Genomic DNA, 144,179 nt, shown 5'->3' on the forward strand with positions numbered 1-144,179 from the left:
TGACACACTGTCCAGCGAGTGCAACAAGATGGAGGTTCTCTGGTGTTTTGGGGTGGCATTATGTGGGGCCGACGTATGCCGCTGGTGGTCATGGAAGGCGCCGTAACGGCTGTGCGATAAATGAATGCCATCCTCCGACCGATAGTGCAACCATATCGGCAGCATATTGGCGAGGCATTTGTCTTCATAGACGACAAGTGCGACCCCACCGTGCACATTTTGTGAATGACTTCCTTCAGGATAACGACATCGCTCAATTAGATTGGCCAGCATGTTCTCCAGACATGAACCTTATCGAACACGCGTGGCATAAATTGGAAAGGGCCGTTTATGGACGACGTGACCCACCAACCTCTCTGAGGGATCTACACCGAATCGCCGTTGAGGAGTGGGACAATCTGGACCAACAGTGGCTTGATGGACTTGTGGACAGTAAGTCACGACGAACACAGGCATGCATCAATGCAAGAGGACGTGCTACTGGGTATTAGCAATCTGGACCACCCTCTCTGAAGGTCTCGCTGTATGGTGGTAAAACATGCAATGTGTGGATTTCATGAGCAATAAAATGGGTAGAAATGATGTTAATGTTGACCTCTATTGCAATTTTCTTATAGGTTCCGGAACTCTTGAAACGAAGGTGATGCAAAACTTTTTTTGATGTGTGTATGTTGATTACGGCTATCAATTTTTTCCTCTGCAAGACCCCAGCCCAGTTCTATAGGATTCATGGTAGATGGTAGGGCTACAGCAGAGCGGAACCGTTTGTTTGCAAAATCTTGTCAAAGCACGAAGAGGAGAAAATTAGTGCATCTTAATTAATGCAAAACTTCGGCCTTCGCTTTCTCTACGTATTTTTAATTTCTTGTGTCCATTTTTACAGGACAGTTCGAAGTTTTCATGTTGTAGTCATACCGGAAAAGTTAACAAGCTAAGTAAACTCTATATTCAAAACAATGAAACATTGCCCGACACCGTTGGTTGACAATACTCTTGGCACTTTGGCACTTTGTCTAGTGTGAATGAATGGTTCATCTAAAGAAACCACTGCCAATTTTAATCCTGTTGCCTGATTTATTTTGTAAAAAGTCTAATATACTGCGCGGTTTTGGCTAATATGTTCTCTAGCTACGAGAATGATTCGTTCGTGTTCCTACCTTGCACTCACTGATTTGCTTAACGTTTGCTTGTTAACATTTCCTTAAGCTCCATCGCCTACTCTGTTAGCACTATCTCCTCCAATCCCACCTGTCTTCACCTCCGCTCCCTCTTCCCTCTTCCTACATCCTCCTTTCCCGCGAAAGGCAAAGGTCACGAGTTCGAGTCTCGGTTCAGCACACATTTTTAATCTGCCAGGAAGTTTCATATCAGTGTACACTCCGCTGCAGAGTGAAAATCTCATTATGGAAGGTAAGAGAGATTTGTGTGCGTACAGAGGCAGCGCCATGGTCATATTTTCTCACTCAAAACCTGAATGTAACAATAAAGAAAATCGATAATATTGGTAGGATGTACCCTGCGTTGTGCACTCTACAGTGGTTTGCGGATTATGTGTGCAGATGTAGACGTAGTCTAGTACGGGGTGCTGTAAAACCAGAGGTAAAAGCGCAGTTCTCGGGCCGCTACTGGGGCTGTAATACACCGCCCAGTGTTGCCACTGCGCGGCAGGAGCATCAGCAGCTAACTGAAAGTCTCATTCCGCGGCAGGTTGTAAGCCCTCTTTTCGGTGGACGCAGTAAGTCCTCAGGAATTAGCAGCGACGGGCTCGTGGGCGTGAATCCCCTGCGGGCGCGACGTGAGCCCGCCTTCCGTCGCCACTGTGGCAAGGGGGCTCGGCCCACACGTCGTAATCAACCGAGCCGCTCGTCCGTGGCGATGGAGCGGCACCTCCAGCCGGCCGAACAGCGAGTGAATCCAGCGATTGCGCCTCACGGGGAGCCAAACCCAGGGCGAGTCTCAACTGCTACGGTCCTTTCAGAGTTAGTGCCATCCCGACTACTAATAGAGGGCAATAAATTATGTCTGTTAATTAACTCAGGTTTCCAACTGGTCACTTTTAAACGGCCTGTCAGAAATACACTGAGGTGACATAAGTCAGGACATACCTCCTAACATCTTGTCGGATCTACTTTTGCTCGGTGTAGTGCAGCAACTAGATTTGGCATGGACTCGACAAGTCGCTGGAAGTCCCCTACAGAATCACTGATCCATGTTGCCGTCCATAGCTGCGAAAGTGTTTCCGGTGCAGGATTTTTTCACGCACTGTCCTCTCGATGATGTCTCAGAAATGTTACATGGGACCAGTGCTGGACGATCTGGCTGGCCGAATCATTCGCTCGAACTGTACTGCTTGTTCCTCAAACCAATCGAAAACAGTTGTGGCCCAGTGACACGACATCGTTGTTTGGGAAAACGAACTACATGAATGGCTGAATACTATCTCCTGGTAACCGAACGTAGCTATTTCCAGTCAATAATCGGTTCATTTGGATCAGGGGATCCAGACCATTCATGCAAACACAACTCCACTTGTCGACTGTTTTCTTTTACCGTTTTCAAATGTTTGCTTATATTCTGAAACTTCCTGGCAGATTAAAACTGTGTGCCGGACCGAGACTCGAACTCGGGACCTTTGCCTTTCGCGGGCAAGTGCTCTACCAACTGAGCTATCCAAGCACGACTCACGCCCCGTCCTCACAGCTTTACTTCTGCCAGTACCTCGTCTCCCACCTTCCAAACTTTACAGAAGCTCTCCTGCGAACCTTGCAGAACTAGCACTCCTGAAAGGAAGGATATTGCGGAGACATGGCTTAGCCACAGCCTGGGGGATGTTTCTAGAATGAAATTTTCACTCTACAGCGGAGTGTGCGCTGATATGAAGCTACCTGGCACATTATATTCTAATTTTCTTGCCTCAGTGATACTTAGTCTATCATAAGTTACTATTCCTCGCTTCTAAACGTAAATTTTAATTTTTCTAAAGTAATTAGACTAATTGTTTGCGTTCTGCATTTCGTGAGACAGTATTTTGCTTGCACCCCGTGCTGGTAAGTCCCTCGACGGTTAAGTTCCTGCTGCCGGAAACCTACCTGCACAAATGTTCTGGCTTTCTGCGTGGTCATTTCCGGGACTCTGCGATGCCATTTTATGCGCAAGTGACACCGCTAGGCGGTCGCAGCCCGCGGCCTGGCCAGCACAGAAAACACAAGGCACCGAAACCAAGTGCCTGGCTTCTTCATTTTAACACCTGAACCGGGGGATAATTTAGGTACAACCTACATGACGTGTGAGCAGCTAATATGTCGGCAATCACATCACAACACTCACTCAGTAACGGCAGCTGCTCTGTTCAAAAAACTGCATTGTGGTACGAGAGGGAGGACGGTATCCATATATGTATTCAAGATTCCAGTACACCATACTATTCCCCACTGTTTTGGCTACAAAATCCTTTTCAGAGTTTTCTAAATGTTAGCGAATCGGGCAATCAAGCGGGACTTCGGTACCAGCCCGGTATTCAGCTAATGGGACGTGGGAAGCTGCCTAAAACTTCATCTACGCTATCAAACGCATCGACCCCCGTCGTTAAATTGGCGGGTGGCCGGTCTCCGTTCCGGAAGCGGTGCTTTAACAGGCACGTTTATCCGCTCGAACTTTGTTTCTTTTCCTTTTGCTGTGAAAGAGGTTTTAGTCCTCCGCAACTCTTCTCAACATCTCCACGTTCCTCACCCCCTCTTTGCCACATACTCAAATTTCCAGTGCTTCCAGGCATTTTTTTTTAATGGCCATGTCTCTGCTCCGTGTAAAGTTATGCTCCATATGCAGGGTGTTTCACAATTGCTATTACAAGCTTCTATGGGTTGCTGAGGAACTTGCTTCTGATAAGAAACCCGTCTTCGGGAATGTAACGTTTATATATCAAATAAATTTGAAGGAAGGATTGCTTTCAAATCCGCCGCTCCACGATATGTACACAGCACAGATAAAGAGCTTTGACCTGTGCTCTCTACAAGCGCTCATGGCACGGACAAAGTCTCCAGTACTGGCTGTGAGGTGGTCTTCTAAAGAAAGCCCTCTTTTAAGTTCAGAGTGCGATGCATCCGTGGAACACCACAGATGCCCCTCCTAGTTGCTAAACTACCAGTTTCTCGCAGCCGTTGTTCTAGTCGGACGGAGCGGTTCTAGGCGCTACAGTCTGGAACCGCGCGACCGCTACGGTCGCAGGTTCAAGTCCTGCCTCGGGCATGGACGTGTGTGATGTCCTTAGGTTAGTTATGTTTAAGTAGTTCTAAGTTCTAGGGGACTGATGACCTCAGAAGTTAAGTCCCATAGTGCTCAGAGCCATTTTTTCTAGTCGGACGAAAATGGTGTATGCCGAGCTCATTACAACACGGACTGACGACTGCGTCCTCTTCTCAATTTTTGTGCATGCTGTGAAACAGTAGAATTCAAAGTGATCTGACATTCAGACAAAATTTTATATCCATTTCTGGACGTGAATTCATTATCAAAACTACATCTACTAAGACACATCTGCAACCCCTAGAAGCTTGTAGCAGTTGTGGACCACGCTGTGTATTTGCCCACTCTTTTTCTCAGATTTTATTGAGTGATCCTCATTCAAATTATCCCTTGTCAAACGCTTCCTTGCCTATCACTATTCCCCTTATTATGAGAGGCGTGCAATATGTAATGCAACATTTTTTTCTGAAAATTGGTTCAAATGGTTCAAATGGGTCTAAGCACTATGGGACTTAACATCTGAGGTCATCAATCCCCTAGACTGACAACTACTTGAACCTAACTAACCTAAGGACATCAGACACATCCATGCCCGAGGCAGGATTCGAACTTGCGACCGTAGCAGCAGCGCGGTTCTGGACTGAAGCGCCTAGAACCGCTCTGCCACAGCGGCCACCGAAAATTAGTTGGTTTTATTCAAGATTCCAGTACACCTTATTATTTTCCAGTCTTTTGGCTAAAAAACTATTGTTCAACATAATCCCCGTTCAGCATGAAGGCTTTACGACATGTTACTGAGAGCGCCTATGTACTCTTATGGTACCACTGTACTGGTGGATGTCGCAGACAAGGTCTTGCTGAAGCATAATCTTCCCGTCACCCGCGTAGTATGCGGAGTGCATGCTTCACTGTGCGCAACAGATGGAAGTAGGATGGCTCAAGATGCGGGCTGCAGGATGGATCCCAGCGGACACGTACCTTTCAGTACCTTAACTGGTGGACAACTGCGTCACCACCATTAACAGAGATGTCCAGTTGTCCAACGAGGTGTTTGATTGTGATCCGTCGATCACCGCGAATGAGAGTGTGCGCAGATTCCACCACTGCAGGAGTGACAGCTGTGTAAGGCCGGCCGGCACGCTGGAGATCGGACAGGTTTGCGTAACCTTGTTGCAATCACCATAGACTCCTCGCCCAACGATTCGCCGTGCTTTTGTTAGCTGCCAGGTCTCCGTAGGCATTCAGCAAGCGAATATGAATATCTACGATGCTCTGGTTTCCAGCCAAAAGAAATTCAATGACAGCTCTCTGCTTCGAACGCACCTCCGCTACAGGCGCCATTTTGAAGGCTACTTGTAGCACCGCCACCTATCGAAACTTCATAAAACTAAAAGGCCTGAAGCAGGAATATTCCACGATGGCCGGCCGCAGTGGCCATGCGGTTCTAGGCGCTTCAGTCCGGAACCGCGCGACCGCTACGGTCGCAGGTTCGAATCCTATCTCGGGCATGGATGTGTGTGATGGCCTTAGATTAGTTAGGTTTAATTAGTTCTAAGTTCTAGGGGACTGGTGACCTCAGATGTTAAGTCCCATAGTGCTCAGAGCCACATTCCACGATGTCCCACAGCAAATTCTGCGTTGCTTTAATCGAAACTTATTTTTATCATATTTGTTATTTAGGTCTTCCAGCTTCCAGTAAGCATCGTCTTAACGTCTTAGAGTCTACACACACACACACACACACACACACACACACACACACACATACACACACACACGTCTTTTCGATTCTTTTCATGCTACGACTTTCATGAAACTGATAGTAAATTGGTAAGGCAGTGTGTGTGGAGCGGCAGGATGTAGTTTCGATATGCGAAGAACGTATTTTTTTCTATTGGAGGCGGGGCGCAATTGCCCTTCTCGCTACCTCTCACTGGGCACGCCCTTGTGGTTGGTGATGAAGATGATGCCCACTAAACAGTAAAAACATACATTGGCGCGTTTCACGGTGAGGCAGGAGGCGCAATTTTTTAAATTATTTATCCTGTACAGAAATGATTTTAGAACAGAATGTACCCCTATAATGTCTTTTATTCCGTGCCTCAGTAGGTAAAAATGGAACGTTTATAGGATCACTTTGTTGTCTGCCTGTCTGTCTCTTTGTCCGCCTGTTCAAAAACATTTTTCTTGGGAACGAGTAGACGAATCAAGTTGAAATGTATGTCACTTACTAAGGTCTGTGATCGCTGGCTGTATAATAAACGTTACCGTCCAAACCAGTGCGAGCAAAAGACGGAGCCATGTATGTTACATATTCTGATACTCGCAGACCCACTCATCAAAACCTTTAGGACACAACTTTTTGGTGCAGAGACATGAAATTTGGAAAGAAGCAACATTTTACTGTACAAGTAAAGGAAAAAAATTAGAAAATTGTTAAATTTGTAATTATATCACAAAAAAATTGTCATTCGTTATCTGACTGTCAGTCCGTCCGCAAATTAAGCCCCAATTTTTCTCAGGAACGGATAGATCTATCAAATTGAATTTTTTTTCACAGAGGTCTATAGTCACTTAACGGTGTATTACATGTAAGCACCACAGTCAATCCAGTCAGAAGATACGACTACTTACGTCACATATTTTGACACACTCACCGAAACCCGCAGGGTTCTCCCCGTTGACATATAACCATGAAATTTGCCATGAAGCAAGGTTTCACGCTACAACCAAGGAAAAAAACTCCGAAAATTGGTACTTTCTAATTATGTTACACGAAAAAATATTTCTTTTGTCATTTGTTATCCGACTTCAAACGTGAAGCTAAAAACATTCTCGAAGTTCTGGAAACTTTGGGTCCGATATTTTACCAGTATCAATGACGACAGCTAGTGAAAATTCCTGGAACTGTCTATACACACAACTAAGTTTGTACGGGACCTTCAGAGCGCCAGTCCTACTCGCACCTAGTCAGTATTTTGCCGGTAGGTGTTGTTAAAACTATCAAAACAATGGCTCTGAGCACTATGGTACTTAACTTCTGAGGTCATGGTCCCCTAGAACTTAGAACTACTTAAACTTAACTAACCTAAGGACATCACACACATCAATACCCGAGGCAGGATTCGAACCTGCGACCGTAGCAGTAGCGCGGTTCCAGACTATAGAGCAGGGCCGGCCAAACGCTGCACAGTGTGCAGACGTGCGGAAGTGCTGCACATGTGCGCACGTGTGCGGCAGCGAGCGACAGCGACATCTGTTATTAGACATGTGTCCTAAATGAACGGCGGCGGCTCCACCTCCCTGTTTATGTGGTACACGCAAGAGCTTGTTTGTGAAAGATTTTTCTCGGTGATGAAAATGAATAAATCAAGGTTTCGCTCAAGCATAAGTGATGAAAATCTTCGCAACTGCTTTCGTTTGTCAATGAGACGTGCTTTTGCGCCCGATTTTAACTATATCATTTCTCATGACGAGTGATAAACGTGTTTGGATTTATTCCTTTCATAATCAAAAATTATTGTTTACTACGTGTGCTTTATTGCCTCATTCTGCTCCATGTTACATTATTATCAGGAAAATTGGTCATTAAACCGATTGTTCCAATGTATACTTACATTTAGGGGTTTTTATTAATGTGAGAAGGGCTACGCTCAGCTGAAGTCGATAAAACATAGCATTCATCTAATTGTCGGTTATTATGGAGATTTCAGACGGAGCTGATGAAAGATATAGCAATGATGGTATTGAAATAACAGGTGATTATCGAGAGGTCTGCGGTTATCATTCTGTCCAGAGGTCAGTGAGACAGAAATTATGTGGGTGTAACTGAGGGCACCGAGAATTAGTTATAGGAAACCTTGCATTAGTTTAATGTTATTTGAAACAATGAGTAAGGTTCGTTGGAAGTCGCTAAGTGCTCTCTTTCTTAAATACTCGATCAAAAACATTACGCGTATTTACGTACCGTCAGTCAAACCCACGGTTGTTAACTGTATTGCTTGTCTTACTGGGTTGAACTGTTAACATAAAAGTAGACGTCTCAATGAGCAGACTGTGACAGTAATGTTTAATACGCGAAATACCTTCCCATGGTTGGCTTGCAAGCTGTGGAAAGAGCACTAGAATTCGCCAGTACAGAGTATCCCAGCAAGTGGATAAAGAGACATCTATGCGTAGAAACATGCACTACATGAACGCTGACGGCTGCGGCGTGCACGCTGTGACCCGGAAGTTGCACATGTGCAGGAGCACCGCACGCGTGCAGAATTTCTGGTCGGCCCTGCTGTAGAGCCTAGAACCGCTCGGCCACTCTGGCCGGCAAAGTTATCACTTCATGCCGAAAGCACAACTGTGTAACAAACAAATCCGATAACAGTGCACGCGGGACGTGTTGTCCTTTCTGAAATACTGCAGCGCTGTGGACCCAGGTAAACAGGAAACAGTCGTTCTGTTGACGCCTCACGCGGCCGGTCAGTCAGAATAAGCGGCAGAGCTACATCGTGAGCTTCATAACCGAGACTCTGAGAGAAATGGTGTCAAGCTGGCTGTTTAAGTAGTGATGCCACGCGAAAAAGCAGTAAAACAGAGCTTGAAACGGCACCACGCACTGTCAAACGATGGAAAATTGTTGGCGCAAGAGCCTGAGACTCGGCGTTGATCGGTCTGGTGCGTGAGAGTCCCGTCTAAGCTTGGGGGTCGCGGCAGCAGGGACGGCATGGCACGCAGAGTCGCGTGCAGACCTTGGCACAAATGGCTGCTCACTTAATTGTCTGTCTCCCTGCCAAAGCGCCATTTACTTAGAACGCCTTAAAAGCCTGAAATCGGAGTTCCAGGATAAGCTTTTGTCACCAGGTAAGTGATGAGAAACGTCAATGCCCAGGCTGAATTCAGTGGGAGCCACGAACAGTGCGCTTTGACACAATGGATCGATTTAACCCGCAATACAAAAAAGGCTGTTTTGCAAAAAGCACCAGAGACTTTCTTTTGGCTCTGAGACGAGAGCTCACTGTGCAGTGTTAGTCTCAAAGGTGGCAAGCAATTCAATTGTCGCTTGGCATCGTTTTGTATGCGTGTTCTGGATGTTATTCACACTCCTTAATTCAGTTTCCTTACACACAGGTGAATGATAAACATGGATGTTGGCATAAATTAGCCAGTTTTAGAGAAACATGTCACGACTGTGTACCAGTCATTCGTTGGGGCGAGGAAGACTGCTACAGAATAGTACGAACAACTTTAAGGCTACTTCGGCAGAAACGTAAGTAGAAATACACTCCTGGAAATTGAAATAAGAACACCGTGAATTCATTGTCCCAGAAAGGGGAAACTTTATTGACACATTCCTGGGGTCAGATACATCACATGATCACACTGACAGAACCACAGGCACATAGACACAGGTAACAGAGCATGCACAATGTCGGCACTAGTACAGTGTATATCCACCTTTCGCAGCATTGCAGGCTGCTATTCTCCCATGGAGACGATCGTAGAGATGCTGGATGTAGTCCTGTGGAACGGCTTGCCATGCCATTTCCACCTGGCGCCTCAGTTGGACCAGCGTTCGTGCTGGACGTGCAGACCGCGTGAGACGACGCTTCATCCAGTCCCAAACATGCTCAATGGGGGACACATCCGGAGATCTTGCTGGCCAGGGTAGTTGACTTACACCTTCTAGAGCACGTTGGGTGGCACGGGATACATGCGGACGTGCATTGTCCTGTTGGAACAGCAAGTTCCCTTGCCGGTCTAGGAATGGTAGAACGATGGGTTCGATGACGGTTTGGATGTACCGTGCACTATTCAGTGTCCCCTCGACGATCACCAGTGGTGTACGGCCAGTGTAGGAGATCGCTCCCCACACCATGATGCCGGGTGTTGGCCCTGTGTGCCTCGGTCGTATGCAGTCCTGATTGTGGCGCTCACCTGCACGGCGCCAAACACGCATACGACCATCATTGGCACCAAGGCAGAAGCGACTCTCATCGCTGAAGACGACACGTCTCCATTCGTCCCTCCATTCACGCCTGTCGCGACACCACTGGAGGCGGGCTGCACGATGTTGGGGCGTGAGCGGAAGACGGCCTAACTGTGTGCGGGACCGTAGCCCAGCTTCCTCGAGACGGTTGCGAATGGTCCTCGCCGATACCCCAGGACCAACAGTGTCCCTAATTTGCTGGGAAGTGGCGGTGCGGTCCCCTACGGCACTGCGTAGGATCCTACGGTCTTGGCGTGCATCCGTGCGTCGCTGCGGTCCGGTCCCAGGTCGACGGGCACGTGCACCTTCCGCCGACCACTGGCGACAACATCGATGTACTGTGGAGACCTCACGCCCCACGTGTTGAGCAATTCGGCGGTACGTCCACCCGGCCTCCCGCATGCCCATTATACGCCCTCGCTCAAAGTCCGTCAACTGCACATACGGTTCACGTCCACGCTGTCGCGGCATGCTACCAGTGTTAAAGACTGCGATGGAGCTCCGTATGCCACGGCAAACTGGCTGACACTGACGGCGGCGGTGCACAAATGCTGCGCCGCTAGCGCCATTCGACGGCCAACACCGCGGTTCCTGGTGTGTCCGCTGTGCCGTGCGTGTGATCATTGCTTGTACAGCCCTCTCGCAGTGTCCGGAGCAAGTATGTTGGGTCTGACACACCGGTGTCAATGTGTTCTTTTTTCCATTTCCAGGAGTGTAGAAGAGTCTTGGCGCAAGGCAGCAGTCATGGGAGGAAAAGCAGGGTGCCGAATACCAGGCCACAAGCATTGTGAAACATAGTGCTAAGCTTAGTCAGGTAACAGACAACACAGGAACTTTCTATGGAGATTTTGATGAAACAGATCAGCTGCTTGTACCAGGCAGAACAGGAAACAGTCGAGCTGGCAACTTAGATTGTGGTACTAAAGATGACCTAACAGCCTAGCTAGCACCTACACCAAGAAGAAGTGCAGATGATAAACGGGTATTCATTGGACAAATATATTATACTCGAACTGACATGTGATTACATTTTCAAGCAATTTGGGTGCATAGATCTTGAGAAATCAGTACCCAGAACAACCACCTCTGGCCGTAATAACGGCCTTGATACGCCTGGTCGTTGAGTCAAAAATAGCTTGGATAGTGTGTACAGGTACAGCTGCCCATGCAGCTTCGACACGATACCACATTTGATCAAGAGTATTGTGACGAGCCAGTTGCTCGGCCATCATTGACCAGACATTTTCAATTGGTGAGAGATCTGGAGAATGTGCTGGCCAGGGTAGCAGTCGAACATTTTCTGTATCCAGAAAGGCCCCTACAGGACGTGCAACATGCGGTCGTGCATTATCCTGCTGAAATGTAGGGTTTCGCAGGGATCGAATGAAGGCTACAGCCACGGTTCGTAACACAATGCCGTCAACGCGAACAAGAGGTGACCGAGATGTGTAACCAATGGCACCCCATACCTTCACGCCGGATGATACGCCAATATGACGACGACGAATACACGCTTCCAATGTGCATTCACCGCTATGTCGCCAAACACGGATGCGACCATCATGATGCTGTAAACAGAACCTGGATTCATCCGAAAAAATGACGTTTTGCCATTCGTGCACCCAGGTTCGATGTTGAGTACACCATCGCAAAGGCGCTCTTGTCTGTGATGCAACGTCAAGGGCAACCGCAGCCATGGTTTCCGAGCTGATAGTCCATGCTGCTGCAAACATCGTCGAACAGTTCGTGCAGAGCCGGCCGAAGTGGCCGTGCGGTTAAAGGCGCTGCAGTCTGGAACCGCAAGACCGCTACGGGCGCAGGTTCGAATCCTGCCTCGGGCATGGATGTTTGTGATGTCCTTAGGTTAGTTAGGTTTAACTAGTTCTAAGTTCTAGGGGACTAATGACCTCGGAAGTTGAGTCCCATAGTGCTCAGAGCCATTTGAACCATTTGTTCGTGCAGATGGTTCTTATCTTGCAAACAAACGTCCCCATCTGTTGACTCAGGGATCGAGACGTGGCTGCACGATCCGTTACAGCCATGCGGATAAGACGCCTGTCATCTCGACTGCTAGTGATACGAGGCCGTTGGGATCCAGCACGGCGTTCCGTGTTACCCTCCTGAAGCCACCGATTCCATATTCTGCTAACAGTCATTGCATCTCGAGCAACGCGAGCAGCAATGTCGCGATACGATAAACCGCAATCGCAATAGGCTACAATCCGACCTTTATCAAAGTCGGAAACGTGATGGTACGCATTTCTCCTCCTTACACGAGGCATCACAACAACCTTTCACCAGGCAACGCCGGTCAACTGCTGTTTGTGTATGAGAAACCGACTGGAAACTTTCCTCATGTCAGAACGTTGCAGGTGTCGCCACCGGCGCCAACCTTGTGTGAATGCTCTGAAAAGCCAATCATTTGCACATCACAGCATCTTCTTCATGTCGGTTAAATTTCGCGTCTGTAGCACGTCATCTTCATGTTGTAGCAATTTTAATGGCCAGTAGTGTAGTATTATATGTGATCCGGTTTTAATAGGAGCAGCAACAGTACACACGTGCGATTTCTGGAGTTCTAGCAATGTCATGACGATCGCTGCGTTAACAAAGTTTTTTCATCAGCACATTAGAGGACTGAAAATCACGGGACATGAACGTCTCGTATTTCTATAAGACATGGAAAATTCTGAAGTGATAGATATTCTGTGCCTTTATGGACACCATGTAACGGCAGGAATAGAGAAGTTAAATATCAGGGATTATAGACTAGTATCATTTCTACGTGGAATTAACGTGGAAAAAGGAGTCGTTGCTACATATGTAAAAGTTGGACAGAGTCAAACACATTGGAAGCAAGCAATGTTCATGTAGATCGGAACCTAGAAGCATATGCCGTTGAGCTGTTGCTTCTGAACATTTCTTTTTTAAATGTAGCAGTCTACAGGTCCTCTATATGACACATTCAGCTGCTTATAGGAAATCTAGATTCATTACTGGGCTAACTGTCACACAAGGAGAAACAACAAGTAATTGGCGGAGATTTCGGTGTGCGTTTCTTAAAAGCCTGCTGATATGAAAAATGAAGTGGAATTATTATTTGGCTGCTTCCATCTGATTTCAGCAGTGAATTTTCCGACACGTGTGGAGTAAGATACGAGGACCCCCACTGATAACATTTTTGTAGGCAGTGCTCCGAACGAAAAATTAGTGTATACCCAAATCGTAATCGATTATCTGATCATGATGCACAATTAATGGAGATGGACAATGTAGCAGCCTAAAACTCTGACGCATGTTCATCTAAAGCAGTGACATTCATGATACCAGGGTACAATATGTTAAGCATAAGTTAAAAGAGGTGATAGGGAATGAGGTATATACCGCAAGAGATGCTGATGTGAAAATCAATGTCTTCCATAGTAAATTTGTGTTAATATTCGAAAGTAGCTTTGCTGGAAACGTATCCCTGGAGTCCCTTAAAAAAACAAGCAAGACATTGGTAACTAGAATTGAAATATAAGGTTACAAAAATGGGAAATTTACATTAAGATCAGAACAAGTCAGTATCCGATGTTACTTGCATTTTGTAAAATATACTGCTATATTTTAAAGAGAATCATTAAAATGTCCAGGAATATCACATAGTAACAGAAAGTAATAATACAGATAATAAGCTTAAAACTTCATGAGGTATTGTAATATTTCAGATGAGACTGATAATCCAGATGTAGCGCATATATTTGACAATCACTTTCTAAAATAGGAATGAATGGTTCAGTTGAAAAAATATATTAAAAACTAAGAGCACATTTAAAAAATTAAGAATATGTTACATGCATCACCAGCACAGGGAATTTTTCGACACAAGTAACACTATACAAACCTCTTTATAAGAAAAATGACAAAAAAAAGCCTTAAATAACACTGTGTGACAGCAAAATGTTTTTCTTGGTGGTAAAGGGCTTTTGTGGTGTATTTTTAGGTGCTGATTTCAAGTAAAGTACTTGGAATGTCCAAAAACACGCAGTTTTAACATAAATTTAGACTTTCTATGGGTAAGCAAAAATGTAGCAATTTCATCGTTATAATAACGCCAGTAATTTTTTGTGAATGTTTGGAATGTAACCTGCTAGAGAAAAGTACATAATACAGCTACCTATAATCTCGGTGATATTGTAAAGATGAGTCCTGTATATTTGTTTTTCATGTAGTTTTTCACTCAAACTTCAGCAACAGGTTATAAATCGACTAGTGCCTACGTTTGTGAATTTGACGGCTTCACGAAGTTATATTAATTCCCTTGATGAGTTCTGGCACATTTGTGACAAACGTGCAGTAAAAAAGAAGCAGCAGACAATTTCAGAGGTGTTCAAACAAGTGTATTGTTAAAGTGGTAATGAAGGACCCCTGCTTCCTATGCAGATAGGACAGTTGTGCAAAAGACAAGCACTGGTTTAAAACCATTTGACCAGTTACAGAAAGTTGGAGGGTAAACTGTAGTAATCGCTCAAATCGGACCAAAAAATTTCCGCTGCCACTTCACACAAAAATTGGCGTTATGGAACAATTCATTAAACCCTAACGCAAGATGGTGACACTTCCACACAAGTGGCAAATACGTTACCGTAGTCAGCAGAAACAAAGCTAAACAAACGTGGTTTTCATAGTCCTGTTGGTCGTAAACTAATGAAAAACGAAACATTTGAAGACAAAATTCATGAAATTGAAAGATAATTTTGAGTATCCTTTAAATGAGTTATCAAGTGTCTCTCGATAATGCAAAGACCTTGATTACGAGAATTAGTAAGCAATGTGCTGAATAACTTCAAGGTATTGGATACCCAGTGAGCAATAAGCCGCATTTTATGGATTTCCGTATCATCGGATATATAGAAAATCTAGGGTCTGTGAGTGAGGAATGGGAAGAAAGATTGCATCAAAACATCTAAACAAGCGGAATGGAAGTATCATGACCGATGGGATGTCACTGCGGTAGCTGGCTACTGTAGATGCTGCACAGGAAGTGCCCTCAGTCAGTGAACAAGAAGAAAACAACAACAGAAATTTTAGGGAAAAAGGAGCAGACATTAAGATTTATGCTTTTGAATTAGACCTGAAGAACCGAATACTTTATTATAATATGTTGTGGCCACATGTAGTAAGCGATGTTTCACACAGTGGAGAATGGCAAAACAGAGGCACGCCAGCGACCAAGGCGTTGCAAAGGCAGGCACAGATAGCCTTGCTGACAGCAGCAGTCTACCAACAGACTGACGCAAGGACACACACAGACCGAGCGCCGACCGAAGCCTGGAGAGTGCTGAATAAGGGGACATGAGGCCAGCACGCTAAGTTACGATGCAATATACTGCGAGAGTAATAACAAGAAGCTGCCACCGAGGGTACAAAACGTCCTCCTCCCGGATGTAAATAGTGGAGCGCAGGCAGCAAGAGGCAGAAGACATTAGGAAGCAGTTCGGATCTGAGGACGGACGTGGTCCGTGTCCGAATCTTCATTCTTCGTAGGTGACGATTCCGGAAGTCTGCTCCCGCTCACAGGCGTCATCCGTTCGCCGCCAGATGTCAGCTTCAGCTCTGGAGGTCGGCCCGAGTTCGGTCGGCACCATGGCTAACTACAGCGAGAACTTTCAGCAGGACTGGCCGCAGCGCTGTCACAGCCGCCCGGACTTCACGGCAACCCGGCCCCATGGCGCGTGGTCCGCCCATAATGGGACCTTGCGGACATCGCGACTGACTGCTTCCCAGCCGCCGGTGCAGCAGGCGTCGGCAGCTGACCTCACGTCGACGCGGCTCCATGGGCTGCCCGTACTGGGGCGCCGGGCGGCGACGAGTTCATCTCAACCACAGGGCATCCTGGCTTCAGCGGAGCACTGGTGGCCTGAGGCTCCCGAGTGCGACCAGCGGCGCGCGTTGCACGCATTGTCGGAGAATCTACACAGCAGCAGCCAGGCAGAGGGATCCGCAGGGCTGGGCAGCGACGACAAGGGAGAAATTGTAAAGAAGGTTCAATAAATAATTGTAAAACTCTACGCTGTCTCAGTCTTTGGCACAGCCACTGTGTCTGCTGCTAACAAGTGGTGCAGAAGCCGTAACAAATATAAGGAGTGCCTAATTCGGTCACAGTTTTCTTAATGAAGTTTTTTTTTTTAAATTTGTGTTTTACATGTATTTTCTGGATCATTACATGGAGGAAAAACCTTATGAGGAGATGGAAACCCTTAGACTTCCTGAACTTAGTATATAGAAAAATGTTGGAATCACTTCAAATTAATAAGAAAAAAATTGCAATGTATAAATTTGTAGACATGTGTAGTCATCGTACAATATCCTTACTGCAACCTTTGCCAAAATATTCAGAAAAACAATGTACTCCAGAGTTGACTCACATTTAAAGAGAAACAATTCACTTAGCACAACACAGTTGGAATCCAGAAGGTTGGCTCGATTGGGAGTCCTATTTATACATTCCTTGTACAAATATTACAAGCCTCAAATAATAATATATCGCCAGTTGCTGTTTTTTTATCTTCCCAAGGCGTTTGGCATGTTACTTTCTTAGAAAACGCAAGGTCTGTGGAATTGATTGCTTTGCAGGCGATTGGTTTGAATCATACTGAATTTCCTGAAATTTGTTGAACAGTAATAACAATAAACTTTCATATTCAAATTTTTTGATAGTACGAGATTAAAAATACTTCACATTATCTTACCGAATAGTAAATACTATTATCAGAAATTTTACGAAGTATTTTCATTCATTGTTTTTGCATTACTTTGAATGTATGACTTCAGATAATTGTTATTAACACGCTATTCATGTGTTTATTACTTTTATTGTGATACTTTGCACTAGATCATAGCTTCCAATTACTCCTTATTCCAACGAAGTACTGCTCGACACAAGCGGAGGTACATTTTCCTTTATTATATCCTTAATTAGCTTTTCTTGCTTAATTCTTACCAAGGGTTAAGCAAAGAGGAGGTGACTGTCATGAGTGAGTGTTTCATTTCTTGATTCATTATAGGATGCCAAACGATAGCAACGGCAGCGTACATGAATGCGGAAGTTATCACGGCTCAGGAGCACATCACCAGCTCACACCACAGATCAAGTAAAACTACACCTCTTATATGTCTTGAAACTTAAATGCTTTTTACAGAAATCTGTGAGGACCCTTTTCAACAACACAAACACACAGTCCCCGGTCAGAGAAACTCTCTGATTCGGCCGGCAATCGAACCTGGCACTCTGAAATCTACAGAGACGGACACGAACCACTAGAAGAGATTAAAATTAGTGAGACAATTAAAACACGAAGTATATTAGTAAAATACAATCATCATTTGATTTATTCGCGCGCTTCTTGTAATAGTAGAAATAACAAATTCAGGTTGTTACTAACAGGCGGTAAAATTTAATGGATCAATCACTCGCTCATCCACGCTTTTTCTGTCAACACAACCGAATAAAATCAATGAACTGTTCTTTCCTCTTGTTCTCACCGTTCGCTGTCTGCCGTCTCCTGGCGTATTTTTCCCTGTGAAAATACTTAAAAAAGGACTCAATATTTTTCTGTAATATGTGAAAAACATCGACATTTCTTCACGTGAAGTACAGCGAGTAAAAAGAACACAGAGACAATAAGCAGCATTTACTATCTGTGTAGACAGTGAGTAAAGAAGACAATACATACTCTGTTAATTTTCATTTGTCTGGTAAAAGAGAAGACATTGTACCTTTTCGAGTAGTAGCGCTGACCTAGCAAGACGCACTCTCCCTACGTTCCATATGAAGAAGTCTGTAATAAGCGTAATAATTCATGAAGTTACCTTCCATTAGGAATGTGGGTGCACTCAACGACTGTGACATGATTTTCAAATGATAGAGCACAACAGTCAGTCGTCCTTTTCTCTCAGTTTTTATTAGACAAACCTAGGTTTCAGCTAGTGCCTAGTCATTATCAGTGCACTATTTCATGGTATCGCTGCGTCAGTTCCCTTTTGTTGTGACAGAGGGCTGACGTACTAGGACATGCATTGATACCATGAAATAGTTCACTGATAATGGCTAAGCGCTAGCTTAAATCTGGATTTGCCTAATAAAACCTGAAAGAAAAGGACGAATCATTGCTGTGCTCTATCATTTGAAACTGTAATAATTGTTAATTTATCTAAATCATTACCAGACTACAAGACAGTATTTGTTACTATTGAATCCATCTTTTATTTATAGAAGAAACTGTGCCCTTTCCTGCAGCTTTCAAAAGTTTTATTAGTTACGATCTTACCCTATTGTTATCCGCCATTACTGTTGGTACAACCATTTTTGGTAATTATGGCTCTTCTAGCACATATATTATTGAGATAACTAATTTAGATTGTGCATTTATGAAAATATTAAAGCGTCTCCGTCATTATTTTCATTTTCTAATGTGAATTTTGCTTACTTGGCTCAAAATATCGAATACGTTACATTTTCACGTAGGCGCCATAAGCTATAAGTAAACGTGCTTCATGCAATTAAAATTAAAAAACGCGTTTGCTATTAATAAATATAAACACGTATGAACCCTAAAGTTTCATTCTCTGAGACCAAAAGACATCATGTTCGTATGTTGTTTTTGCTTTGGTATGCAATAACGTATCTGCGCAATAACGTAACTTCATTAAAAGGAAATATAATCAAGTATTTAGCACACCGATTTCTCTTCTGTGCACCCCTCTTCATCTCGGCATAATTGCTGCAACGTACATCTCTTTGAATCTGCTTACTGCAGTGGACTCTTTATTCTCCCTCTACAGTTATCACCCCTCACAGTTCACACAGTTCTAGATGTGATGAATAATTTGTCTCAGGATGTGTCCTGTCGAACGATTCCTGCTTATGGCCAAGTTGTGCGATAAATTTCCTTTTTGTCGAATTCGATCTACCCATTTACTCGTCAGTACTCTTCTATTGCACCACGTTTCAAAATATTCTGTTCCTTTCAAGTCTGAACTGTTTATCGGACTCATTTTACATCCGTACAGGCCTACACACCTTAAGAAAAGACTTCCTAATACTTGAATTTATTTTCGATGTTAATCGGTTTATCTTTTTCAGCCGTGATTTTCATGTTACTTCCAGGCGGCATGTAATATCCACTTAACGGAGACCAGCATCAATTATTTACTGGCCAGATACGAAAACTTACCTACCAATCTAAGTGTCTTATTTCCCAAGTATTTCACCGGGTTCCCGGGTTCGATTCCCGGCGGGGTCAAGGATTTTCTCTGCCTCGTGATGGCTGGGTGTTGTGTGCTGTCCTTAGGTTAGTTAGGTTTAAGTAGTTGTAAGTTCTAGGGGACTGATGACCATAGATGTTAAGTCCCATAGTGCTCAGAGCCATTTGAACCATTTGAACCCAAGTATTTCGATCACCCTTGTTTTACCTTTCATGATCTTCTCCTTACATCCTTATTCCAAGACACTATCCACTCTATTCTACTACTCTTCCAAGTCCATTTCCGTCTATGACAGAATTGCAGAGTCATCAGATAACTTGAAAGTTTTTATTTCTTCTCACTGAACTTTAGTTCCATTTCGAGATTTCTCCTTTGTTTCCTTCATTACTTGCTCAATGTACAGATCGAATAACATCCTTCCGCCCCACGTCCTTCCGCTCTTATAATTATAGCCTCGTTTCTGCGCAAGTTCTATAGGACATTTGGCTCCCTTATTTTTCATTGCTACCTCGCGAATTTCAAGGACTTTATTTCTGACAACATTGTCATTTGCTTTCTCTAAGTCTTGAAATGCTAGAATAAGATTTTATATATATATATATATATATATATATATATATATATATATATATATATATATATAGAAGAAAGGAGGCCGGCTTGAGTGGCCGTGCGGTTCTAGGCCCTACAGTCTGGAGCCGAGCGTCCGCTACGGTCGCAGGTTCTAATCCTGCCTCGGGCATGGATGTGTGTGATGTCCTTAGGTTAGTTAGGTTTAAGTAGTTCCAAGTTCTAGGGGACTGATGACCTCAGAAGTTAAGTGCCATAGTGCTCAGAGCCATTTGAACCATTTTTTTGAAGAGAGGAGCACTTGATAATGGCACGTATGCCGATACATGCTTGTTACGAACTTAACGTAATCAACAAGATATAAATAATTCGCAGCTACAAAGCGTAAAGATGATGTCATATTACGACTTACGCAAGCTGTGAGCCCAGAAGAGAGGTGGTAATTCATAATATTCTTTTGTAAGCGTAATTTATTGAACCGATGGTCCGTGCGCATGCACAGCTAGAGGGGATATGACGTTTTATTTTGTGACAGTTGTACCGCCTGGTGCAATGAGACTGGCAGTGTGTGCTGCGTTATACATTAGTGACAACAGTGAGATTGAGAGAATAATTCGTTGGACACACAGCCAGATTATATACAACCTTGCGTAGCAGCACGACGTTACCTACGAGAACAGCGTGGGAAGAGCAGTGGGTTTACCGTATTTTCAGCAATTTCTGGTCCACCCCGTGGGACGTCTTCTCTGAAGAGCTGTAAGTGGTGGAGGAAAGACGGCCTCCGGTCCCCGGAGGCAGCGTTAGATGGCAAACAGGAGATGCGCGGCAGGGCTGGCACAGCCATGTAAATAACCTCGCAGAAGCGAACACGGCAATTTGGACGCCGCAGCGCGACACCGCCCCCAGGGGCCGAGAGAGCGGAGGCGGGCGGTGGCTGACTAGAAGTAGTGGCCCAGTCCAACCCACCGGTACAACACGGTCTCAGCTGCCTTCTGTGCCTCTCTCCTGCCGCTACTCTCGCTCTCAGATGTTTGTCCACGGCAAAAGAACTCTCGCTTTTTAAACAACAAACTCTCTGACGACAGCAGATTTGAGATAGCTGACGATAACATTATTACTTCCAAATGCTTACAGTGAAGTTCAGTGGAGGCTGTGCAACGGGTAAGACTACAACACCCACATCTCAGAATTAACAATCCAGCAATTAGCTACGCTGGTGCGCACGAAGCAGCTGTTGTGGCTAAATCTCTGCTGTCATAGTTCCGCTTCTATTAGCTCCGAGATCGCCATTCGCCGAATGCGATACATGATTAAAAGTAGATCAGATCTCTTATGAGTGGAAAAATCGTACAACAGGTGCGGCAGTGAAATGGACGATTTGAAACCCTCACCAGCGATACAAATTTATTCACAGCGATATAAAAGAAATGTAACACGAGTTTACAATGTTTGCGAATTAAAAATGGCCATCACCTGATAATAATATTACGTAAATGTCCGCTATTTTTATCCACACACGTTTAAATTGTTTTGCGAAATTTTGACACCACATCTTATAGGACTGGCACTGATCTTGGAGGCCCAGGAAATGTCCTCGTTCTTGGAGATGAGATGGCCAGGAAATATGTTTCGTAGCGCGTTAATACACTGAAGAGCCAAAGAAACAGGTACGCCGGTCTAATATCATGTAGGGCTCTCGCGAGCACTCAGAAGTGCCGCAACACGACGTGGCATGGATTCGACTATTATCCTGAAGTAGTGCCGGTGGGAACTGACACCATAAATCCTGCAAGGCTGTCCATAAATCCGTAAGCTTGCGAGGGGTTGGAGGTCTCTTCTGCACAGCACGTTGTAAGGCATCCCAGATATGCTCAATAGTATTCATGTCTGGGGATTTGGTGGCCAGCGGAAGTGTTTAAACTCAGAAGAGTGTTCCTAGACTCACTCTGTAGCAATTTTGGACGTGTGGGGTGTCGCATTGTCCTTCTGGAATCGCCCAAGTCCGTCGGAATGTACAATGTACATGAGTGGATGCAGGTGTTGAGACAGGATGCTTACGTACGTGTCACCTGTCAGAGTCATATCTAGACGGATCAAGGGTGATCACACCAACTACACACGCCCCAAGCATTACAGAGTTTCCATCGGCTGGAACAGCTACCTACTGACATGCAGGGTCCAAGGATTCATGAGGTTGTCTACGTACCCGTACACGTCCATCCGCTCGATAAAATTTGAAACGATACTCGTCCGACCAGGCAACATGTTTCCAGCCCTCAACAGTCCAGTGTCGGTGTTGACGGGCCCAGGCGAGGCGTAAAGCTTTGTGTCAAGGGTACGCGAGTGGGCCCTTGGCTCCGGAAGTTCATATCGATGATATTTCGTTGAATGGTTCGCACTGCTTGATGGCCCAGCATTGAAATCTGGAGCAATTCGCGGAAGGGTTGCACTTATGTCACGTTGAACGATTCTCTTTAGTCGTCACTGGCCCCCTTTTCGCAGGATCTTTTTCGGGCCACAGTGATGTCGGAGATTTGATGTTTTACCGGATTCCTGAAATTCATGGTACACTCGTGAAATAGTCGTACGAGAATATTCCCACTTCATCGCTATCTCGGAGATGCTGTGCCCCATCGCTCGTTCGCCGACTATAGCACCTCCTTCATACTTACTCAAATATTGATAACCTGCGATTGTAGCAGCAGTAACCGACCTGACAACTGCGCCAGACACTTCTTGTCTTATATAGGCGTTAGCGACCGCAGAGCCGTGTTATGCCTTTTTACACACCTCTGTATTTGAATACGCATGCCTATACCAGTTTCTTTGGCGCTTCAGCGTAGAAGGCCGCGATCAGGAAAATCAGCTAATTGTCGCACTGGGAAATGAATTCAACATGCGAACATAATTTTACTTATTCACAGTAACAGAACCACTGCGACCATCTTACAAAAAACATGGCCCTATGTTTCTAAACGATGATACACCGCACCACATTACCGTCTGCTGACTGTGAAGTGGGGTCTCATGGAGCATTTCATTATTTTCACGTCACCAGTATCTGTAGTTTTGCTTATTAACAAAGACTGAAACATAAATACTGACCTCATCACCCATGGAGGAGGAGGAGATTAGTGTTTAACGTCCCGTCGACAACGAGGTCATTAGAGACGGAGCGCAAGCTCGGGTGAGGAAAGGAACCATCCCGGCATTTGCCTGTAGCGATTTAGGGAAATCACGGAAAACCTAAATCAGGATGGCCGGAGACGGGATTGAACCGTCGTCCTCCCGAATGCGAGTCCAGTGTGCTAACCACTGCGCCACCTCGCTCGGTCATCACCCATGGTCAGATTGTCGCACAGACCTATGTTCTCGTTCTAATAATTTCCGGAAAAAGCGCAGTCCTATCTGAATTTTGTATGGATGGTATTGCGGATCCTTGTGGAATATTCGCCGTACACTGCGACCTGATATGTCAAGGTGCAGCTCATGCTTGCGCACAGACATGCCTGAGACTCCTTCCACTGTTGCAATATTCTCTGGTGTACACGCGCCTTTTTCAGTTCAACCCACCTTTCGCACTTTATCACCCGTTTTAGCAGCAATGTGTGAACATTGCCTAGCAGTTGGTTATATCAGTCGACTGCTGTGACACCCGATAGGTAACTGAATTCGTTACTAGCACTGGTGTGTAATACAAGTTTATAGATGAGCTAGAAATCAAAGTTACGCATCGTACCACGTTCAGGAACGGGAATCGCGTTGGTACCACGTTACAACTCATCTGCCCTACAGAATAAAAAAATGCAGTTGTGAAAACGTTCAGGAGGGCCTCCAGTCGGCTCCACGAGAAGCATTCAGTTTCTGAAGCCTCTGATTTTATTTTTCAGGAAATAGTCATACAAAAGATTCGAACATCTGACGTTTCTTAACGTAATTGAGCTGCAGCTATACACACTTCGCAGTGTCAGCGCCACGATTCTTTGACCACTGCGAACGCTACTGTGGAAGATTGTGTTGATCACTAGAAAATCGCTGATGCAATAACGGCGTGTTTAGAGAATGTACAGCTACAGAATGTATCTTACATTTAGGGGGAAGAGACATAAATGTCATAACTAATGCATAGAAACTGCTATGCCTGCCGTCGCCACGCGTCAACATTCGCTTGAGTATTTGCCACTTGCGATGCGTTGATGTTATCCGTCGGCTTTCGTGGCACCCACCTGGAGGTCATTTTCCGCATTCTCAACTACAGTGCCGGCTTGTGTTCACACGTCCGCCGAAAACAGACTCTACGACAAAAAAAAAAAAAAAAAGACGCACCACAAAGAGATTATCCGAATGGGAGGGAAATCTGTAGATGTGAGTACATGTAAAGACAAATAGATGAGTTTAATTCTAGAAACATGGGATGGTTTATTCATGAGAAAGAGATTTACAAATCGAGCAAGTCGATAACATGTTGGTCCACCTCTGGCCCTTATGCAAACAGTCATTCGGCTTAACATTGGTTGATAGAGATTTTGAATGTCCTCCTGTCCATATACCGCATTAGCTAGTCACAATTTCGGGGTGGGTTGAGTGTCTAGCCCATAATGCTCTAAACGTTCTCACCTGGAGGGAGATCCGGTGACCTTGCTGGCCGAGGAAGGTTTTGGCAAACACGAAAATTCACTGTGTGCAAGCGGGCATTATCTTGTTGAAATTTATTTATCGTATGATGATACATAGCTGGCATCAAATACGTAATTTTAAGAGTATACAGTGTAAGAAATGAAAAGCAAAATACATGTACAGAATCAAATGTTCAAAGTATTACGTTAAATTATCTACACATTACACAAGTTCTTAGGTTTCTAAGTCCAATCTGTTGATCCAGTTGAGCTCTTCAGGTGTTGCATGGTCGATGTTATTTATTGATCCCCGAGAGGCTCGTTTCGGGCATTCACCAACAATGTCATTAATTGTTTGCAGGGCAGCTCCACAGTCACAATCTGGAGATGTTGCCCAGCCCCATTTGTGCTTTAGATATCCGCAGTTCCCTTGTCCTGTTCAGATGCTGGCGTCTGCGGAGTGTGAAACCTGGAACTCGCATGGAAGGCTTTTCAACCACATGACCGTTGAACGCTGACGATTCTTCTCACTGATTTCTCCATACTTCGTTGATGTTAAAGTCGGAGGCTTCAAGATGTTGTGCAGTTCGCCAAGGTGGTTTTCTTGACTTCAAACGCCTATGTTTTGCTATGCGGTGTACGGATAGCTGGAGGTTCTTCTGAATGTTTCTCCAGATCGTCAGGAGAGCATCTGATCTTTTTTCTTCGGCATGGCAAAGGCTTTCGTAATCTCCGTTAGATACGACTTCACGCGAACAACTAGCTCGAGGCAATTTAATGTTTGAGTTACTGACACAAGTCGGTATCGTGTGCGAATGTGCAGTAACTGGCTCTATAGTCGCTGCCAACTTCTGCTGCTGGCCTGTATTCATTTGTTCTGAGCCTTGTTGTGAAACGCGTATCGACTCTTCAATCGTTTGTTTCCAATGCTCGAAATTAACACCTAACTGCTGTCGCACTTCCTCAAGTCCTTTCGCAAACAAATTCTCTTCCTGTTTGCCAAATAGACTCTGGAATGCTGCCTTAACATTTTGCTCAACGTTTTCACACATTAGCCTTTTGTTTTCTAATGTGATTTCGGATAATTTACCCGTTAATACATTAATTTGGTGGTCTATCACATCTTGACGCTCTGTCAGATGTTCAACACTTTCCTTTAGGTTCGTCTGCGTACGTGCCAATTCAGGAAGTTGCGCAATTGCACATGACATGGCATCTTGCTTTTGTACTAATTGCGGAACCATTTCCACCTGTTCCCGTACGGTATCTATCTTAATAGCCACATACTCCTTCATTTCTACACGTACGCGGTGAGTAGATTCCTCACATTGAGCTTTCACCAATTCTATTTGTGCAGTTAATTTTCGTTCCGTCTCTTCGGCCTGATCTTTAAGTTCCTTGGTCTTCGCCTCTATCCGCTGCTCTAATTCGGAAAAACTTTCTTGTAACTGCTGCTTAATCTCAGTTTTCAAATTTTCCTGCCCTTCCGTAACTGAGGCTAATTTCGCGTTCAAATCATTTTGCCCTTCAGTAACTGAGGCTCATTTCGCGTTAATGTCGGTTTTCAGATTTTCCTGCCCTTCAGTAACTGAGGCTAATTTTGTATTCATATTATTCATGCTCTCGGTTATCGTCTGCATCTGTCTCATGATAATGACCAATGGATCTAACCCATGTTGCGTACTTGCCGTTTCATCTCCAGCCGTGTCTACAGGGCGTTCTCTTGCGCTGTCTGTAGCCATCGGTTCTACAACACTTCTTACTACATCATTATTATCAGTGCTAACAGCTGAAGGCTGTTGCGTGCTGCTCTGCTCTGCTTGACTCATCTTAAACATTGCCCTAGTTAAAGCCATATAAATGTTCTACCGTCAATATATATCTCTCTCCGTTCACACAAGAGTACTTCTGTGGCTAGTTTCTTACTGTACTTATACAACTAAATGCAACTGGGGCAAGTCAATCAAACTACATCTAGCATGAACACAATTAATCAGTGTTCAAATATCCAATAATACTAAATGGAAATGCCTATACTTAAACTATACTAGCAAGCTATAATAATAATTTTAGTTTCACCACGCCCAGCGTGTTGTTTTATGTTCTTATTTGTAGATCCACTTAATGTGACTGCGAGTATTTCTTCTGTTTTCCAAGAGTCAGTTAAGTTGGCTCGTCATAGTTCACATGAAACAGAGGACAAAATTATTTTAACAACGACCAAAAACGTGTCCTGTCACGGATTGGCCATTATAATGGATTATACTGTAAATGATGAAAGTATGTGAATGCAGCTTGCCGCTAACTTGGTGTAATGTTTTGTCTGTAAAGACGTGTATTTGTTGCGTTTATGATTCCTTCACTCTCACACATAAATCTGTACCGTAAAGTAAGCGCCTCCTGTTTTATCTTTAGGCTGATCCGTGATAAGACAGGCAAACAATTATACTAATGGAGGATTCTGCGTATTTTCTCTAATTTCATTTGCTCTCTTTCTCTCTCTCTCTGTCCTTCATCTATATACAGTTTTAAATATAATATTGCATTACGTGAACTCAGCCCAATAGAATCTCTGGTGGAGCCCTTCGTCTTAATATTCAGCGGCTGGCTTGCTGTAAAAGATCTTTATATCTATTATTATTGTTAAGCGCTGCATTCAGTTGGGAAAATCGATCGTTTGAACAATTCGTTCATTTTACGACAGATTTAGAATTTCAGATGTGTCCGAAGCCTTTTTGGACGATTTTAAAAAATCTCGGTGATTGCAGGCTCTCTTCGTCACAACTGAAACTTCCCCACTAATTACAGGGCCAAGACAATCATCAGTGATTCAGACAGAGAACTCATTCGTCATTCACTCTAGAATAAAAGGGTCACAAACCTTATTTTTGAGGAAAATTGTATATTCAATCCATCTCCATTACATGTTCCGTTTTCTGTTGATTCCAAGTCTTACTTAATTTGCATTTACAGTTTTTCTCTCTCTTCAAATAACCCGCTAGTGGCACAAACGTTAATAGCTCGCTTTAGCGAGAAGAAGAGCAAATATGTCTCTTTTAGCAACCCGACAATCTTCCAACAGATACTTCCGAAGCTGTCCTTCTTATCCGTCTATAATAACCATGGAGAATACATATATGTCTCTCTGTTATTCCAAACAATAAACGTGCTAGAAAAATACCTTGGCGTCGACGAGCTGTCGGCGCATATATTACTAGAAAATCCGATCAGATACTTTTCAAAAGTGAATAAATGTGGATGATTTGATTGACCATTATTAATTATTGCGTGGTAGAGGGTAATTTTCCGTGGGGAGATTACACGAGGTCGCCCTTTTTTCTCCCCAACTGAAAGCATTTAGAGCATTATGGGCAGGGCCCTCCAATCATCTCGGGATTTTGACAATCCAACGTGCCAATCGGACATAATTTGGCTCTAAAAAATGGTTCAAATGGCTCTGAGCACTATGGGACTTAGCTTCTGAGGTCATCAGTCCCCTAGAACTTAGAACTACTCAAACCTAACTAACCTAAGGACATCACACACATCCATGCCCGAGGTAGGATTGGAACCTGCGAACGTAGCGGTCGCGCGGCCCCAGGCTGTAGCACCTAGAACCGCTCGGCCACTCCGGCCGAAAATTTGACCCTAAATCCCTCAAGAAGATATCCAACAACTCTGTCAATCAATGCCAAGCCGAGTAAGGGCTGGAGGTGGTTCAATGCCTTATTGACTTGCTCAGTTATTGTAATCATTTCGCTTCAAGGCGCTTCAGTCTGGAACCGTGCGACCCCTATGGTCGCAGGTTCGAATCCTGCCTCATTCAGGGATTTGTGTGATGTCCTTCGGTTAGTTAGGTTTAGGTAGTTCTAGGTTCTAGGGGACTGATGACCTTAGATGTTAAGTCCCACAGTGCTCAGATCCAATTGAAACAGTTTTGTAATCATTTGTTTGTCTGTGCATCTACATAATATCTACCGATTTCCGTCTCATTCGGAGAATTCTTTCATGGTCTGCCTTAAAGTGTACCAACCTCAGAGACGATAACTTTCTCATTCAATCGGCGATCCTCCAACAGCTCTCAACCGCATCCGCTCGAGCGACCATGATGTCAGACCAGCTACTGCGAGGTTGATATTGTTTTGGTTTTTTCTCAGGTGACATTTGGCCTTCTCTGATGTTTCTCACCGTCGAATTCATGTTGTTTACTTTCCGGACACCCTCTCCAAATGTCTCAATCCCCTAGGAACACGTATTACGAAACGGCTAAAATGGGCTCCAGTTGCAAGTTGTCTACGTTACAGCTTCCGGGGCCAAAAAACCTGCAGTTTCAGTATTTAGTGTAACTACTGACTAAATTTCAAAATTTAATTTTCTGTCAAAATCTACTTCTTATGTAATCATACGTTAAAAGTTTAATACAATAAGGCAAGTATTAAAGCTACAAAATGTCTAGATACATTTCGTGAGGCAGTATAACTCACGGCGCGAAATTTACCTGGACTATATTCATCCAGTATTTAAGAATGACAGAACGTAGCGACTTCTGACAAACTTTTCCAACAAACTTTATAGCCAATAACTATGAAGTGAATCCCGCAATGCTTCGCAATTACTAAATATTCGTTGGAATAGGATATACGTCCTAATCTCATCAGCCGCGAGAGTTAGACGTGCGGTCTTACGCGCATTGCCACGGTTCGCGGGGCTCCCCCCGTAGCAGGTTCGAGTCCTCCCTCGGGCATGGGTGCGTGTGTGTGTTTAACTTAGATTAAGTAGTGTGTAAGCCTAGGGACCGACGACCACATCAATTTGGTCCCATAGGAACTTACCACAAATTTCCAATTTCCTAATCTCTTCCTTCTCCCTCTCTCTATCTTCTCTTCCCTCTCTTTTTCTCCATCTCTTCCTCCTCGTCCTCCCCCGCCTCTCCTACCTCCCCCCCCCTCTCTCTCTCTCTCTGTCTGTGTGTGTGTGTGTGTGTGTGTGTGTGTGTGTGTCTCCCCCCTCCATCTCCTCCTACCCTCTGTGTCTCGGTCCATCTCCTCCTCCCCCCTCACTATGTTCATTTCCTTCCCTCCCCTCTCTGTCTATCTCCTCTTCTCACCTCCCTCCAGCCTTAAGCCTTGCTTGTTGTTATATCCAACTAAACCTTCATGGTGAATTGGAGTCGATTAAAATGTCTGGATAAATCGGCTGGGCTCATTGGTATACAGGGTATGAGAGAGACCTCTCCAACTACTAGATTTGTGAGAATAGTAGCTTCAGTCACAGTACTTTGCGTTGATTCCATCTGTAAACCAGTAGCATTAGAAAGTTTCTGACGATTCAGATTATGCAATAGTATTCTAATCATAAGTCGACAAGCTATAAATTCAGCTTTCCTGTTTTCTCTTAAAACTGACTGTGAGCAGAAAACAAAGCAGCAGGTTGTTGTGTATACAGTTTTTTGTTAAAATTATATAGAAGGAGAATGAATAGTACACAGGAGAAACAATTTGCCTAATGTTGTAAGGCCCCGCTTTCGAAGTTTCAGGTGACTGAGAGAAATAAAACAGCAAATTTTCTCAGCGCAGCACACCGATTTCTTTCTCGTACTCCTTTTTCAAAGAAAACATGCATATTGTTGTTTAAAAAATGGTATGTAGCCACTTTCTGTTTGAATGTGTATTAAAGTATCGTGTAAAAGTTTGAAGCAAAGCGGTCAAGAACTTCTCGACAGTTTCGCTAACAATGTGCAGCTTTACGAGATTTACGAGATTTCGTAACAATATTACCCCTTTATATACAATGAAGCGCCAAAGAAGCTCCTATAGGCATGTGTATTCAAATAAAGAGATACGCTAACAGGCAGAATACGGCGCAGCGGTCGGCAACGCCTATATAAAACAAAAAGTGTCTGATGCAGTTGTTAGATCGGTTACTGCTGCTATAATGACAGGTTATCAAGATTTAACTGAGTTTGAACGTGGTGTTGTCCGCAGCTCGTTGTCGTGCGGTAGCGTTCTCGCTTCCCGCGCCCGGGTTCGCGGGTTCGATTCCCGGCGGGGTCAGGGATTTTCTCTGCCTCGTGATGACTGGGTGTTTTGTGATGTCCTTAGGTTAGATAGGTTTAAGTAGTTCTAAGTTCTAGGGGACTGATGACCATAGCTGTTAAGTCCCATAGTGCTCAGAGCCATTTGAACCATTCTTGAACGTGGTGTTATAGTCGGCGCACGAGCGATGGGACACAGCATCTCCCAAATATTGATGAAGTGAAGATTTTCCCATACGACCATTTCACGAGTGTACCGTGAATATCAGGAATCTGGTGAGACATCAAAGCTCCGACATCGTTGAGACCGGAAAAACATCCTGCAAGAACGGGACCAGCGACAACTGAAGAGAGTCATTCAACGTCACAGAAGTGCAACCCTTCCGCGAATTGCTCCAGATTTCAATGCTGGGTCATCAACAAGTGTCAGCGTGGGAAACCTGTCAACGAAACCATATCGAGATTGGCTTTCGGAGCCGAGGGCCCAGTCGTGTACCCTTGATGACTGCACGGCACAAAGCTTTACGCCACGCTTGGACCCGTCAACACTGACATTGGACAGTTGATGACTGGAAACATTTTGCCTCGTCGGACGAGTCTTGTTTCAAATTTTATCCAGCGTATGGATGTGTACGAGTATAGAGACAACCTGATGCATCCATGGACCCCGCATATGAGCAGGGGACTGTTCAAGCTGGTGGAGGCTCTATAATGGCGTGGGTCGTGTGCAGTTGGAGTGATAGGGGACTCCTGATGGTCTAGATACGAATCAGACAAGTGACACGTACCTAAGCATACTGTCTGATCACCTGCACCTTTTATGTCCATTGTGCATTACGACGGACGTGGGTAGTTCCAGCAGGACAGTGCGACACTCCACACGTCCAGAACTGCTACAGAGTGGCTACAGGAACACTCTTCTGAGTTTAAACCCTTCCGCTGGCCACCAGAATGTCCAGCCATGAAAATTATTGAATATATATGGGAGGTGATGTTCAGATGACATCACCACCCCCTCGTACTCTTATAGAATTATGGACAGCCCTGCAGGATCCATGTTGTTAGTGCCCTCCAGCATACTTCAGACATTAGTCGAGTCCATGCCACGTCGTGTAGTGGCACTTTCGCGTGGTCGCAGAGGCCCTACACACAATTAGGGCGGAGCTACAGTTTCTTTGGCTCTTCAGTGTACATTGAAAATATGTACCCTATGTTTATCCGAGTGTCAATGAGAGCATCGTGTAAGCACTTGAAGTAAAGCGATCTAGCGATTTTTGCTTACAACTTTCTCCCGCTTTACATACCGAATATACAGGGTGAGTCACCTAACGTTACCGCTGGATATATTTCATAAACCAGATCAAATACTGACGAACCGATTCCACAGACCGAACGTGAGGAGAGGGGCTAGTGTAATTGTTTAATACAAACCATACAAAAATGCACGGAAGTATGTTTTTTAACACAAACCTACGTTTTTTTTAAATGGAACCCCGTTAGTTTTGTTAGCACATCTGAACATATAAACAAATACGTAATCAGTGTCGTTTGTTCCATTGTAAAATGTTACTTACATCCGGAGATATTGTAACCTAAAGTTGACGCTTGAGTACCACTCCTCCTCGTCAGTATTTGATCTGGTTTACGAAATATATCCAGCGGTAACGTTAGGTGACTCACCCTGTATATTTATATATCATATGAATTAAATATATAGCATAAGTCCATTCAGGTGTTTACTAGAGCTTCTTCTAAAACTTTGTAGGAAATTGGTCAAGAACTCTTCGATATATATATATATATATATATATATATATATATATATATATATATATATATATATAAGACCCATTGTGCTTATGGGGGGGGGGGGGCAAATAAAAGTGGCCCAGGTGAGTGGCAACTTTAACGGAGGCGGAAAGGACATGCAGTGAGTTTCAACAGGACGTAGCAATTGCCCATACAGCAAGTCGAATCCTGGAGCATATTTTCGCAGTCTTCACACCTGATTGAGTTGTTACTAGAGGTCAGTCTGGCCGCGGCCCATAGCTGTCCACCCAGGTCACCTGATCTGTCAGAGTGCGATTACTTTGCGTGTGGAGCCCTCAAGTCTAAGGTGCATCGCAACAACCCTCATAGTCTTCAAGAAATACAGCAGAACATTTCGGATCAGACTGTAGCAATTGCAGCAGTCCAGCTTCGATCCGCCCTAAGAAACATCTCGACCAGGACCCATATGTGCCAAGAGATCAGTGGTGGTCACATTCAGCATCTGCTATAGTCAGCTTAGTACTGTATTGGCTTTCCCCTCCCGTGTTTTTCTATACCCTGTAACTCCGGAACTATATACATTTGAAGCAAATCGTTCAAGAACTTTTCGGAGTTTTTCCTAAAAACGTTTCCCCTTTATACAGTATACATTAATGTATATACCATATGAATTAAAAAATATGTACCCTATGTCTGTAACGTTTATTTGAGTATCATGTGAAAAATTTTAAGCAACCGGTCAAGAACATTTCCAGATATTTGGCAACAACGTTAAACGACGTCCTGTGTTTATATCCAACTATTGATTTGAAGCCTCTTGGAAACTTTTTTTCACTGACAACCCCACAAAATAACGGAATGAAAACAGCTTGCCTCTTATTACGTTTCTGCTGTTCATCCAGCAGAACTTCAGCATCACTTATGACTTTTAATTTATTACTCCTTTACTTCTAACTGTATTCAAACACATTTTGCGGGCAGTCTCCACATATGCCACTGAAAGTCTCTCCAGAATTATATAATTATACGACACATTGTTCAGGCGTTACGACGTCATAGACATTGGGATACTTGAAAAACTAGCTTTCTTTAAAACCGAGAGCAAATCACCCAATCTATACTCATCCAGTGTTTGGCAGTGAAAGTACTTAGCAGTTTCCAATACAAACTTTAAACATAATTTAAAATCTTTTCTAAAATTTTTCATTAGTCTATGGGTGAATAGTGTGTAACTAATGAAATTAACATATTTACGATTTTGTATCTTGAACCGGAAAGTTTTGGCATGTTTTACGTCATATATTTAGCACATGAACCAAATTTTATAGTAATCGCTTGTGAGGGGAGGTTCTGGGTTTACTATTGAGTTTTGCTGTAGGAGCAGAAGACTCGCGATTATTCGCTGTATTTGCAAGATAAAAGCTGGCGCTTCTAGTATCGAAAATAGTCTTCTCCCTCGTCTGAGCCGCTTCAGTTACGTGTACGTTACAGTGCTGCCATCTATGTCGCAAATACACACGGAGCGTCGGCGTAGTTTTGTCCAAATCCCGTGTTCCACTCTATTACCAGTACGGAAAAAAGGAAAGATAGATGGCCATAGAACTTGATCGCACGTCATATACTAGCACTGCATCTTCCGAATTTTCCCTACACTCGTGTGAAGAGTTGCAAGACAGTTGGACAGTACCTGCCAGTGTCCGTATAATCCGCGATACAGCGCTAAATGAAGAGTAGCCGCTGCGAGCAGTGGAGGGAAAAGGCACTTCCGCCCGCATAGCCCGTGCTGGAAACACGCAGGCCAGTGCGCTGTGACTGCTGTGTGTTTTCGCCGCGACCAGTGGGTGTGCCGGGCAGTCAAAGCACGTACGGGCGCCAGCAGGAGCGATCTGCGCGCTAGACGGGCAAGCGGACGAGCTAGAGCAGAGGAGTGCAGTCAGCCTGTTCTCAATGGTCTAAGTGTAAATGTCGACAGACCGGCGGGCTGCAAGGGGACTCCTCAGTCGAAAGACCGACCCACTAGCTTACAGCCACCTGTGCTTGTAGTTCATACACTGAAGACTGGTATATGCATGCGTATTCAAATATAGAGATAAGTAAATAGGCAGAATACGGCGCTGCGGTCGGCAACATCTCTATAGGACAACAAGTGTCTAGCGCAGTTCTTAAATCGGTTATTCCTGCTACAATGGCAGGTTGTCAAGAATTAAGTTAGTATGAATGTGGTGTCATAGTCGGCACACGAGCATTGGTACACAGCATTTCCGAGGCAGCGATGAAGTGGGGATTTTACCGTATGACCATCTCACGAGTGTACCGTGAATGTCAGGAACCCGGTAAAACAGCAAACCTCCGGCATCGCTGTGGCCGGAAAAAAATCGTGCAAAAAAAGGACCAAGAACGATTGAAGAGAATCATTCATCGTCACAGAAGTGCAACCCTTCCGCAAATTGCTGCAGATTTCAATGCTGGGCCGCCAACGAGATTCAGCGTGCGAACCATTCAACGGAACATCTACGATGTGGGCTTTCGGAGCTGAAGGCCCACTCGTGTACCCCTAATGACTGCACGACACAAAGCTTTACCACCCACCCGGGCCTGTCAACACCGACAGTGGAAACACGTTGCCTGGTCGGACGAATCTCGTTTCAAATTGTATGGAGCGGATGGACGTGTACGAGTGTGGAGAAAACCTCATGAATCCGTGGACCCTGCATGTAAGCAGGGGACTGTTCAGGCTGGTGAAGGCTCTGTACTTGTGTGGGGCATGAACAGTTGGAGTGATATGGAATCCCTGATATGTCTAGATACGACACAGGTGACACGTACGTAGGCATCCTGTCTGATCACCTGCATCCATTCATGTCCGTTGTGCATTCCGACGGTCGAGGGCAGTTCCAGCAGGACAATGCGACTCCCCACATGTCCAGAACTGCTACAAAGTGCCTCCAGGAACACTCTTTAGAGTTTAAATAATTCTCCTATCCACCAAACTCCCCAGACATTAACATTATTGAGCATATCTGGGATGCCTTGCAACGCGCTGTTAAGGAGAGATCTCCACCTTATCATACTCTAACGGATTTATGGACAGTCCTGCAGGATTCTTGGTGTCAGTTGAATGCAGCACTACGTCAGACATTATTCGAGTCCGTGCCACATCGTGTTGCGGCACTTCTGCTTCCTGCCGGGATCCCTTCATGATATTAGGTAGGTGTATCAGTTTCTTTGGCTCTTCAGCGCCGATCGCAAAGGTACATGGCAGTCTTACTAGACCCCTAGAATGTAATGTTCAGTCCCAGCTACACACATGGTATAACTAAGTGGATTATTCGTTAGGTTTTAATTAACATATCGAAAAAAAATAAAGCTACATAATTAAAGGTACATGTCTGCAGTTCTGGTACACAATGAAATCCCCACCCCAAAGCGCTGAAGCACTCCGGCAGGGGATAAAAAAGAAAATGGTTCAGCCCACCGATATAGTATAGAACAACGACCTATACAGGGTGTTACAAAAAGGTACGGCCGAACTTTCAGGAAGCATTCCTCACACACAAATAAAGAAAAGATGTTATGTGGACATGTGTCCGGAAACGCTTAATTTCCATGTTAGAGCTCATTTTAGTTTCGTCAGTATGTACTGTACTTCCTCGATTCACCGCCAGTTGGCCCAATTGAAGGAAGGTAATGTTGACTTCGGTGCTTGTGTTGACATGCGACTCATTGCTCTACAGCACTAGCATCAATCAAATCAGTACGTAGCCTCAACAGGTTAGTGTTCATCACGAACGTGGTTTTGCAGTCAGTGCAATGTTTACAAATGCCAAGTTGGCAGATGCCCATTTGATGTATGGATTAGCACGGGGCAATAGCCGTGGCGCGGTACGTTTGTATCGAGACAGATTTCCAGAACGAAGGTGTCCCAACAGGAAGACGTTCGAGGCAATTGATCGGCGTCTTAGGGAGCACGGAACATTCCAGCCTATCACTCGCGACTGGGGAAGACCTAGAACGACGAGGACACCTGCAATGGACGAGGCAATTCTTCGTGCAGTTCACGATAACCCTAAATGTAGACTTTCACGGCCGGAAATGTCATGCCCATTATAATTATCCGGGCTGTTATGCCGTGGTCGGTTGAGACAAAATTCATCAACCGACCACGGCATAACGGCCCGGATAATTATAATGGGCATGATAACCCTAATGTCAGCGTCAGAGAAGTTGCTGCTGTACAAGGTAACGTTGACCACATCACTGTATGGAGAGTGCTACGGGAGAACCCGTTGTTTCCGTACCATGTACAGCGTGTGCAGGCACTATCAGCAGCTGACTGGCCTCCACGGGTACGCTTCGGCGAATGGTTCATCCAACAATGTATCAATCCTCATTTCAGTGCAAATTCTCTCTTTAAGGATGAGGCTTCATTCCAACGTGATCAAATTGTAAATTTTCACAATTAGCATGTGTGGGCTGACTAGAATCGGCATGCAGTTGTGCAATCACGTCATCAACACAGATTTTCTGTGAACGTTTGGGCAGGCATTGTTGGTGTTGTCTTGATTGGGCCCCATGTTTTTCCACCTTCGCTCAATGGAGCACGTTATCATGATTTCATACGGGATACTCTACCTGTGCTGCTAGAACATGTGCCTTTACAAGTACGACACAACATGTGGTTCATGCACGATGGAGCTCCTGCACATTTCAGTCGAAGTGTTCGTACGCTTCTCAACAACAGATTCGGTGACCGATGGATTGGTAGAGGCGGACCAATTCCATGGCCTCCACGCTCTCCTGACCTCAACCCTCTTGACTTTCATTTATGGGGGCATTTGAAAGCTCTTGTCTACGCAACCCCGGTACCAAATGTAGAGACTCTTCGTGCTTGTATTGTGGACGGCTGTGATACAATACGCCAATCTCCAGGGCTGCATCAGCGCATCAGGGATTCCATGCGACGGAGGGTGGATGCATGTATCCTCGCTAACGGAGGACATTTTGAACATTTCCTGTAACAAAGTGTTTGAAGTCACGCTGGTATGTTCTGTTGCTGTGTGTTTCCATTCAATGATTAATGTGATTTGAAGAGAAGTAATAAAATGAGCTCTAACATGGAAAGTAAGCGTTTCCGGACACATGTCCATATAACATATTTTCTTCCTTTGTGTGTGAGAAATGTTTCCTGAAAGTTTGGTCGTACCTTTTTGTAACACCCTGTATAAACAATATAGACTGCCCAAGGCGCCGCAGTATCTGAAGCCAACTGAAAAATCATCCGCCATGAACTTCATGTTAAGCGACATAGCCATCTACTAGAACGCAGTCATGTGGTTTATTCTTCATACAAGAAATTTGCCACTGTCAGTTGCGATATTTTACTTTTTCTATTGGCCGCACGACGCTCTTCGCGAAATAATTCTCAAATATGAAGCGCGATGTTCGCGTATTATGTCATCCCCGGAAGGATGTTTGTGATGTGCGAGGTGCTGCATTATTCTTGTGATTTTATTGTAATTTCTGTAATTACATATGCCTCTTTCCCTACAGATGCTGGTGAATTCCTGCACAACTCTATTTTATAGTTATTACACCTTTTATTTGGATGACGTTTGGGGTTTTTCAAGCTAGGAAGTTGTGTCTTACGTATCTATCAAAGAAATACCGGATGGTTATAATTAAACTTTCCGTATTTAACGATGACACGTTCACCATACAGAGGAATTTCATGCACAGTGACTGGAGGTGAAGATCCCCACACTTGGCAATTCTGTTTCTTCACCTCACGCGTCAGAGAAAAATGTTCTTAGTCTATCCATAGGATGGTCCAGGGCCAGCCCTCGTCAACTTCAATAATTGCGAGAGAGTGGAGAGCGAAGTCAACACGTCACTGTGCGTCCTATGATGCAAGCTACTGTACGATGTGGATCTTGGACAGATACCATTTGAGAATGAGTCGAACCAACTTTCGCGCAGTGGACCACGTGGTGTTTAACTGTCGTGACACAGCACGCGCACTGCCTGACGATAGAGGAATTGCGTGCAGCGTTGTCTGCCATAGAAATAGGGGTTTCATCAACCATGTGCGGTGCAACCGGTCGTCGGCCTCTTCCCGGAGCGACGCCCAGTTTTGCAGTTGATTCGAACTTCATCTTGCTCCGCACAGTAGGTGGACAAAGACGACCCTTCCGTAACCTTTCAGGTAGCCATATTCTCGAAGTGCAGCCGCAGAATTACTGTTGCTTTGATACTAGAGCTTTACTAATAATGCCTTGCTTCTTTTGTCCAAACTCAGTTGACATGTCAACAAGTGCACTCTGACTGGTTAGGTGTGTGAGACTACGGGTCACGATGACTGATCAAGGCATCTGGTGACCATAGTTGGAACTGGACGGTGGCGCTGTGACACGTGGAAATCATGCACCCCGTATTCTGGACATTAATGCTAGCAAGTTTAGTACTCGTACTGTAATTACTTTCCATGCTATAGCGTGTTACGTAGGGAAAGTTTAGTTATAACCACCCGCTATATTTATATAGGTCATTGGTCCTGATAAACAAAGCAGGATATAGTGGTCGTAAAGAAGCATTTAGTATTCAATTCGAAGTTTTAATTATCGTTGCTGTAGAACACAATTTCAGGTACGTCGTCTACAGATTTCTGTTGTAGCGTCATGTTTTTTTTTTTTTCTGTGGGTTTCAGCAGTTATAATGGAAATATAATTGTCATATTTCATCTCATATTATGTTAGGATTTTGGTTTCTGGGAAAACAGCATTTACCAGAAGCCCTGGTATGAAAAGAGCGTATATAACTATACTGGGTCGGCCGCTACTTGCTCCCGCATAATGTTGGTTACCGATTCTCGTATTAGTCCGTTGTTTTTCTATGGAATTCTGTACAAAAAATGAACACTATCTTAGAGATCAGATACATGCCAAGCTCATATGTCTATTATAGTTATTATTTAACACGTAATTTTACTCTGGGCAACAGATGAGTTTTCGATACACTAAAACAAACTAAAAGTAGTGGGAAATTGTAGTTTAGTTAAGTCAGCTGCCCGAAATTCCAAATTACCTTGAAGACCTAGAACATTTTAGAAATTTGGCAGACACGACGGTTACATACATGAAATGTTCCATGTGGAAACATGCAGGTACCTAGTTAAAGCTCGACATTCCAACTGTATCACATATACTGAACATGTTTTACAATCAACTAAATATTTTTATTAATATTTCGATCGCGAAATGTGTTTTCCAGCATCTGTATCGTCTGGCCAGCAGAAATGTTCGGGGGGTCTGACGTTACAAAATATGGCTGCCAGTGTTGTTCGTTGCTGCCACCTAGAGCGCTGGTAACGCAGAGACAGCCTCTCTATGTTGAGGCTCTTTGGTGGAGTATCATTCGGTAATTATTTTTCTGCGTTTTACGGGGAGTGGCGCTGCAACAATCAATGCTGAGTCGACAAAAATTGAAAGGTGTCTGTTATACTTGCATGTTTCTACCAGCTGACATAAATTCAGTTTATTACGTATCGATTATCCGTGAGCAACTTTACCTCTTATCTCTGAACAGACTAATCGACTTTCGCTGTGGTGTCTGCTGCGGTAATGTCTTTGCTGAATCACAACGAGATATGAACGGCCTAAGCCAATGTGTTGCAAAGGCGACCATACGAGAGGCATGCTATGGCGAGTTTAGGAGGTAAACGTTCTCAGGTGCGCTGTGGTGTGTTACGGGAAGTCGCTGCATATACAGATGGCGAGGAAAGAGAGAGAAAGAGAGAGAGAGAGAGAGAGAGAGAGAGAGAGAGAGAGAGAGAGAGAGAGAGAGAGCGTATATGAAAAGCAGCAGGTAGATTTGTACGCGTGAAGTGCTTCAGTTAAATATAAAACTCCTCTCCGAGTCTCTTCCGAATCATAAGGTAACATTTTTCCAGTAACAAGTGTGTGGCGAGCCACGTTAGCCTGTCGTCATGTATCTGGGTAAGACGTTGCCTGCTGTGGCAGAGTAGCTTACGTGATAACGATTCAGGAGGGCAGATTTCGAACTGCATTTAACTGACAATCTGTCTTAGCCAGTCGATACTTCATTCAGCAAATAGGTTTCATATTTTGCTTGCCGTTTCAGACAACATACTACTATTTTTACGACTGCACTAACATCAGCGGGTGTTTTGAGTTAACTAATCGGTTGGAACAACGCAAAATTTTTATAATTTCGAAGCGCAATAGTAATTACAAAATTAATGCAAATTTATATTTTGGTTCAAATTTACAGCTTTTATAAATTTATGTAACTGAACTTTCAATTTTATCGTATAGTTGGACAGAGCAAGCATGAGTCATAGCCCAATGCTTAGTTAAACTAAATATTCTCCTGCCTAATCCAAATCAGCTTTTTGAACTGATTCCTCCTCTCAGTAGGTGCTCAGAAAGAACCACTACTTGGATAAGTAAGGTACTTTACGATAACACATGGTAAGTTACTTCGAGAGATCAAGGGGATGGCTGTTACACGTTTCATTTACTGCGTTTGCAGTATTGTGGTGTCGCACGTCCATTTCGTATGTGGAATCATAAATTTAGGTTTTCGTCTTGCTTACTAGGCAAATATTAATAATTTCGAGAATGAAATTTTCACCCTGCAGCGGAATATGCGCTGCTATGAAACTTACTGCCAGATTAAAACTGTATGCCGGTCCGAGACACGAATTCGGGACCTTTGACTTTCGCGGGCAAGTGTTCTGCCATCTGAGCTACCCAAGCACGACTTACGACCCGTCCTCACAGCTGTACTTCCACGATTTCGAGTCTCGGTCCGGGACACAGTTTTAAACTGCCAGGAAGTTACAAATATTGATAAATGTTAGGAGGATTCAAACTGGATTCAGAAAAGGAAAAGTCAAGCAACAGGCAATAGTAAAATGCATTTCAGTTATTAAACAAAATGTTAATTAGCGCTACGTAAGTATGGGTGTTTGTTGAACCATAACTAAGAATAATCACACTGAATTTTGTATAATTGGGCCTTATTCATTTCTGAAGGAAGGGTAACCTTTATATAGGACTTAGTGACCCAAATTGTTCCAATTAAGAAACGTAAGTTTTATCTGTGCCCTTTAACAGACCTCATACAAAGTGTTCGGCAAAAATGCGCAATGAAATGATATGTATTTGCAGACTGAAGCGACGAAAGAAAATTTGTATCAAGGCTGGAATTCGAACCCGGCTCTCCTGCTCACTAGGCAGGTGGACTAAGCTCTACGCCACCCTGGCACGTTAGCTGTGTACAACTGCGTTGACTGTCCTAGCACTTCTCCCTCCTCAATCTATTTTTTCCATTGACATCTTAGCCCACTTCGTATTCGCCAGAAACTCTTTCAACATTGCAGAGGCGCTCTAGTTATATTCGATCAGTACCTCAACATTGAAGGAAATGGGGTGTTCCTCCCTACGGTGTCGCAGTGTTTAATGCACCTGCCTAGTGAGCAAAAGGCCTGAGTTCGAACCCAGCCTTGGTACCAATTTCCATTCATCGTTTCAGTCTTCTTATCTACGTCATGGATGTTTGAGATTTGAAAAGTTCTCTGGAACTATATAGTTTCATTTTACAGTCATATTATACAGTACTAAGATGGTATCTGTTCTTTCTGACCCGGGCCTCGAACCCAGGATCTCCTGTTTACATGGCACTGTGATTGGTCGTTGCGGACGTCCCAAGACATTCTGTTCAAGTTCGGTGGTTGATCCTTCCACTCAGTTTTTTATTACAGAGGCCAACCGGCTCTCTGACCGAACACGCTGAGCTACCGTGCCGGCGAATCCATCTGAGCCACCGAGGACACAGAGGATAGCGCGATTGCAGGGTTTTATCTCTGGCACGCCTCCCGCGAATGCACAAACAGAGCCCGAACTCTTGCGGAAATCGGCAACGCGCCGCGAGTAATGAGTATAATGGGCGGGGGCACTATGAATGTAGTGCGGGACAATACGTTGAGAATGTGGGTTTCGCGGGAGGCGTGCCAGAGATAAATCCCTGCAGTCGCGCTATCTTCTGTGTCGTCGGTGGCTCAGATGGATAGAGCGTCTGCCATGTAAGCGGGAGATCCCGGGTTCGAGTCCCGGTAGAGCATACATTTTCATCTCTCCCCGTCGACGTATGTCAACGCCTATAAGCAGCTAAGGGTGTTCATTTCATTGTAATTTCATTCAGTGGTTAAGTGGCAAAGGCACTTTCAGTATGGTCTGAATGACGAAGAACGAAGTGAGAGAACATCTCTCTGTGACGAACCGGCAATCGTAACGGAAGTGGAGTCCCTTGTTCTCTAAGACCGGGGTATCACTGTCGAGGTGATAGTGGAAGAAAGTGAAAATCAGCCATGGATCAGTTTTCAACATATTGCCCGACATTCTGAACATGACAAAGGTTGCTGACCCGCTGGGTTCCGCGAATGCTCACGCCCATGAAACAAGCCCACCGAGAGGCAAGAGCGCAAATTTTGGTGCTGTGTTAGGTCAGTCCAGATGATTTCTTTAGCCGCTTAATCACCGTGGACTATGTGTATCATTGTTACCCCTCGGGGAAGAAGCAAAACAAGTTGAGGAAACATGTCGGTACACCACCACTGACAAAAGGCGGACATCCAACCATCAAGGCATTAGAATATATAGTCCACGACCAGGTGACAAACAAACTACAAAAAACCTACAAGACGAGCACCAATCAGGCTTCCGTAAACATCGCAACACAACATCGGCCATAGTAATGCTAAAAGATGACCTGAAGTTCACCACGGATGCACAAGGAGCAGCTATCATATGCTGCTTAGACTTTAATACCGCCGCCTGTGACATTTTACTTGCCAGACTTAACGGCCTAAATTTCTCGGCAGGTGCAATGCATGGTTCCCCTCGTACCTGCGGTGGTTCAAAATGGTTCTGAGCAGTATGGGACTTAACTTCTGGGGTCTTCAGTCCCCTAGAACTCAGAACTACTTAAACCTAACTAACCTAAGGACATCACACACGTCCATGCCCGAGGCAGGGTTCGAACCTGCAACCGCAGCAGTCGCACGGTTCCGGACTGAAGCGCCTAGAACCGCTCGGCCACAGCGGCCGGCGTACCCGCGGTCTCGCCACCAACGCGTCGAGTGCAGCGCCATAAATAATGGAATCAGATAGTATCGGACGCCCCCAGTGTTGGGTAATAGGTTCTATACTCTTTTTATTGTACGTAAATAATGCATCAGCCTTTTCCTGTTATCAGAATGAGATTTTCACTCTGCAGCGGAGTGTGCGCTGATATGAAACTTCCTGGCAGATTAAAACTGTGTGCCCGACCGAGACTCGAACTCGGGACCTTTGCCTTTCGCGGGCAAGTGCTCTACCATCTGAGCTACCGAAGCACGACTCACGCCCACTACTCACAGCTTTACTTCTGCCAGTACCTCGTCTCCTACATTCCAAACTTTACAGAAGCTCTCCTGCGAACCTTGCAAAACTAGCACTCCTGAAAGAAATGATATTGCAGAGACATGGCTTAGCCACAGCCTGGGGGATGTTTCCAGAATGAGATTTTGACTCTGCAGCTGAGTGTGCGCTGATATGAAACGTCCTGGCAGATTAAAACTGTGTGCCCGACCGAGACTCGAACTCGGGACCTTTGCCTTTCGCGGGCAAGTGCTCTACCATCTGAGCTACCGTAGCACGATTCACGCCCGGTACTCACAGCTTTACTCCTGCCAGTACCTCGTCTCCTACACTCAGATGGTAGAGCACTTGCCCGCGAAAGGCAAAGGTCCCGAGTTCGAGTCTCGGTCGGGCATACAGTTTTAATCTGCCAGGAAGTTTCATATCAGCGCACATTCCACTGCACAGTGAAAATCTCATTCTGATAACAGGACAAGGCTGATGCATTATTTACGTACAATAAAGTTTCTTGTCCTGTTATGTATGCTGATGACCCGTAGTTCTGTCTTAAGTGCAAAACCTAGAGACCTGAAGACAGCTATCAATAATCTCACAGCCGACCTGTGTGCACTGTCAAAATGGATTCAGGAATAGGGAGGGTTAAAGCTCAAACCATCCAAAACCTATGCTGTACTGGTTGGTCATTCTAGGCTCATTAACCCAAAATATCGGGAATCCCTACCATCTTTGACCATAAATGGGATAAATGTCGCCTTCTCTCCTTCAGCAAAGAATCGTTCAGCATCTCTCCATGTCTTACAAATGTATAAAATATGTTTCCTCTTTACCTGAAAAAGAAACTTATACAAATACCGCTACTTCCAGTTATTGATTACAGCGATGTTATCCCGCAAAGCCTTTCAGTGGAAACTTCACAGCACTGGAAGTTATGTATGCCTGTGTTCCTTATATCTGTGATGTCTGACTCTTCAATCACATTTCACCATCATATGGACAGCTACTCTGGCTGCGTGCAGACCACCACAGAGATTTCCGTACCTTCTGTCTTCCCTGGCATGTTATCGGTGAACGCCGTCCCTCGGATCCCTCCTCGACATTAACGCTCCTGTCTGAACATGGCAAGAATACCCGTTCCCATCAAAGCAAAATCTTTCTCAGTAGTGGGAGCCCGACTCTGGAACAACCTTCTCCATTATATTTGAGAACTAAATAACATCTGCAGCTTCAGAAGACAGGTTATGACTTATTCACAAATGTGACAATAATATTACTATTGTACCTGTACTCACTCATTACCCTTGTGCGAGGTGCATTCAAGTTCTAAGGCCTCCTATTTTTTTTCTAATTAACTACTCACCCGAAATCAATGAAATTGGCGTTACTTCTCGACGTAATCGCCCTGCAGACGTCCACATTTTTCACAACGCTGACGCCTTGATTCCATGGCAGCGGCGAAGGCTTCTTTAGGAGTCTGTTTTGACCACTGGAAAATCGCTGAGGCAATAGCAGCACGGCTGGTGAATGTGCGGCCACGGAGAGTGTCTTTCATTGTTGGAAAAAGCCTAAAGTCACTAGGAGCCAGGTCAGGTGAGTAGGGAGCATGAGGAATCACTTCAAAGTTGTTATCACGAAGAAACTGTTGCGTAACGTTAGCTCGATTGCGGGTGCGTTGTGTTGGTGAAACAGCACACGCGCAGCCCTTCCCGGACGTTTTTGTTGCGGTGCAGGAAGGAATTTGTTCTTCAAAACATTTTCGTAGGATGCACCTGTTACCGTAGTGCCCTTTGGAACGCTATGGGTAAGGATTACGCCCTCGCTGTCCCAGAACATGGACACCATCATTTTTTCAGCACTGGCGGTTACCCAAAATTTTTTTGGTGGCGGTGAATCTGTGTGCTTCCATTGAGCTGACTGGCGCTTTGTTTCTGGATTGAAAAATGGCATCCACGTCTCATCCATTGTCACAACCGACGAAAATAAACTCCCATTCATGCTGTCGTTGCGCGTCAACATTGCTTGGCAACATGCCATACGGCAGCCATGTGGTCGTCCGTCAGCATTCGTGGCACCCACCTGGATGACACTTTTCGCATTTTCAGGTCGTCATGCAGGATTGTGTGCACAGAAACCACAGAAATGCCAACTCTGGAGGCTATTTGTTCAACAGTCATTCGGCGATCCCCCAAAACAATTCTCTCCACTTTCTGGATCATGTCGTCAGACCGGCTTGTGCGAGCCCGAGGTTGTTTCGGTTTGTTGTCACACGATGTTCTGCCTTCATTAAACTGTCGCACCCACGAACGCACTTTCGACGAATCCGTAACTCCATCACCACATGTCTCCTTCAACTGTCGATGAATTTCAATTGGTATCACACCACGCAAATTCAGAAAACGAATGATTGCACGCTGTTCAAGTAAGGAAAACGTCGCCATTTTAAGTATTTAAAACAGTTCTCATTCTCGCCGCTGGCGGTAAAATTCCATCTGCCGTACGGTGCTGCCATCTCTGGGATATATTGACAATGAACACGGCCTCATTTTAAAACAATGCGCATATTTCTATCACTTTCCAGTCCGGAGAAAAAAAATCGGAGGCCTTAGAACTTGAATGCACCTCGTACATGCCTCTCTTCAGCCTGATGCCACTACAATGCATTAGTGTTGCTCGTGTTTACTGCCGTTACCAGGCCTGGTAGTGTATATAAGGGGCGTGAACAGCGTCTCATGTTGAGTGATCACTGTAAAAGTCAGGGAGATGCTAAGTAGTTTGTGATATGGCATTACCAGCACTTGACAGAGTTTGGAAATAACCTCACAGTGGGTGTCCACTTGATCAGCTGACTGAATCGTGCGGTGTACAGATTTCTGGGGCATTCAGATGGACAGTGGGCCGATGTTGGACTGCACAGCTATTTGAGGATAGCCGTACCTGTCGCAAGGTTCCGATCGACCACGTGTGACCACCGCAGAGCACACAGTACACGTAACGCCTACTTCTTCCCACATCACTGAACAGAAACCAGTAGCAGCCACTCTAGGGAACTGTCGTCGTACTCGTAACCGTAGGCTCCCGTTAACGCAACAACACAAAACACCTGTGACTGGTGTGGTTCGGTGACCAGGAAGCATAGACTGCCGATGAACGGGGTCGCATTATGTCCAGTAATGAGTTGCGGTTCTGTACTACGCTGGATAACCAGCGCCGGCGAGTATAGCGGCGCCCTGGAGAGAGGTCCCATTCTACCACCGTTTTGGACAGGGATAATACTGATACTTCTGGCGTTGTAAGGAACGTCTGCAGCGCATTCATGTACGGCCATAGTCAGTGATGGTTCACTGGTCCATCTCTGCTTCCTCTCCGCTTAACGGTGCCGGTGTACACTGATCAGCCAGAACATTTGACCACCGGCCTACCATCGATATAAAGCCGGCCAGGAGAAAGCAACGTCACCTGAGGAAGAATGACTGCTAGCCAGATACACGCACGATGCATGTGCTGTCCGAGTGTAGAATGGGGGAGATTTTTGGACAACATGGTTGTGGAGACAAGCAGCGATTAGTATGATTAATCAATTATTCAAAAACAGTCTTAATCGCATTTATTATTATTATACCGCCAACCGGTTTCAATCCGACGTAGGGGTCATCTTCTGGGCGTTTACACCATTGGTAGACTGCTGGTGGTGTCACTCCTGTCTACATAACTGCCGTTATCTCTTTCTGGTTACGTAAGCGTTGCTCATGCATCTATTTAGAAAACTGATACTCTTTCACTCTATTAAAAACTTTTGGACTATGAGGTCCCTTTAAAGTTTATATTTAGTACACTCGTTTGTGATACTTTGGTGTGTTTTAAAACGATATGCATCCTGCACTTGGTTCATTTCATCCGATTTTTTAATATTCTTATCATCAATTTATTAACATCGAATACAGATTTCACTGTTAGGAAGTGTTTTCTGAAGATACTTGTCTGGAGTGTAGCCATTGTTGGAAGTAAAACATGAGCAGTTCAAATAAAAAGAGAATAGAAGCTTTCGAAATGTGGTGCTACAGAAGAATGCTGAAGATTAGATGGGTCGGTCACGTAATAAATGAGGAGTTGCAACTCGAGCAAAAGAGGGAATCGGTTGATAGGACACATCCTGAGACTCCAAGCGGTCACCAATTTCGTATTGGAAGAAAGTGTGGGTGGTAAAAATAATAGTGGGAGATCAAGAGATGAGTACAGTATGTAGGTTCAGAAAGATGAAGGCTGCAGCAGTTATTCGAAGATGAAGCGCCTCTCACAAGATAGAGTAGCATACAGAGCTGCATCAAACCAGTCTTCGGACTGAAGAGAACAACAACAACAACAACAAAAACAACATATCATAAATTCAGTTTCCTTTGGCTGTAGTCAAGATACCTTCTATTTGCAGACTGCCTTTTCTAATACCACAAATACCAGTCCGTAAATAATACAGAGAACTTTCAAGCTTTTTGATCTAATTTAAAGGACACCTATGACAGGTCTGTTGTATGCATGTTAATGAATGTAACAAAAGAAACCATATCTGCCCACTTTGTTAGTGGGGCAAAGTAATTCCGATTTTCGTGTTAACCTGCAATATTTTTAAAGTCACTTATGGTGATAAACCATTTGCATTTGTCGAAAGATTGAACGCACTGCGTCAGCTGATACTGATAACTTCGAGATTAGTTACCTGTATTTCATGGAAACAGGTTTACTGTCATAAGTCTGCAAGGCTCAAAACAAAAGGTAAAGAATTTGGGCCTTCCCTTCGCGAGAAATGAGAAAATAGCTACGGAAACGTATTCCACTGACATGCAGCCCAATTAATTACGAAAGAAAGCTGGAACCCTGTAGCGTCTCCTAGTAAAAAACATTTCACTTTTCGATTTTCGGGCAAAGTAAGCAACCAGGCTAAAGGCAAGCCACATTTACGCTGACGTACAGACCTGCCAGTTCCACGATAATAGACATAAGTGCTTGGGAAAATTTCATATATTTTACTACTGTTCTGCCGCGCGGGAATAGCCGAGCGATCTCAGGCGCTGCAGTCATGGGGTGTGCGGCTGGTCCAGGCGGAGGTTCGAGTCCTCCCTCGGGCATGGGTGTGTGTGTTTGTCCTTCGGATAATTTAGGATAAGTAGTGTGTAAGCTTCGTCACTGATGACCTTAGCAGTTAAGTCCCATAAGATTTCACACACGCACGCACTACTGTTCTCTCACGTTGTATGTCTACGTATGGCCTGTATAGGACAGTGATGTGTCTGCAGCGTACACAGGTAGGCTAAAAGTATTCGTGCACTTCCCCAACCGCCGCCCCCTCCGTCCCTCCCTCCCTCCCTACCTCCACACCTCCCCACCCACCATCCCTCCCTCCCTCCCTCCACCCCCCCACAACCAACTGTTTGTTACCACAGCGTCACTCTTGCCCTGCCACAACCGGCGCGACGCTAGCGCACCGTCGCGCCGTGTCGCGTCGCGCCGCGCACGAACCGCATCGGCCAATGGGCTGCCGGCAATATGCCGACGTCAGCGTGACGTCAGGCGCCTGGTACCTGCCGGCGTCACGCGTCATATTTATGCGGCAGCGAGGCGCACCCTGGCCTGTCGCGCCGGTGACGCGGCGTTCGCGTGGCATCGCCTGTCGGTCTTCGCACTGCATAGCGCCACAGTGCAGGCACCCGAAATAATGTGTATTAAATACAGTGGGGTGCTTCTGCAAGCAGCAAGTAAACGAAATACTGCCGACAAGCGTGTGTTCTCTCATGCAAACAAACGCAGCAATTATAGTCCGATTACAATTACTTCACAGGTGATATACCACAAACTGGAGCTGGTTTCCACCAATCAGAGCGCTCAACGTCACGGCACATCCGTTGACGGTTGCCAAACTGCCGCAACAATTGGTCAGTTCCTTTCCGACGTTCTTTCTTGATGTGTTTGGACCCCGAATCGTGGGTCTGGCACATACTTCGTTTTCCATCACACATGAGAACTGTTGTGTTCTCCAACAGTTTATTGAACGTAATTTCTTCTACAATACGATAGCTGGCTGTACAATAGATGTAGACGTCCGTAGATCTAGCATGAGATGTGGTTCCTCTCGGTCAGCTGGTACTTCGATCGGCGGTGCAGTACAGCAGCTTCGGTGATATCTTCTCGGAGACTCTGCTATAGCGGTTGCCATTAGCAGCGGACGAAGACTGGTCTCCCTTTTTTTGTTTTTTTCTTTATTGTGATTTCATTCCCCTGCCCCATATGGGCAGGGGAGGGCTGTCAGCAGCGCAATCCGCCGCTCTTGAGCCGAGTGACACGACAACTAAAACGAGAATAAAATGATACATACATAAGGAGATAAAAAAGGGGAACATAAAACACAGTAAGGGGAGAAAATGGAGGTAAAAATACACGAACATGGAGACGTTCATGGGGGACAGTTAAAAAAGTCACCAGAAAGTTATGAAACACAGTTGGCGATTCTTAAAATACAGAGAAGACACTGAATGCACATGCACAGGTTAAAAGTCGGCCACAGTATTAAAAACACTTCAGAACAACACACTTAAAACCCACTTGGAGCACACACGACGAAGAATAAAACTGCCAGGTGGGACCTGTCGAGGGAAAGGTCAGAGAGGATGGAAAAGGAGGGGAGAGCATGGGGCAGCTGGGGAAGCGGCGGGATGAAGAGAGGAGGGGCATCAGTGGGTTCACAAAGAGGCAGGAGACACATGGGGTGGGAGAGGAAAAGGAGAGACAGGGCAGGAGGGAGCGCAGAGACACTGAAAGGAGGCACAAGAGATGGAGGGGGGGTAGGAGGGGGAAGCCGCTTTGGATGAGGGAGGGGGAGGAGAGGGAGCCCTGAGGAGGAGGCAGGAAGATGGGGTTAGAGTTGGTAGGAAGGGTAGATGCCAGGGTGAAGCTCATCATCCAGGAGGGGTAGACGGTGGAAGTTGTGTTGGGAAAGGAGATAGAGGGTGTGGAGATGGAGAGAGGGTGGGACACAACGGTGAAGGCGTGGCAACTGGTTAGGGGTGGAGAGGAAGGGAGACACCAGGGGGTGAGGGGGATCAAGGCGGCGGACAATATATACACTCCTGGAAATGGAAAAAAGAACACATTGACACCGGTGTGTCAGACCCACCATACTTGCTCCGGACACTGCGAGAGGGCTGTACAAGCAATGATCACACGCACGGCACAGCGGACACACCAGGAACCGCGGTGTTGGCCGTCGAATGGCGCTAGCTGCGCAGCATTTGTGCACCGCCGCCGTCAGTGTCAGCCAGTTTGCCGTGGCATACGGAGCTCCATCGCAGTCTTTAACACTGGTAGCATGCCGCGACAGCGTGGACGTGAACCGTATGTGCAGCTGACGGACTTTGAGCGAGGGCGTATAGTGGGCATGCGGGAGGCCGGGTGGACGTACCGCCGAATTGCTCAACACGTGGGGCGTGAGGTCTCCACAGTACATCGATGTTGTCGCCAGTGGTCGGCGGAAGGTGCACGTGCCCGTCGACCTGGGACCGGACCGCAGCGACGCACTGATGCACGCCAAGACCGTAGGATCCTACGCAGTGCCGTAGGGGACCGCACCGCCACTTCCCAGCAAATTAGGGACACTGTTGCTCCTGGGGTATCGGCGAGGACCATTCGCAACCGTCTCCATGAAGCTGGGCTACGGTCCCGCACACCGTTAGGCCGTCTTCAGCTCACGCCCCAACATCGTGCAGCCCGCCTCCAGTGGTGTCGCGACAGGCGTGAATGGAGGGACGAATGGAGACGTGTCGTCTGCAGCGATGAGAGTCGCTTCTGCCTCGGTGCCAATGATGGTCGTATGCGTGTTTGGCGCCGTGCAGGTGAGCGCCACAATCAGGACTGCATACGACCGAGGCACACAGGGCCAACACCCGGCATCATGGTGTGGGGAGCGATCTCCTACACTGGCCGTACACCACTGGTGATCGTCGAGGGGACACTGAATAGTGCACGGTACATCCAAACCGTCATCGAACCCATCGTTCTACCATTCCTAGACCGGCAAGGGAACTTGCTGTTCCAACAGGACAATGCACGTCCGCATGTATCCCGTGCCACCCAACGTGCTCTAGAAGGTGTAAGTCAACTACCCTGGCCAGCAAGATCTCCGGATCTGTCCCCCATTGAGCATGTTTGGGACTGGATGAAGCGTCGTCTCACGCGGTCTGCACGTCCAGCACGAACGCTGGTCCAACTGAGGCGCCAGGTGGAAATGGCATGGCAAGCCGTTCCACAGGACTACATCCAGCATCTCTACGATCGTCTCCATGGGAGAATAGCAGCCTGCATTGCTGCGAAAGGTGGATATACACTGTACTAGTGCCGACATTGTGCATGCTCTGTTGCCTGTGTCTATGTGCCTGTGGTTCTGTCAGTGTGATCATGTGATGTATCTGACCCCAGGAATGTGTCAATAAAGTTTCCCCTTCCTGGGACAATGAATTCACGGTGTTCTTATTTCAATTTCCAGGAGTGTAGTTTGCGGATGTGTTCAAGGAAAATGAGAAGGTGGGGGAACTGGTCTGCCTTCGACCGGCCGGGCCTATATAGTGAGCTGGAGCCAATAGAAACCCGGCATAGGAATCCGTGGCCGGATATGTCGTGGCGACCTCTGCAAGGAAAGGTTCCTATTAATCGACTGGAATCTTCGGCGTGTTTACCTGATGTTTTTGCCTGTTTGGCTGTTGGTTTTGTTTCCCTCATAGCGTGTCTGTTATACGGTGCTGCCTGCCATTTATGGGAACCAGATGGCATACAGTACAAGAACCACATCAAAATCGATGCACACACACACACACACACACACACACACACACACACACATAACAATGCTAATAAAATACACACGCTTCATATACAGCACTAACCAAACACTACTGGATACTTGGACGCAACATGCGATTAAGCGTCACATATATAGAAATCATAATCACAGAGATTGGCTTACATTATACAAGCTTCTCACGACACTGCACGGATTTTTTAAGGCTGCAGTCCATCGTTGCGACTGGGTCACCACAGTCTTGATATAACTACTTCACACAGTGATTTTGCGTATCGCAATAGGTTGCGTGATAACCTGACGTACGTTCGAGTCTCATCAAAATTAGCAAAATCGTTTATTTCTTAATTTAACCAAAACAGTTTTATTATTATTTTTATTCAATTAATTGGATAAAATACAATTTTAATTTTCTGCCCATATTCTTTTTTCGATTAGAATCTGCTTGTGACTGCTCATCGATTGTTAACACGGCATGCTGTGTAACCAGTCAGAGGATGTTTCAAGTAACCAAGCCAATGAGAAATTAAGTTTGCTTTACCGTTGAAACTGAAATTTTTCTGCGGAAGATGGCTATTAGAACAAACATACCAGCCGGCTGCGGTGGTCTCGCGGTTCTAGGCGCTCAGACCGGAACCGTGCGACTGCTATGGTCGCAGGTTCGAATCCTGCCTAGGGCTTGGATGTGTGTGAAGTCCTTAGGTTAGTTAGGTTTAATTAGTTCTAAGTTCTAGGGGACTGATGACCTAAGATGTTAAGTCCCATAGTGCTCAGAGCCAAACATACCATGAAAGTTTTCTGTCTTCAGTTTGCTCGTAAAGTTTAGCTTTAACCGCCATGAACAAAGCGATCTTGATTTTATTTCTGCCGCAGGATGTTGACAGTCGTTTTCTCAGATATATTGCGCAGCACGAGGTTCTGGTTGGTTTAGGATATGGGTTTAAATTCAGAGCTACAGAAGCCGTCGTCTGCCACAGTTCAGTCATTTGTCATTTAAAAGAAGCACTCAACAGAGCGTCTCTCATTTCCGCCATGCCTTACGGCGGCCATTGCCAACATTGTTCCGCGTTATACAATGAAGAGCCAAATAAACTTGTACACCTGCCTAATATCGTGTAGGGCCTCCACGAAAACGCAGAAGTGCCTCAACACGACGCAGCATGGACTCCACTAATGTCTGAAGTGATGCTAGAGGGAAATGACGCCATGAATCCTGCAGGGCTGTCCATAAATCTGTAGGAGTACGAGGGGGTAGAGATCTCTTCTGAACAGCACGTTGCAGGGCATCCCAGATATGCTCAATAATGTTCATGTCTGGAGATTTTTTGGCCATAGGAAGTGTTTAAACTCACAGGAGATATCCTGGAGCCATTCTGTAGCAATTCTGGACGTGTGGGGTGTCGCATTGTGCTGCTGGAATTGCCCAAGTCCGTCGTAGTGCACAATGGACATGAATTGATGCAGGTGATCAGACGAGATGCTACGTACGTTTCACCTCTCAGAGTCTTATCTAGACGCATCAGGGGTCCCTTCCAACTCCACACGCCACACACCATTACAAACCTTCCACCAGCTTGAACAGTCCCCTGCTCACATGCAGGGTCCATGGATTCACGAGGTTATCTGCATATCCGTACCAAGTGTAACTTGAAACGATACTCGTCCGACCAGGCAACATGTTTCCAGTCATCAACAGTCCAGTGTTGATGGTCCCAGGTGAGGCGTAAAGCTTTGTGTCGTACAGTCAGCAAGAGTACACGAGTGGGCCTTCGTCTCCGAATGCCCATATCGATGATGTTTCGTTAAATGGTTCGCACGCTGACACTTGTTGCTGGCCCACGATTGAAATCTGCTGCAATTTGGTAAAGGGTTGCACTACTGTCACGCTGAAAGATTTTCTTCAGTCGTCGTTGGTCCCTTTCTTGCACGATGTCGGAGATTTGATGTTTTACCAGATTCCTGATACTCACTGTACACTCGTGAAGTGGTCGTACGGTAAAATCCCCACTTCATCACTACATCGGAATTGCTGCGTCCCATTGCTCATGCGTCGAGTACAACACCACGTTCAAACTCACTTAAAACTTCATAACCTGCCATTGTAACAGAAGTAACCGATCAGACAACTGCGTCAGACACTTGTTGTCTTATACAGGCGTTACCAACCGCAACGCCCTATTCTGCCAGTTAACATATCTCTGTATTTGAACATACCAGTCCTTTTGCGTTTCAGTGTCCATTAACAATACTTGTAAAGCAGCGTATGTAGTAACACTTCAGCTGCAAGTGGCAGACATCAACCATCACGTAATTTTAATCGCACTATAGTGCTTACTATTATTATGGTAGTTACATGCATCTGTAGCCCAGCGTAAAACACATTCAGTGCAATGTGACTCTCTACCAGTTATGTCATGAACAGGACAACAGTTGTAATAGCTCACATTGACATCATAAACAACACTTACTGTCCCCATTTGCTTCATTATCTGGGAAGCGTATATGGAACTGTAGTGGTATCTTACACCACACAATGAGCTGCAGGAAAGTGTTCTATAGAACGCACAAACATATGGAGACTGTCAAGGCTCCTGGCTTTATCCAAAGCTCCCATCCTGCAATCTGAAAGAAAGTTACGATTGTATGAGATTTCTGTATGAGACAGACCGTGCAGCTGAATACCTAAAAAGGCATATTTCTGACTGTAAATGCGCTAGAGCTTCAGGACAGCCTCTTTGAGAATCTTACAGAACACTTGCAAGGAAGCAGTTCCAGATGAAGAGTTGTACTGTTGCCAATCACGGAACAAAATGTGGTGAACTCTGAATCAATGAGACAGATGGGAGAATATGTCAGCCGAGCGCACAAAAGGGCCTAGATCTGTAATGTCTTTCAGCAAATTGGTAGGACGCTCGGGACGTCCACCATACACTAAAGTGACCAAAGTCATGGGAACCTACGAATACAGGGCTGGACCTCCGTTTATCCGGCGTAATGCAACAATTCGACGTGCCAAGGACTCAAAGAAATCGTTGGAATATTGAGTCATGCTGTCCCTGCAGATGTCCAGAATTGTGACAGTGTTCCCGGTGCAGGATTTTGTGCACGAGCTGACCTCTCTATTATGTTCCATGTCGGGCGATCTGGATGCCTGGTGGCATAGCGCATTGTCACCCATAAAAATTCCTTCGCTACTTGGAAATATTAATTCCATGAATGGCTACAAATGCGGGTCAGTTGTCAGAGAACCGAGTCCATTCCATGTGAACACACCCACACCATTATGGAGCCACCGCCAGTTTGCACATTGCCATGTTGACAACTTGTATTCATGGCTTCGTAGGGTCTGCACCACACTCGAACACTATCATTAGCTCTTACCAACTGAAATAGGGACTCATCTGAGCAGACCATTGTTTTCCCAGTCATCAAGGGTCCAACCAGTATGTTCATAAGCCCAGGAGGGACGCTACAGCGATGTCGTGCTGTTAGCAAAGACACTCGTGTCGGTCGTCTGCTGCCACAGCCTATTAACGCCACATTTCACCGCGCTGTCCTGCCGGGTAGGTTCGCCATAGTCTCACATTGATTTCTGCGGTTATTTCACGCAGTGCTGCTTGTCTATTAGCACTGACGGCCCTACGCAGACGCCGCTACTCCCGGTCATTAAGTGAAGACCCTCGACCACTGCGTTGTCCACGGGGAGAGATGATGCCTGAAATGTGGTGTTCTCGGCACACTCTTGACGCTGTAGATCTCGGAATATTGAATTCCCTTACAATTTCCGAAATGAAATGTCCCATGTGCCTAGCTCCAACTGCCATTCCTCGTTCAATGTCTGTTAATTCCCGTCATGGCACCATAACTACGTCGGAGTCACCTGAGTAAAAGTGACAGCTCCACCAGCACACTTCCCTTTCATACTTTGTGTTCGCGATACTACCGCCTTCAGTATATGTATCGCTATCCCCTGACTTTTTGTCACCTCAGTGTACTTCTTATAGTGTTTGTCACTTATACGTGATCGTCTTCCTGTTGGCTGATGACCGATGCTATTCGGAGTATAATCTGTCCAGCATTTCTCAACTGTTTCTCCAGCGTTGACCCAGGTTTCGTCTAACCATATGACTGAGTGTATGTCCTTTTCCACAATTTTGTGTAAGAAAATGGTACTAGCTGCAACGACATGAGCTTTTTTTAGTAACAGTTTTCGTCCATCAAACTTTTTAAAACGGAAGCCCATACTTCTTAATACCATCTTAAGTGACGTTTTCCCCCCTGAGAAAAGTTCACTTGCTTTTAAAGAAATTAGCAAATTCACTATTGTGGGGTATTCTTTCCTTTTATAGTATCCTTATATGTGCCGACAAATTGCATCGGACTGGAAAGAATCAGTATCTGTAATAGGACGAGGCTGCTTCTTTCCCTTGCCCGTAGTACTTAAAAACACACTGTTTCTTCCACAGGGGCTTTCTTCCACACTGTTAATTCACTGTCTTGTAAAACTTGAAGTGGCAGCCCTTTCCTTATAACTGTTCTTTCACTGAGTCCTAGAGTTTTCGAGGTACGCTCTAAAACTTTATCGGCAGGATGAACAGAAATAAATTCTTTTTCTTGCTCGTAAAACTCACGCGTCCTTCTTAGTAATTCCAAAGGCTGAATATTTAATGGCACTTGACGGCGCAACGGATTATCGCTTGGTGAACTACATCGTTTTGGAGACACTGTTTAACAAACAAAAACTGTAGTCCAGACGGTAATACAACACAACAGCAGGCGTTCGCGCACTAACATACAATGTTTACACGAAAACCGGGATCGTGGTAGCGTCGACGCCAGAACCGGCTTTTGTTCGGTGTTGTTGTTGGGTCAGAAGACGCGGCGACTCCCGTTCCTCACTTGTTTGTTAGTTATACTACCAGCTCTACCACGTTTGGGGAGTGACCTTTAAGTGACATGTTTCAGCGGCCTGGGTACAGAAGCAAGAAACTGTTCAGATACTCAGTTTTCATCTACAAGACAAAACATGTAAACAATAAATTTTCGTGGCCTCATTTGAAAATTACTCTAGTAAGCTGGCGCTCTTTTCTTCTCTGAATAATGATCGCCGCAGAAGAGGGATATCCGTGAAGCCACTCAAGCCTTCTGCTTCTCAGTAAGTGGCGAGCACACACTGTACAGTGCTACCACTTGTTCCCTGTGCAAATAAAGCTCTGTATCACGAGGCTCGTTATTCAGGTTCCCCTACATGCCTGGTTTGTGAATATTTTAACCCACCTGCCTCAGCTGTTGACCAGTTGTAAGCTTCAAATCGTAGAAGAATTAATCTTTTGAACGTGTTGGAGCAGAGCATGTACTTGTGCACTGTTACAGGCTCAATCTCCATCATTGAACGCTCGGTATATTCTCCTATCCTCTCCGACAGTGCCTACTATAAAGTAGTCAATGATATACAGGATCGCCGGCCAGTGTGGCCACGCGGTTAAAGGCGCTTTATTCTGGAACCGCGCGACCGCTACGGTCGCAGGTTCGAATCCTGCCTCGGGCATGGATGTGTGTGATGTTCTTAGGTTAGTTAGGTTTAAGTAGTTCTAAGTTCTAGGGGTCTGATGACCTCAGATGTTAAGTCCCATAGTGCTCAGAGCCATTTGAACCATATACAGGATCACAAGGATGTGATGCGGGCAGTATGGAAGAGATGGATTACTAGCAGAAATTGAAAGTAGTATCATCGAAGAAAACACATGCACTTATTGCAGATTCTGTCTACAATGAGACTCTCCACAATGGATGTAGTTGTTCCATACTCCAGTCGCATAGTCAACAGGGCTGGGTAGTCAAGAATTAAAACAGTTTAAAGGAACATAAATACCAAAATGAAATAAGCTCCTATCATAGCACATGAGAGGCGAATATGTCCTGGGCAGAGTTAGCGTTTCGGCTTATCTGGCAGCTTCAAAGACATTTACATCAAAACATCTTCACATATTCGCGCTGTTTTACTTGTGTACCCATGTCATGTAATATAACGCAGCGTGCCAAACAGAGTAACATGATACATGACGTCGTGTCGTATAAAATGACACAAGGCATCATATCATAGAACATGCAGTATGACTCAACGTGTCGTTATAGTTTAGGATGGATGCATCCCCATTCCACGATACTTCCTATTACAGATACGCCCCACTCTCGGGTACTTTTTATCCCAGATGAATCCTACTGTCCATATGCTCATAAATTTGTGTGTATTCGTTCTTACACTCCTCACCATACATGTAATAGGAGCTGTGTTTGGGGAAGAAGTGGACCTCTCGGGGAAAAAAACATCTTCCCCCACCCCCCTCCGTTCCCCACACGTAGAAATCAAAAAATTGTCTTACCATACCCCAAAAACAAATCCAACCCCATGTTTTATCCTCCGGATAAACTTTTTTTACTGTTATGTCTATGCTCTTCGGCCATATGATGTTATATATTGTTTACTATGGCTGGCGAATCTTCTGGATTTTGGGCATAGGATGAGAGACTTATGCAAGATGCAAGTGTGCCAAAATTCTTGCAGCTAATTGAGCGCATTGCGCTGGGCATTTAGTGTTAATTCTCAAAAAAGAGCGAATGTGTGAAGACATTTTGATTTAAATGTCTTTGAAGGTGCCAGATAAGTCTAAAAGCTAGTTCCCTTCGTTTATATTTCACCCTTTGTTGTGCTATGCTAGAAGTATTTTTCATTCTACCATTCGCAACCGGTGTAGTTTTTCCTTTACTCGATCGATTGATTCAGTACAGGCTTTTATTGTCTTTCGAACCATGTTGCTTAAGTAGTGGCAATGAATAAAGGTTTCACAAAACAACAGGGCGACCGATAATTACATGTATTCTTCTGCTTCGTTACAGAATTTGAATCGATTTTTGAAAGTCAGTTTTAAATTTTATCGTAATAGTGCATTATTTGTACTTTCGGTTCACTTTAAATAGTTTCCGCTTAAGAAAGAATTTTACAAGCTACATTTAGCTGGACTTTAAATTATTGTACCTCGACAACGCATAAAGATTATTAGATAAAAAAATTTCGTCTTGACTTTCTTCATTTAGGTATCTTCGTGCATAGTTTCAACCGATTCGTACAAGTTTACTTTAAGAAGTATTCCTCAGAATTTCCCAGAAAAACGTGTTTTTGCACGTTTGCCAGTCACTACTCTTGATGAACTGTGATATCGTGTTGAAGCTGTACCTGTACATGCCATCCAAGCTCTGTTTGACTCATTGCCCAGGCGTATCAAGGCCGTTAGTACGGCCAGAGGTGGTTGTTCTGGGTACTGATTTCTCAGGATCTATGCACCCCAATTGCGTGAAAATGTAATCACATGTCCGTTGTAGTATAATATATTTGTCCAATGAATGCCCGTTTATGATCTGCATTTCATCTTGGTGTAGCAATTTTAATGGCCAGTAGTGTATCTGAGCATTACTTTCAGCCCAATTAAAATCTTTGGGAAAAGGAATTAATCTATTCGCGCAATGTGCCTTGGCGCTAGCTTCGGTTTGTCGTTCTATCCTCGCTTTATATACTGTGATATAGCTACAATTTAAACAGTAGCTCAGGTAGGTTAATTAAATGCTTTACGGCCAGCTGGTTGAGTTCGGACATCTTGAAGGCATTTATTATCACGGGGTGGGAAGACTGCCGCTCTACAATCAACGGTACTTGTGAGGTTCTTAACACATTCCAACAACAAACAACCATTGAAAATCTTGGACTGTTTCGCATAGAGAGAGTGAAATGTCGACGAGCTGTTAAGGTAAGTAAGAAGGGATTGTGGCCAGAGTACCATTAAATCTGGCCTCTGGTCTGGATTCCTCCATTCACACGGATATCTAGACGCTTCCAATGTGGGTTCAGAGGTAGCAGTGTAACATCGAAAATTTTATCCAGCAATCATCTGTGATGTTTCATGGGCGTGAGGTGGTGCTAATATGACGTCAGCCCTTCTACGCAGTACACAGACTATACTTCTTGGTGGCATACGTAAACTATGTTAGCGACAATATATTTTTGGTAATAATTCCCCTTTTCTTGGCTTGCCGTACACAGAAGAACCAAAACACAAAAACAAGAGAAAATTAAAAACAAACTAATGAAGTTATAAAACGTCACATCGATATAAGGTATCTCTCCTCAGAACCGTCAGGGGCAATTTCTCTGGTGTTTCGGCAGATATTTCAACTTCGTTTTTGCAGTGTCCAGCTGGAATCAGCCCAAAAAATGTCATCACCATTCTTCTCAATGCTCCAATGTGTTGTAGCACAAGTGATACAGGTAAAGTGTTACGTTATCGACTTACCCCGTCAAGTGTACCGCAGTGCCGCGAGCTGACTGCTGCCACCATGTAGCAGCGCTAGTCAGCTACTGCTGGAGTACTGCTTATTCTCCGCGTTTTATTGTTCCCGTTAATATAAGTCGATAAACTGAATGGCTAGACTAATTTGGGACCGTTCTATCGAATAAGCTAGTCAAATTCCACTTTAAAAATAATTTTGTTTGTAACGGAAACAAACCGAACAGAAAATCCCTATTGACGCATAAAGTTTCCGTTTGTCATTTAAATTTTACCAACTATGTTATTTTTTACAGAGACAACTGGCTCTATATCAAGTTCTGTTCAATAATTTACTGTGTTAAATTGTAAGATAATTTCCTGTCTTTTATAAATATGATTGTTTTAAGTACTGACTTTTTGTATCGCCTAGAACTGTCCTTTAAGCAAAATCTGTGGATTGGACATAGTAAGTAATAACCGATTTCAGTGATTTTTCTGAGAGGATGGTTAACCAGGCGAGAATTGGCTTTCTTATTAATGTCGCTATGCCATGTGGTGTATTATGTATGCTTTTCTTACAGACAAAAGCTTGCTAATACGTTAAGAACTGTTTAATATTTTGGTGAGACAAACTAATCAGTGAATACTGTGTCAACATCTGACTATTAATAAACACTTTTTGTGTTATGTTTAAAATACCTAGTTTACCTGATTAAGTTAATGAACCGAGACCTGACATGTAGAACAAAGAGCAATTAACAGCCAATAGAATGCAGTCTATCAGCAGATCCCATGCAGTCAGTTTTTTGCAGTTTGTCGCACTATATAAGGAAGTGAGTTCGTGGAGTTTACTGAGGGGAGTGAGCAATGCGGTGGAAGGCACCTAACTGCTAACTGCCGCAAGCACCTCCGCAACTAACTTCAGCCGTCACTTTCCGACTAGATTGTTTCCCCATCCCCAATGCCCTGGCTAGCGACGAAACGCTATACTATTCCGGCCACCGCCCCCCCCCCCCCCCCCCGCTCCCCACCTCTCCACTCGGAACCGTCGTAGTAACTGCTGAAACTACTCATATTTCCACTGCGGAGTAACTTTACAATGTAATAATATAACAGGATTAACAGTTGAACAGTAACAACCGAAGTTAGCCTTGTCGTTTATGATGAGCAGCAACTAGAAGCCACAGTTGGTTCTGACCCGTGTTCAGGATTACTCTCCCCTCTGGGGCAGCGACTACATCAAAAGCAGGGACAGCAGTTGAAGAGGAGCGACGTATAACGAGGCCTTCACGCAGAGGAAGCGAATACCTGTTCCGCGCGCTGCAGAACGGGTATTGCGTGGCAAGCACAATTCCATCACTTGTTGCTTGGGCGCTGTCTAACTCACTCACTGGGGAGGGGAGGAGGAGGGGGGCCTGTTCTCGTAAGTCTTTCTGCTAAGTGAGAAACGCCGAATCCCTACCCGTAGCTCACCAGCGAGATTGCTGCTTTCACTGACCTCTCAGATAACCTGGTAGCTTACGGTGTGATCTATAGCTGCACACATAAGCTAAAATATTACGAGCAGCTGCTTAATAGCCTGTCGGTAAAAGTGAAGCACACATATCAAAAAACGTTTTGCATCACCTCGGTTCTGAGAGTTCCGGAACCTGTACAGAAAATTGGAATAGAGATCAACATAAACATCATTTCCGCCCTTTTTATTGCCCATAAAAATCACACATTGCATGTTGTACCACCATACAGCGAGACCTTGAGAGGTGATGGTCCAGACTTCTGTATACAGTGCTACCTCTAATACCCACTACCACGACCTTTGCATTGATGAATGCCTGTATTTGTCGTGACATACTATCCACAAGTTCATCAAGCCACTGTTGGTCCAGATTGCCCCACTCCTCAATGGCGATTCGGCGTGGATCTCTGAGAGTGGGTGGCGGGTCACGTCGTCCATAAACAGCATTTTCAATCCATCCCAGGCATGTTCGATAGGGCTCATCTCTGGAGAACATGCTGGCCACTCTAGTCGAGCGATGTCGTTATCCTGAAGGGAGTCATTCACAAGATGTGAACGATGGGGACACGAAATGTCGTCCTTGAAGACGAATGTCTCACCAGTATGCTGCCGATATGGTTGCGCTACGGTCGGAGGATGACATTCGCGTATCGTACAGCCGTTACGGCTTCATCCGTGACCACCAGCGGAGTACGTCGGCCACACATAATGCCACCCTATAACAGCAGGGAACCTCCACCTTGCTGCACTCTCTGGACAGTGTGTCTAAGGCGTTCAGTTTGACCGGGTTGCCCCCAAACACGTCTCCGACGATTGTCTGGTTGAAGGCATATGCGACACTCATCGGTGAAGAGAATGTGATGCCAATCAGGAGCGTGCATGGCGCCGTGGTTGCAAAGATGGACCTCGCCATGGACGTCTGGAGTGAAGTTGAGCATCATGCAGCCTATTGCGCACGGTTTGAGTCGTAACACGATATCCTGTGGCTGCACGAAAAGCATTATTCAACATGGTGGCGTTGCTGTCTGGGTTCCTCCGAGCCATAATCTGTACTTAGCGCTCATCCACTGCAGTATTAGCCCTTGGGTGGCCTAAACGAATCATGTCATCGACAGCTCCTTTCTCTCTGCATCTCCTCCATGTCCAAACAACGTCACTTTCATTCACCCCGTGACGCCTGGACTCTTCCTTGTTGGGAGCCCTTATTGGCACAAAGTAACAATGCGGACGCAATCGAACCGAAGTATTAACCGTCTAGCCATGGTTGAACAACACGAGCCGTATTCCTCCTTCCTGGTGGGATGACTAAAACTGATCGGCTGTCGGACCCCCTCCATCTCATAGGTGCTGCTCATGCGTGGTTGTTTATATCTTTGGGGGGCGGGGCGGGGGGTTCAGTGACATCTCTGAACAGTCAACGTCTGTATTCAGAAGTTCTGGGAACCAGGGTGATGAAAAACTTTTTTTGCTGTGTGTAGTTAAGTCGTATGGCACGAATGACCAGGTGACCTCAAAGGGCGGGTTCGGCCGCCTAATTGGAAAGGTTTTTCCACCCTTCGCTCCAGCATGCACCTAACCTTAGAGAAGTACGAGAGCCGTGTAAATAAGTGTATCTGTTCAATTTAGGTGACTGTAATGTGTGGGCGTGTGTGCGTGTGTGTCCTGGAGTGCAGTGCTGTGTTAGTGTTGGAGATGAGGGAAGAAGTAAGAAGATGAAACCCCGGTACAGTGTATCAGGAAGCGAGACTCCTGCCAGTGAATAGCCGCGTCCTCAGCCGGAGTCGGACACGAACCCGATGCCCGCCGGAGGTGAAGCCACGAGCCGCAAGCGGCACCAGTGTCGACACAGCACAACAGGCAAATAGCCTACGACAGGCAAGTAGCCTACACTTGCCGAAGAGCACCAAAGGGGCCGCTGAGGTTAACGTCCTCATCCGACGGACGAATCGCCCTCAATAGTGTCACATTCCCTCACTTCACGAGACTTCACAGAGATGTTTGGAATTTAATACAGGACATTGATCCGAAGACTGGCGATCAGGGACTTAACGTCACCGCCTCTCCTCCTCTTGCTGGCCAAATATTGGCAGTGAAAGTTTCTTCCACCACCAGGATTCGAACTGGCTTACCTCTGAGCCTAGCGCCACCGCCCAAGCGTGCCATAGCGATGTTTAGGACGGGTGGTAGGGACAGAGCATCGAGTGACATTATACTGAGTGCACTATCCGAAAATTACCTCGAGCAATTAAACAGAGAACCGACTCGTGGAGATAACATCTTGGACCTACTGATAACAAACAGACCCGAACTTTTCGACTCTGTATGTACAGAACAGGGAATCAGTGATCATAAGGCCGTTGCAGCATCCCTGAATATGGAAGTTAATAGGAATATAAAAAAAGGGAGGAAGGTTTATCTGTTTAGCAAGAGTAATAGAAGGCAGATTTCAGACTACCTAACAGATAAAAACGAAAATTTCTGTTCCGACATTGACAATGTTGAGTGTTTATGGAAAAAGTTCAAGGCAATCGTAAAATGCGTTTTAGACAGGTACGTGCCGAGTAAAACTGTGAGGGACGGGAAAAACCCACCGTGGTACAACAACAATGTTAGGAAACTACTGCGAAAGCAAAGAGAGCTCCACTCCAAGTTTAAACGCAGCCAAAACCTCTCAGACAAACAGAAGCTAAACGATGTCAAAGTTAGCGTAAGGAGGGCTATGCGTGAAGCGTTCATTGAATTCGAAAGTAAAATTCTATGTACCGCCTTGACAGAAAATCCTAGGAAGTTCTGGTCTTACGTTAAATCAGTAAGTGGCTCGAAACAGCATATCCAGACACTGCGGGATGATGATGGCATTGAAACAGAGGATGACACGCGTAAAGCTGAAATGCTAAACACCTTTTTCCAAAGCTGTTTCACAGAGGAAGACCGCACTGCAGTTCCTTCTCTAAATCCTCGCACAAATGAAAAAATGGCTGACATCGAAATAAGTGTCCAAGGAATAGAAAAGCAACTGGAATCACTCAATAGAGGAAAGTCCACTGGACCTGACGGGATACCAATTCGATTCTACACAGAGTACGCGAAAGAACTTGCCCCCCTTCTAACAGCCGTGTACCGCAAGTCTCTAGAGGAACGGAGAGTTCCAAATGATTGGAAAAGAGCACAGATAGTCCCAGTCTTCAAGAAGGGTCGTCGAGCAGATGCACAAAACTATAGACCTATATCTCTTACGTCGATCTCTTGTAGAATTTTAGAACATGTTTTTTGTTCGCGTATCATGTCATTTCTATAAACACAGAATCTACTATGTAGGAATCAACATGGATTCCGGAAACAGCGATCGTGTGAGACCCAACTCGCTTTATTTGTTCATGAGACCCAGAAAATATTAGATACAGGCTCCCAGGTAGATGCTATTTTTCTTGACTTCCGGAAGGCGTTCGATACAGTTCCGCACTGTCGCCTGATAAACAAAGTAAGAGCCTACGGAATATCAGACCAGCTGTGTGGCTGGATTGAAGAGTTTTTAGCAAACAGAACACAGCATGTTGTTATCAATGGAGAGACGTCTACAGACGTTAAAGTAACCTCTGGCGTGCCACAGGGGAGTGTTATGGGACCATTGCTTTTCACAATATATATAAATGACTTAGTAGATAGTGTCGGAAGTTCCATGCGGCTTTTCGCGGATGATGCTGTAGTATACAGAGAAGTTGCAGCATTAGAAAATTGTAGCGAAATGCAGGAAGATCTGCAGCGGATAGGCACTTGGTGCAGGGAGTGGCAACTGACCCTTAACATAGACAAATGTAATGTATTGCGAATACATAGAAAGAAGGATCCTTTATTGTATGAGTATATGATAGCGGAACAAACACTGGTAGCAGTTACTTCTGCAAAATATCTGGGAGTATGCGTGCGGAACGATTTGAAGTGGAGTGATCATATAAAATTAATTGTTGGTAAGGCGGGTACCAGGTTGAGATTCATTGGGAGAGTGCTTAGAAAATGTAGTCCATCAACAAAGGAGGTGGCTTACAAAACACTCGTTCGACCTATACTTGAGTATTGCTCATCAGTGTGGGATCCGTACCAGATCGGTCTGACGGAGGAGATAGAGAAGATCCAAAGAAGAGCGGCGCGTTTCGTCACAGGGTTATTTGGTAACCGTGAAAGCGTTACGGAGATGTTTAGTAAACTCAAGTGGCAGACTCTGCAAGAGAGGCGCTCTGCATCGCGGTGTAGATTGCTCGCCAGGTTTCGAGAGGGTGCGTTTCTGGATGAGGTATCGAATATATTGCTTCCCCCTACTTATACCTCCCGAGGAGATCACGAATGTAAAATTAGAGAGATTAGAGCGCGCACGGAGGCTTTCAGACAGTCGTTCTTCCCGCGAACCATACGCGACTGGAACAGGAAAGGGAGGTAATGACAGTGGCACGTAAAGTGCCCTCCGCCACACACCGTTGGGTGGCTTGCGGAGTATCAATGTAGATGTAGATGTAGGCATATTGTGTATTGATCCACCGTTGGAACGTGGTGCAGCAGCGATTCTCCGTGGCATTAATTCGACAAGTCCTTGGTCGCTGTTTCCAGGGATATGTGCCTCCTGATGTCTACGCACAGGACTCGCAGTGCCCGTAAATTACGGTCCGGTGGTGTATGAGCGCGTATTTAGCACCCGATAGCATTCCATATGTGTACCATCGAGTTCACGTCAGGCGAAGTAGCCAAGAAATAAACTTGAGTTCACTGTCATGTTCCTAAAAGCACTGTAGCTCAATTAGCCTTGTCCCATAAGCAGTTATCCAGATGGAAGGTGCCATTGTAGTGTCCTGCGGTCGGCAGGGAACAACTAACAATCAGTTTGAACACACTTCATTATAAATTAAAGAAAAACGATTTCTAGGCATACACTAAGCGTTAAATGCAAGAACAATCAGGGAAAAAGCCCACAACTCTTGTGGGTGCGAAACAGATAAAGTAACAAGACAATGGAAGAAAATACTGACGAAAATCTACTACAACGTGCTACTACGATGCTACAGCGAGTGAATATAATCCTAGGGCCGGAGCTGGTCCTAGTGGTTGGTAAACACTGCCGGTCTGATGGTCTAGACGTGCTTATAAAGCCAGGTCGGCGGAGTGCTACATGAGTCATATGAGTTCCGATTGGTGGAACACTGCCACATGTTGTTTGGCGAAGTAGTTCTGTGCTCATTTGGAAAGTCTGTTATTGTTTATGTCCATTGGCGATGTTTCTCTCCCCGCTCGTGAAATGGGGTCGGCAACCCATCATGCGTGTCCGTTGTGCGGGCCCTCTAAATAAGGGGCTGCTACAACAGCCATCGCCATTGGAGGTGTCATCAGGCATCGATGTATGCAGTTGACCCACGATGATGTTCACTTAGTCTGCAGCTGTCATGGTTCTTCGAGTGCTACTGCAAGTCCCATGGAAGCCCAATTTAATGTCTCCCATAGTATAGCATTGCCCCCTATGCATAATACTGACCTCACCGGCCTTCACCGAGCGAGGTGGCGCAGTGGTTAGCACACTGGACTCACATTCGGGAGGACGACGGTTCAATCCCGTCTCCAGCCATCTTGATTTAGTTTTTCCGTGATTTCCCTAAATCGTTTCAGGCAAATGCCGGGGTGGTTCCTTTGAAAGGGCACGGCCGATTTCCTTCCCAATCCTTCCCTCACCCGAGCTTGCGCTCCATCTCTAATGACCTCGTTGTCGACGGGACGTTAAACACTAACCACCAATCGCCGGCCTCCATCCGTGGCCTTTTTCGTGCAGCTGTTCAGTTGGATGACTGCATATCCAGACACCATCACCGACTTGGTGTAACAAGAAACGTGAGTCATCTCACCAGGCAGCACGTTCGACGGCCAACTCTCGATGAACCTATGCCCACAGCAATCACAGTTGAGGATTTTATTGAATCAACATTGGAATGCGTAAATGTAGTCTGCTGAGGAGACCCGACTTCTACAACGTTCGCTGAAAAGTGTTCTCTTAAACATTTGTGCCTACAACAGCATTGTACACTGTCATCATATCTGCCAAAATCGCCGCCTATCCTACTTCACAGAGCGGCCAAGCCTCCACGTTTTGTGATAAGGCATGTATGTCCGCTACTTGTGGCTTCACCATCCTTCAACCGTTTTCCGTACATGCTTACGACAGCAGCATGCCAACAGCCAACCAGCCTCACTGTTTTCAAGAAGCTCTTTCCAAGTGCCAGGCCATAGCAATCTACTCTTTCTCAGGCAGGTTAGGTCAGTGGCTTTTCCCATTTGTCGTAAGTATCGTAGCTAGAATGATTCCCCATGACAATCTGTCCTTGTTCAGTGTTTTCCCCATTTCTCGTCAACATCATCGCTAGAATGATTCCCCATTCCTCTCTGATCCATTCAGATACTTTCCCTACCGCGTCACGTGCGCACTTTGCCGCCAGTCAACATTCAGTCTCGCAGTGGGTAGTTGTCATAATGTTTCCCTTCATCAGTGAATGTCACCTCACCAAGAACTGGTACAGTCAGCTACGCAGGAACAATATAGCGGTGTTTCAGGCATGAATCCCAAGATTGATCTGATGTAGTCCTCCAATCCTCACTTGCCAGCCATCTGCTTCATTTCAATATTTGTGTAGTGACAAAAAATATGGAAAAACCAAAACGACAACACATTGCTATGTGTAATACAGAGTAGGAAAACCATTATCAATAAAAACAGCTTTCAGTCACTTCATAACGGATAAAAAGAGGTTCTGTCTGGTTTTCAAGGGATGTTACACAGTTCCCGCTGAAAAACGGTGGCAAAATGAGCTAACAATATTGAATGTGGAAGGCGATCACGCACCCTTCTCCCCAAAGTAGTCCACAAAATCTCAATAATATTGAGATCTAGTAATTGTAGGGGCCAGGGGAGACGCGAAAATTTATCCTAGTGCTCACTAAACCAGTTCTGGACGATGCAACCGTCAAACTATGTGAAGAAGGGCCGTGTCGTCTTGTAGCACAGCACCACCATTGGTAAACAAACACTGTAACATAGGATTGACCTGATCAGCCAGAATGCTCACATAATCCTTGGCAGTACTGCGGCCTTGCAGAGTGGCCATAGGGCTCGTAAAATACCAAGATTCGGCTGCCCAAATCATCACCCTACACCCACGATGTTTCACGCCTGGGAAGTAAACTTGGACAGAAGCTGGAAACAGTGTGAAACAAGACTCATCCCATCAAATGACTTTCTTCCGTTGCTCCAACCTCCAGTTTTTATTGTTTCGGCGTCACGTTATTCTGTTACGGGCCTTTGCGTCGCTGTCGAGTGGTTTTGGAATTCGAGATCGCCCTGTAACTCTCTCCTTACGCAACTCCTTTCGTATTGTTTTGGTACTGGAAGGGATCGCGGTTGCGACGGTCCGTTCTGCAATGACTTTCGCAGCTTTCGTCCCTTATTTTTCGTAATAATCCTCTTCAAAGACCGTCCGTCAGCATCGCTAAACACACATTTTCGCCTGCGGTGTTACTTGGTGGATGATGTTTTAACGGTTTCTTTGTGTGCGGTATAAATATTCGGTACGGTGCCTCTTGAAGCAACAAACAGTTCGGGTACCTCGGTTAAGGAAGCACCCACCACTCGAGCAACAACAGTTTGGCCCCGTTCGAATTCACTTAGCCGCGGTGTAATGCACTCACAACTACACAGAACACTCTTCTGATCTATACCGACACTTTCAACATACTGAGGACATCCCACAGGTTCTGTTTGTGGTCAAATACAACAGTGTAACCTGCATGCTCGGTTAGCATCTGTATTTATATTCAAGCAAGCGCTTCTCGCTATGTTGACATATATTTCTCCTACCCCTGCAGGTGCTTCATCTTGCATGGGATTGTTTCCTTCCATCATCTCTTCAATTACAGTTTTGTAACTCATACCGTAATGCGACCAACTGCTCTATGTCATTCATTAATGGTCATTCTTTATTATGCTTTATTCTCGTCCTTTTCTTGCAGAATACCTTTATTCGTCATTTACATGTAAATAATGATTTTCAGTCAATGTGAAGTGCGTGGCAGAGGTACTTCTCATTCTACCATGTATTTGCGACTATTCCCATTTTATTTCGGTATGGAACAAGGCAGAAATTTTGCGAGCGCTAGATTTAGTCATCTCTTGTCTTCGCGGTCCCTATAGATGTGATACAGAGGAGTCTGTAGCATATTCCTAATTCCTCTCTTAAAACCGGTTCTTGAAAACTCGAAGAGAACTAGTGTCTGTCGTCAAGAGCTTGCCAGTACAGGCTTTTCAGCATTTCGTGCGCTCTTCCGCGGTTCAAACAGACAAATAACCATTCGTGCCTTTCATTTTACACTTTCAAAAGTTCGGTTTAGAGCTACACTATGTGATCAAAAGTATCCGGACACCCCAAAAAACATACGCTTTTCATATTAGGTGCATTGTGCTGCCACCTACTGCCAGGTACTCCATATCACTGACCTCAGTAGTCTTTAGACATTGTGAGACAGTAGAATGGGGTGCTCCGTGGAACTCACAGACTTACGCTGTGTGCAGCGACGAATCGCGGTACACAATATGGCGATCCGATGGCAGTTTGTGGGTATGGCGAATGCCCGGTGAACGCCATCTCCAGCGTGTGCAGTGACAACAGCAAAATTCGTAGGCTGTGGTGTTATGACGTGCTCTTGTTTTTCATGGAGGGGCCTTGCTCCCCTTGTTATTTTGCGTGGCACTACCACAGCACAGACCTACATTGATGTTTTAAGCAACTTCTTGCTTCCCACTGTTGAAGAGCAATTCGGGGATGTCGTTTCCATCTTTCAACACGATCGAGCACCTCTTTAGAATCCGCGGCCTATGGCAGAGTGGCTACACGACAATAACATCCCTGTAATGGGCTGGCCTGCACAGTGTCCTGGCCTGAATCCTATGGAAAACCTTTGGGACGTTTTGGAACGCCGATTTCGTGTCAGTCCTCACCGACCGACATCGATACCTCTCCTCAGTGCAGCACTCCGTGAAGAATGGGCAGCCATTCCCCAAGAAACCTTCCGGCACCTGATTATGCGTATGCCTGCGAGAGTGGAAGCTGTCATCAAGGCTAATGGTGGCCCAACACCATATTGAGTTCGAGAATTATCGATGGAGGGCGCCACGAAATTGTAAGTCATTTTCAGCCAGGTGTCCGGATACTTTTGTCGCATAAGGTATATGGTCCGAGTTTCACACGCTTGAGCGATATTCTATTATGAGGTGCTCAAATGCTTTGTAAGCAATCCCCTTTTTAGACTCGCTGCTTTTTCCCAGTATTCTATCCATGAATCGCAGTCTACTACAGGTTTTACCTGCGACAGAGTCTACGTTATCGTTCTATTTCATGTCCCCATAAAAAGTTACAACAAGGTATTTGTGGGAAATGACTGAGCTAAATTCTGACTCCTTGATATTCTGGCCTCAGAATACTGCTTGGATGGGTTTTATGAAGTGCACTATTTTACATTTCTGAACATTTGAAACATGTTGCCACGCTTTATATCATTTTGACATCTTGTCAATACCTGACCGGACTTCCAGACAGCTTTCTTTTCATATCATTATAGATAGTTACATAATTTACTGAAAGCTTCAGTTGCGATATAAAATTGTCATTTAGGTGATTAACACGCAACATAAACAGACAGTGTCCCAGTTAACTTCCGTCAGCCGCACCAGAAGTTACTTCAACATTTGTCGATGACTCTCCATCCACAATAACATCCTGCGTCTTGCCTTGCAAGAAACAAGATTCATTTGATACCAAATAAGGTCATACTTTCGTTAGTAAGCGTTGGTGTGATGCAAAGTCTTTCTTGCGAATGATGTATTAGGTACTAAATAAAAATTCCGGCATTACATTTAACATTTCGTACATAAATGGCCATCTAGTGGCTCTGAAACACGAACTTTATTCATCACTCCTGCCATTTCTGGAATAACCATTAATCTAAACCGGAAACGCAGCAGCTCGCTTTATGCTCTTGGCATGAAAAATCGTGAATGCTTTATCAACCCCTATATAGCCACTGAAGCAAATCTGTCTTTGTCGTCCCGGAAAAGGAAAACGGCGCAACGTTTCCTTGGCTTTAAAAAAGACGAGATGATGCTTCAAATACGTCAAGTCGTTGATTTCTCTATAAAGCGACACTATTTCCACAATTGTGATTCACCAGTTAGGTACCTTACCAGGTATTATAATTTATCTGCGCTAAAACACACATTAATCCATCATTTTTAGCATTTTGCTTCAAACAAACTTTGGCTTACATAAGACATCTGTAATCACTAAATAGTAACTTAAGAGTCAATTTAGTTTTAATTAATGATATGGATGTTTGCCGAGGGAACTATGCAAGTGGTGACAGATTTCATCCTAGAGAAGTAGACCCAGTAATTTTTAATCTAATCCTGCCTTTTTAATAAAATTAAATATTTTATCGCATAATTATACCTACCTTCTAAATATATTTTCCACATGACAATATCAGTAGTAGGGCTGTGAGCATTCAATAACACTTTGTCACGTTTGTGACTGATGTGACCGAAATCACTGACCTAGTGACATCATCACTTTTTCCGGCAATATTATCAGTGATATCATCATTCTTATCAGTGGCAAGCCATGCCACTTCCCCTCCCTCCCCCGTGCCCCTTCCGTTCTCGTATGTTGAACCAGTCGTACTGCAGTGTCAAAAACTAATGACCCAATCAAAAATTCAAGGTGGCAACTAACCCAGTTGTGTTAGTGGTAAATCGAAAATCCTGTTGTCCTCCACCCAATCAAAAAATCCAAGATGTGTAAACCACTTTACTTCAGTTGTACTTTATGCTCCTCCTCCTCCTCTTCTTTCCAATGAATCAAGGGCAATATTAAAATTGTGCACCCAATTAGAATGAAATTTCAAGAAATAAGTATTTTTTAAAAATCTATCTAAATCAGTTGTGCTACATACATCCACACTCTCTCCTCATCCTCTTTCCAACCCATCAGACTGCTATATTGAAATGATATATAAAAATAACATCAAGTCATATTATTTCCATGATATTTACATAAAGTTGTATAAAGACACCTCCCTCCTCTCTCCCCCAATCACAACATAGTATTTTAGTAGTCATTAAACTGAAAGAAACATTTGCTGTGTGTCCTCATCTGGGCTGTGCTCAAAAGTATCCGACCTAGCTGAATTTTTCATAGAAATATAAGTTACACACATAAAAAGGCATCTAAATGAGGTAAAGTAACAAAAATGTTGTCAAATATGTTTTCGTTACTGACTTCAAAAAATTCATTTATATACTGGCTCACCAGTCGCATTGGTAAATTTCATCCTTCGTTATGGAATTCTGGAATGAGTAGATAACACTCTCTCCATACAGAGTTGAAAATAAACCTTTGCTCATCCAGTGAAACTAACACATTTGTGATACACAGTTCCTGAAAATTTTACTTCAAATATTATTCACAGAATCCATAAAAAACGTATAAAAACTGGTAAAAACCTTCAAAGTTGGAATTATGCACAATCCTTGCTGTAAGACGCAGCAAAGCCTCAAATTAATTATTAAACTAATTATTTTCCGCGTCTGTGGTGTTTGTAATATGTTACAATATTCTAAAAGAGCAGAGCTTATGTCATATAACATAATGTTAATTTCTACGTATACACATATCCGTCAAATATGTGTGGACTCTGAAGCATGTGCTGCGGGAGTAGGGGGCGGGAGAGGGCGAGGGGGGGGGGGGGGGGGGGGGGAGCGAGCGAAAATAACGTGTCATTAGAAAAATGTAATTTATGGAATTATTGCAAAGCGTAGAAACATAGTGGAAATTAAACACAAAATGCCATAAAATAGTGTAAGGCTTAGATAAATCATTTTACCTCAACTGTGATGCATGTCAAATGAAGCAGTGTTCTAAAATGTCCATAAAAATGGGCCAACAGTGCAAGAAAGTGCAATGTTTACATTAAAATAATATCAAAATACGTAAATTGTATTCAATATGATGTGTACCGTCACCACCTAGGTTTTTTCGTCACCAGTTTATGAGGGTAGTGAGATAATGTATTAGTAGAAAAAATGTAATATACGCTAATTTTTATAAGTGGCTGAACAAACTGATCAGAACTATGGTTCTCTAAAAAACTGCAATCATCTACACCAGAGCGTGCTAAAAACTCAACCACAGGCACAACATGCTTTTATGGAGGAAGAAGGTGTATTTTTTTACTTTCATTTTAGGAAGGGACATAGTGTTTTCTTATGGTATATCAATTTAAGTGTAGACGGAGGTCCTTTGTTTATAAATACTCTTTACATGACCAAAGATGGTAACAAAGAGACTGAAAATAAAAAATAGCTTTGATAAAATTATTTATCATTTGTTGTATTATAAATAAGCTGTCTCACGCTTTGAAAGCGCTCTATACTTTCATATTAAATATTTCCATTCCTAAATCCTCGGTATTACTCATGATACTACATGAAAATCACTTATTGGCACTACGTAAACAAATTACAGTTTCGTAGACGACAATAGTTCGATTTAAGTACCATACATTAAATTCATCTAAATACACAACAATTTGTCGCATATGAGAACTACTTCAGATCTGACTTACAGCTAAAATTACACCAACACCACTCCAACATCTAAAATTCACCAGAGGTTCAATACTCTCTACAAGAAAGTTAATTTTTTCCGTACAGTGTGAATCACTCACAACTCGCACTGCAAATATTGCGGAAATAGAGAGTACTACTGATGTGCATTTTTCACAGGAGCTCGTATTGTTAGCCGCTCATCAGGTTGTAATAATACTCAGGAAGTGTATGTTTTGTGCAAAAATATACTTTTTAAATGGAACAATGCCTATTGAGATGTATAGTAAATCAGAATGCCAGTGGTGTTTGTTGCAGGATTCTAGTGCGAGTCGCTTACGAGATATCGCATTTTGAATAGCTTCCGCACCGACTCTTGTACAATGCCTGTGGTAGAACACACTAAAGAACACCACAAGTGCATACACTAATTATATGGATTCTGACCAGTAACGAGACAACTCACCATCACAGGCTGTGTTCAAAATGACCACCGGCAGCGGCAGTACACGCTTCCAGGGTGGTATGGAACGAATGGTTCAAATGGCTCTGAGCACTATGGGACTTAACTGCTGAGGTCATCAGTCCCCTAGAACTTAGAACTACTTAAACCTAACTAAGGACATCACACACATCCATACCCGAGGCAGGATTCGAACCTGCGACAGTAGTGGTGGCGCAGCTCTAGACTGTAGCGCCTAGAACCGCTCGGCCACTCCGGCCGGCGGTATGGAACGACTGCTGCACACGTGCCGGCATTTCGTTGGAGATTTCCGAGTTGGCTGCATTAATATGTCGTTGCATATCATCAGGTGTAGTTGTTATGTCGTTTTACACAGCGTTTTTTTTTTTTTTTTTTTTTTTTGCTTTCTCCATAGAAAAAAGTCTACAGACGTCAAATACGAGGAATGTGCCAGCCGTGGTACACGTCCTCTGCATCCAATCCAGGGATTTGGAAACAGATCGTGAAGACATACTGTAGTACTCCGTACGCTACGGGATGGACGACCATCATGTTGGTACCACACGTTCGTTCTAGTCTGCGGAGGAACTTCACCTAGCGTCTGTGGAAGATGGTCTCTCATGAGGCTGCGATCCTAGTGCGCATTCAGTACTCCGCCTAGAAATACGGGCCTGTGAGCTTCAAAATATGGCTCTGAGCACTATGCGACTTTACTTCGCGGGTCATCAGTCGCCTAGAACTTAGAACTAATTTAAACCTAACCAACCTAAGGACATCACAAACATCCATGCCCGAGGCAGGATTCGAACCTGCGACCGTAGCGGTCGCTCGGTTCCAGACTGTAGCTCCTAGAACCGCACGGCCACTACGGCCGGCGCCTGTGAGCTGATGGTTATCCCACACAACACGTTTACACTTGATGGACGCTGACGTTCCAACTGATGAAGCCAAATGGATTGTCAACAGACCAATAGTGCATATTTCGGCTGTCTATCCAGCTATGGTTGGTAAATGTGGCTTCATGAGTAAACAACATACATAACACAGTGTCCTGTCTTCATGCCCATGTACAGAAGTTAACACGATTCTCATAGTCGTTTCCATGCAGCTCTTGATGGAGAGAGATGTGATAGAGATGGAATCTATGTCGATTGAGAATGCATAGCACATATGCCTTACTTACGCCACTCCCTCGTACGATTGCGAGGGAGCTAACGTGCTGATCAACTGCAACAGCATCAAGAACATTAGTTTCCTCCTCTTCTGTCGTCACTTGCTTCCTTCTGTTACGTTGTCTAGGTGTTACACTACCACTTTAACACTACTGGTTGAAGAGGGTGATAAATAATTGCGATTGGGATATCTTGCCGCATATACCGTACAAGAACGAACTACGTTCTTCCTACACTATCCACACATCATGGGCATGTCAGCTTTTTCTGCATTGGTAAAGCCCCTGGTAGACTCACGACCTGCTACTTCGACTGTCACACACCAACTGACGAGCAAATCGCAATGCACTCAAAGAAGACACAACACACCTTAAGTAAACATAACAACATCGTACTAGCAACTACGCAGACTGAATGACACAAACAACTGTCGACGTGGAAACTTTTCAAAATACGATATCTGGTAAACGACTCTGACTAGAATCCTGCAACAAACATTACTGACATTCTAATTTACCCTACTTTTAGTTTGTTGCTGTCAGGAGCTATCGTTCACTTTAAAAAAAGTGTATGTTTGCCCGAAAGTACAATTTATTTGTGTTATTACAATCTGTTTATTGGATAGAAATACGGGCCCCTGACATCCAATAGATTCTGTGAAAACCGCCACTCGTTAAAACAAACACAATATTAAATTCATTTAAAACAATACTGCAAATCTAACTTACAGCCTAGAATTATGGACGTAAACAATTCACCTTAGGTCTTGTATTGTGTAGCGGTGTGATCAGAATATGTACCACCAGCACAGTACAAAACCTTCTGCTAGTACAGAGTGGGAAACTTATTGCCTCAGTAATATATGTTATAATGTTCACTCACTATTGAAGTAAGCATTACAGAGAGAAAACCTGGCAATAAACAGAGATAAAAATTGGCTCAGGCGTACACTTGCATCCAGTAAAGCCACAGTTAATACGCCATGTGGATAGTCAGAGGCACACGTTTCTTTTTTATTGTTCTCAAATTAGTCCACTCTCTAGATGGATTTATCACGCTTTACAATAACCTATCCTGTATTTTGTACTTGGTTTTTAACCACTCGTTATGTGTTGTTATCGTTCACCTAGATCTGCATGTTTGTCCAATCGGTCTCTGGTTCACCATCTGTAAGAATGATGCCCAACCTTGCTTCTACCAACTCCCGAATGGGACAGATCACATCTACTGTCCCGTGCAAGCAACGTATCAGCGTACTATAAGTAGTGGTAAATTGGAGCCGGCTTCAGCACTGACACTCCAGATGCGACCTGTGGCACACGAGGAGAGTCGACGAAGCCTTTGGTTGAGACCCTCCATTCGGCTCCAAACTATAGGGCTCCATCAACCCTGTTTACTTTCAAATCTAATTCATAAGTTCCTTGCGTGTATATGTATTTAAGAGATGAAATCTCGCGTATTAGAAATTGTAAAGTGTACGTTCCCACAGTCTGCATTCCAGTTGTCATTCCTTTTGAACGTCCACCTACACACTTCACTAAGGCGTCACTTCCATCGACGACACACCAGAGGATAGCAAGTTACACATTTAGCTTTCTCTGTGTTTTCTTTATAATTAATTATTAAGTTAGCGGTAGTAGGATGGGTAGGATGTGTGCCTGCTGTGTGCAGACGCAGGAGGAGCTGACCGCACTTCGCGAGCTGCTGAAGACGCGTTAGGCTGCAGTTAACTGCCTCCGGGCTGTGCCTCGGAGTGTGGCGGTGGCGGAGAATATGCCGCGTCCCATGGGACGTCTCAGGCGTCAGTTGTTTCCCCGAGTGGCTCTGCTGCCGAACACCTTGCAGTGTAATCGACCTGTGGGATCCGCTGTCACCACACAGTGAGTGGCAGATTGTTACGCGTTCGCCATGCTCAAGGCGGACAGTCCATGTGGAAGCTGGTCGCCTGGTCTCACCCATTTACCCGATGAGTGAAAAGGTGGCCACTGCAGCAGCAGGGTCTTGGCAGGCACCTGTAAAGGTGGGTTTACTTGGTATCGGGAGCTACCATGTTGGGCTTATTATAAGACCCTTAGGGAAATAACGTCCAGCTTATTTTGGTGTATCTGCCGGAGGGCTCGTCCAAGATGTGGAGGCGGCCGTCTCTATGGCTATCGAGCGTGTAGGGTGCAGTCGTCTGCAACTTGGGTCTCAAGTCGGTACCAATGGTGTCTGCCGCTTGGATTCTACGGCTATCCTCAGTTCCTAAGAGCGTCTGCGGGAAGTGATGAAGACTGCTGGCCTCGCTCGCGGGGTGCAAGCAGAGCTCACGATTTGCAGCATCGGTCCCAGGGTTGATGGAGCCCTATAGTTTGGAGCCGAGTTGGGAGTCTCAACCAAAGGCTTCGTCGACTCTGTGACGGTCTCGGCTGCACATTTCTGCGCCTGCGTTATGGATTGAACAATTTTGAGGTTCCCATTGATAAGTTAGGGGTTCATTATAAAAAGGAAGCAACTGCTAGGGTAGCGGAATATTTGTTTGAGGTCCTCTTATGAACCCTCGCCAATTGATACGCAGAGAGTCATATCAAAAAGCGTACAAAATAAAGGCTCTTCTGCTGTCAAAAATTTAGCAGTAATTTGACGAAGTGTCCGTAAAAAAAGTTGCTGAAATTACTGCCCTACACTCTATCGATAAATTGAGCCCACTTGGGACATTATCTAGACGCGAGTAACAGGCGTAGGAAAATTCAAGTTACTTATCGAATACTGTTACCGCCCACCCGATTCCGCTGTGCCAATTTTGGAATCATTCACAAAAAGTCTTCGCTCAGTATCTTTGAAATATCCATAGTTAGAAGCAACTTTAACTTTCCGACTACAGACAGGGATTTCGATGGTTTTTTTTACAGGTGATACCGACAGTCAGTCTTGTGAAACGCCTTTGAACTCGTTTTCCGAAACCTGTCTCGAGCAGCTAATTCTTCAGTCCACGTGCAATGGATATATTTTAGACCTTGTAGCTGAAAACAGGCCTGAAATTGTAGACAGTGTGAGTAAAGAGACAACGATTAATGACCGTAATGTCGTCATAGCAACAATGGTTACTAGAGGCAATGAATCCAGCATGAAGGCTAGCACAGTATTTTGCTAGAAATGACAGATGTGCTGTTGTTAGCATCTCACTTAGACTATTAATGGACATCATTTAGATCAAATATGACGGGCGTAGAGGAAGTATGGGCAGGAGTCGCCCAGGGAAGTGTGATACATTCGCTGTTATTTTCTACACACATATAAACGATCTGATCGATATGCTGAGCAGCAAACTACGTCTGTTAGCTGATGACACTGTTGTGTACGGGAAGTAACTGTCGTTGAGAGATTCTAGAAGATACGAGATGGCTTAGACAAAATTTATAGCAGCCTGCTATAAATGTATAAAAATATAAGTTAATGCAGATGGGTAGAAAAAAAAACAATCACGAAATTTTCGAATACAGCATTGTAGTGCGCTGCTTGACACACTCACCTCGATTAAATATCCATCAATGACACCGCAAAGCGGTTTGAAATGGAACGAACACGTAAGAGTGGTAGTGGGCAATTCGATTGGTCGCTTCAGTTTATTGGTAAAATTTTAGGGAAATATAGCTCATCTATAGTGGAGACTGCGCACAGAACAGTAGTGCGACCCATTCTCGAGTTCTGCTCGAATGTGTGGGATCCGCACCAGATCTGATTAATGGGACACTGAAGCAAATAATAGGCGGGCTTCTACACCTTTTTCTTTCTACCGGTAGGTTCGATTCATACGAGATTATTACAGAGATGCTTCGTGAACTCAAACGGGAACACTAGAGGGAAGACGACGTTCTTTTTGCAAATCAACATTAAGAAAATTTAGAGAACCGGCATTTGAAGTTGACTGCAGAATGATTTTACTGCCGCCAAAATACATTTCTCCTAAGGACCACGAATAAATTAGCGCTCGTACGGGGGCGTACGGACAGTCGTTTTTCTCTGTCTCTGTCTGCGAATGGAACGGGAAAGGAAGTGCCTGTCAGTGGTACAAGATACCCTCCGCCATGCACCATACAATTGTTTGCCAAGTATTTATGTAAGTATGTGCAGATGGTAGCCACAACGGTGCTCACTGCATCATGATCCCATTGTTTCTGCTACATAACGCCTGATTCCGATGACTTATTGAAATACACTGCTCTGTAGAATTTATGGACTAGCTAGACAACACATTAACTGCTCCGTGCAATTTAATGAAAGAGCGGGAGCACGTTTCCAGAGGTCTCCCAATCATGCAGAGAAAATTGGATGCTGGTGAGATCAGCGTGCCTATGGCGACAAATGGAGCTGGCCCCACAATACGAGGCAGTTGAAAGAACGGAAAACTACAGCGTGTGTCAGTGAGCGAGCAGTTACAATGCACTGTGGTGGTGGTGATGGTAGTGGTGGTCTTCACTAAAGAATTTCCCAGAACCAGTATTTGGATGACATCACACACGGAAAAATCATGGGGAAACTGGAAGGAGCACGAATTGCAACGAATGTTCCGAAGCAAAGGCAGTGCTGCCAGAAGATGAGAAGGTTTCTTACAACAGCAGATGACAGCTACATTGTGCAACAAGGCATGGAAGGACCTACGTCAAACAGGGAGTGAACTGCAACAATACTTGACAGCACTGTAATGCACGCAATCTCACGTTCCACAGTGACACGGCAACTGAATGGGGGTGGTAACTTCGCCCGACTACCAGTACATTGTGTCGTATTGGCACCCGCACATCGGTGGGACCGTTTGCGATGATGCTAAGAGGATAACGACTGTACCAAAGAGATGTAGGGTCACGCGTTCTTCTCTTATGCGAGCAGATTCTGTCTGAGTAATGATTATGGACGTCCCGTCATATGGCGAGAGGTGGGAGCACGTAATGCACCAGTCAGCATTGTCGAAGATAGCGATTTTGGTGGTCCACGTGTTACGGGGTGAGGGGGCACAGTGTTGCATGGAAGTACTGGCCTCCAAATCTTTGGACACTGAACACTCATCGGCCAGTGATACTGTGACACGGTATTGTTTCAGTTTCGCGTCATTTCCGGGTTGTATTCGGCGTAGACTTCATTTTTATGGATGACAGTACTCGATGCCATCCGACAGAGCAGGTGGCGGAGCTCTCGGAACGAGAGGATATTAGGCGAATGGGCTGGTCTGCCCGTCCCCCGACTTAAGTCCCACTGAGGAATGGTGGGTGCGTTCGGGGACGTATTGCACCAGGTCCACATGCTCCAGCGACCATCCAGTAGTTTCCTCCTTTTACGATTAAGTTGGTTGCTTGACAGTGGACACTACAACAGAAGTTTGGATTACGTTTCCTGAGTTTTAAAATTTGGCTGCACCGTCTTATACTGGTGCCTTTCTCTTTGCATGCATCCATGTTCATACCATACTCAACATTTGGCCGTGCTAAAAATTGCTGTTTTGAAGAGCGCGCCTCAGCGCGTAGTGTGAAGCAGTCGCCCTCTGTTTCTGCCGGTGGCGCCGCTGTGGCAATCGCAGCTTTGGTGTCTCCCTCTGGTGGGAACGGGGAAAGGTAGCCTGTTCACGTGCATTTATGGGGCGCTATAAGCTCGCCAGTTGGTCAGTCTGTGTCAGTCTATCGTCCCCAGATTGCTAGTCTGTCTCTCGTCCGCATTTGTTAGGCAGTTAGTGTCTGTTTGTCGTTCGGAGTGCTAGTATGTCTTTCGTTCGGATCAACCTTTAAAGCAGGCAAAATGAGAGTCTTTCCACTCCGCCAGTAAGAGAACTCAGCGAGTGGTCGCCCGGTAGGGGCTTAGTTCCTGCATCTGAGTCTGTGCATTAGGCCGCCAGTCTGCACGAGTTTGCCCAGGCAATGGTCATTGGCGGTTGGATCGATCGGGTGGTCGGTGGCGCACTGAGACACAAGATGACTTGTCTGTCTTGAGCATCGGCGCGTGTGAGGTCACCACGTGAGTCCAGTGGGCCGCGGCGTATAGCGAGGGGTAGTGACTTCGCGGTCGACACGAGAGCAACAGGAGTCAACCCACGACATCGGTCTGGCCGGTGCGAGCTGCGACGCCGTGAGACGGGACATCGGCGCGCCCTCCTGCGTCCGTTGAAGCGGCTGGCAGCGGACGGTTCGGGAGAGCGATTTGGGAGTGCTGCGCTAGAACTTCTCGAGAGATCGTAGTTTATTAGAAGTTAAGTGATTGGTTATATGTTGTTTGACTTACTCTTGTTAAATTCTACTTGTTTTCTTGGTGAGGTCACCAGCCGTTATGGTTTATAAATTGGGTGGTCCGTTTTTCCCTTGTGGAGCAGGGGCGGGTTAGAGCAACCTGCGGTTCGGGTTGTTCGGTAATCTCCCTATCAGTCTACCGTACGTTAGTAGCTGCCCCTGTCATGTTTGTCGGATTTGGTGTGTTAGCAAATTTATTGCTTGGAGTGTAACGGCCTAATACCTGAAATATGTTTTGATGTTTGGAAACTTTGAATTAGAGTTTTATATAAGATTGCATTTCATGGGTTTTATGTAAATGATCATTTTAGTATATAAAGTTGCCACCCTTTTACGTAAGACCTTTCTTAGAAGTTAAAATCAAGTTGCACATTCGGTGGCAAGGTTAATATTTTAATTGTTAGTGTTTTGTACCATTTCCATACCTCCTATGGGGGCTGCATAGTTTCTGTGCTTGTGTAAATTGTTAAAACTCTCAGTTTAAAGTAATCTGGTGTGTTGCAGATTTGCACCAGTGTAGTCTTTCAGAGGCTGTTGTGAGAGGTCGTAACTACGGCCGTGTCAAAAGGGAGCGGCAAGGTTCTCTGCGCGAAAGCTCATACAGTCAAAACTTGTTTCTTTCTGCCTCTGAATAAATTTTAACTTTGATATTTAGAAGGTGCTTTCTGATTATAATTTTAAATCTGTTTCTTTTAAAAAATGCTTTTAGGCACTATTAAAGTGAATAAAATTCCCATTTGTTAAAAGGAATTTGGTTATGATTTCATCAGTTACTCCCTGGCAACTACACTCCTGGAAATGGAAAAAAGAACATATTGACACCGGTGTGTCAGACCCACCATACTTGCTCCGGACACTGCGAGAGGGCTGTACAAGCAATGATCACACGCACGGCACAGCGGACCCACCAGGAACCGCGGTGTTGGCCGTCGAATGGCGCTAGCTGCGCAGCATTTGTGCACCGCCGCCGTCAGTGTCAGCCAGTTTGCCGTGGCATACGGAGCTCCATCGCAGTCTTTAACACTGGTAGCATGCCGCGACAGCGTGGACGTGAACCGTATGTGCAGTTGACGGACTTTGAGCGAGGGCGTATAGTGGGCATGCGGGAGGCCGGGTGGACGTACCGCCGAATTGCTCAACACGTGGGGCGTGAGGTCTCCACAGTACATCGATGTTGTCGCCAGTGGTCGGCGGAAGGTGCACGTGCCCGTCGACCTGGGACCGGACCGCAGCGACGCACGGATGCACGCCAAGACCGTAGGATCCTACGCAGTGCCGTAGGGGACCGCACCGCCACTTCCCAGCAAATTAGGGACACTGTTGCTCCTGGGGTATCGGCGAGGACCATTCGCAACCGTCTCCATGAAGCTGGGCTACGGTCCCGCACACCGTTAGGCCGTCTTCCGCTCACGCCCCAACATCGTGCAGCCCGCCTCCAGTGGTGTCGCGACAGGCGTGAATGGAGGGACGAATGGAGACGTGTCGTCTTCAGCGATGAGAGTCGCTTCTGCCTTGGTGCCAATGATGGTCGTATGCGTGTTTGGCGCCGTGCAGGTGAGCGCCACAATCAAGACTGCATACGACCGAGGCACACAGGGCCAACACCCGGCATCATGGTGTGGGGAGCGATCTCCTACACTGGCCGTACACCACTGGTGATCGTCGAGGGGACACTGAATAGTGCCCGTTACATCCAAACCGTCATCGAACCCATCGTTCTACCATTCCTAGACCGGCAAGGGAACTTGCTGTTCCAACAGGACAATGCACGTCCGCATGTATCTCATGCCACCCAACGTGCTCCAGAAGGTGTAAGTCAACTACCCTGGCCAGCAAGATCTCCGGATCTGTCCCCCATTGAGCATGTTTGGGACTGGATGAAGCGTCGTCTCACGCGGTCTGCACGTCCAGCACGAACGCTGGTCCAACTTAGGCGCCAGGTGGAAATGGCATGGCAAGCCGTTCCACAGGACTACATCCAGCATCTCTACGATCGTCTCCATGGGAGAATAGCAGCCTGCATTGCTGCGAAAGGTGGATATACACTGTACTAGTGCCGACATTGTGCATGCTCTGTTGCCTGTGTCTATGTGCCTGTGGTTCTGTCAGTGTGATCATGTGATGTATCTGACCCCAGGAATGTGTCAATAAAGTTTCCCCTTCCTGGGACAATGAATTCACGGTGTTCTTATTTCAATTTCCAGGAGTGTACTTCCATGCTTACATAGTGTGATTAAATGTGTTTATGTTCTTGATGTATCGCTAGTAAATAAAATAAATTCTTAAGAATATTCTTTGAAAATAAATCACGGTTCAAACATGTTTAACGGTTCATGTTACACACTTCTAGTGGTTGTAGAAGGGACTTAGTAGATAAAGTTTTACATAGCAACCCATGTCAGGAAATTGTTCGTTTCCATGTCACAAGGAAAACAAGGTGTAGAGATTTCACTCCTGTTTACTGTAATATTACAACGGCTGTTCGATATGATGAGCACAATGTTCGGTGCACACATTGTATCTGCGTATTGAGTTCGCACGTAGACTCTCTCCAACGAGCGTGGAGTAAGGTTATTACTTCTGCCGCTGCCATGATCCGTGCAAACAGATCTTTCTCCGTCTGGACAGGGGTCTCGTAAATAAGACTTCTCATGTTCCCCCCCCCCCCTCCCCCCCATAAAAAGTCCAAAGGATTAAATCAACGCATTGGTGGAGGAATGAGGACCTACCACAAGAACTCTTTACTTCAGCCTTGTGGTCAGCATGAGAGCTCATTGTAGGGCACGCATTGCTGTCTGCGGCTGATCATTCACCCTATTGCAATTATGTCCCGCCTTTTTTCAATGGCCAGGGGTCCATCATAAATATCGCGATGGCTTCAGTGCAATTATCGTTTTTGCATAAATGTGTCGTTGGCGTTCGTTTAATTTTGTATTTCTTTACCTATCTTCTGTACAGTACTGTAGCAGCTCTTCCTAGGTATGCTCCAACTTTCGTCGAGCTATGTTATTTGGCAGGTATATACATCTGAATGTTACTTTCGTCCTTAAGTTTTGCACACGAGTGTACTTTCCTAGACATAGTTCGAAAAAAGTCAGCGAAGTGCATATAGGAAATAGGCAGAGAACATGTACTCTCGCGCTTCATTTCAGCTTGTGAAGAGATTAAAATCACATGTACTTGCTGATGTCTTCATAACATCTAAAAGCACTATCTATGCAGCAACTTTGAAAACCAGACGTAGCTAGATGAAACGGGCATCCACAGCTTGTACACACATGTCTCAAAGATTACGCCACCAGCTTATTCAAGATTATTAGTGTTTGTGGGAAGTGATGCGATGGGGCGTTTGTCGAGACATAACGTCTAGTTAATGAGAGCAGATGTACGGCAGATCAACAGACGTCGTTTCTCAATGGTAAGTCGAACTACTACGGGTAATCAAGTTCTCTACTGTAGGGTACACTTCAGCAACGATGTTTGCTAGATCTCAGCTTATCGCAAAACACAACACAGGTGAAAGTGGTCATATCACTTCCACCAAGGTGCCTATGACTAGCACACCTAATGAGTAACTGTTCAGTGTCCCAATTGGCACTACCTATTACATCAATTATGAAATACTTAACTCTCGTTTGAAAGAGATCCAGTTCAAGTATCATATCCGACAAGGATCATTCCGAATCAAAGTTCTAATTTGGTTGGTAGACACTTCCAAGACATTATTCTAAGTCCGTTTGTGAAGCGATGAACTGGTGGACGAGCGACGGCTGTCGAAAACTGGTTGCAGCCTATTGTCGGTTAGTGCTCGTCATAAACGGACATTGCCTCCGGAAGTAAACCTTCATAATGAGTCTTCAGTCGACGCTGCTTGTTGGGCCCTGCAGCCCACACACATACCCGGTAAGCAGAATGATACCGAGCCATGCTCCATTCCCGTCCACGTGATAGCCAATGTAAAGTATTGCGGCAAATGTGTCGCCCTCTGTGGGCCAGACCGAACTATGGCTTTTGCCGTATTTCATTTGACGCTTAACGCCTTCTGAGCAGGCAACCCAAATGACACTACTGTCGTGCGTGTAGCCGCTGTGCCCTTCGGGATGCAGCATCAAGCATTACAGTGTCCCAACACTTCTACAATGCGGCAGTTTTGCTCTCTCATGTGTAATACAATATTCAAAAATCTGTTTCTTAAAGCTATTAGCTAGCGTGTTCCACAATTCATGTTGCACACTTCTATAGGCTATATAGCGGACCTAGTACATCAAATTTTACATAGGACCCAATGTCTGGAAACGGTTCGCTTCCATGTTACGACGCAAACAAGAGGTACTCAGTTTCGCTCTATATGTCTCTTACGTAATTCGCCTGTTCTGGCGGGCTACCCACATTCATGAATGGTACTATGTCGCGATGTCACGCGACGTTCTCTATTTTCATCTGTTTTGTCTTCATGCTTCTTGGTGATGCGTGAGTAGACATTACGGTTACTAGTACTGCAGTATCAGGATCATGAGTACACGTTCGCAGCGTACGCCGACATATTGTTAATTTACGGTGAAGCTGACCGTAATGGAAGCTGTGTCACTGGACATGCAGCATGGATTGTGGTTCCAGCGTGATGGCGCAACAGTGCATTTTGCAGTTCAGGTCTCATACTGTCTGAACACAGTCTTCAGGGACAGGTGGATCGGTCGATTGACCACGTGCTTGGCCACCAAGATCCCCAGATTTAACCGCTCTGGACTTTTTCTTGTAGGACCGCATGAAGAGTTTTGTTTACGAGACCCCTCTCCAGTTGGAGGAAGCTATGGGTGCATGGGTCGCGGCTGCAGCAGAGGTCATTAACAATACACCACACATGTTGGACAGAGTTCACGCGAACTTACTGTGCAGATATACTGACTGCACCAAACTTGTTGGCAGTCATATCGAACACCTGTTGTAATATCACAGCAAATAGGAGTCAAATCTGTACATCTTGTTTTCCTTGTAACATGGAAACGAACCATCTCCAGACATGTGTTCCGGTATAAAATTTGATCTAATGAGTCCCCTCTAGAACATCTAGAAGTGTGTAACATGAATTGTGAAACAGCCTGTATGGTATGAGCATGGATGCGTGCAAAGACAGACACCAGTATAAGACAGTGCAGTTTATTGTGAGAGCAAATCAACTTTCAAAACTCAGGAAACTTGATCGACACTTGTAATGTCCACTCCCAGGCAACCATATTACCCATACAAGTAGCAAACGGCATAAACATCTGCTTGTTACTGACGTATTTGTTCAACTGCTTCCCCCTTTCCATAATAAACTTAGCTGAACTGGCCCATTTCACCTCTATTCACATTAATTTAACCACTTCACATTTGTAGGTTGCAGCGTTCATTTTTTCTCTTCCCCCTTTTCCTCTCTCCTTCACCCAAACACGCACACACACACACACACACACACACACACACACACACACACACACACACACACACACGTTAAGAATAGAAAGGCAGAGCGGGAGGGGCGTGAAATTGTGTCAGCATTGTGGGTCTGTAAATTTTATCTTCCTCATTTCTTTCAAAACTTACACCAGGTAGAAAACACGTACATTTTAGAGGCATTGATCTGCGATTAAACGGTGACTGTGCGGAAAATAAGGAAATCAGCAAAATGTGCACCAGAATGTGCATTCCGCCATTAGAATTGCTGCAGTTTTTGGCAACAGTCCAGCGTAATTGCGCTTCGTTGCCCTGCCTGAAAATGTGCACCGTCTTCAGTGTAATGCCCCTAAGCTTCCCATTCGGGGAAGTTTGTAATCCAACCTGTTTGCAGTTTGTTCTCGCAAACGATTATATCCAGGTGGATTCTTGCTATATCGCTATCAGCATTACACTACTTATATAATGAATGACTGCCAATGTTACATTATTAAACGGCTAAAATGGCCGCCCGCACACCATGTCCTGTGTAGCAGTTTGCCTATTTAACAGCGACTATGGAGCACAACGATATTATTTTTAGTATTTTTCACATAATTATTGACCGAATTTAAAAATTTGAAATGCTTTCATCATCTACTCATTAAGAGAGATAATCTTACGTTAAAGGTTTAATGCACCAAGTATTAACGTTATAAACTTTCTGTGTGTCTTGAAGCATCGTAACCCAAGGGGCGCAAATTACCCAGGCTATATTAATCCAGTATTTGAGAACGAGAGCGATTGGCCAATTCCAACTCACCTTACGCATAATTTCAAGATTTTTCTCGCTGACAACCGCCAGAATATAATGAAATGAGGAAAGTTTGTCACTTACTGAATTTCCGCTGTTCATGCAGGAAAACTTCGGCATCAGGTATGACGTTTTAATTTCTTGCTTCTGTACTACTAACTCTATCTGAAACACATTTTCCAGAGAGTATCCATACATGCCACCGAATGTAGCGGCAAAATTATATCATACAACACACAGCTCAGGAAATATGACATCGTAAAAAATGAGATGCGTGAAAAAATAGTTTTTTTTCTTAAAACGGTGTGCAAATTACTCAGCGTATATATTCTCATTCGGTGTCTGATACTGAGAGCACTTAGCGACTTCCAGCAAACTTTAAAATTAATTACAAACCTTTTCTCGATTTTCTTGTTTATAGCCCTGCAAAATACTGCGAGGGAAGCTGTTTATAGCCGTCTTATACGAAAACGTTCGATTCTGCAGAGAATCAGAGATGTCGGTTACTGTTTGGAATAGATATCCCGTGCACCACGTCCACTTCAGAGCCCACTCATCATTCTGGAAAAATCGTACACGGTACTGAATGAGTCTAAAGGCATCAGTTTCCTGTCTCACTGCTTTCTGGACCTAAAATGAGCAGCACTATTTGAAGAGCCATGGAGAAAGAAGACATTCTGATGTTAAGTAACTCGACCACATCGCAGGTATTAGGGACAGACCACATGGATGGGGGAACTGGAGACCCCCCTGCTCACATCGCAGTCCACTTTTCTGACGATGCTTTCTTACAAAACATACTTAATTGCGGTAGAAAAACAATAAGACCAACTAAGGAAAAACAACAGACATCATCGCCGCAATTAAATAGTATCAGGGATTACATTATCGTGACTGTTGCCCATGAAGGAATAACAATAGCTATATAGCTCTTCACCTCATATGGGAGACGTAGATTGGGAAACTTATAATAAGTCAGTCTTATTAGTGAGAACGTTGATGTAGAAATAAGAAATGCGTGACATGGCATTCGATGAAGACTTAAAAGAATGAAGGGCCTGGGAGGAGACATCTAGTGGAACGCGGATGCTAAACTCGAAATTTCCAATGTATGTTCGTCACCGCTGCTCCAGTGCGTGACAGCATTTGTAACAGTGTCACACTAAGGGATTCCTGAATGTCTGACTGGCTGTGGGAACATCAGAAGACAGAAACACGGCAGCCATGGGCCACCGATACACACAGACAACGCCCGCCACGATCTCTGCCGTACTACATCGAAAAAAACATCAAAATTACGTGGCAAGTGAAACAGTCCGTACCCCGGTCTTTACATCCCATGTGAAACGCATGTGAAAGCACATTTCACTCAATTACTGCAATAATCGACAACTAATGAAACCAACTGAGCTACCTACCATTTGAGCATCGGAACAACCTCGGCAACATGTGTGCGGGCATTTTGCTGGCTGGTTTTTTCAACTACGGTGCAGAAGTTTCGCTGGGGATCCCTTACACAACCTCCATACAGTCCGGATCTCTCCCCTTGCGATTACCAAATGTTTCGGAGCCCTGAAGAACCACATGAGTGGCCGTCGATTTGATTCGACCTAAAGGGTACACGCCTAAGTACAACCATGCTTACGCAGGCAACCGCAAATATTTTTTCATCACGCATTTGACCGTCTTGTCTCTCTGTGAGATAACCGTATTAACAGTTAATGCAATTACTTCTGAAATAATAAACATTTCTCTTAAACATTTTTCTTACTTCTTCTCATTTTGACTTGACTGCCTCTTATACCTGTTCTTCGATGAGTCCCCCTTTTTGTTAAATCGTGCTTTATTTGGTTGACTGTCCGCTCACGACTGGAAGACAAAATATAGGTTTGGTAGGAAGCATTTCACTTTTAGATGATTCGCCAGAAACACACACATGTAAATTTGTATGCTGTCATTAGAAATAACATACAGTTTCATTCATCACATCCTGTTCACCTCTACGTTTTATGACTTCTTAATAACCAAATAGAGATAGTGAAACAATATTAAGACACGAAGCCGAATACATCGGAAAAGATGTTGGTTAAAGACACTGCTATTATGACTCACATAATTTTAACATTTTGTGACCAAAGGCTTTTCATCGTTCATCGAATTTTCGATCTGTACATAAATTGCAGCTTTCCGAGTTGACTGTCAATACAGATTCCAAATATTATGTTCCCACTCCCCTCTACATGTCCTACAAGTTTGTAACGGCAATTTCCGAACACCCTGTATAATAAATTACCTCGCGGCATTTTTTGGGAGCAATATACAGTGAATGACCTTTATACAGAAAATACATATTCTTAAGCGGAAGACAATCGCGTCTGATCCCTATCGAATATACTCCTTTTATCCAGCCTATAATTTAATCCCTTAATCTCGGAAATATATTCGCAAGATTTTGATACTTTTAAAAACATCTTACGTTTCGAAAGAAACATTATTTCTTTTCATATATTTTTCCAGGTAATCAAAAGTAGCACAAGACGTCGTCATTATTCTCAGCATACAATTTATTTGAAAATAACAGTAACGAAAATATAAATATCTTGGTGAGGTAATACAAAAGAACAGCCGTGACCGGGAGGCTAATACATTGTGGGCAAGAAATATGGGAATGACCTTTCATTTGACTAAAGATATGAGAAATAAGAGGTCTATCGGTTCTCAAGCAAATTTATAACGCTATATTACTGTAATGAATAATGTCATAAATAATATTTCTACAAGGCCAAATGTTGGATATGCCCAGTCAAAAAAAAAATTAGAAAACGTGGAAAAGAAAGTGAGGGAAATTCTAAGAAATTATTGTGACCAATAGAACACAATGTTGAATGCAAGAACAGGCTTAATGACGACGTGTACAACAAAAGTGAAAAACTAAACGTAACGATGAGAAATTGCAGGATAAGTTTTACAACTATCTGATTCAGATGAACGGAAACGGAAAAGAGAATTTTTGGGCACGTCAACAGGAAAAATTCTCCACGGTGTAAGAGGCTCTAAGAAATCAGAAGTGATCTGAAAGAGATGATCATGAAAGAACATAAACTTCTGAAGAGATACGTTTCAAACGAAGGTTTCAGATTCCCTGCTCCAGAGACAATCAAAATAGAATACTGGAGCAAAGTTTTCACAAGTTAGAAAACAACTACGCTATGTATCCAAAACTTGGCATCGTCAGGTCACGGAGCTAACCGATGTGATGTATTTCTTTTAAAAAATTTCTGTTGTCTTGATCGCAGTAATACATTTAATTTCCAGTTTGTTGATTACTAGTTTCGGTTTTAGACAGCGGATCTGGAAAAATAACAATAAAGGGAAAGATGCGTTTAAGTACAAATTAATTTAACAGTCTTTAAAAATACATACGCTGAGAGAGAAAAAAATAAGACGCAGCCCAAAGGAATTATCCAAATGGGACGGAAATCGGTAGATGTGATGTACATGTACAGGCAAACATATGATATGCATTTCTTTCTGAAATTGTAGATTTATTCAAGAGAAAGAGCCAACAATCCACTGGTCCACCTCAGGCCGTTATGCAAGCAGTTATTGGCGTGAAAACTCGTTAACTGGAGTACAGTCGTCTCCAGTGCTGAGTAACACATCGTATTGAGCCTCGATGACGAGCTAAGACATATCCGGAGACTCCCCGGAAAGTGGTCGGATACTAAGCTGACTGTCGCCCGCCATACGGCCCGACATCCAGGAGTCATGGTCTGGGGTGCAATTTCATGTCACGGCAGGATCCCTTTGGGTGTCAACCAAGACACCCTTACAGCACACCGGTACGTCGACGATACTCTACGCCCCGTTTTGTTGCCCTTCATGCCAAGCCGTCATGGACATACATTTCAGCATGATAATGCCCGCCCGCACACGATGAGAGGTCTAACTGATTGCCATCACGCTTGCCAAACTCTACCTTGACCAGCAACATCGCCGGACCCTTCCCCAGTTAAGAGCGGCTGGAACGTTATGGGCGCGGCCCTCCAGCCGGCTCGGTATTTTGACGATCTAAGTCGCCAAGTGGATAGGTTTTGGCACGACATCCCTCAGGAAAGCATCCAACACCTCTGTTAACCAATGCCAAGCTGAATAACTGCTTTCGTAAGGGTCAGACGTGGACCGAGAAGTTATTGAGTGCCCTAATTTGGGAAGCTCTTTCTCTTGAATAAATCATACAATTTTTCTGAAATTGTAATAGTTTGGTTGTCTGTACATGTGCATCCCATTTACCGATTTCCGTCCCATTCGGAAAATTCCTCCGCAGTGGGTCGCTTTCATGTGTACATTATTTCAAAATAATTAACCGAACTGTGTAAATAAGCGGAAAATGACAACCAGTTGAAATGAATAGCTAAGAATTTTTAAGACATACATTACTTAAAATTAATAGAAGTAAAAACAATAAAAACGAACCATGCTCACTAAAGAGCATACAGAACTCTAATCTAATGGGAAATCGTTGGAATAACTTTAAGTTATTACGTGACGCACAGGAGACCCAAAGCGTGTTGAAAAAACCTAACGTTTGCTGAACTATCAGTCTACGGAAGGTCTCCAGCTGTCAACTGGTCGAGATGATGATTTCAGCATGATGACGTCATGTGGAGTCTACTTCGTCTATGTTCTAAGTGGCAGCACTGTCAGTCCCACACTATTTGCCTTGTTTTTCCGGACTGCCAATAGAATCTTGTGCAGGATGCAAGGGAGGAGAAGCATCCGCCGGCTTCGTCACACAGTGCTGCTTTTCACACGTATAATGTGCTTTGGGCGGAGTAGATTAGAAGTGACACACCCATAACTACACATTATAAAACAACTTCTCTGAGTAGACTCAGATAGCGCTTGTAATGGACTAGAAAGTTTGTTATCACTTATTTCGAAACGAATCTACAGCACAAAATGACACTGACAACGTAATGCTTCGTATTGTGTTAGAAAGACTATTGTAAAATCCCTAAGGTTGGTAGCGACTACAAAGAAACAACAGCTATCCAAAGTTTCTTAAAAGTTCAGAACTAGCGATCCTAGCGATCGTGAAAAGTTATTCAAATGGTGTCATTTTCTTCCTGTCGCTATCGTCAAGAACAACCGTTCCGAGTTATCGGGGTGTAGTTACTGGGTATTGCTAAATAATTTATTTGAAAGTAGCCTTTAATTGTGAAAAAGGTAAATAACTTACAGAAATGTTTGATACAGCACTAAAATTAGTATGTCTTTACGTTGTACACTGAAGCGCCAAAGAAACAAGTATAGGCATGCGTATTCAAATACAGAGATATGTAAACAGGCACAATACGGCGCTACGCTCGGCAACGCCTATATAAAACAACAAGTGTCTTGCGCAGGGGTTAGATCGGTTACTGCTGCTGCAGTGGCAGGTTATCGAGATTTAAGTGAGTTTGAACGTGGTTTTATAACCGGCGCACGAGCGATGGGACACAGCATCTCCGAGGTAGCGATGAGGGTGGGATTTTCCCGTACGATCATTTCACGACTGTAATGAGATTATCAGGAATCCTGTAAAACACCAAATCTCAGACATCGCTGCGGACGGAAAAGGACAACGCAAGAACGGGACCAACGACGACTGAAGAGAATCGTTCAACGCGTTAGATGTGCAATCCTTCAGCAAATTGCGGCAGATTTCACTGCTGGTCCATCAACAAGTGTCAGCGTGCGAACCATTCAACGAAATATCATCGATATGGCCTTTCGGAGCCGAAGTACTCGCTAGTGTACCCTTGATGACTGCACGACACAAAGCTTTACATACGCCTAGGCTCGTCAATACCGACATTGAACTGTTGATGACTGGAAACAAATTGCCTGGTCGGACGAGTCTCGTTTCAAATTTTATCGAGCGGATGGACGTGTACGGGTGTGGAGACAACCTCATGAATCCATGGACCCTGCATGTCAGCACGGGACTGTTCAAGCTGGCGGAGGCTCTGTAATGGTAAGAGACGTGTGCAGTTGAACTGATTGGGACCCCTGATATGTCTAGATACGACTCTGATAGGTGACACTTGCGTAAGCACTCTATCTGAACACCTGCATTCATTCATGTCCATTGTGAACTCCGAAGAACTTAGGCAATTCCATCAGGTCAATGCGACATCCCACAGGTCCAGAATTGCTACATAGTGGCTCCAGGAACACTCTTCTGAGTTTAAACACTTCCGACGGCCACCAAACTCTCCAGACATGAACATTATGGAACATATCCGAGATGTCTCGCAACGTGCTGTTCAGAAGAGATCTCCACGCCCTCGTACTCCTACAGATTTATGGACAGCCCTACAGGATTCATGGTGTCAGTTCCCTCCAGCATCACTTCAGACATTAGTCGAGTCCACTGCACGTCGTGTTGCAGGACTTCTGCGCGCTCGCGGGGGCCCTCCAAGATATGAGCCAGGGGTACCAGTTTCTTTGGCTCTTCAGTGTATTTATAAATGTTCTATGTGGCTACCAATAGTGACGGGACAAATGTCCCGTCTGTAATAAATTTTCTGCCAAATCCTATGAAGCAAGTCTTGATACATGGGGAACTGCTTGAGTTATCCCTTCTAGCAGCTCGTCGAAGTTTCCCGGGAGTGGAGGAATAAACTATCTGTCTTTAATGTAGCCCCACACACAGATGTCTATTGGAGTTAAAACAGGTGATCGTGGCGGCGAGGAAATTGTTCCCCACTTCCAATCCAAGTCGGCACATTCCTATGGAGATAAGCTACAACTTCACGATGGTAATGTGGTGGCGTACAATCTTGCTAAAAAATGAGTTCTGTTCCCGTATCCTGTTGAAACTAAGGCGTTAGATAATGTTCAAGCATGAGCAGGTACGACTTGCCAGTTACAGTTAACACGGCAAAAAAGAAAAGACAGTAAATCTTTTTCCACCTTGCAGCGCCAAAAACGTTTAAGCGATCTTCGTACATCTTTGATTACGTTACGCTGTTTCTGCTTACCCCATATTCAAATATTCAAACATTATGCGGATTCATTTTACCGCAGGTATAGAAGTGTGCTTCATCACTGAACACTTTTCCTCATATGTGACTCTGTGATGGCTATTGGAATAACTCATTCGTGCATGTTACCTAACGGGAACATCTGCAACTAACAGTGTTAGGCGGGAATAAAACTGTATCAGATATTTCTGTAAGTTATTTAACCTTTTCAGAAGTAAAGGTTTTATAAACAACCAGTATTTTATCTCCTTTGGAAGAGTATCTACCTCATTTCAGCTCTCGATCTGATCACTATTAGCAAAGTAACGGCGACCAGATGATTGGTGTAGCTGCTGTGAGCAATTGACATCCTTCTAGTCTTCAATGACGAATCCTCGTTCTGGCTACAAACAAATGTCTATCGATTCACTCTACAGGAACGCACAGGTTAGAAAACCGGACCGCGACTTTAGAGTGACACTGCCTCAGTGAAGATAATAGGATTAGTAGGTGCCGTTGGACGCTATTCTGGTTATATTCAACTGTAAATGTGAATGACAGTATTGGCACAGTTTTTAGCAACTTATTCGTCTCTTTTCGGGAAAAATTTAAGTCTTAACAACTGTCGTATAACTGTGCTCTTAAGGTATTCCTGCTGCAGGTACTCCTGACCTTTGCCTACCTCCGTAGCCGGGTCACTTAGGCGCGCCTGTGCGATGGTGCTCGACTCGCAGGTAGGCCGGTTCTGATCCCGGTGCGGGGTGAAATTTTCACTGCCAGTATTTGGCCGACGTGGAGAGGAGAAGTAAGGGCATAAAGTCCCAGGTCATCAGAATTCTAGTCATTATTCTGGCTTAAATCCCAAGCCTCTCCCTCTCTGCAGAGTCTCACGGAGTGAGGGCATCTGAAACTGTTAATGGTATTCAGTACGTAGGATGGAAACGTTAAGCTCTGCGCCCCCCTCCCCCCCTTTGTTATTCGAGACGAGTAAGGTTATGTGCTAGCACTGTGTTTCATCTTCCCTCTCTCCCTTCTCTCATTTCCTTTATTTACAACGAGCGGTTTCGATAGACTTTGCTGTTATCTTCAGGTCTTCAATTTTTTGTTTTGTTTTATAAAACGTATTGATTTTGTATTGGAACTTCAATTTAGAATGTCATGTTTGTGGATAAGATGTAGCACATTATACAAACGTTTGTCATCAATACAACATTTAAAATTCAGTTGTACCTTATACGCCATATAAGGTGGATCTTCAGTGATTAGAACATGTCCAGCTAACGTAAATAAATGTGCTACGATGCATTTTATTGGGTACTGTCATTTTCACGTCGTAGTCACCTGTGAGAGCTACATATATGGGCATGACCATGTGTACAAGGTCGTCTTTTATTATAAATGTTTTATTTAGGACAAACCTTTGTATAGTGTGCTTCATTATATACACTAAAATGACAACTTGGCATGAAGATCCATCTCAAAATGAACACGTTATGTAACAAAAATTTTTGAAGACCTGAAGATGACAGCAAAGTCTGTCGAAACGGGTTGTTGCAAATAAAGAAATATGTACATATTCTTGGCTCAGAAAATTTTTACCAAGTAAAACAGATCGTTCCTTCTGATCTCTCAAACATTAGAAAATTCAAGCAGTCACATTAATGTGACCACCTGTTTGAAGCCTGAATAACCACCTTTCGCAGTGTGAACCGCTGCGTGACGTGTAGGAAGGGAGTCAGTGAGGTTCTGGAAGCAGACTCCACCGCCATGGACAGCTGCGCTAACTTACTCGGTAGAGGACCATAGTGCGAACAGCCCGACGAGGTGGTCCACAGATTCTAGACTGTGTTTAAATATGGGGAGTGTGGTGGCCATGGGCGTACGGGAAACTCATCCTTATTCTTTTCGAACCACTCACGTACACTATGAGCTGCGTGATGCGTTGCGTTGTCCTGTTGGTAGACGCCATCGTGCCGAGGAAAAACAGACTGTATATAGGGCCGGACATGGTCGTTAAGGGTAGTTTCATGCTTGTGCTGATTCGTTGTGCCTTGCAGAATGACGACATCACACCTGGAACCCCACGAAACATTACCAGACCATAACGCTGCCTCATCCGGCCTGGACGTTACGATGATTGTGGCAGAGCCATACAGGCCAACGACCATCTGTCCAATGGAGCATAAGACGTAATTAATTCATTTGAAAAGATCGCCTGTTGCCTCTCAGCGGATGTCCAGCTGCGGTATTGGCGAGCAACTTCCAGCCTTCGTATCAGATGAACGGTACTCAGTATTGAGTGCATGTACCAGACGCCTGCTGTGAAGGCACTGCGCAGCTACATTCGCTGAACGGTTGTTCAGGAGACACAGTTGGTAGCTTCTTTGGTTCATCTGGGAGGTCAGTTGCTCAATAGTTGGACATCTATTCGCCCATACACATCTCTGCAGCCGTCGTTCGTCCCTGTATTCTATGGCCTGTGGTCCACCACAGTTGCCTCGATGCCGTTTTAGCATAGAACCATTTTTTTCATGCACGGTATGCTTTAACCATGGCTGCACGCCAACAGTTTACTTATTCGTTTCGCAAATACTTCGACACTTGGCAAGAAAGCAAGTGGTCGTGCCCATATATATATATATATATATATATATATATATATATATATATAAAAAATTCCCACTATATCTAACTTTAACCTATCCATTTCCCTTTTTAAATTTTCTAATGTACCTGCTCGTTAAGGGATCTGACTTTCCACGCTCCGATCCGTAGAACGCCAGTTTTCTTTTTCCTGATAACGACGTCCTCCTGAGTAGTCCCGGCCCGGGGATCCGAATGGGGGACTATTTTACCTCCGGAATATTTTACCCAAGAGGACGCCATCGTCATTTGTCCATACAGCAAAGCTGCATGCCCTCGGGAAAAATTACGGCCGTAGTTTCCCGTTGCTTTCAGCTGTTCGCAGTACCAGCACAGCAAGGCCGTTTTGGTTAGTGTTGCAAGGTCAGGTTGGTCAATCATCCAGACTGTTGCCCCTGCAACTACTGAAAAGGCTGCTGCCCTCTTCAGGAACCACACGTTTGTCTGGCCTCTCAACAGATACCCCTCCGTTGTGGTTGCACCTACGGTACGGCCATCTGTATCGCTGAGGCACGCAAGCCTCCCCACCAATGGCAAGGTCCATGGTTCATGGGGAAGTTGTCCAATGAATACCTGTTTATCATCTGCATTACTTCTTGGTGTAGCAATTTTAATGGCCAGTAGTATATATTAGAGTTGTGACATATCTGTATACATAATGGATATATATATATATATATATATATATATATATATATATATATATTTAATGGCCAGTAGTATATATTAGAGTTGTGACGTATCTGTATACGTAATGGATATATATATATATATATATATATATATATATATATATATATATATATATATATATATTTAATGGCCAGTAGTATATATTAGAGTTGTGACGTATCTGTATACATAATGGATATATATATATATATATATATCTGTATACGTAATGGATATATATATATATATATATATATATATATATATATATATATATATATATGTATATACGTGAGTTGTGACATATCTGTATATATATATATATATATATATATATATATATATATATATATATACATTACGTATACAGATATGTCACATATATCCATTATGTATACAGATATGTCACAACTCTAATATATACTACTGGCCATTAAAATTGCTACACCAAGAAGTAATGCAGATGATAAACGGGTATTCATTGGACAACTTCCCCATGAACCATGGACCTTGCCATTGGTGGGGAGGCTTGCGTGCCTCAGCGATACAGATGGCCGTACCGTAGGTGCAACCACAACGGAGGGGTATCTGTTGAGAGGCCAGACAAACGTGTGGTTCCTGAAGAGGGCAGCAGCCTTTTCAGTAGTTGCAGGGGCAACAGTCTGGATGATTGACCGACCTGACCTTGCAACACTAACCAAAACGGCCTTGCTGTGCTGGTACTGCGAACGGCTGAAAGCAAGGGGAAACTACGGCCGTAATTTTTCCCGAGGGCATGCAGCTTTGCTGTATGGACAAATGACGATGGCGTCCTCTTGGGTAAAATATTCCAGAGGTAAAATAGTCCCCCATTCGGATCCCCGGGCTGGGACTACTCAGGAGGACGTCATTATCAGGAAAAAGAAAACTGGCGTTCTACGGATCGGAGCGTGGAAAGTCAGATCCCTTAACGGGCAGGTACATTAGAAAATTTAAAAAGGGAAATGGATAGGTTAAAGTTAGATATAGTGGGAATTAGTGAAGTTCGGTGGCAGGAGGAACAAGACTTTAGGTCAGGTGAATACAGGGTTATAAACACAAAATCAAATAGGGGTAATGCAGGAGTAGTTTTAATAATGAATAAAAAAGTAGGAGTGCGGGTAAGCTACTACCAACAGCATAGTGAACGCATTATTGTGGCCAAGATAGACACGGAGCCCACGCCTACTACAGTAGTACAAGTTTATATGCCAACTAGCTTTGCAAATGATGAAGAAATTGAAGAAATGTATGATGAGATAAAAGAAATTGTCCAGGTAGTGAAGGGAGACGAAAATTTAATAGTCATGGGTGACTGGAATTCGATAGTAGGAAAAGGGAGAGAAGGAAACATAGTAGGTGAATATGGATTGGGGCTAAGAAATGAAAGACGAAGCCGCCTGGTAGAGTTTTGCACAGAGCATAACTTAACATAGCTAACGCTTGGTTCAAGAATCATGAAAGAAGGTTGTATACATGGAAGAATATTTAGGAACGAGGTTTTAAATTGTAAGACATTTCCAGGGACAGATGTGGACTCTGAACACAATCTATTGGTTATGAACTGTCGATTAAAACTGAAGAAACTGCAAAAAGGTGGGAATTTAAGGAGATGGGACCTGGATAAACTGAAAGAACCAGAGGTTGTAGAGAGTTTCAGGGAGAGCATAAGGGAACAATTGACAGGAATGGGGGAAAGAAGTACAGTAGAAGAAGACTGGGTAACTCTGAGGGATAAAGTAGTAAAGGCAGCAGAGAATCAAGTAGGTTAGCCGGCCGGGGTGGCCGTGTGGTTCTAGGCGCTAGAGTCTGGAACCGCGTGACCGCTACGGTCGCAGGTTCGAATCATGCCTCGGGCATGTATGTGTGTGATGTCCTTAGGTTAGTTAGGTTTAAGTAGTTCTAAGTTGTAGGGGACTGATAACCTTAGAAGTTAAGTCCCATAGTGCTCAGAGCCATTTTGATCAAGTAGGTAAAAAGACGAGGGCTAGTAGAATTCCTTGGGTAACAGAAGAAATATTGAACTTAATTGACGAAAGGACAAAGTATAAAAATGCAGTAAATGAAGTAGGCAAAAAGGAATACAGACGTCTCAAAAATGAGATCGACAGGAAGTGCAAAATGGCTAAGCAGGGATGGCTAGAGGACAAATGTAAGGATGTAGAGGCTTATCTCACTAGGAGTAACATGGATACTGCCTACAGGAAAATTAAAGAGATCTTTGGAGAAAAGAGAACCATTTGTATGAATATCAAGAGCTCAGATGGAAAGTGCAGTTTACATGAACAATATATGATTATTTTTGTTATTTTGTACTCAATAGAATCTTCTTCATCATGATCAAACACAAGAGTTCGTTGTTATTATTGATAAATGACAAAGTTGTAAATTAATGACAGAAACATGTTTTATATAAGCTGGGCGAAGTATTGAAGCGATGTTTGATATATTTCTGTCTTGCGTTTTTTTTCTTCTTCTTCTTTATTTCGCCTTTTTTGAGGAAATTGCTTTTTCTAGCGCTACATGATAAAGCTTTTCTTTTCATTAATTTGTGCTTCAACATCCCTGTGTTTCACGTTGCACAGGAACAATTTTCGAGTAAAACTTGATCCAAACAATGACAATTTCAGTTTTGCTGTAAATACCGGTTACCTTTAAGTAACAGAAGTATAACTATGTAGAACAAAAATGTTCCATAAGTTATGTGACCCATTATATCCTCACTCAGTGTCTAGGCGGTTCACCGCCTCTGGTTTCTAGGGGAATCTAGTAAGACACTGGTCGCATGAGCAAAGAAATCGATGGAAATGAGGTAACGCCCGATAGGCATGCAACACGCCCAACGTACAGGTAATGCGCTTATGATCTTAAATGACCTAGTCTGTTAGTAAACTACCGTAGTCTGCCCCCTACTTTTGATAGTCTATTACAGCCTACGGTAGTTTTACAAGTCTACTCCTTGATAATGAATGGTGACAGTATCTACTGAACGTACACAAATTTACTCTGGTCCAGCAGACTCTATAAAGTCAGCACGCCTCGCCCTCCTAGCCCATGCCTACATACCGCCGGCCTCTCCACACTCACCAGGCGCCTCCCCCACAGAGTCCAGAACCAGCCATTTTATCTTCTGCGGGTTGTCAGCTCTCGCAGCCAGCGATCCTCCTCAGGGCCGGCTGGACGGCGACTCAGCCCTTCCAAAGCCCTTAAACCTGCCGGCTCCATGCGGGTGCTGGCTGCCTTTCCCTGCTGCCCGCCGGACTCTGCGTTCCGGCAGTGTGTCTGCCCTCCTCGCCTAACACCGTAGGCGCAGCATGTACTCTTTGTAAGCGCTCTCTATTTTTGGCATAGGCCCCGCTAAGGAAACCACTGTTTTCCCTGTTACTTTTTGTCACGCTTTCTAAATCTACACTGACGGGAAAAATCGTATTTCTCGTACAGAGAAATGAAAAAGGGTAATGCAGTTTTGTCGGATTTAACCAGGCGATGCTAGTAGATATAAGAGTGTCAGAAAGTAGTCGAGAAGTTTTGCTGTTTGGGCAGTAAAATAACTGCCGACGGTCCAAGTAGAGAGGATATTAGAGCGCTGCACATCAGTAACGACCCGAGTGATCGGTACTTATTCTCCATTTACTCCCTATGCACGTGATTCGGTATCGAACTTTTCCAAGTGGATGAGCACACGCCTCGTGCGAGCTAAAGTAGCACCTCCTAAGAAAGAAGGCCTGTGCACCTGGCTGTGACGTCATCGGCCGTAGTCCGTGGACGGTCCACCAGCCTCGGCGCACTCCATTTGCTGAACGCACACGGAACCCAAAAACTCGTTTAGAAATCGATTTCTAATGAACGTTGAAATCGTGAACTACCAGGATCACGGAAATGACACGGAAGGACTAGGCGGCTTTAACTAACATCATTTATCCTTGGACAGCAATTATTTTTATATATTTTTTGCGTAACAAAGGGCCCCTTTTAAAAACAGTCGAGAAAATTGAAATTGATATGGCATTACAAACATGAAGGCGTTTAAGACAGTGAATGAGACAGACGTTGAAATCCAATAATAGTAACCTCAAACCAGTTGAAGAAGTAAGACGTTAACAATACTGGTCTTTCTTTTTAATTTTTAAATTGAACAGTTTTAAATAAGCCACCCAGTTAATATAATTAAAACAGTTTTAGATAAATTTCTTCAAAACATTGGGCAGATCCTCAAAAGGATTACACCAAAAAATTTAAAATAAACTTACAAGGACCCAATACGTATTAAACATTAAAGGGAAAACTTCTTGTGCGAAGCCAGTTGATCAGTGGCCTCTCGGCCAAAAACAAAATTTCATTTACCCTGCAAGCCAACTAGGGCACAGGCAGCCAGAACGCACCACTGCAAACAAGTAGCAATCCGCGCTAGGTAATGTTCGAGAGCCGTGCACAAGGCCGCAAGTAAGCCAGGCCCCGAGGCGAGCAGCAGCCGACACGGAACACTCTCCCGGCAGCTTAGCAAGTGCTCTTAACAACAAGAAGGATAAATGACTGCACTGTACTACATGTAAACTTACAGTTTAACCGTGATTGCACCTATAGAGCGTTTCCAATGCGTTGATACGCCCTAAAAAATAAGCTTCGCTTACACAGAACTACAGGAAGGAAGCTGTAATTTCTTCGAAGAAAGAATTATTATTTATTTATTTATTTCATTAATAGTACAGAGTAGCCAGCCGGGGTGGCCAAGCGGTTCTAGGCGCTACAGTCTGGAACCGCGCGACCGCTACGGTCGCAGGTTCGAATCCTGCCTCGGGCATGGATGTGTGTGATGTCCTTAGGTTAGTTAGGTTTAAGTAGTTCTAAGTTCTAGGGGACTGATGACCTAAGAAGTTAAGTCCCATAGTGCTCGCGGACACGCACTGCAGGAGCAATTAAGTTTCTCTTACAGCGTTTGCGATGGGAAGTGTTTTATCACCCACCACACAGCCCGGACTTGGCTCCCTCTGATTTTCATCTCTGCTCAAATGAACTGCTGGCTGTGAAGTCAACATTTTGGCACAGACAGTGAGCTGCAGTCCAGCGAAGAAAATTGTCAGAAAGCACGGGAGGCTGCCTTCTACGATGAGGGTATTGGGAAGTTGGTACACCTTTACGATAGATGTCTTAAGTCGGAGCGGCGACTACGTAGACAAGTAGCGGAAAGTGTAGCTAAGTATTTGAAATAAAACAGTTTCGGTTTTCACTGTGGTTTCCCGTTCGCGACCTACCATTCCTTACTTTCCGAACAGCCCTCGTATTACTGTTACTTTATTCATCTAATTCCTTTAATAAATACATTAAAACGTGTCATTTTTCTTTGTTTCTTTTAGTCCTATCGGCGGAGATGTTCGTAATGTCCCCATCTCATCACGCCACTTTATCTCTCCCTGCAAGTTACCAAATGCCGACTGACGTATCGCCACTGCCACCGTGAGAATCTTTCCAATGAGCCCTTCTTGGCCTGTTATCTGCGATCTTTGCACTTTCTCTTTGAGGAAATACCTGATATAGAAGTCCACTTGTGTCAGATCGGGGGCACATGCTGAACTAAAAACGGAACCGACCCTCCCAATCAATGCAGCTGGAAAATTATCGTCCAACCGTTGTAGTCCTAACAATCAGAAATTTGCTTGAGCTCCAGCTAGTTGATACCATAGGCGTTGTTCTATCTGTAGGAGCACATTATCGAAAACTGTTATAACTACACCTTCTAAACAATGGAGGCAATCAACGCCCCGCATTCTATCCTCCAGTATCAACGTGCCAAATATTGTACCACCGCGGATATCTGCCCCTACCGCAATATTCGTGATGGAATTTTTGGATGATTCGCTCTGTATTTTCACTGGCGTTGACTGATTACATATGACTAAGTTCCATTACCCTTTTTTTTACTTTTGTTAATTTTCGTCTTAAAACCTCTTTTCAAGACCGTAGGCCTATCCATTCCCTACAACTACTTCCCTTCTGACAGAATTGTAACGTTATTGGAAAACTGAAAAGTTTTTATTTTCTCCTCCTGAACTTTAGTTCCCTCTCCAAATTTCTCCTTGGTGTCCTTTGCTGCTTTCTTAATGTACGGACTGAATAATGTCGATGGCAGTTGTGAAGTGGCGATTGAGCTGTTTACCGTACTGCTATAACGCCGATTCCCAGTGACCTATAGATAGGTGGGAAGATCGCCATAAGAATATGCAAATTTTAATGAAGTACTGAATGTCGCACAATGAAAACGTCTGATTGAATTATAACTAATGGGGGTGGCCCAATATAGCATCACAATATGGGTACCATACCATACATGAATATATTAATGAAGGGTTGTATCTATCTACAACAGAAGCAAGCAGTCACTGAAACAATTAGGTTTATTACTATAAAGCGTCAATATATGAATTACTCACTGATATAAGCAAGTGAACATTTAATGAATAAACAATGGATTGTAATTGTGAACTCTTTGACACTGGTGGATGTGTGGCATCGGCCTCAGAGTTTCCGACAGGCGCTGACAGTGATCATGCGGGATCCGGCAGCCCCAATGAAGCAAGCCAACTGAAACATGCCTTCTACTACTCTGTACCATGAGCGCCCTCAGCTGCTGGGATATAGGACGGCTCGCAGCAGCCATACAGCCAAATCATACTCAGAGCCTCTTTGCTACTAGCCTGTACACATATGCACCTAGTCATGGCTCCCACTTCATCGTTTGTACTGTAGCTCAGAGAGTCTCATAATCGTTGTTTTTGCATTAGCTGGACTATTTCTCGCTGCATTGTCTGTAATGAGTCTTCGTTCGTTTCGAGGAATACAAGTTAAGTAATTCTCCTGTGTGTTGTGTTACCTCGATCGCTAATCGTTTCTGATCCTGTCCGTCTTCCTTACGACAACAGCTGCTGCACTGCTCTGCAGTCTACCTCTGCTTACCATTGTGCACGAAGTGGAAAACAACATGGTGAGCACCATAAAATTATAGTCATGAGAATAGATCGTAGATATAGGGAGAGTCTTTAAGAGTGGTTAGTGTTGTAACGAAAGACCCCAGAAAATAAGTACAAACATCAGTACAATCGCCTAAATGTATGACTAAATTAACTATCTGGCTTTGAACGATGAAATTGTGAAATTAGCCCCTGATGAAAGTCCACCTCGATTTGTTGGCTACACTGTCAACTCATTTGTACCATTCGTATCCAGACTGAACGTGGGACACAGCACCAGTAACAGCTGGCAAGACTGAGACTAGACCGTCCTCTCTAATAAGTAGTAAAGTGGAGAAATCCTTCTGTATGACACCAAGTCTCATCTCATCGGTCGTCTCACAGCAAATCTTTACTCTGCCATCTCCCAGTAGCACGTGCTTTGCAATTTAACCCCTGGAACTAGGCTGCTTCTGCCTTTAGAGGAATCTCGCCGGCCAACTCCAGCAAGCCTTGTGAGCTCACATCATTAACAATTTTGTAAACGAATTAAACAGATTTTGTCATGATTTACCAATGAAGTTGTGGTGAGGGGAAGAAAGTCAGAAGCACTAAACCCACTGCATGACAGGATTCTGAATCTGACAAATCCAAGGGCTTACATGTAGACGCACATGGACGAGAGCACGTTCACTAGAAATGATTATTATGGGCCAGTCAGGAATCCCGTTACAAGGATTTTAAACGAACACTCTTCTAAGGTGTGGCGGCCGAGAAAAACTGCACATCTCGTGCTCTATCGTTTCTGAAGGCTACGCCTGGCTTAGATTTTATCCGGCCACTCCAGGCCTCCGAGTGGTGTAAATGGGACTAACCGAATTCTGCTTCACCTACCTGCTCTCAAGGATGGCTTTCAGTTCTGAACACATTTATAACTCTCCCTGGTGCTTTTAAGTAAACTCCCATGTCTCGAGTCAGCTAGAAAAGAAGGCTATCGAAAATGACTTGCCCCTGATGGAAGAGAAGAAGTAAATTAGCTGGCTGTTCATAGGTAGTATTGAATATCATCTGCGTTAAACGTTCAACTACATTGGCTGTGGCAGGGAGGGGTGGGGGGGGGACATATAACATTATGAACCATGTTGTCTCGTAGTTTGGACCGAGCGAGGTGGCGCAGTGGTTAGCACACTGGACTCGGATTCGGGAGGACGACGGTTCAAACCCACAAGTGGCCATCTAGATTTAGGTTTTCCGTAACTTCCCTAAATAGCTTCAGGCAAATGCCGGGATGGTTCCTTTGAAAGGGCACGGGCGATTTCCATCCCCATCCTTCCCTTACCCGAGCTGGTGCTCAGTCTCTAATAACCTCGTTGTCGACGTGCCGTTTAACGCTAATCTCATCCTCCTCTTCCTCCTCATAGTTTGGGGACAACCTGACATGTAATCGAGGCTTCAACTCCGTCTCATTCCCTTCACAACAACTGCTCCCTTTCTACACCTTTCAGCTCATAGCTGCAGTCTTATTTCTGTACTAGTTACAGGTAATTTTTTACTTCCTTTTTTTGCCGTTGCTACCTTCAGAATATGAAAGAAAGTTATGCAGGCAATATTGTCAAAAGCATTCTCTAAATCTGTCAGTGCTATAACTGTATGTTTGCATTTCTTTAGTCTGTCTTCTAAGGTGAGTCTCATGGTCAGAGTGGCCTTGCATGTTCCAACTTTTGTCCAGAGTCAAAACTGATCTTCCCTGTCGTCAGCTTCCATCAGTCTTTTCATTCTTCTGTACATGACTCATGTCAGTTCTTTAAGCCATCATATGTGCTGCTCAAGTCCTCTCCAGCCACGGGAACTGTCTCCCGCTACAGTTCTGTAGTTCTGCATGTTGAACCAGAACTCCACTGAGGAAATTAAGAGGTTGTTCAGGGATACCCTGTGAGTGTATTGGTGTAAGGGACGCATTGTCTCTGGTGGCTCGTTACAAGGTTATTGCATTTCGTTTCGTTTCCTGCCCTGTATTGCTTTGTATCCATATTTACTGAAAATAATGGACAACAGTGTAAATAAAAACGGTAAGCGCTGTGTTGTTTTTTATTTTTTTCATTCGCTCCCGGTACCTGCTATTGCTGACAGTAATGACCTCCTTGCGACGTTACCATCAATCTTGCTTTCATCACTGCACGGTTATGCCTCGGGTGTTATTAGTGCATTATTAGTAACACACAGCAGTACCCTGTATAGGTTTACTGATGACAAGGTGGGCGGTATGGACCTCGTGTATGGAACGGAAGAGTGGCACAACAATCGTGTGCTGAGCTGCTCCCACATCAACTGCAATCACACCACTGCACTCCTCTGTACATAGGCGCCTATGGGAAACTGGCTTCTTCTGTGGCGCAATGGATGATACTGGCTGTGTGAGGAATGCCGGCACACTTGATACGGAAGAGAATGTGACAGTCCTGCCTCCAGTGATAGGTACGTTAGACGAGCTCCGAACACAAGCCAATGAGCTGGTGAGTGGCGCTTGAAATTTGCTTCCTATAGCTGTGTACAGAAAACCCTAGTTATCTGCTTTCGTGTTGTTTGCAGAAGATGCCATGTTTAGAAGATTCAAAATGGCTCTGAATACTATGGGACTTAGCATCTATGGTCATCAGTCCCCTAGAACTTAGAACTACTTAAACCTAACTAACCTAAGGACATCACACAACACGCAGTCACCACGAGGCAGAGAAAATCCCTGACCCCGCCGGGAATGGAACCCGGGAACCCGGGCGCGGGAAGCGAGAACGCTACCGCACGACCACGAGCTGCGGACATGTTTAGAAGAGAGAGTATGCTCAACAGTAGAAATACACACTAAGGTAACAAAAGTCATTGCCGAGCGGTTATAGGCGCTTCAGTCCGGAACCACAAGGCTGCTACGGTCGCAGGTTCGAATCCTGCCTCGGGCATGGATTGTGTGATGTCCTTAGGTTAGTTACGTTTAAGTAATTTTGAGTCTAGGGGACCTACAGGGAACCTACAGGGTGGTCAAAAACAGTCTACAAAGTTGTTAGCGTTGAAGGTAGCTAACGAGGCCTTTGCACAAAAAAATTCAACCGACTCGCCAGATACAGTTAGCGTCATTTTTTCTCATAGAGCAGATGATAGCACACGAAACTGCTCAGCGTTTCGCTCTGGTTCAGTCCGTACAGCCGCCCGATGTAAAATTTTTGCATCACTCTCTTGTTCCCTTGTAGGAAACTAAACGAAGAACACGTTTGGCTACACAGTCTCCGGTGGACCGCCTGAATTTCTGCGCAACAGCTTCAAATGGTTCAAATGGCTCTGAGCACTATGGGACTTAACTTCTGAGGTCATCAGTCCCCTAGAACTTAGAACTAATTAAACCTAACTAACCTAAGGACACCACACACATCCATGCCTGCGGCAGGATTCGAACCTGCGACCGCAGCGGTCGCGCGGTTCCAGACTGTAGCGCAACAGCTTCAACGCCAGACTGCCGAATGCAAGCATGCAAACGTACTTGCATTACGTTGCACAGGCGCCGGTTGTCAGTTTGTGGAATGGTGTTCTACACCTGTTGCGCTTGACTGGTCAATACAGGGTCGTTTATTGGTGGCTGTGGATGATGCTTGAGTTATCGTCCGATGACGTCCCACATGTGCTCGACTGTAGACAGGTGTAATGATCGAGCAGGCCAAGGAAACATAAGGAAACTCCGTAAAGAATGTTAGGTTACAACAACGGTATGCAGGCGAGCGTCATCCTGTTGGGACACAATTCTTGGGGTGGTCGAGCGGTTCTAGGCACTTCAGCCTGGAACCGCGCGACCGCTACGGTCATAAGTTCGAATCCTGCCTCGGGCATGGATGTGTGTGATGTACTTAGGTTAGTTAGGTTGAAGTAATTCTAAGTTCTAGGGGACTGATGACCTCAGAAGTTAAGTCCCATAGTGCTCAGAGCCATTTGAACCATTTGAACACAATTCTTAGTATGCTGTTCATGAATGGCAACACAACAGGTGGCATCGCCCGATGGACCTACAAGATTGCAGTTGGGGTGTATGGGATAACAAGGAGAGTACTCATATGGAATAGCACTTCAGACTATAAATGCAAGTGTAGGTGCAGTATGCGTAGCAAGCAGACGGGTTGGTTACAGGCCCTCAACTAGCCTCCCCCTAATCAACACATGGCCATCACTGGCACCGAGGCAGAACTAGCTTCGTAAGCAAACACAGTGGGCCTCCACCATGCCCTCCACCAGTTTCCGCTTGACACCACTGAAGTCGCAAATGGAGGTGGTTTGGAGTCAGTGAAATGCACGCTACAGGACGTCTGGCTCAGAGCTGTCCTTGCAGTAACCAGTTCGTAACAGTTGTTTGTTCCTCTGTGGTGCCAACTGCTACTCAGATTACTGCTGTAGCTGCACTACGATGCGCCAGAACCACACGCCGAACACGATAGTCTTCCCATTCAGTAGACCCACGTGGCCGTCCAGAGCCCAGTGTTCTTGCGACCGTACATTCTCGTGACCACCGATGCCAGCAATCATGGACAATGGCTATATTACGGACTTCCTGCAATATCTTAGATGGAACATCCAGCCGCTAGTCGCCCTATTACACGACCTCCTTCAAGCACAGTGAGGTGTTGATAATGGCTTCTTTGTCGCCTTAAGGGGCTCCGGAAAGGCTCAAAATCATGAAAAGTTCAATTTTTACTTTTTTGCGTTTTCTGAACCTGCAGACTATTACCTTTTAATAGATATATAATTTATTCAATTCCGAAGACTACAACTATTTTTAAATTTTTTTTGAAATGTGTTCTACATGGGCGTGACCCACTGTGGCGCTGTTAAACTGCTGTCAAATGGTGTTATTATTAACGTCCGTGTTCATCAGGTACATTTTAGTGATGTGAGATAAAGTATGTGTTGTGGCTAACCTGTGATGGTTCAATATATATCGCTGGTGTGATTGTCGATTGTTTCATGTTTATTTACTCTGTCGTTATCTCGAAAATATTCGTAATTAATTCTGTTTATTGAGTCTCTGTTTTGTTGAAGTATAATAATGAGTAAAAGTAAAGTTATTAGAAATCCTCTGAGGGCTTTTAAGAAAAGAAGAAATTTTGGAAAGCCAAAGGATGTGTTATTACTGTAAACAATAAAGACGATAACCAAGTGAGTGAACCTAACCTCTCAAGTACAGCTGCCCATAGCAGTCAAAGTGGGAAAGAAAATACTTCACGGAAGAAGCTTGGTTCAATGAGTGAAAACTATGAATGTTTTATGGGCGAATCGGATGTGAATGAAATATTTGATATGTCGGTTCTCAAAGGAATTTTTTCAAACTGTGTAAGATGTATTCATTGTAGTGAAGTTGGTCTGTAACTCTCCATAATAAAGCACGTAGGACTTGCTAGTGAAATACAACTGAAATGTGATAAGTGTTCATACATGACTACCTTTTGGAACAGTGTTGCAGTAACTGCAACTGAAGAAAATGGTAGCAAAATCTACGAACACAACAACGAGCGATGCTTGCTTTAGACAAGGAACGCCTTCGGGCTGCAGACAGGGCTGTAAAGAGTCTAGAAATACAAGCAAGAGTAAATAGGAGGAGGAACAAGAGGAAGCTGGAGGAGGAGTTTGCAGAGGATGAAGATAATCCATCCTATGGACCTGGAATGCACTAAAAAGTTAATCCAATCTTTGTCACTCGATTCCCAAAACTTTTATTTTCGCATACTAATTACATATTTTCTAAGGATCTTCCAAACATATTTGTTTCAAACTTTCAGTAAATGTTACACAGTACCTTCTGCATAATTTAACACAGCCTTTTTCCAAAAAACTGTATATTTTTGAATATATAAATAAAAAATTGCAAAAAAAGTTGTGAATTTTCATTACAATTGAAAAAAAATCATCTTTAATAACTGAACTAAAATTTTGTAAAATCCCTGTGTTAAGTTGTAGCCCATATTCCAATAAATAATCTGTAAAAAGTTCAACTTCTTACCTCAAATACTTTGTGAGGAAAGATGTAGTTTATAAGCATTATTTTAACATTGCAAGTATAGGGCGTTCCGGAGCCCCTTAAAGGAATTCTTGACTAATATCAATTCACTACGTCCAATCTCAGAGGTAACTAACGCTGAGAACCGTTAAAGCGTGTATTAAAAGCAAACCTGATTTTCATCGTCATAGTGGAGCTACTAGCGCCACTCTTAAGCTATTGGCCCGAAACGTGAATAGACATCATCTCTCAGATGTAGAAACACACCTACTTACTTTCGTTTACATCGCACAAGTCCTTCTTGGTGTTGAGATTTTTTGTGCTTCAGCGTAACTAACGACAGTTAAAGAGCCCACCTGTGACAAGGTGCCGGCCGGAGTGGACGTGCGGTTCTAGGCGCTACAGTCTGGAACCGCGTGACCGCTACGGTCGCAGGTTCGAATCCTTCCTCGGGCATGGATGTGTGTGATGTCCTCAGGTTAGTTAGGCTTAAGTAGTTCTACGTTCTACGGGAGTGATGACCACAGCAGTTAAGTCCAATAGTGCTCAGAGCCATTTTTTTATGACAAGGTATGTCACAGCGGAAACGGAAAATGGCTAATTAGTTCCCCATCCTTACGAATTCCGAGTTTGGCCTGCGTCTGCAACGACCTCGGCGCCGACAGGAGGCTGAACTCTAACGTCGCTGTCCTTTTTCAGGTATACCGGTACGCCGTCCCCTGCGTGTGGCCGCCTCACAAATCCCGCGCCCCCGGCCACATTCAGAGGCAAAGAGAAGGCTGCAGAAGCGGATCACGTAACGGTGGAATTTCTTTATGAGGGCGGCCGGGCCGCGCCGACCTCGCGTCCACAGCTCCGGCTGCGGCTTATTTATGCAGGACAGCCGCCGGGGAAGCCCCGGGCTGTCGCCACCCACCTCATTACTCATTCTCGACTCGACTCTCACACACACACACACACACACACACACACACACCTCCGTGGTTGCCAACATAAGGAGAGGCGCAGCAGTCGCTTTATAAACCGGCTCCATCGCAGTTCTTAGCTACCTTCACAGACGCGTCAAGTCAAAAGGAGGCCACAGACCTGCCAAATGTCAAATAATTCAGACGCTAGAGCGACGGGCAACGACACTCGGCGACGCTATGGAAACCCTATTGCATTCAGATACTAGCTCTTCCCGGCCAGTCGTTGCTGTGGTTGAATCTGCTTAAGTGGAGAAGAAAGAGAACAGAAAGCACTAAATTCCATTGTGTGTGGGAATTGAATATACGTTCTAATCTCCTTCTCCCTCTGTCTTTGTCCATCTGCTCCTCCTCCTCCTCTCTTTCTTCGTCTCCTAGTCCATCACGCTTTCCTCTAACCCCCAGGGGGTCCACAACTCTTTTGTGGATACGTGCATGGCGAGCATGGGACCCTGAGCTATTGCAGCCTTCTTTCTCTCCAGGGCTGCATTTCATTCCCCTTCCCCTCCTTTCCCCTCCTTACTCCTTTCCCCTCGCCCTCTCCTCTCCCTCTCTTGGTGTCCTTGCTTATGTTGGCCCTCCCTATCCTCCTGGTTCTGTTGGTTTTACAATTTGGCTTTGTTGCGTAATCACCTCCTCCTTTTGGCATTCCCTGGTCCCCCTCTGGGGTTTGACCTCCATTACAAAATTTCTCCTCCATGGTGTAAGCCATTTGGGGAAGAGCACCTTACCTAGTGTCTCCGACGTGCGCCCTCCTAGTACATTCCACCTTTTCTTTCACGTCGTTGTCTGATGCTAGTTTGCATAGCCAGCACGGTAGCCAGCCCATGTGGTGGGGTCGCTATGTACCATTTTGGTTGAGCCCCCTGAACACACAGGGATCACACTTCTGATCCTGAGACCTCCTCATACATGCCTTGGAGTGGTTGCTCGTCATCCTGGAGCATCAGAACTCCCAGCAATGGTCGCTGTGGCAGACGGCCCTTGCTGTGCCTGGGTGGTGCCCGTGAGGAGAGCCCCTGATTGGAATGGGTGGTATCAGGGCGGACGCTATGCAAATTAAACGCATACAGGTCCAGAACTCTGGCCATTCTTCTGTTGCCATCTCTCTGCATGGAACTGATTCTTCAAGTGCTGCTTCTCTTGCCCCTTCAGCCTTCCCTTCCATGGCTACCCCCTGGAAAGAGGGTCAGGCCCGTCGGCTAGGGGCGAAACCTTTCCCCCATTATCTAGTTTGCACCAGGACTGGTGGGGATACTTTCACCAATAGCATAGCTTTATTCTTTGTGGAACACATTGAAGACAAGTTTGCCGAATTGTACTCCCTGAGCAAGATGCGGTTGGGTTCGTTGCTAATCAAAACTGCTTCAGCTGCCCAATCTGTGGCCCTTCGTGCCTGTACCCATCTTGGCACAATTCCTGTGTCCATTACCCCCCACCAGATTCTAAATATGGTTCAAGGTGTGATTTTTCACAGGGACCTCATCCTTCAAACTGATGAGGAACTTCAGGACAGTCTCGGACGGCGGGTTGTTCACTTTGTTCGACGTGTTCAGAAGGGTCCTAAAGACAATCGCATTGATACTGGTGCCTTTATCCTGGCCTTTGAAGGGGATACCCTCCCTGAGAAAGTTAAGATTATGGTTTATCGATGTGACGTGAAGCCATACATCCCACCTCCTATGAGGTGTTTTAAGTGCTTGCGTTTTGGACACATGTCTTCCCGCTGTTGACAGGCCCCTTTCTGTGGTGACTGTGGACGTCCACTCCATGAGGGGAGTCCCTGTGTTCCCCCTCCTGTTTGTGTAAATTGTCATGGCAGTCATTCTTCACGTTCACCAGATTGCCCAGTATATAAGAAGGAAAAGAAGATACAGGAGTATAAGTCACTCGATCATTTAACCTACACAGAGGCTTGTAAGAACCATACACGTCTTCACCCTGTGTCCATGTCATCTAGTTACGCTTTGGTTACATCTTCACCCCTTCCTTCCCCTTCCGTACCCCCATCCCGGACCCCTCTCCTCCACCCCTCCCCTGCAGCTCCCTCACCTTCTCCTCTGGGCGCTGCTCCCCCTCCCCAACTGGAGAAATGTCCAACTCCTTCGGCGTCTGCCGGTCCAGGGCGCCTCTCCAGGGATGCCCCTTCCTGGCACCTTCCAGGCCAAAGGTCTGCTGCCGCGCGACGACCGCGAGAGCCGCGGTCTGTCGGCCCATAGGTCGCCCAGTCTCTTTCTGTTCCCGACCTTGCTGCAGCTGGCTCCTTTATGCCACACAGCCCTCCTCGATCTCAGCCTGAAAAGAAGAAGAAACATAAGTCCCAGGACAAAGAGCCTCTGGTGTCACCAGATGTCCCATCCCCAACTTAACAACCGGATTCTGACCTGTCGTTCATGGATGTCGCCCCCTCCTTGTCGGTGACTGGCTTTGGCGTGGTCAGCCCCCATTTAAATCATCGTTCTGTGGTTCTCCAATGGAATTATGGAATTGTAATGGATGCTATCGTCACCTTCCAGAATTGAAATCCCTTCTTTCGTCTTACTCTGCAGCTTGTGTGGTTCTACAGGAATCTCATTTTACTGATGCTCACTCACCGACCCTCTGAGGGTTCCGTGTTTTCTTTCGAAATCGGGTCGGACCCTGTGGGCTTCTGGTGGCGTTTGTACGTTGGTCCGTACAGACATTTCTAGCACATGGATTCCTCTTCAAACTACATTGGAAGCGGTTGCGGTTAGGGTCCACCTGGACTCTGAGGTCACGGTTTGCTATCTTTATCTCCCTCCTGACAGGACTCTTACACCTGCTGCCTTAACTGCCCTTCTTCAGCAACTTCCTCCTCCCTTCCTCCTCCCTTCCTCCTCCCTTCCTCCTCCCTTCCTCCTCCCTTCCTCCTCCCTTCCTCCTCCCTTCCTCCTCCCTTCTCCTCCCTTCCTCCTCCTTGGGGATTTTAATGCTCCTCATCCTTTGTGGGGCAGTGCCTTTCCATCTAGACGAGGTCTTCTCATAGACCAGTTTATTGCAGACCACGACTTGTGCCTTCTTAATGATGGCTCCCCTACTCATTTCAGTTCCGATCATGGTACCTTTTCTGCCATTGATCTCTCTCTTTCTTCTCCCTCTCTCCTCCCTTCATTACACTGGTCGCCACACGACGACCTTTGTGATAGTGACCATTTCCCGTTGATTCTCTCTCTCTCTTCCCGCTCCCCGATGGACAGGTTACCTCGTCGGTCTTTCCAACGCGCCGATCGGCCTCTATACACTGCACAGGTCGAGTTTTCTCCCTCATTGTCGGGTTGTATTGATGACGTCCTACGCGACGTGTCTGACGCGATTGTTCGCGCTGTTAGCCTTGCTGTCCCGCGCTCATCTGCACCATTTCGTCGCCGGCAAGTCCCGTGGTGGAGTACGGCCATTGCCATTGCCATCCGTGATCGCCGTCGAGCTTTGCAACACTTTAAGAGGCACCCATCCGTAGCCAGCCGTACTACCTTTAAACGCCTCCACGCTAAACCCCGTTATTCAATCAAACAGAGCAAGCGGCTATGTTGGGAACGATTTGTTTCTTCCCTCGGTTGTACTGTCCCTCTGTCACGGGTATGGGCTACACTTTGCTCTCTCCAAGGTTGCCATCGGCAGTCCACCCTCTCAGGCCTTCACCTCCCAGACGGCCTTTGTACGGACCAATTAGTTCTTGCAGAACATCTTGCGACCCATTTTGCAGTGGCATCAGCATCAGCCTCCTATCCAGCTGCTTTCCTTCACCAGAAACAGCGGGCTGAAGCTTCCACCTTATGTTTTACCCCTTACAACGACCCTTTTACTGAATGGGAATTTCTTTCTGCTCTATCTTCTTCTCATGATACGGCCCCTGGCCCAGATTCCATTCATAACCAACTGCTTCAACATCTCAGTGCTCCAAAACGGCAACATCTTCTTCGGGTGTTTAACCGTATCTGGCACCAGGGTGACTTCCCTTCTGAGTGGAGGGATAGCATCGTGGTCCCTGTCCTTATGCCTGGTAAGAACCACCTATATGTTGACAGCTATCGGCCAAATAGTCTGACCAATGTTGTTTGTAAGTTACTTGAACGGATGGTAGCCCGTCGGCTCAATTGGGTCCTCAGATCTCGGGATCAGTTGTCCCCATACCAGTGTGGCTTCCGAGAGGGACAGTCTCCAATCAATCATTCACTTCGCTTGGAATCCGCAGTTCGGCAGGCTTTTTCCCAGCCCCGCCATTTGGTTGCAGTGTTTTTTGACCTTCGCAAGGCCTATGAAACAGCATGGTGCTATCACGTCTTACTTACTCTTCATCAGTGGGGTCTTCGGGACCCACTCCCGATTTTTATCCGCCAGTTCCTGTTCCATCGGTCATTCAGGGTTCGAGTTGGTACTGTTTTTAGTTCTCCACAGGCCCAGGAGATGGGCATCCCACAGGGTTCTGTCTTGAGTGTCCTTCTTTTCCTCATTGCTATCGATGGAATTGTGGCCTCTGTCGGTCCCTTGGTCGCCCCTGCCCTGTATGTGGATGATTTCTGCATTTGGGTTAGTTCCTCCTCGATGGCATCTGCATGGAATCTCTCATACGGGTTTCAATTCTCTCCTTTAAAATCGCGAGTGGTCCACTTCTGTCGCCGTAGTACGATCCACCCTGATCCAGAGCTCTATCTCGATGCACAACGATTGCCTGTGGTCCCACAGTTTCGTTTCCTGGGTCTTCTTTTCGACAACAAGCTCACTTGGCTGCCCCATATCAGACTTCTGAAGGTAGGATGTTTCCGTAAACTCAATGTCCTTTGCTTCCTTGCCCACTCCTCTTGGGGTGCGGACCATTCCCTCCTTCTCCGTCTTTATCGTGCTCTAGTTCTGTCTCGCTTGGACTATGTTGTCAAGTTTATGGTTCAGCTGCTCCTTCCACACTGCACGTGCTGGATCCAGTCCACCATCATGGTATCCGTTTGGCCACTGGTGCCTTCCCTACTAGCCCTGTTGATAGTCTCCTGGTTGAAGCTGGGATCCGCCCCCCCCCTTTCTGTTCGGCGGTCCCAGCTTCTGGTGTCTTATGCACTCGCTATCCGTTCCTCTCCCACTCATCCTTCCTATTGTATCCTGTTCCCAGACCATGGACGACGCCCACCCGATTCCCGCCCTCGGGCGGGTTTACCGGTTGGGCTCCGCCTTGCGTGACTTTGCCGTGATTTTCAGCTTCCTTCTTTGTCCTGTCTTCCTCGCTCCCTCCCCTCCACCCGCCCCCCCACCCCTTTGGTTAGTTCCTCGGCCTAGAATTCGGATAGATCTCCGCCGAGGTCCGAAAGATTCCATCCCCCCGATGGTGTTCCGTTCCTTTTTCCCCCAAATTTTATGGGAGTTTCGAGATGCTGATGTTTTTTACACTGATGGCTCTAAATCTGCTGATCATGTGGGGTATGCCTTCACGTCCTCTGTTGGAACAGAAAATCATCTGCTGCCACCTACATGTGGGGTGTTTACTGTCGAATTGATGGCTATTTCCCAGGCCCGTACCCTTATTAATCAGTCCCAACACAACCGCATTTTGTTATGTACGGACACAATGAGTGGCCTTCTTGCTATTGACTGGTGTTTTTCGCGCCATCCCTTTGTCTCTGCCATCCATGACCATCTCGCTGATATTCACTGTGCTGCTTGTTCCATTGACTTCCTTTGGGACCCTGGCCATGCAGGTGCCCCGTGTAATGAGCTCGCTGATCGTTTGGCTTGGGGAGCAGTCACTTACCCCCCCCCCCCCCCCGTTTTCTGTAACCCCTCCTCTAGCGGATTTACGGCTTCACATCAAATCCCACTTCGCACAGTCATGGGCCAACTCTTGGGGGGCCACTCCCCTGTCTAATAAACTTCATGCGATTAAGGTGACACCAGGCCCATGGCGTTCTTCCTTTCGCCTCTCCCGAAAGGACTCAACCACGCTGTGTCGTCTCCACATTGGCCATACCAGGCTGACCCATGGTTTTCTTTTGCGTGATGAGCCACTCGCACTTTGTGGTTGTGGAGCCTTCGAGTCAGTAGCCCACATTTTGGTTGAATGCCTCCTTCTTTTGGCTCTGCTTGCTAAGTACTGACTCCCCCACACTTTACCTTTGATGTTGGCTGACGATTCCCGGATGGTCTCTCTGGTTCTCGGTTTCCTCCGGGAAAGTGGTTTTTATTCTCAGTTTTTAAGATTTTTAATCTCTCTCTGGTGTTGGGGCAGGGCGGTGAGTGTTTGGGTATCTTCCGCTGTAAGCCGTGTTTGGAGATTCCCGACTCACCTCCCTGACCGAGATTCTCTTTTCTTCCCCTTTTACTCTGTTTTTACCCTTTTTTTAAAGGATTTGTTAGTCTCCTTTTCCCATATTTACTTCTACATTCTAGCGGTTGCACCTTTTAAGTCACAGGTGGTCTTGCCTATGCTGCTTTAGCATAGCGTTGGGTTCGTTCTCTTGCTGACTTCCATCATTTTGTTTTTACCATTGACAACATGACTGCCCTTTTACGTTTTTAGTCTTTTCCCTTTTATTGTTCCGACTTTCCTGAGATGTCACACTAGCGGAATGGACCACATTTGAAACAAGGGACTGATGACCTTGCTGTTTGGTCCCTTAAACCCCACACAACCAACCCTTTCCTGTACATCGCCTCCTCTCTCTCTCTCTCTCTCTCTCTCTCTCTCTCTCTCTCTGTCGATCGCCTTGCGGCGGCGCGGTTCTTTCTGTCCGCTTTCGACGAACCTGCAGCTACCTGTAAACATTGTCTCAGCTGATTATCAGTAGGGAAGCCGAGTAAAACCTACTGTACTTCGACGTGAACCAGGCTGCAATTAAAGTCACTAATCTACGTTTCGGGAGAAAGTTTTCACACGAAATGAAAGGTTGGAAATTTTGTCCTTAATTAAAATATTGTGAAGCTTAGGTGAACAAGTATAATTCACAATCCCGTTCACTCACTTTAGCAAGTTTATGGTGTTGCATTTCCCGAAAACGTAATAGCTACCAAAATACTGTTGGTTTTTCATTGAGAATGCTCGACAAATACTAAGTCTGTCGGTACCTAATGCAGTCACAGTTTTTAGCCACCGACCTGCTCAATACGCCACGCGGAATTTGTCTTTTCTCGTCACAAAATTCACTTAAATATTCCGAAATCTCTACACACCCATCGGAATAATTATGCCGTCACTTTACAACACTTTTGATGTATGAAACACTGCTAGATCCGGCAACTTATCATTTCCATCGGAACTACTACTACACACGTCCGAACTGTTTCATGGCTAGGCTCCGACTCCTCTCTAGAATACTCTAAGTCTTCTCTATCAGCAGAGAAAGGCGCGCGGAGAATGTTGCTTTGCCATTGGTCAGTTTACTCAACAGCCAATAGCAAAACAACATTCTCCCGCGTCAGTCCCCGCTTCTCATCAATAACCAATAGCAAGATAGTAAACCTAACGACTGCACTTTTTACCGACGTAATTATCTAATATGCTGAAGTTTTGTTTATGCATAAATTTATTTAATATTGTTGTTTATACCTGAATTAACTTTCCCTTTACCATAAACTTACTTTACAAATCTTTTCTACAAAAATCCCCTTTGTCCACATCCATACTTCTTCGAAATGTTCCCACACTAAATCCCACTACATAACTCGCTACACAATTATCTTCATATTAACCGTAAACCACACTCACGCATCATTCATACTGCTAAAACACATTTATAATATTTTACATCCACAAAAAGACATAACAACACCTTATGAAAATACTAGAACAGTTTATGAAAAACATTCTATTACTTTAGTGCACTCTAGTGGGCACAATCGAAACTAAATCACAGTCCCCCCTATCCAATACTGTCCTCTATCGGCTGATATATAAACTACGTGAGCATCCAGTCTCGCATCACCATCTGTCACCATCCAGCTCTGAGACACATCTCCCACTTAACCACCTCCAAGGCAAGATCGGTATACGGCGCTACGCCTCAAACTCCTTCCCCTCTCTCTATACGTCTTCTGCTCCCCCTGTCTCCCATCTTCTCCTGCTCCCTCTCTCTATCCATCTCCTCCTTTCCGCTTTCCATGTCCATTTCCTCCCACCCCTCTGCCCATCTCCTCTTCGCCCTTTTCTCTGACATTGAGCCTTGTCGCTTACTGTTACTGCAAATTCACAGTCTGTAGTAGTATGCCAGTTATCAGTCGCTAAGCCATGAAGACATCTTCCGTGTTCGCTAACAACGTGTCACTACACTGAAGAACCAAAGAAACTGGTACATCTGCCTAATGTCATGTAGCGCTCACGCACCCACGCAGAAGTGCCGCAACACCACGTGGCATGGACTTGACTAATGTCTGAAGTAATGCTGGAGGCAACTGATACCGACAATCCTGCAGGACAGTCCATGCAGGACACCCCTCCAATACGTTAGAGTACTAGGGACTGGAGACCACTTCTGAACAGCATGTTGCACGGCATGCCAGATATGCTCAATAATTTCGCGTCTTGGGAGTTTGGTGGCCAGTGGAAGTCTTTAAACTCAGAAGAGTGTTCCTGGAGCAACGCTGTAGCAATTCTGGACGTGTGGCGTGTCGCATTGTCCTGCTGGAATTGCCCAAGTCCGTTGGAATGCACAATAGACACGAATGGATGCAGGTGATCAAACTGGATGTTTACGTACATGTCACCTGTCAGAGTCCTATCTACACGTATCAGAGGTCACATATCACTCCAACTGCACACGCCCCACACCATTACAGAGCCTCCACCAGACTGAACAGTCGCCTGCTGACATGCAGGGTTCATGGATTCATTGGTTTGTCTCCATATCCGTACACGTCCATCCGCTCGATACAATTTGAAACTAGACTCTTCCGACCATGCAACATGTTTTCAGTCATCAAAAGCCCAACGTCGGTGTTGACGGGCCCAGGTGAGGCGTAAAGCTTTGTAATTACAATGAAATTAACACCCATAGCTGCTTACAGGCGTTGACATAGGTCAACGGGGACAGATAAAAATGTTTGCCCCGACCCTGCTCGGGGCGGATATTGTAAGACACGATGAAGTTCGTTGTTAATCGATGAACTCAGTTTTTTTTTTAATACAGAGGGCAGCAAACCCTCTGACCGAACACGCTGAGCTACCGTGCCGGCTTCCATCTGAGCCACCGAGGACACAAACGAACAGCGGATAGCGCGACTGCAGGGATTTCTCTCTGGCACGCCTCCCGCGAAACCCACATTCTCAACGTATTGTCCCGCATTACATTCGTAGTGCCCCCGCCCCGCCCATTATACTCATTACTCGCGCCGCGATTCCCGTAAGAGTTCGGGCACTGTTTGGGCAGCTAAGGGTGTTCATTTCATTGTAATTTGATTCTAACGAGCTGCATGGTCACCGATGGTATCTGCTCTTTCGGACATGTCCGGAAGAACAGATACCATCTTAGTATATATATATATATATATATATATATATATATATATATATATATATATATATATATATATATATATAATAGTAAAGCTCTGTGTCGTGCAGTCATCAAGGGTATACGAGTGGGCCTTCTGCTCGGAAAGCCCATATCGAATGGTCCGCACACTGACGCTTGTTGATGATCCAGCGTTGAAATATGCAGGAATTTGCGGAAGGGTTGCACTTCTGTGACATTGAACGATTCTCTTTAGTCATCGTTGGTCCCGTTTTTGCACGATCTTTTTCCGGCCGCAGCGGTGTCGGAGATTTGATGTTTTACCGGATTCCTGAAATTCACGGTGCACTCGTGAAATGGTCGTACGGGAAAATCGCCACTTCATCGCAACCTCTGAGATGATGTGTCCCATCGCTCGAGCGCCGACTATAACAACACGTTGAAACTCACTTAAACCTTGATGACCCGCCACTGTAGCAGCAGTAACCGATCTAACAAGTGCGCCAGACACTTTCTGTGTTATATAGGCGTTACCGACCGTAGCGCTATATTCGCCCCTCTATATTTAAATAAGCAGGTCTGTACCAGTTTCTTTGGCGCTTCAGTGTATTATAATATAGCCCTTGTCTGCCCGGATATTCATTAACGTATTGTGTAAAAATTTGAAGTATATCGGTCAAGAAATAAAGAACTACTGGAAACATTTTTGAATAACGTTACGCCTTATATACTCGCGTATTCGACTGCAACGTTGTGTTAAAATTTGGAAGCAATCAGTGAAGAACTTTCGGAGATCTAAGATTAGGAACAAACGAAAATTTATATATTTTTATACGAGTGTGCTCTAGCAGGTACAACGCGCGTATTCGAAAGCTTTAAACTTTGAGCAAATGAGCATTTATAGTTTTTATTTATTTAGCTAATGTTAGTTATGCCTTCACTCACATGGTAGCGCTTCTTTTCTAAAACATGTGCCAGAGACTGTAATTTCGTTCCCCTCTATATAATAGAAAAAAGACGTAAGGTTAATGTACAATTTTTTTCTTACTTTATTTACACATCAAGCTCCGTAGGGCGAAATTGAGGAGAAAATCGCCAAGGTCATGTAACACGTGAGTACATGAAATTACTACATAAAAGTAATAACAGATAAAAATAAAAAGTTTGTGAAACCGAAAAAAGTCAATGCATAAGTTTAAGTAAACGCAATCAACAATACAATAAGATTCAGCTTAATTTTTCAAGTAACTCCTCGACAGAATAGAAGGAGTGACCCATGAGGAAACTCTTCAGTTTAGAACTGAAAGCGCGTGTATTACTGCTAAGATTCTTGAATTCGAGTGGTAGCTTATCGAAAACGGATGCAGCAGTATGTTGCACACCTTTCTGCACACGGGTTAAGGAAGTCCGATCCAAATGCAGGTTTGATTTCCGCCGAGTATTAACTGAGTGAAAGCTTCTTATTCTTGGGAATAAGCTAACACTGATGAAATTACAGTAAGGAATATATACATTGAGAGGCCAGTGTAAAAATACCAAGACTCTTGAACAGGGGTAGACAAGAATTTCGTGAACTTACAGCACTTACTGCCAGAACCGACCGTTTCTGAGGCAAAAATATCCTTTTAGAATGGGAAGAGTTATCCCAAAGTATAATACCATACTACATAAGCGAATGAAAATAAGCAAAGTTGAGTAATTTTCTTGTCGAACGGTCACTTACTTCAGATACCGTTCGAATAGTAAAAATGGCAGCATTAACTCTTTGAACAAGATCATGAACGTGGACTCTACGGGACAGTTTACTATCTATCTGAATACTTAGAAGTCTGAACTGTTCAGTTTACTAATCATATGCCCATTCTGTGAGATTAAAGCGTCGAGTTTTGTAGAATTGTGTGTTAGAAACTGTATAAACTGAGTCTTACTGTGATTTAGCATTAGTTTATTTTCTACAAGCCATGAACTTAGGTCATGAACTGCACTATTCTAAACCGATCCAATGTTGCACACAACATCCTTTACTACCAACCTAGTGTCATCAGCAAACAGAAGTATTTTGAAGTTACCTGTAATACTAGGGGAAGTCATTTATATAAATAAGGAATAGGAGAGGCCCCAACACTGATCCCTGGGGCACCCCTCACCCCCCCCCCCCCACCTCCCCCCCCCCCACCACCACTTGACTGTAACCCACTCAGACCCCACATCTTAGCCATTCTCAACACTGTCAATAATGACCTTTTGATGTCTGTTGCTAAAGTAAGAGGTGAACCAATTGTCAGCTACTCCCCGTATCCTGTAATGGTCCACCTTCTGGAGCAATATTTTGTGATCAACACAATCAACCGCGTTAGTTAAATAAAAAAAAATATGCCTAGCGTTCGAAACCGTTTGTTTAACCCAACCAGTACCTCACAGGGAAAAGAGAATATAGTATTTTCAGTTGTTCAACGACTTCTAAAGCCGAACTGTGCATTTGATACGATATCGTGTGATATAAAATGATCAATTATCCTTACATACACAGCCTTTTCAATAACCTTAGCACACACTGACGGCGTAGAAATAGGTCTAAAATTGTCTGCATTATTCCTTTCTACCTTTTTACAAAGCGACTTTACTAGTGAGTATTTAAATCATTCAGGTAACTGACCATTCCTGGAGGAAAAATTACAGATACGTCTAAATACAGGACTGACATGTGCAGCACAGTACTTTAATATTGTGCTAGGCACTCCATGATACCGAGCGAGGTGGCGCAGTGGTTAGACACTGGACTCGCATTCGGGAGGACGACGGTTCAATCCCGCGTCCGGCCATCCTGATTTAGGTTTTCCGTGATTTCCCTAAATCACTCCAGGCAAATGCCGGGATGGTTCCTCTGAAAGGGCACGGCAGACTTCCTTCCTCATCCTTTTCTAATCCGATGAGACCAATGACCACGCTGTCTGGTCTCCTTCCCGAAAAAACAACCAACAACAACTCCATGATAGCGATGAGAGTCCGTAGTCTTCAGTGATTTAGTTATTGACCCAAACTCCTCCTTGTCCCTATCACAGAGGAGTATTTCAGACATTAATCTCGGAAAGACATTTTCCAGGAAAGATATATGATTCCCTGTAGAAACTAAATTTTTATTCAATTCACCAGAAATGCTCAGAAAATGACTGTTAAATACTGTACATGCATCTGATTTGTCAGTAACGGAAATATTTTTACTACGAACTGACTTTACATCGTCGACCTTGTGCTGGTGACCAGGCACTTCCTTCACAACTGACCACATGGTTTTAATTTTATCCTGTGAATTAGCTATTCTATTTGCATACCACATACTCTTTGCCTTCCTAATAACATTTTAAGCACCTTACAATACTGTTTGTAATGGGCTGCTGTAGCTTGGTTGTGACTACTTCTAATATTTTGATATAATTCACGCTTAGTCCTGCATGATATGCTTACCCACTAGTCAGCCACCTGGGGTACCTATTAGTGCTAGTACCCAGTTTAAAACGTTCTAATAGAAAGTAAGTCTCAAAGAGCATGAGAAATTTGTTTGTTAAGGAAAGAATATATTTATCATCTATTTTATCGACACCGTAAACATCCTGTTACTGTTGTTCCTCGACGAGGCTTAAAAAACTCTCTGTCGTTGTTGGATTAACTTTCCTACATAGTTTGTAATTGTATGTGACATTTGTTTGAGTAAAAAGTGTTTTAGTGTTAAAATTTGTCCATCACGGTCTGAAAGGCCATTCACTATTTTACTAACTTTTAGTACTATATAACCAGTTGGAATGGAGGCGTATAGTGAACTTTTTCACGTGAAATAATTAGTTAAATATCGAATATCAAACATTAAACGTCATAATTGTTAACTGCCGCAGGCCGTTGTGACTGGGCGGTTCTAGGCGCTTCAGTCTGGAACCGCGCTGCTGCTACGGTCGCAGGTTAGAATCCTGCCTCGGGCATGGATGTGTATGATGTCCTTAGGTTAGTTAGGTTTAAAGTAGTTCTAAGTCTAGGGGACTGATGACATCAGATGTTAAATCCCATAGTGCTTAGAGACATTTGAACCAATTTTTGTTAACTGCCAGAACAGCTAGTCACCTGACGAAACAGTCCCCCACGTTTATTTGCATCTCATTAAGAACGAGATGAACGACACTTTTAGTTACGTCAACAGCTGTGTAGCAAATCGTTGTAGGAAACCTGTTTCGAAAGCCTTAGTGCGGTAAAAAGGGCACCAATTTATCGCCGTTAGGCGGAGGGACACCTGGTTTACAGACAGCCTGGTCCCAGGGATGCAGCAATCAAGGCGCGTGCGCTGCTTTTCGGCGCTTTGTGACTACGCCTTGCCATTGTTGTGAGGTACTTGCTCTCAGCTTGGGCAAGTCGAATGTGGTTTCTTCAGGTCAACCCTGCCTGAGATGGTTTCCCGAGTCGGGAAATGGAGGAGCAACTAAGCGAAGTTATAAAGCCCAGGTGTCTCGTTGTTAACAGATCAATGACGCCGTTGCTCTCAGTCCATCACTGTCGGCGCCGCCATCCAACATGTGAGCAGTTTTTCGATGAGGTGAGCCCTTCTCATTATTACCTGTACTTGCCGAGTTCTCTGTTTTTTCGACTCCTCCTAGGCTGTTGATAGAGTAGTCCTGGGGAGACATGCTGTGGAAGTGTGTGTGTGTGTGTGTGTGTGTGTGTGTGTGTGCGTGTGCGTGTGCGCGTGCGCGTGCGTGTGCGTGTGCATGTGCGTGCGCGTGCGCGCGTGTGTGCGTGTGTGTGTGTGTGTGTGGCGTACGTGCGTGTGTGCGTGTGGGCTTCAGCATTCCATTGTTCCAACTGTTCCGTTTAATTTCAAGGCACCCTTTGCCCACACCGAGTGAGGTGGCTCAGTGGCTAGCGGACTGGGCTCGCATTTGGGAGGACGACGGTTCAAACCCGCTTCAGGCCATCCTGATTAAGGTTTTTCGTGATTTCCCTACACCGTTTCAGGCAAATGCCTTTGAAAGGGCACGGCTGACTTCCTTCCGCGTCCTTCCCTAATCCGATGGGACAGATGACCTTACTGTTTGGTCTCCTCCCCCAAATGAATCAACCAACCTTCGCCCACATCTAGGTTCTGTAAGTATCCATTTTCGTATTCCGGATGTGCTACAGCTAAATAAACATTATATTTAGAGAGAGTACCCAATACTGTTCAACATGTCTACCTTCATTGGCAACACACTGTTCCCATCGCCTTGCGGTTGCGTGGAACACGCGCTGTAGCATTTGAGGGGTTAATAGCAAGCATGCCTCTCGTATTCGCCGCTTCAGTTCATTCAAATGTGGCACCCTGGTAGCATAAACTCGGCTCTTGATGAAAACCCACGCAGAAAAGTCCAGGGGAGTGAGGTCCGGGAAGCGAGCAGCCCACATGCGACCTGCAGTTCTTCCTATCCACCTGTTAGGAAAGGTCTCGTTCAGGTAGTCCGGGCCATTGTTTGCATTGTGGAGTAATCCCCTATCTTGTTGACAAAGAACAGACGCAAGGATACCATTCTGTTGCAGCTGTGGCTCCAAGAACAACTGCAGCATGTCCAGGCAGGTCGCTCCGGTAATTGTCTTTTCAGCAAACAAACTGCCCATAGAGCCTATCTTTCATGAAACCAAGCCACACATTGGCTTTGGGAGAGTCCCTTTGCCATTTAGTGCATTCATCGGGTTGCTCCTCTGTGCAGACCCGGCAACTGTGTTTGTTGAGGACGCCGCAGACATGAGATGTCGCCTCGTCGCTGAACATAACATGATTCATCAGATCCTCCTCGGCTACAGCCTCTAACAGATCATGACACGTGGCTGCATGGTCTTCATCCTCTAGCTGGTGAAGCACCTGGATATGACATGTCTTCTTTTTAAGGGTGTAGTGAAGCACTTTCCTCACTGTGGATTTTGGCATCAATAGTTCACGACTCAGCCAGCGGGCAGATGCCGTTGGACTTCTTTCGATAGTTTCCCTCACACGCTGAACAGATTGTGGGCTGAACGGTGGTCGCCTAGCGCCTCTCTCATCAGCTACAGATCCCGTACGCCGAAATTTGTTAACGAGCGTCCGAATAGCAAGTCTTGTGCGGGCATCCTTCCGATACTTTCTCTCAAACTGCCTCTGGACCTCAGCATCGGTTTCGCCACGTAAACGGTGTTCCAGAATTGTGATTCTTTCGGCAATTCTTAACATTGTAATGTTCCGTTTTCCGCAAAATGGATACTTACTCTACGGGCACGCTATACAAAAAGATCATGGTTCTGACAGACCAATTTTATCTGTCACTGCTAAACGCATCAGTAAATTACATTTATTTGTTTTTCCCTTATGACTTTTCAGTAAACACCATAGGAAAAGGATACTTATCCCTTGAAAGTTACCGTCAACAGGAAATTCACAGTATAGCCAGAATTACGGGACACGAACCTCCCTTGCAAGTATGAAAAGAAGTTCGAATTATTTGTGCAGAGCCTAAATTACGTAATCGTACTCGTTGCGTGTGAATTCCTCATACACTATAACATCCCTCAGAGGACTATACCCTATCTCAGCGGACCTCGAAGCTACCGTCATCCGCTCAGCGCAGCACCACCGCCTTACCACAACCTGATCATAACTTCCGAGATAGGCATTTTACTAACTTCCGAGATAGGCAGTTGACACTATTGGGCTGGAATCCTTGCGGCGTTTTAAGCGCCGTTGAACTGAAAGGCTCAATTTGTGGTGTCACCGCCAGACACCACACTTGCTAGGTGGTAGCCTTTTAAATCGGCCGCGGTCCGCTAGTATACGTCGGACCCGCGTGTCGCCACTGTCAGTAATTGCAGACCGAGCGCCGCCACACGGCAGGTCTAGAGAGACGTACTAGCACTCGCCCCAGTTGTACAGCCGACTTTGCTAGGAAAGGTTCACTGAGAATTACGCTCTCATTTGCCGAGAAGATAGTTAGCATAGCCTTCAGCTAAGTCAATTGCTACGACCTAGCAAGGCGCCAATTATCCTTTGCTATGTATCTAATGAAGCATGTACAGTAACAAGACCAATGTTCACCATTTGTGGGTTAAAGTTAAGTATTCCAGCAGCTACGTACTTTTCTTTATAGCATTCATTACGTATCCTGTTTCAGACCTCACGCCAGCCTGAGTGAGTTTAAGCGCGTGCCTTTCGGTTACCCGTCACTGTGGATTGGCTGTCTTGCCAGTCCACAACACAATTCACAAGGGACATTCTTAAAGTTATCGATGTCATCATCATCATTTTCTTTGGTCTTTTGTCCCGCGTCAGGGCGGGATCGGCCTTGTTACTGTGGATTTGACAATGTTACGTCGGAGGGTGACCGTATGCCCTTCCTGTCGCCACCCGAACCCCAGCTGTTTGCGTCTAGTGTAAGCCATGAAATAGCGCAAACGTTTTCAAATATCTGCGAGTTGTGTGACGGAGGCGGAACGTGCGGGCAAGCCCAGTATTCACTTAGCGGGATGTGTAAAACCGCCTAAAACCCACATCCAGACTGGCCTGCATACCAGCCCTTGTCGTTAATTCGCCGGGCGGATTCGATCCGGGGCCGGCGCACGTATCCGAGTCCAGGAAGCAGCGCATTAGCGATCTCGGCTACCCTCGCGGGTTCTTAAAGTTATCGATGTAAGAAGACAAAAACAGCGCCAAACCACTATGATTTTTGAAAAGTACGGCTATTTACGTGGTACGCTATAACGTACCAAAGACTATATTTTGTTGCTCGTTTCTGCTGAACGTGTAAATATTCTAGTATTAAAATTTCGAGATAAAAACTGAAACTACAGAATTAAGAGTTTGATGCAAGTGTTGTCTTGGTGCATAAGTTCGTAGCGTTCTTCTGTAAGTTTAATAAACACAATAGATACACAGACTTTAGTCATAAATACTATATTCTCCTTCACTACGTACAACATTCTGCTGCTAACGCTGGACTGTAGCAGTCATGGGGTTTTGGGGTGAAGAATTCGTCAAAGTATGTTCGGAGGCATTTTCATCCGGAAAGGAATTTCAGGGAAGGTTGCTCGATAGAGAGCGGACAAGGTGGAAATCTGAGGGCGGAAGATCAGGTGAATAAGATGGTTGCGGAATAACTTCCCAACCCAACTCCTGTATATCATTTTTTGTGAGTCTAGCAGAATGCGGGCCGGCGGTAGCGTGGTGTAGCACCATTTTACGCAGTCTTCCTGGTCGTTGTTCTTGGGCTGCGTTGATCGGTGGCACAACGTTTCAGTTGTTAGCAGTTAATGTCAGCAGTGGTGGTTCACCTCCAGGAGCGATTCGTAGTACATCACACCGTCGCTGTTCCACCAGATGCATACCATTATATTTAGTGGATGCGCTCAGGTCTTTGTAAGGGAGTTGCTGCATTTTTTGGGCTCAAACGTTCCTTTTTTTTACTTAATTTAACATAAAGACTCCATTTCTAGCCCCCGGTAATGATATAGGATAGGAATTGTCGGTGTTGTCCACGAGCCAAATGATAACGAGAAAGCAGAAATGCGCGTATGGCCATCCGCTGATATTTGTGATTTTGCCTTAGAGAATGCGGTACCCACACACCCGATATTTGACCCTTCCGCATTGCACGCAAATGTCGCACGATTGTGGAATATCACAGTTCATCATATTTGCTCTCGAGCACTCTGACCTGGATCATTGTTGATTAATGCATTTAAAGGATCGTCATCAAACACGAAATGTTTCCATGAAAGTGGAGAGTCATTAATGTCAAAACTATCCTCCTTGAATCAAGAAAATCATTTCGTTGCCGTGCTCTGTCCAATAACGTTCTCCCCATACACGGCGCAAGTGTTTTTAGCTGCTCCGCTGCTGCCACACTCTCTGCTGAACGCAAACAGAAGAATATGTCGGGAAGATTCCGATTTCTCCACTTGGCACTCCATTTTCTACCGTCCATAGCTTCACGTAATAGATCCAAATGACAAAATGATAATATGTTAACTCAAATGGCCGGCCGGGGTGACCCAGCGGTTCTAGGCGCTACAGTCTGGAACAGCGCGACCGCTACAGTCGCAGGTTCGAATCCTGCCTCGGGTATGGATGTGTGTCACGTCCTTAGGTTAGTTAGGTTTAAGTAGTTCTAAGTTATAGGGGACTGATGACCTCCGATGTTAAGTCCCTATGTGCTCAGAGCCATTTGAACCATTTGTAAACTCAAATAGCAGCAGTGAACTACAAATAAAACAAAGACGATCGATAAATAAACCCATAGCAACCGGAATACCAGCATGGAGAAGAAAAACGCTACGAACTTATCCACCCACCCAGTCACCAGAAGTCACATTTGCAGATTTGCATTTCAGCGCAACCGCGCATTGCACATATCAGTAACGTCGTCTACATTCAGCATGTATGGAAATATGACGCAGCCGATTTCTCATTCGGAAACCGCATAACGATATCTGTTGTTTCTGTAAAGATTCTGTTAAGTCTCGTGTAAGCAGGAGATTCTTCCTCTTCTTCTTCTTCTTCTTCTACTACTACTACTACTACTACTACTAACGCCACGACTGTCAAGTGATCATGGGATCTGTCAGTTCAAGAGAGCCATGTTCAGGGCCTTGCAGGACCTCAACTTCCCCAAGTGATTATGCCAGAGAGGATACATGTATTGTTCTCTCGGCCGCGCAGGATCGTAAAAGCATGTCACGTACCTCGGGCTTGTTTGCAGAGAGAGAAACACCCACATGGACATTGCGATGGCACCTGTATCGCCACAGACTATCAGAAAGGCAGCCGTTGTTACTCTGTGACTTTGGAAACGAGGGAGCCGTTCTGGCAGTGATGCTTCCAACGGCAGCACTGCAGTAACAGCACAACATCTTTCCAGACTATCCCAAGTTCTGCGTACAACATTACGATGGGTGTATCCGCGTGTGGAAGTCCCGAAGGGATCGAAATTTGCCAGCGTTCATCATCATCAAAAGAACGCAGCAACTCGCGTGATGGTATGGAGTGCCACCGGTGTGCAACACCATCACATTCGCTGTCGATAGCTGGAAATTTGGACAGCAGCCAATACTTTCTGACGTGTTAAGTCCAGTGGCTGTGCCCCTTGCTCTAAGGTGCCTGTCACATTATCTTTCAACATGATAACGCAAGACCATACGTTGCACTTGCTCTCCTGATCTACCTCGATACGGATGGTGTTGGACTGCTGCTGTGGCCAGCATAATCTCCAGATTTCTCTCCCAAGGGAAACATCTGGCCATCGGTTTTCGAGAGACTTGAACACCACCACACAGTGCGCGTTATGTTGGAGGAGCACGGATTGATACACCGTTACCCCTCATCCAAGCTCAGATGGACTCGATCTTTAGCTTGGTTAGAGCCTGCTTAGAGCTGATGTACTACATTTCGCACGCTGTATACCCTGCTAATGAACTGATTTACCCACTGGACCATGACAGCACTGTAAGCAAAACTTCTTCCTGGTGTTATACTGTTTGTGGCCAGATGCGTAATTAGTTTTGAAAAGTTAAATCGCATTTAATATTAATATCTGCCACAAATCAATATTCCCCTTAGTTTGGAATAATCGATAAGTTCTAAGCTGAATTTAAGGGTGGTTGATCATCTCTGGAGGATGAGTGTCCTGGACACACTAAAGAATTGAAACGTTCCGCCTTGTGCTTGGTTAGAAGGAATGTTCAGGAAAATAATATAATTGCAAAAATGGTTCAAATGGCTCTAAGCACTATGGGGCTTAACATCAGAGGTCATCAGTCCCCTAAGACTTAGAACTACTTAAACCTAACTAACCTAAGGACATCACACACATCCATGCCAGAGGCAGGATTCGAACCTGCGACCGCAGCAGCAGCGCGGCTCCGGACTGGAGTACCTAGAACAGCTCGGTCACAGCGGCCGGCTTATAATTGCAGATGCATTAATTATTTAGAACAAATTAGGTTTAATGCGCCTGACACTATGCCCTGACATGATGTGTTATGTGCAGTAGAAATAGTTCATTTTTGAATAAATGGAAAATGAGTTGGTATGATTTCTACTGTTACATGCCGTTCTCTGCTCTTCAGCACAGCAAATTTCAACTAGGGTGTATTATTATCGAATCTGTGGAGGTCTTTTACTGCTGTGTCTACTGCATTATTAACTGATACGTAAGGCAGTTTGGTAATTGATGTTACGGGACAGTTCTGGAATAATCTTGAGATGTATGCGGTTCCATAAAGAGAATCCTATTTGATCAGAATATAATAAACAGCACTACTAATGATATTCAATAAATAACAAATACATTGTTACTATTCTCGTATTCTTAATTCTCATTCCGACGACTTGCATTTCATAACCATGGAAGTTGCTTTCAACTAGAATCATATGTGTACTAGAATGAAATTTTCAGTCTGCAGTTGAGTGATTGTGCGCTGATATGAAACTTCCCGGCAGAGCTCTCGCACAAGAGCTTCTGTGATGCTTCGAAAGTAGGAGACTAGGTACTGGCGGAAGTAAGGCTGTGAGGACGAGTCTAGAGTCGTGCCCTATAGAACTGAGACAATGTGGAAGCAAACAAACTGTGAAAAGCCACACGATTCGCCAGGGGCAACGAAGTCAGCCCCCCACCCCCTACCCCCTCCACCTGAAAGTACTTGGAAGGCCACAGGGAAAGGGCCGACGGCCAGGGGCCCACTAGCAAATAGATGTCAGCATGTCAGGCTTTGTATAGAAACACAGATAGCAACTCCCTTGGAGCGAGCGCCTGGCATAAACATGTAAGGATTGGAAGTAGTGTGAGGAGGATCGCCCATTTTACCAGAAGGTGCCATTGTACTTGAAATTCAGAGAGCTGTCCGTTTCCCCACACAGCACTGAAAGCTAGAGAGGAACATCTGTAAGATCGATAGGCGACCCCCAGTCCTGCGTCTCTGCAAACGCGAGACACTGCCGAAAGTTTTGACTCTGCAAAATGCAAATGTTTAGACAATGTAACCAGCAGTCGCATCAGCTCACTTAAGTAAATTATAATTTAGAAAGCGACACTGGATGGTGATGATGCAGAGAACCTCATTGGCCAAAGAAAGAGACAGGGACAGAGTGATGTTTTTTCTGTAGAGGGCGGTAGGGCAAAATCCATTGGTTACCGGCTGCGGCAAGGGGTTTAGTTAGAAGCAACTTGATCGGTTGGTGCTCGGAAGATCCAGAGGTGAACGAATCAGAAGTCAATGAGTGATGCAGGATGCGGCAATGCGAGGTTTTCTTTTAGTTACAAGTCGATCAGAAATCAGACTTCGACTCCAGCCCCAACCTTTATGATGACCTTTGGGAGCCTCCCCGCCAAACTGCTGCACTGTGAGCTGCCGCCGGCTGCCACGCCACATGAGCTCAAGCATTGGAGACTTAGAAAAATTTTGAGCTATTCTCAACCTAGACGAGGATGAGGGTCATTGTTTCTACCAGTCATCAGTTCCGCAGCCATTTCGGCGGCCCCCTTCAGTACTATAGCGAGGTCAAGCCACAACCGTGAGAGGATATGTAGAGCCATTAAAGTCATTGCTAAGTAAGCAAAGTATTTCTGTCTTCACTCCGAAGACTTGCATTTTATAACCATGAAAGTTGCTTTCAACTAGAATCATATATGTACTGGTTCAAATGGCTCTGAGCACTATCGGACTTAACATCTGAGGTCATCAGTCCTCTAGAACTTAGAAATACTTAAACATAACTACCCTAAGCAGATCACACACATCAATGCCCGAGGCAGGATTCGAACCTGCAACCGTAGTGGTCGCGCGGTTCCAGACTAAAGCGCCTAGAACCGCTCGGCCACACCGGCCGGCCCATATGTGTACTAGAATGAAATTTTCAGTCAGCAGTTGAGTAAGCGTGAGCTGATATGAAACTTCCGGCAGAGCTCTCGCACGAGAGTTTCTGTGATGCTTCGATGTTTAGAAAACGATGTACTGGCGGAAGTAAGGCTGTGAGGACGGGTCGTGAGTCGTGCTTGGGTAGCACAGTTGGCTGCCGGCACGGTAGCTCAGCAGCGTATTTGGTCACAGGGCTAGCTGCCCTCTGTAATAAAAGAACTGAGTGAATAAATCAACGATGAACTTGAACAAGCATCATGAGACGTCCGCCCCAAATAAATACAACGACCAATAATGAATGACACGAGATTAAAAAAAAAAAAAAAAAGAAAAAGAACAGTTGGTTGAGCACCTCCCCGCGAAGGGTAGAGGTCTCGAACTCGAATCTCGGTCCAGCACACAGTTTTAATTTGCCAGGAAGTTTCCATCTATTTCGAGTTAATGTTGTGACAATCATGGGCACTTCGCGATTATACTTAATTTTTTGCGCTATTACTAGTATCTTTCCTCTCAACACCTATGTCAGATATGCCAGGATTTTATTAGATTAATATTGCCACTGGTTGTCGTTTGTTTTACAAGCCTTTTATTGGAATAAATCTAAATAATTGTAATTTTTGTTCCAGTTCATAGTCGTAAGTTTCCCCATTCACTATTTTGAAGATTAACCTCGCATATATAATTAACGCTCCACAGAATTCAGTTCCCTAACCTGGAGTATCAATCCATGATTTACATAAAAACACAAACGACCTCCAGCTTTGACAGTTCCTTTCGTTCTTGGTAAAATATTCAGTACGTTACGAATGGAAAGGACATGACACTTATGTAATATCCCCACAACACACTATCTGATCAAAAGTATACAGACACACCTGTGTGATGCAGAAGAAACCACTCGAAGTTACGAGACGCACACCCGTTAGTAGAAATGTAGACAGTGACTATTGTGTTGTCAGCAGAGATTCAGCAAAAGCAGAATTGATCCACCAGGAGAGATCATTGGCTCTGTACATGGACTAGGCACTGAATGTCACGTGAGTAATAAATCCATTAGGGACATTTTAAAGCTACCAAAATCGTTTACTAGCGGTGATATTGTGCAATGGAAACGCCAAGAACCGAAGACAGCTAAGCAAAGACCAGGGAGACCTCATGTACCGACGGTCGGGGACCATCGAGCATCGTAGAGAGTGTTGTGAATGGGATACAACAGTCCAGCAGCACCTCGTAAGCCACAAACCCTGTGATCAGTGCCAAGCGACGCGAACACTACAGTGGCTGACTGTAAACGCGTACCTTGGAGAGATGAATCGCACTATCCGTTGTCGCAATCCAGCGGAAGAGTTTTGCGTTTGGTGAATGCCTGAAGAGCGTCAGCCAACAACCAGGTATTGACGAGATTGTGTTACGATATGGAGGTATTTTTCGTGGTTAGCATGTGATCTCCTTGTTGCGCTGGACAAAAATCTGACTGCGGACGGATATACGAGTACATACATTTGACAGCATTGTCTCCTGCGTACAGGTGAGGAACACTTGAGAGCTGGCGACTGTATCAGCATGACAATGAACCATGACACAAAGCATTATGATAAAACAATGGTTTGTCGGCAGTAACATTCCTTAAACGGACTGGCCTGCTCAGAGTCCTTTACCTGAACCCAGTGGAAAATCTTTTGGATGAGTCAGAACACTGACGTCCCTCCAGATCCCAGTGTCCAACATCTACAGACATCCTAACACCTCGTTAAACCCGTCTGCAGCAGAGCTGAAGAGGAACAAAGGTGAAGGGTGGTTAGCAATCTACAAAACACACACAGACACACACACACACACACACACACACACACACACACACATACATACATCTGTCTACTATAAACGTCCGAACTTTTCCAATGGTAACATATACCGTGAAGTGACAAAAGTCACGGGATATTTCCTAATATCGTGCTGGATTTCCTTTTTCCCAGCTTGGCGTGAGCTCAACAAGTCACTGGAAACCCACTACAGAGATAATGAGGTTCAAATGGATCTGAGCATTACGAGACTTAACTTCTAAGGTCATCAGTCGCCTAGAACTTAGAACTAATTAAAACTAACTAACCTAAGGACATCACACACATCCATGCCCGAGGCAGGATTCGAACTTGCGACCGTAGCGGTCGCTCGGTTCCAGACTATAGCGCCTAGAACCGCACTGTCACTCCGGCCGGCAGATAATAAGGGATGCTGTCTCTACAGCAATCCATAATTACAACGGTGAAGAACTGACCTCTCAATTATGTCCCATAAAAGTTCGATTGTATTCATGTCGGGAGATCCTGGTGGTCAAACCATCCGCTCGCATTGTCCAGATTCTTCTTCAAACAAATCAAGAGACTTTATGGTCCGTTGACATGACATATTGTCAACCATAAAAAGTCCATCGTTGTTTGGGCACATAACGTCCATGAATGGCTGCAAATGGTCTTCAAGTAATCGAACATAACCATTTACAGTCAATGACCGGTTCATTTGGACCAGAACACCCAGTCCATTCCATTTAAACACAACCCACACCATCACGCAAGCACGACTAGCTTGCACAGTGCCTTGTTGACAAACTGTGTCCACGCCTTCGTGGGGTCTGCCCCACACTCGAACACAGCAGCTCTTACCGGCTGATGCCGGGGTTCGTCTGATCAGGCTACGTTTTTTCAGTCGTGTACGGTCCAATTAACATGCTTACAAGCCCAGGAGAGGCGTTGCAGGTGATGTCGTGCTGTTAGCGAGGGCTCTCGCGTCGGTCGTCTGCTGCCGTAGCCCATCAACACCGGATTTCGCTGCACTGTTCCAACGGATATGTTGTCGTACGTCCCACATTGATTTCCACAGTTATTTCACGCAGTGTTGCTTGTCCAATAGCAGACGCCGCTGCTCTCGGTCGATAAAAAAAAGGCCATTGGCCACTGCATTGTCCATGCGGAGAGGTGATACATGAAATTTAGTATTCTCGTCACTTTCATGACACTTTGGATCCTGGAATATTGGATTCCCTAACGATTTCCGAAATGGAATGTCCCATGAGTCAAGCTCCAACTACCATTCCACGTTCTAAGTCAAGTGAGGCTACAAACACGTCGGGAACCTTTTGACGTGAGTCAGCTGAGTACAAATAACAGCTGCGCCAATGCACCACCCTTTTATTCCTTGCGTACGCGATACTAACGCCATATGTACATGTGCATATCGCTGTCCCATGACTTTTGTCACCTCAATGTACAAATGGATAGATTGACAGTTTTGGGATCTTCATCAGTTCAGTCCTAGCAGAAGCCTGCATGAACAATCCTGAAAACTACTTTTTGCATAAGAACCAACTCTCTCCAAAATGGCCGCAGTTGTTTGCAGTATGCATATTACGCTTCTGGTTGATTACCGCGCCTATGGGGACACCATTAATGCTGGCAGCTAGGGGTGTGCCACGCTGGATCGCTGGAACAACTGCAGAAGACGACTGAGAGTAAAACCAATGGAACTGCTCTCTTAGAGTTGTTGGACGGAAACGCCCGACAGCATCCAGATTCGGTTACGTGTTATTTGGTGCAGCGTTTCCGATCATCTGTATTGGAGCAGCCCGGATGTCGCTCCCAAGCGCTTACCAGCTCTTCCGTTGCTGGTCGACGCTTCAGAAGCGATGCCGACGTCCAGCTAGGTGTTGCTCTGTAGCTTCTAGGCCTCGATTCTGATTTACAATCAAAAAATCTTAGCACTAATAAGAAGCTGTGTGATATAAACGAAAGTTGGTAGGCCAGCTTTTACATCTGTAAGGTGATTTTTACTCAGATTTTGCACCAGCGTCATAAGAGTGGTGATAATAGCGCCGTTATGGGAATGCAAATTACACTGCTGGCCATTAAAATTGCTACACCAAGAAAAAATGCAGATGATGAACGGGTATTCATTGGACATATACAGGGTGTTACAAAAAGGAACGGCCAAACTTTCAGGAAACATTCCTCACACACAAATAAATAAAAGGTGTTATGTGGACATGTGTCCAGAAACGCTTAATTTCCATGTTAGAGCTCATTTTAGTTTCGTCAGTATGTACTGTACATCCCCGATTCACCGCCAGTTGGCCCAATTGAGGGAAGGTAATGTTGACTTCGGTGCTTCAGCGAATGGTTGATCCAACAATGTGTCAATCCTCACTTCAGTGCAAATGTTCTCTTTACGGATGAGGCTTCATTCCAACGTGATCAAATTGTAAATTTTCACTATCAACATGTGTGGGCTGACGAGAATCCGCACGCAATTGTGCAATCACGTCATCAACACAGATTTTCTGTGAACGTTTTGGCAGGCATTGTTGGTGATGTCTTGATTGGGCCCCATGTTCTTCCACCTACGCTCAATGGAGCTCGTTATCATGATTTCATACGGAATACTCTACCTGTGCTGCTAGAATATGTGCCTTTACAAGTACGACACAACACGTGGTTCATGCACGATGGAGCTCCTGCACATTTCAGTCGAAGTGTTCGTACGCTTCTCAACAACAGATTCGGTGACCGATGGATTGGTAGAGGCGGACCAATTCCGTGGCCTCCACGCTCTCCTGACCTCAACCCTCTTGACTTTCATTTATGGGGGCATTTGAAAGCTCTTGTCTCCGCAACCCCGGTACCAAATGTAGAGACTCTTCGTGCTCGTATTGTGGACGGCTGTTATACAATACGCCATTCTTCAGGGCTGTATCAGCGCATCAGGGATTCCATGCGACGGAGGGTGGATGCATGTATCCTCCCTAACGGAGGACATTTTGAACATTTCCTGTAACAAAGTGTTTGAAGTCACACTGGTACGTTCTGTTGCTGTGTGTTTCCATTCCATAATTAGTGTGATTTGAAGAGAAGTAATAAAATGAGCTCTAACATGGAAGGTAAGCGTGTCCGGACACATGTCCACATAATATATTTTCTTTCTTTGTGTGTGAGGAATGTTTCCTGAAAGTTTGGCCGTACCTTTTTCTAACACCCTGTACACTATACTACTACTGACTTGTGATTACATTTTCACGCAATTTGGTTGCATAGATCCTGAGAAATCAGTACCCAGAACAACCACCTCTGGCCGTAATAACGGCCTTCGTACGCCTGGGCATTGAGTCAAACAGAGCTTGGATGGTGTGTACAGGTACAGCTGGCCACGCAGCTTCAACACGATACCACATTTGATCAAGAGTAGCGACTGGCGTATTGTGACGAGCCAGTTGCTCGGCCACCATTGACCAGACGTTTTCAATTGGTGAGAGATATGGAGAATGTGCTGGACAGGGCAGCACTCGAACATTTTATGTATCCAGAAAGGCCCGTACAGGACCTGCAACATGCGGCCGTGCATTATCCTACTGAAATGTATAGTTTCGCAGGGATCGAATGAAGGTTAGAGCCACGGGTCGTAAAGCCGGCCGGAGTGGCCGAGCGGTTCTAGGCGCTTCAGTCCGGAACCGCGCGACCGCTACGGTGACAGGTTCGAATCCTGCCTCGGGCATGGATGTGTGTGATGTCCTTAGGTTAGTTAGGTTTATGTAGTTCTACGTCTAGGGGACTGATGACCTCGGATGTTAAGTCCCATAGTGCTCAGAGCGATTTGAACCATTTTGAACCACGGGTCGTAACACATCTGAAATGTAACGTCCACTGTCCAAAGTGCCGTCAATGCGAACAAGAGGTGACCGAGACGTGTAACCATCACGCAGGGTGTTACGCCAGTACGGCGATGACGAATACACGCCTCCAATATGCGTTCACCGCGATGTCGCCAAACACGGAAGCGAGCAACATGATGTTGTAAACAGAGCCTGGATTCATCCGAAAAAATGACGTTTTGCCATTCGTGCACCCAGGTTCGTCGTTGAGTACACCACCACAAGCGCTCCTGTCTGTGATGCAGCGTCAAGGGTAACCGCGGCCGTGGTCTCCGAGTTGATAGTCCATGCTGCTGCAAACGTCGTCAAACTGTTCGTGCAGATGGTTGTCGTCTTGCAAACGTTCCCATCTGTTGACTCACGGATCTAGACGTGGCTGCACGATCCGTTACAGCCAAACGGATAAGATGCCTGTCATCTCGATTGCTAGTGATACGAGGCCGTTGGGATCCAGCACGGCGTTCCGTATTACCCTCCTAAACCCACCGATTCCATATTCTGCTAACAGTCATTGGATCTCGACCAACGCGAGCAGCAATGTCGCGATACGATAAACCGCAATCGCGATAGGCTACAATCCGACCTTTATCAAAGTCGGAAACTTGATGGTACGCATTTCTCCGCCTTACGCGAGGCATCACAACAGCGTTTCACCAGGCAACGCCGGGCAACTGCTGTTTGTGTATGAGAAATCGGTTGGAAACTTTCCTCATGTCAGCACGTTGTAGGTGTCAACACCGGCGCCAACCTTGTGTGAATTTTCTGAAAAGCTAATCATTTGCATATCACAGCAACTTCTTCCTGACGGTTAAATTTCGCGTCTGTAGCACGTCATCTTCGTGGTGTAGCAATTTTAGTGGCCTGTATTGTAGTTCTGCTTTAAAGAAACACTATAACGGTCGTGAGCGTTAGTTATCTCTGAGATGGACGTAGTGATTAGATATTTGTCAAGAATGCCTTTCAGGTGACAAGGCTGACATTATAAACACCTCACTGAGTTTGAAAGAAATTGTGTTATAGGGCTACGAGAAGTTGGATATCCACCTCCGATGTTGCTGAAAGACATAGCAGGAATGTAGTCACTGTACATGATTACTGACTGTGGTGATCACTAGAAAGTACGGCCGCTAAAAGGCCTGACTCTGGACTGTCCCGTGGCATTACCGAGAGGGAAGACCATCGCGTTCAGCGTTTGGCGCATCTTACTGCATATGCAGCAGCAGTTTTAAGCAGCAGTCGGCACCGAAAGCTGTTACAAATCCGTTACCTCAAGTACAGCTTCGAGCCAAACCCCATGTAGCGTGCATTCCACTGACTCGAAACCGCCACCATTAACGACTTCAGTGGCGTCTAGCGAGAGCCGATTGGAGGGCAGTGCGTTTTCTGATAAAAGGTGGTTCTGCCTCGGTGCCTCTGATGGCCGTATGTTGGTTAGCAGGAAGCCTGCTGAGGGCCTGCAATCAACCCCCCTGCGTGCTGGATACACTAGGCCTACACCTGCAGTTATGGTCTGCGGTGCGATTTCGTATGACAGAAAGACCACTCTCGTCGTTGTCCTACGTACACTGACTGCGAAATTGCACGTCGCTGGTGATTCGACCTGTTGTGCTGTCATTCATGTACAGATTTCCAGAGGGTTGTTTTCCAACAGGATAACGCTTACCCACATATCGCCGTTGTAAACCAACATGCTCTACAGAGTATCATCGTGTAGTCTTGGCCGCCTCGGACACCAGATCTGTCTCCAATAGATCACATATGGAACTTCATCGAACGACAACTCCAGCGTCATCCACACCCAGCATTAACCGGCCCGGTTTTGACCGACCAAGTGCAAGAGGCGAGGAACTCCACCCCACAAACTGATATCCGGCACTTATGCAACTCAATGCTTGCTTGCATTCAAAATTGTCGAGTTTACACCGGTTATTAATGAACCAGCATTCCTCGTTTGCAATGGCCTACCTCACGCTTATATTAATCTGTGATCTTGCGATGATAATCACTTAAATATTTTATCTATACAAATGTCATCTCGAACTCTGATTACTCCATATTAATTATTTTTTGGTGTTAGGGTTTCTTGTCCGTCAGTGTATTTTATGTTTGGTTTAGCAGATTGGTTTACCGATGCAACAAATGCTGAGGCAACAATTGTGACCATGCGGAAAAGCAATTTGTACCAGAAAATTAGCAACTCATATTCGACGCCGTCCACGATTGGTCTTCGATGGCGTTATGCCCGCGCTGGCGCCTGCGCTGTTCTAGAAAGCCAACATATAAATTGGCGAGCTTCTCAGCGACGCGACAGTACCACCTGTAGATGGCGGGCAGTTGTCTCGCTGAAATATTGTGCGGTTTCTACAATATTATCCGGCGTAATTCCCGAGAAGCTATCAAGCAACTTTGTGTAGATCTGTTATTTCCCCAACAGACCTTTTCGCGTAGAGCACCCGTACTAATATTGTAATTTATATACGGAGGTT

The 144,179-nt window shown here is 45.0% G+C and overlaps 1 non-coding gene across 1 annotated transcript; it reads right to left on the reverse strand.

Annotated features, from left to right (window-relative positions):
* Positions 1–2,602: 2,602 nt before the first annotated feature.
* Positions 2,603–2,677, reverse strand: Trnas-cga (transfer RNA serine (anticodon CGA)). Its single transcript has one exon. It is a non-coding gene; the product is annotated as a tRNA-Ser (tRNA).
* Positions 2,678–144,179: the final 141,502 nt, after the last annotated feature.

Source organism: Schistocerca serialis, chromosome 6, assembly GCF_023864345.2.
Source record: "Schistocerca serialis cubense isolate TAMUIC-IGC-003099 chromosome 6, iqSchSeri2.2, whole genome shotgun sequence".
Classification (NCBI taxonomy): domain Eukaryota; kingdom Metazoa; phylum Arthropoda; class Insecta; order Orthoptera; family Acrididae; genus Schistocerca; species Schistocerca serialis.